We start from the raw sequence: 144,179 nt of genomic DNA on the forward strand, positions 1-144,179 counted from the left end.
ACACAAACACCCAGAATAAAGTCCTTTAATTGAAATAAAGACACAATCCTTTATTGTTCTAAATTAAACCATACTTACCGTCACGCCCATTCCAGCTGAAGCCAACGATCTCCTGCAATAAAAGAAAAATAACAAAGCAACCTCATCCTTACCTTTCCATGGTTCCCACGACAGCTTCAGCTCTGCTACATCGAGATGACAGGCTGGACCGCAGCAGAACGCTGCCATCCAGCCTCTCATCCCGCAGACGCTGCTCAGCGTCTCTCTGTGACGACATCCAGATGAGCCGAGTTCATGTCCAATGAACTCGGCTCACCTCATGCACGTCACTGACAGCGTGGGAAAATTCTCACGCTGAAGCGGTGAGTGCAGGAGAATTCTTCCACGCTGTGAGTGACGTGCATAAGGTGAGCTCATGTCCAATGAACTCAGCTCACCTCCTGCACGTCACTGACAGCGTGGGAGAATTCTCCTGCACTCAGCGCTTCAGCGTGAGAATTCTCCCACGCTGAAGCGCTGAGTGCAGGAGAATTTTCCCACGCTGTCAGTGACGTGCATGAGGTGAGCCGAGTTCATTGGACATTAACTCGGCTCATCTGGATGCCCTCACAGAGAGACACTGTGGAGCGCAAGCAAGCCTGCGCTTCTCAGTGTCTGCGGGATGACAGGCTGGATGGCAGCGTTCTGCTGCGGTCCAGCCTGTCATCTCGATGTAGCAGAGCTGAAGCTGTCGTGGGAACCATGGAAAGGTAAGGATGATGTTGCTTTATTATTTTTCTTTTATTTCAGGAGATCGTTGGCTTCAGCTGGAATGGGCGTGATGGTAAGTATGGTTTAATTTAGAACAATAAAGAATTGTGTGTTTATTTCAATTAAAGGACTTTTTTCTGGGTGTTGTGTTTTTTTTAAATACTTTACTAGAAATTCATGGTGGTCATGTCTAATATTGGCGTGACCCCATGAATTTCGGGCTTAGGGCCAGCTGATAATGCCAAGCTGGCCCTAACCCCTTTATTACCCAGTGAGCCACCGCATCAGGGCCCTGGATGAGTTGGGTACAGCGCCAGAAGATGGCGCTTCTATGAACGCGCCATTTTCCGGGGTGGCTGCGGACTGCAATTTGCAGCGGGGGTGGCCCAGAAAGCTTGGGCCTCCCTGCGCTGCGGATTCCAGCCCCCAGCTGCCTAGTTGTACCTGGCTGGACACAAAAACAGTGCGAAGCCCAACGTCAATTTTCTTTAAATTATTTCATGAAATAATTAAGAAAAAAAGGGCTTCCCTATATTGTTGTGTCCGGCCAGGTACAAATAGGCAGCTGGTGGTTGGGGGCAGCCCGTTCCTGCCTGCTGTACCTGGCTGGACACAAATATAGTGCGAAGCCCCACGTCAATTTTTTTTAAATTATTTCATGAATTTCCTGAAATAATTTAAAAAAATTGAAGTGGGGCTTCGCACTATATTTGTGTCCAGCCAGGTACAGCAGGCAGGAACAGGCTGCCCCCATCCACCAGCTGCCTATTTGTACCTGGCCGGACACAACAATATAGGGAAGCCCTTTTTTTCTTAATTATTTCATGAATTTCATGAAATAATTAAAAAAAATTGAAGTGGGGCTTCGCACTATATTTGTGTCCAGCCAGGTACAGCAGGCAGGAACGGGCTGCCCCCATCCACCAGCTGCCTATTTGTACCTGGCCGGACACAACAATATAGGGAAGCCCTTTTTTTCTTAATTATTTCATGAATTTCATGAAATAATTAAAAAAAATTGAAGTGGGGCTTCGCACTATATTTGTGTCCAGCCAGGTACAGCAGGCAGGAACGGGCTGCCCCCAACCACCAGCTGCCTATTTGTACCTGGCCGGACACAACAATATAGGGAAGGCCTTTTTTTCTTAATTATTTCATGAATTTCATGAAATAATTAAAAAAAAAGTACGTGGGGCTTCGCCCTATTTTTGTGTCCAGCCAGGTACAACTAGGCAGCTGGGGGCTGGAATCTGCAGCGCAGGGAGGCCCAAGCTTTCTGGGCCCCCCCCCCCGCTACAAATTGCAGTCCGCAGCCACCCCGGAAAATGGCGCGTTCAAAGAAGCGCCATCTTCTGGCGCTGTACCCAACTCATCCAGGGCCCTGGTGCGGTGGCTCACTGGGTAATAAAGGGGTTAGGGCCAGCTTGGTATTATCAGCTGGCCCCAAGCCCAAAATTCATGGGGTCACGCCAGTATTAGACATGACCGCCATGAATTTCTAGTAAAGTATTTAAAAAAAACACAACACCCAGAATAAAGTCCTTTAATTGAAATAAAGACACAATTCTTTATTGTTCTAAATTAAACCATACTTACCATCACACCCATTCCAGCTGAAGCCAACGATCTCCTGCAATAAAAGAAAAATAATAAACCAACCTCATCCTTACCTTTCCATGGTTCCCACGACAGCTTCAGCTCTGCTACATCGAGATGACTGGCTGGACCGCAGCAGAACGCTGCCATCCAGTCTGTCATCCCGCAGACACTGAGAAGCGCAGGCATGCTTGCGCTCCTCACTGTCTCGCTGTGACAGCATCCAGATGAGCCGAGGTCATGTCCAATGAACTCGGCTCACCTCATGCACGTCACTGACAGCGTGGGAAAATTCTCACGCTGAAGTGCTGAGTACAGGAGAATTCTCCCACGCTGTCAGTGATGTGCATGAGGTGAGCTCATGTCCAATGAACTCAGCTCACCTCCTGCACGTCACTGACAGCGTGGGAAAATTCTCCTGCAATCAGCGCTTCAGCGTGAGAATTTTCCCACGCTGTCAGTGACGTGCATGAGGTGAGCCGAGTTCATTGGACATGAACTCGGCTCATCTGGATGTCGTCACAGAGAGACGCTGAGCAGCGCAAGCAAGCCTGCGCTTCTCAGTGTCTGCGGGATGACAGGCTGGATGGCAGCGTTCTGCTGCGGTCCAGCCTGTCATCTCGATGTAGCAGAGCTGAAGCTGTCGTGGGAACCATGGAAAGGTAAGGATGAGGTTGCTTTATTATTTTTCTTTTATTGCAGGAGATCGTTGGCTTCAGCTGGAATGGGCGTGATGGTAAGTATGGTTTAATTTAGAACAATAAAGGATTGTGTCTTTATTTCAATTAAAGGACTTTATTCTGGGTGTTTGTGTTTTTTTTAACTTTGACTATGGGGTTAGTAATGGGGGTGTCTTATAGACGCCTCTCCATTACTAACCTGGGCTTGATGTCAGCTGGCATTATAAGCTGACATCAACCCCAACCCTATTACCCCCTGCCACCGCACCAGGGCAGCGTGGAAGAGCGAGGCTAAGTGCCAGAATTGGCGCATCCTATGAATGCGCCATTTCTGGGGTGGCTGACGGCTGGTGTTTCTAGCCTGGGAGGGGGCCAATATTCATGGCTCCCTTCCTGGGCTATTAATATCAGCCCCCAGCTGTCTGCCTAGCCTTTGCTAGCTATTAAATTAGGGGGGACCCCACGTCATTTTTTTGGGGGGGTCCCCCATTTTAATAGCTAGTAAAGGCTATGTATTCAGCTGGGGGCTGATATTAGTAGCCTGGGAAGCTCCGTGGGTATTACCCCCTTCCCAGGCTTCAAACATCTGCCCCAGCCGTCTGCTTAACCTCCGCTAGAGCCTAAAATTAAGGGGAACCCCACGCCAATTTTTTTAATAATAAATCCTTTATTTTAATACTAAATGACAAGTACAGTAACCAACACTATCACTGTACTTCATATATATGTGACTGACATGTTTCTATCTATCTAATCTATGTGTGATGCTCTATCTTTCTGTTCTAAATTGTCGGGTACCGCTGCTGAATTGCCGGCCGGCTTTTTTAAAGAGACAGTGCATGAAAACACTATTATTTTTTTAAATAAATCCTTTACACTAAATGACAAGTACAGTAAGCAACACTCTCACTGTACTTATTATATATGTGACTGACATGTTTCTATCTATCTAATCTATGTGTGAAGCTCTATTCTTTCTGTTGTAAATTGTCGGGTACAGATGCTGAATTGCCGGCGGCTTTTTTAAAGAGACGGTGCATGAAAACACTAATATTTTTTTTAATAAATCCTTTACACTAAATGACAAGTGCAGTAACCAACACTGTCACTGTGCTTCTTATATGTGTGACTGACATGTTTCTATCTATCTAATCTATGTGTGATGCTCTATTCCTTCTTGTCTAAATTGTCGGGTACCGGTGTATGCCGCTGCTGAATTTGCCGGCCGGCTTTTTTAAAGAGAGTGTCTTCTGAGCAGTTTGTCAGCTTTTGGACACCTTTGCAGGTGTTTTCTATGTGTTTCTATGTGTTTTTGTTTGCCTGCCATTGGTTTTAACGGTGTTCGACGGTGTTCTAAGGTGTTCGACGAACAGTTCGACGAACAGTTCCTCGAACATCCCGGTGTTCGACGAACCGAACCGAACTCGAACACTACGGGGGTGGCTCAACACTAGTCTTAATCTGTATGCTGTAGCAGTGTGTAAATGAATTGCACAGTAAAGATGAACCTGTTAATCCAGACTTCAAGTCTTCTGTCTTGTTTGCAGTCGGTACCGGTCCTGAGGACGGGGAGGTAACGCAGACCCCCGAAGTAACAGTGAGTAAAGAACAGATTCCATCACACAAAACTCTCCACTCTCAGTCCTTTTTAGAAGAGGGGTTTCAGGACACAGAGAACTCAGTTCCGGTCCACAGCGTACCATAGTAACTCATCACGTACCATCTCAGTGTGAACCAGTCATAAACCCATTCCCAGCCTGGGACAAAATCTTTTGTGAGCTTTGTAGAAGGCGGTTGAAGCACAAAAACCCATGAATATTGGTAAGCTGTAGGCAGTTAACTATAAAGAACTCGGGAATGCTACCAAAAGCTGGGGCCTAGCTATGCGTCGTGTTTGCAGCAGGTCATATCAGCCAGAGGTGCTCAATGAAATACTAAAGATTCTTGTCATGAAGGACTTCAATACTTCAGTTTGGTTTATAGTAAACAGCAAAAAGTTTGCAAATTTTGTAATGACGTTGAATAATTTTGATTGCAACTGTATATTCTCTGTCTATAGGGCTTGTCCCATCTTGTACAAATAAAGCTTATTCTTTGAAAAAGAAAACATTTTGCAATTTTCTAATAAACCATATGACGCATTTATGAACGGTGTGGTTAACATTCTCCTGTCAGCAATAATGGTGCAATCATTATAGGAATATTTATAATGTAAAGAATGCGGTAGACTCTTAAAGGGATTGTTCATGCTTGGGGCTCAAGTCTGTAGTCACTCCATGTGGCTGCAGATTTGTGAATCCTCACAGTGAGCACACTGTGCACTGTCAGGACTCTCTGGTGAAATGTGACTGCCAATATGCAATTTGAATGCTTCCGGCCGCATTGCAGACACATTCCGACTAGACATATCAAGCCTCTCTCAATTCACTTGTATGATATCCTACTCCCAGCACCAGCAGCGGAGAATCCTGGCAGCGTGCACACTGTGCACTGCGAGGATTCACAAATGTGCAGTCACAGAGTGAATCGGTCTGTAAAAATTGCCTAAATTTCAATAATATGTGCTTAATTGCCTTTTGCATACAAACAAAAGACTGATTTCGACACAACGAAGGACCAAAGGGCAACGAAACAGGCAGCAATTGATTAGGTCAGTGTTAGGACGGTGGGGAGAGGACGCCCAGCGTGCGACATGAACATGAGGGGAACTCCAGGGAAGATGTACAAGTAAAGCCCTGGTGATAGGAGGTGACACCTCTTCCTTAACATAAACCTGAGTTAGATCCGTGCACTCCCTATCGTCTGTAGACGGGTCCTTCCCCCCATGCGCTATCACGTGCCTAAGCCCTCGCTGGCCCTGAACTTACCCTGTCTAGTGCATAGTGCATAATGCCTGTTTCTTAGGCATTCCTCACATGTATTAAAGCTGTCAAACAGTCGCAAATCATGAGCACGGAGTGACTAAAACATAACACCGAGCACGCTGAAGATACTCGGCGAGCACCTGAGCATGCTCGCCGAAAGGGTTAACAGAACATACTCGCTCATCACTAGTTGTGTGACCTTCTAATCCCAGATCCCCCTGGCGTCTCATCAGGATGTGACACACTCGTGACAGGCAGTGACAAAGGGCTCAAAGCTAGAACAGACCTACACCTTCACTCAGATGCAGTAGGGCACCTGCACATGGGGTGTATTTTTTTGCACTGCAAATCCACAGAAAATTTTGCATCAATACATTGCGAATGTGTATGTGGATTTCACTATTCTATGGTGAAAGAGATAAAATCTGCTGTGAAAACCCACAGCAGCAACTGGCACACTGAAGATTTAAAAATCCACATCATGTGGTGAATTTACTTGCCAAAAATGTGCAGCAAGGTCATGAGATTTGGTGCTATAATTCACTATGGATTTTCCATGTGAAAATTCTTACATTAAATCACCAGTTATGGTACATCCATGCAACCATTGTACCCTTTATGTGTTAGGTTATGTGCACACGATCAGTATTTGCTTGCACAAATTTCTGCAGCGTTTCTGCAAGGTCCTGCACCTCTTGGCAGCAAAAACGCTGCGGAAATTCCGCAGCGTTTTTAATGCATTTTCATACGTTTTTGCCTGCGGATTTGCCATGTGTTTTTTCCAATGCATTGTATAGGAAAAAAGCAGGCAAAAACACACAAAGAATGGACAGGCTGCTTCTTTTAACACACATGAAATTCTGTCAGGAAAATTCTTGATCATGTGCACAGATCTTGCAAAATATCATAGAAAATACTGGGATAAGGTTTGCAATGTGTTTTTGGGGCCAATTCCGCACGGATTTACCTCATCAAAAAGCGCTTAAAAAACGCACCGTGTGCACATACCCTTACCCCTATGCCTCAAAATGACCATTGAAGCTTGAAGTTACAAAGGCTGCTGCACAATATGAATGCATTCCTGTTTTAATTTTGCAATTCCATTTACATTCCTCTAGGGGGCATCACACAGCATCCTTCAAGAACCGAACGATCCAAAATAATTTTTTTATTTCTCAATTTATATAAATGTGTCTCATAACAGTAGTGTAACATTTCCAGTAAAGACACAACAATTGCGATGTACTGACACCACAGAGCCACGGGTATTTCAGTCTTCAGGTTTTATGAAACTTTTTCTATTTTCTTTAGGTTCAAGTGAATGCCGTTCACAGTACGTAAGACGAGCTGAGGGATCATCTTTGGCTCATTGTCGGGGTCTGTACTTAGTTTGAATCTTGTTAATGTCAGTGCGATGGCAACTTTCATCTCATTCATAGCGAAGTTCTGTCCAATACAGTTCCTGGGGGAGAGAATATGAGCGTTTTGGTCTTACTTGACAATTTTTACTATTTTATTACACTGTATATTTGTACTAGTCAGATATAAAACATAATGGAAATAAGAACTTTTGTTGTGGGACCCTCAATAAGAATTGCCTGTAAGCGTGCTTTACTATTGAAGACTGTTAAGGGCTCTGCTGAGACTGCTCTGAACTGATGGGCCCGCTAGATTGAACACTCCATGAATAGTAGTGGCTTTGGAAAGTGGAAGAAATGGCAGACCACTTCCAGCCTGTAGTTTGTATCATGGATGGGTACAAGCAGGGTTGCCCTGGTATAAATCAGTTATCAGAGACTGAGAGCCTGCCAAACACTTGTTGTGAATTACATTATGAACTGTGCTAACATACAATTTCTGTTACTGCTGGTAACCACCAAGTTCTGTGCCTCAACTGTGATATGTAACCACCAAGTTCTATGCTCAACTCTGATGTGTAACCACCAAGTTTTGTGCTCAACTCTGATGTGTAACCACCAAGTTTTGTGCTCAACTCTGATGTGTAACCACCAAGTTCTGTGCTCAACTCTGATGTGTAACCACCAAATTCTGTGCTAATTTCTGTTGTGTAACCACCAAGTTCTGTGCTCAACTCTGATGTGTAACTACCAAGTTCTGTGCTTAACTCTGAAGTATAACCACCAAGTTCTGTCCTCAATTCTGTTGTGTAACCACCAAGTTCTGTCCTCAACCCTGATGGGTAACCACCAAGTACTATTCTCAACTCTGATGTTTAACCACAAAGTTCTGTGCTCAATTCTGATGTGTAACCACCAAATTTTGGGCTCAACTTTGATGTGTAACCCCCAAGTTCTGTCCTCAATTCTGTTGTGTAACCACTAAGTTCTGTCCTCAACTCTGGTGTGTAACCACCAAGTTCTATGCTTAGCTCTGATATGTAACCACCAAGTTCTGTCCTCAACTCTGGTGTGTAACCACCAAGTTCTATGCTTAGCTCTGATGTGTAACCACCAAGTTCTGTGCTCAATTCTGATATTTAGCCACCAAATTCTGTGCTTAACTCTGATTTGTAACCACGAAGTTCTGTGCTTATCTGTGATGTGTAACCACCAAGTTCTGTCCTCAACTCTGATGTGTAACCACCAATTTCTATTATCAACTCTGATGTGTAATTACCAAGTTCTGCGCTCAACTCTGATGTGTAACCACCAAATTCTGTGCACAACACTGATGTGTAACCACCAAGTTCTGTGCTCAACTAATATGTGTAACTACCAAGTTCTGTGCTTAACTCTGATGTATAACCACCAAGTTCTGTGCTCAATTCTGATATGTAACCACCAAATTCTGTGCTTAACTTTGATTTGTAACCACCAAGTTCTGTCCTCAACTCGGATGTGTAACCACCAAGTTCTGTGCTTAACTCTGATACGTAACCAACAAGTTCTGTACTCAACTCTGATGTGTAACCACCAAGTTCTGTCCTCAATTCTGATGTGTAACCACCAAGTTCTATGCTCAACTCTGATGTGTAACCACCAAGTTCTATGCTCAACTCTAACGTGTAACCACCAAGTTCTGCGCTCAATTTTGCTATGTAACCACAAAGTTCTGTGCTTATCTCTGATGTGTTGATGGACGCAAGTCTTTATTCGGCTTTACAAACTATGTTACTATGTTACTATGTTACTATGTGTGACCACAAAGTTCTGTCCTCAACTTTGATGTGTAACCACCAAGTTGTGTGCTCAACTCTGATGTGTAACTACCAAGTTCTGTGCATAACTCTGATGTGTAACTACCAAGTTCTGTGCATAACTCTGATGTGTAACCACCAAGTTCTGTCCTCAGTTCTGTTGTGCAACCACCAAGTTCTGTCCTCAATCCTGATGGGTAACCACCAAGTACTATTCTCAACTCTGATGTGTAACCACCAAGTTCTGTGTTCAATTCTGATGTGTAACCACCAAATTTTGTGCTCAACTTTGATGTGTAACCCCCAAGTTCTGTCCTCAATTCTGTTGTGTAACCACCAAGTTCTGTCTTCAACTCTGATGTGTAACCACCAAGTTCTATGCTTAGCTCTGATGTGTAACCACCCAGTTCTGTGCTCAACTCTGATGTGTAACCACCAATTTCTATTCTCAACTCTGATGTGTAACCACCAAGTTCCGTGCTCAGCTCTGATGTGTAACCACCAAATTCTGTGCACAACACTGATGTTTAATCACCAAGTTCTGTGCTCAACTATTATGTGTAACTACCAAGTTCTGTCCTCAACTCTGATGTATAACCACCAAATTCTGTGCACAACACTGATGTGTAACCACCAAATTCTGTGCTCAACTCTGATATGTAACCACCAAGTTCTGTGCTCAACTCTGATGTGTAACCACCAAATTCTGTGCTCAACTCTGATGTGTAACCACCAAGTTCTGTGCTCAATTCTGATATGTAACCACCAAATTCTGTGCTTAACTTTCATTTGTAACCACCAAGTTCTGTGCTTATCTCTGATCTGTACCCATCAAGTTCTGTCCTCAACTCTGATGTGTAACCACCAAGTATATATTCTCAACTCTGATGTGTAACCAACAAGTTCTGTACTCAACTCTGATGTGTAACCACCAAGTTGTGTCCTCAATTCTGATGTGTAACCACCAAGTTCTATGCTCAACTCTGATGTGTAACCACCAAGTTCTGTGCTCAATTTTGATATGTAACCACCAAGTTCTGTGCTTAACTCTGATTTGTAACCACCAAGTTCTGTGCTTATCTCTGATGTGTAACCACCAAGTTCTGTCCTCAACTCTGATGTGTAACCACCAATTTCTATTCTCAACTCTGATGTGTAACCACCAAGTCCTCTGCTCAACTCTGATGTGTAACCACCAAATTCTGTGCACAACACTGATGAGTAACCACCAAGTTCTGTGCTCAACTATTATGTGTAACTACCAAGTTCTGTGCTAATTTCTGTTGTGTAACCACCAAGTTCTGTGCTCAACTCTGATGTGTAACTACCAAGTTCTGTGCTAATTTCTGTTGTGTAACCACCAAGTTCTGTGCTCAATTCTGATGTGTAACCCCCAAATTTTGTGCTCAACTTTGATGTGTAACCCCCAAGTTCTGTCCTCAATTCTGTTGTGTAACCACCAAGTTCTGTCCTCAACTCTGATGTGTAACCACCAAGTTCTATGCTTAGCTCTGATGTGTAACCACCAAGTTCTGTGCCCAACTCTGATGTGTAACCACCAAGTTCTGTGCTCAACTCTGATGTGTAACTACCAAGCTCTGTACTCAACTCTGATGTGTAACCACCAAGTTCTGTGCTCAAGTCTGATGTGCAACCACCAAGTTCTGTGCTCAATTCTGATATGTAACAACCAAATTCTGTGCTTAATTCTGATTTGTAACCACCAAGTTCTTTGTTTATCTCTGATCTGTAACCACCAGGTATTGTCCTAAACTCTGATGTGTAACCACCAAGTTTATATTCTCAACTGTGATGTGTAACCCCCAAATTTTGTGCTCAACTTTGATGTGTAACCCCCAAGTTCTGTCCTCAATTCTGTTGTGTAACCACCAAGTTCTGTCCTCAACTCTGATGTGTAACCACCAAGTTCTATGCTTAGCTCTGATGTGTAACCACCAAGTTCTGTCCTCAACTCTGATGTGTAACCACCAATTTCTATGCACAACACTGATGAGTAACCCCCAAATTTTGTGCTCAACTTTGATGTGTAACCCCCAAGTTCTGTCCTCAATTCTGGTGTGTAACCACCAAGTTCTGTGCTTAACTCTGATTTGTAACCACCAAGTACTGTGCTTATCTCTGATGTGTAACCACCAAGTTCTGACCTCAACTCTGATGTGTAACCACCAATTTCTGTGCTCAACTCTGTGTAACTACCAAGTTCTGTGCATAACTCTGATGTGTAACCACCAAGTTCTGTGTTCAACTCTGATGTGTAACTACCAAGTTCTGTGCTTCACTCTGATGTGTAACCACCAAGTTCTGTCCTCAATTCTGTTGTGTAACCACCAAGTTCTGTCCTCAATCCTGATGGGTATCCACCAAGTACTATTCTCAACTCTGATGTGTAACCACCAAGTTCTGTGCTCAATTCTGATGTGTATCCACCAAATTTTGTGCTCAACTTTGATGTGTAACCCCCAAGTTCTGTCCTCAATTCTGTTGTGTAACCACCAAGTTCTGTCCTCAACTCTGATGTGTAACCACCAAGTTCTATGCTTAGCTCTGATATGTAACCACCCAGTTCTGTGCTCAACTCTGATGTGTAACCACCAATTTCTATTCTCAACTCTGATGTGTAACCACCAAGTTCCGTGCTCAGCTCTGATGTGTAACCACCAAATTCTGTGCACAACACTGATGTGTAATCACCAAGTTCTGTTCTCAACTATTATGTGTAACTACCAAGTTCTGTCCTCAACTCTGATGTGTAACCACCAAGTATATATTCTCAACGCTGATGTGTAAACAACAAGTTCTGTACTCAACTCTGATGTGTAACCACCAAGTTGTGTCCTCAATTCTGATGTGTAACCACCAAGTTCTATGCTCAACTCTGATGTGTAACCACCAAGTTCTGTCCTCAATTTTGATATGTAACCACCAAGTTCTGTGCTTAACTCTGATTTGTAACCACCAAGTTCCGTGCTTATCTCTGATGTGTAACCACCAAGTTCTGTCCTCAACTCTGATGTGTAACCACCAATTTCTATTCTCAACTCTGATGTGTAACCACCAAGTCCTCTGCTCAACTCTGATGTGTAACCACCAAATTCTGTGCACAACACTGATGAGTAACCACCAAGTTCTGTGCTCAACTATTATGTGTAACTACCAAGTTCTGTGCTAATTTCTGTTGTGTAACCACCAAGTTCTGTGCTCAACTCTGATGTGTAACTACCAAGTTCTGTGCTTAACTCTGATGTGTAATCACCAAGTTCTGTCCTCAACCATGATGGGTAACCACCAAGTACTATTCTCAACTCTGATGTGTAACCACCAAGTTCTGTGCTCAATTCTGATGTGTAACCCCCAAATTTTGTGCTCAACTTTGATGTGTAACCCAAAAGTTCTGTCCTCAATTCTGTTGTGTAACCACCAAGTTCTGTCCTCAACTCTGATGTGTAACCACCAAGTTCTATGTTTAGCTCTGATGTGTAACCACCAAGTTCTGTGCCCAACTCTGATGTGTAACCACCAAGTTCTGTGCTCAACTCTGATGTGTAACTACCAAGCTCTGTACTCAACTCTGATGTGTAACCACCAAGTTCTGTGCTCAAGTCTGATGTGCATCCACCAAGTTCTGTGCTCAATTCTGATATGTAACAACCAAATTCTGTGCTTAACTTTCATTTGTAACCACCAAGTTCTGTGCTTATCTCTGATCTGTACCCATCAAGTTCTGTCCTCAACTCTGATGTGTAACCACCAAGTATATATTCTCAACTCTGATGTGTAACCAACAAGTTCTGTACTCAACTCTGATGTGTAACCACCAAGTTGTGTCCTCAATTCTGATGTGTAACCACCAAGTTCTATGCTCAACTCTGATGTGTAACCACCAAGTTCTGTGCTCAATTTTGATATGTAACCACCAAGTTCTGTGCTTAACTCTGATTTGTAACCACCAAGTTCTGTGCTTATCTCTGATGTGTAACCACCAAGTTCTGTCCTCAACTCTGATGTGTAACCACCAATTTCTATTCTCAACTCTGATGTGTAACCACCAAGTCCTCTGCTCAACTCTGATGTGTAACCACCAAATTCTGTGCACAACACTGATGAGTAACCACCAAGTTCTGTGCTCAACTATTATGTGTAACTACCAAGTTCTGTGCTAATTTCTGTTGTGTAACCACCAAGTTCTGTGCTCAACTCTGATGTGTAACTACCAAGTCCTGTGCTAATTTCTGTTGTGTAACCACCAAGTTCTGTGCTCAATTCTGATGTGTAACCCCCAAATTTTGTGCTCAACTTTGATGTGTAACCCCCAAGTTCTGTCCTCAATTCTGTTGTGTAACCACCAAGTTCTGTCCTCAACTCTGATGTGTAACCACCAAGTTCTATGCTTAGCTCTGATGTGTAACCACCAAGTTCTGTGCCCAACTCTGATGTGTAACCACCAAGTTCTGTGCTCAACTCTGATGTGTAACTACCAAGCTCTGTACTCAACTCTGATGTGTAACCACCAAGTTCTGTGCTCAAGTCTGATGTGCAACCACCAAGTTCTGTGCTCAATTCTGATATGTAACAACCAAATTCTGTGCTTAATTCTGATTTGTAACCACCAAGTTCTTTGTTTATCTCTGATCTGTAACCACCAGGTACTGTCCTAAACTCTGATGTGTAACCACCAAGTTTATATTCTCAACTGTGATGTGTAACCCCCAAATTTTGTGCTCAACTTTGATGTGTAACCCCCAAGTTCTGTCCTCAATTCTGTTGTGTAACCACCAAGTTCTGTCCTCAACTCTGATGTGTAACCACCAAGTTCTATGCTTAGCTCTGATGTGTAACCACCAAGTTCTGTCCTCAACTCTGATGTGTAACCACCAATTTCTATGCACAACACTGATGAGTAACCCCCAAATTTTGTGCTCAACTTTGATGTGTAACCCCCAAGTTCTGTCCTCAATTCTGGTGTGTAACCACCAAGTTCTGTGCTTAACTCTGATTTGTAACCACCAAGTACTGTGCTTATCTCTGATGTGTAACCACCAAGTTCTGACCTCAACTCTGATGTGTAACCACCAATTTCTGTGCTCAACTCTGTGTAACTACCAAGTTCTGTGCATAACTCTGATGTGTAACCACCAAGTTCTGTGTTCAACTCTGATGTGTAACTACCAAGTTCTGTGCTTCACTCTGATGTGTAACCACCAAGTTCTGTCCTCAATTCTGTTGTGTAACCACCAAGTTCTGTCCTCAATCCTGATGGGTATCCACCAAGTACTATTCTCAACTCTGATGTGTAACCACCAAGTTCTGTGCTCAATTCTGATGTGTAACCACCAAATTTTGTGCTCAACTTTGATGTGTAACCCCCAAGTTCTGTCCTCAATTCTGTTGTGTAACCACCAAGTTCTGTCCTCAACTCTGATGTGTAACCACCAAGTTCTATGCTTAGCTCTGATATGTAACCACCCAGTTCTGTGCTCAACTCTGATGTGTAACCACCAATTTCTATTCTCAACTCTGATGTGTAACCACCAAGTTCCGTGCTCAGCTCTGATGTGTAACCACCAAATTCTGTGCACAACACTGATGTGTAATCACCAAGTTCTGTTCTCAACTATTATGTGTAACTACCAAGTTCTGTCCTCAACTCTGATGTGTAACCACCAAGTATATATTCTCAACGCTGATGTGTAAACAACAAGTTCTGTACTCAACTCTGATGTGTAACCACCAAGTTGTGTCCTCAATTCTGATGTGTAACCACCAAGTTCTATGCTCAACTCTGATGTGTAACCACCAAGTTCTGTCCTCAATTTTGATATGTAACCACGAAGTTCTGTGCTTAACTCTGATTTGTAACCACCAAGTTCCGTGCTTATCTCTGATGTGTAACCACCAAGTTCTGTCCTCAACTCTGATGTGTAACCACCAATTTCTATTCTCAACTCTGATGTGTAACCACCAAGTCCTCTGCTCAACTCTAATGTGTAACCACCAAATTCTGTGCACAACACTGATGAGTAACCACCAAGTTCTGTGCTCAACTATTATGTGTAACTACCAAGTTCTGTGCTAATTTCTGTTGTGTAACCACCAAGTTCTGTGCTCAACTCTGATGTGTAACTACCAAGTTCTGTGCTTAACTCTGATGTGTAACCACCAAGTTCTGTCCTCAACCATGATGGGTAACCACCAAGTACTATTCTCAACTCTGATGTGTAACCACCAAGTTCTGTGCTCAATTCTGATGTGTAACCCCATAATTTTGTGCTCAACTTTGATGTGTAACCCACAAGTTCTGTCCTCAATTCTGTTGTGTAACCACCAAGTTCTGTCCTCAACTGTGATGTGTAACCACCAAGTTCTATGTTTAGCTCTGATGTGTAACCACCAAGTTCTGTGCCCAACTCTGATGTGTAACCACCAAGTTCTGTGCTCAACTCTGATGTGTAACTACCAAGCTCTGTACTCAACTCTGATGTGTAACCACCAAGTTCTGTGCTTAAGTCTGATGTGCATCCACCAAGTTCTGTGCTCAATTCTGATATGTAACAACCAAATTCTGTGCTTAACTCTGATTTGTAACCACCAAGTTCTGTGTTTATCTCTGATCTGTAACCACCAGGTACTGTCCTAAACTCTGATGTGTAACCACCAAGTTTATATTCTCAACTGTGATGTGTAACCCCCAAATTTTGTGCTCAACTTTGATGTGTAACCCCCAAGTTCTGTCCTCAATTCTGTTGTGTAACCACCAAGTTCTGTCCTCAACTCTGATGTGTAACCACCAAGTTCTATGCTTAGCTCTGATGTGTAACCACCAAGTTCTGTCCTCAACTCGGATGTGTAACCACCAAGTTCTGTGCTTAACTCTGATACGTAACCAACAAGTTCTGTACTCAACTCTGATGTGTTGATGGATGCAAGTCTTTATTCGGCTTTACAAACTATGTTACTATGTTACTATGTTACTATGTGTGACCACAAAGTTCTGTCCTCAACTCTGATGTGTAACCACCAAGTTCTGTGCTCAACTCTGATGTGTAACTACCAAGTTCTGTGCATAACTCTGATGTGTAACTACCAAGTTCTGTGCATAACTCTGATGTGTAACCACCAAGTTCTGTCCTCAATCCTGATGGGTAACCACCAAGTACTATTCTCAACTCTGATGTGTAACCACCAAGTTCTGTGCTCAATTCTGATGTGTAACCACCAAATTTTGTGCTCAACTTTGATGTGTAACCCCCAAGTTCTGTCCTCAATTCTGTTGTGTAACCACCAAGTTCTGTCCTCAACTCTGATGTGTAACCACCAAGTTCTATGCTTAGCTCTGATGTGTAACCACCCAGTTCTGTGCTCAACTCTGATGTGTAACCACCAATTTCTATTCTCAACTCTGATGTGTAACCACCAAGTTCCGTGCTCAGTTCTGATGTGTAACCACCAAATTCTGTGCACAACACTGATGTTTAATCACCAAGTTCTGTGCTCAACTATTATGTGTAACTACCAAGTTCTGTCCTCAACTCTGATGTATAACCACCAAATTCTGTGCACAACACTGATGTGTAACCACCAAATTCTGTGCTCAACTCTGATATGTAACCACCAAGTTCTGTGCTCAACTCTGATGTGTAACCACCAAATTCTGTGCTCAACTCTGATGTGTAACCACCAAGTTCTGTGCTCAATTCTGATATGTAACCACCAAATTCTGTGCTTAACTTTCATTTGTAACCACCAAGTTCTGTGCTTATCTCTGATCTGTAACCATCAAGTTCTGTCCTCAACTCTGATGTGTAAACACCAAGTATATATTCTCAACTCTGATGTGTAACCAACAAGTTCTGTACTCAACTCTGATGTGTAACCACCAAGTTGTGTCCTCAATTCTGATGTGTAACCACCAAGTTCTATGCTCAACTCTGATGTGTAACCACCAAGTTCTGTGCTCAATTTTGATATGTAACCACCAAGTTCTGTGCTTAACTCTGATTTGTAACGACCAAGTTCTGTCCTCAACTCTGATGTGTAACCACCAAGTTCTGTGCTCAACTCTGTGTAATTACCAAGTTCTGTGCATAACTGTGATGTGTAACCACCAAGTTCTGTGCTCAACTCTGATGTGTAACCACCAATTTCTATTCTCAACTCTGATGTGTAACCACCAAGTCCTCTGCTCAACTCTGATGTGTAACCACCAAATTCTGTGCACAACACTGATGAGTAACCACCAAGTTCTGTCCTCAACTCTGATGTGTAACCACCAATTTCTATTCTCAACTCTGATGTGTAACCACCAAGTCCTCTGCTCAACTCTGATGTGTAACCACCAAATTCTGTGCACAACACTGATGAGTAACCACCAAGTTCTGTGCTCAACTAGTATGTGTAACTACCAAGTTCTGTGCTAATTTCTGTTGTGTAACCACCAAGTTCTGTGCTCTACTCTGATGTGTAACTACCAAGTTCTGTGCTTAACTCTGATGTGTAACCAAGTTCTGTCCTCAACCATGATGGGTAACCACCAAGTACTATTCTCAACTCTGATGTGTAACCACCAAGTTCTGTGCTCAATTCTAATGTGTAACGACCAAATTCTGTGCACAACACTGATGAGTAACCCCCAAATTTTGTGCTCAACTCTGATGTGTAACCCCCAAGTTCTGTCCTCAATTCTGATGTGTAACCACCAAGTTCTATGCTCAACTCTGATGTGTAACCACCAAGTTCTGTGCTTAACTCTGATTTGTAACCACCAAGTACTGTGCTTATCTCTGATGTGTAACCACCAAGTTCTGTCCTCAACTCTGATGTGTAACCACCAAGTTCTGTGCTCAACTCTGTGTAATTACCAAGTTCTGTGCATAACTGTGATGTGTAACCACCAAGTTCTGTGCTCAACTCTGATGTATAACTACCAAGTTCTGTGCTTCACTCTGATGTGTAACCACCAAGTTCTGTCCTCAATTCTTTTGTGTAACCACCAAGTTCTGTCCTCAATCCTGATGGGTATCCACCAAGTACTATTCTCAACTCTGATGTGTAACCACCAAGTTCTGTGCTCAATTCTGATGTGTAACCACCAAATTTTGTGCTCAACTTTGATGTGTAACCCCCAAGTTCTGTCCTCAATTCTGTTGTGTAACCACCAAGTTCTGTCCTCAACTCTGATGTGTAACCACCAAGTTCTATGCTTAGCTCTGATGTGTAACCACCCAGTTCTGTGCTCAACTCTGATGTGTAACCACCAATTTCTATTCTCAACTCTGATGTGTAACCACCAAGTTCCGTGCTCAGCTCTGATGTGTAACCACCAAATTCTGTGCACAACACTGATGTGTAATCACCAAGTTCTGTGCTCAACTATTATGTGTAACTACCAAGTTCTGTCCTCAACTCTGATGTGTAACCACCAAGTATATATTCTCAACTCTGATGTGTAACCAACAAGTTCTGTACTCAACTCTGATGTGTAACCGCCAAGTTGTGTCCTCAATTCTGATGTGTAACCACCAAGTTCTATGCTCAACTCTGATGTGTAACCACCAAGTTCTGTGCTCAATTTTGATATGTAACCACCAAGTTCTGTGCTTAACTCTGATTTGTAACCACAAAGTTCTGTGCTTATCTCTGATGTGTAACCACCAAGTTCTGTCCTCAACTCTGATGTGTAACCACCAATTTCTATTTTCAACTCTGATGTGTAACCACCAAGTCCTCTTCTCAACTCTGATGTGTAACCACCAAATTCTGTGCACAACACTGATGAGTAACCACCAAATTCTGTGCTCAACTCTGATGTGTAACTACCAAGTTCTGTGCTTAACTCTGATGTGTAACCACCAAGTTCTCTCCTCAATTCTGTTGTGTAACCACCAAGTTCTCTCCTCAACCCTGATGGGTAACCACAAAGTACTATTCTCAACTCTGATGTGTAACCACCAAGTTCTGAGCTCAATTCTGATGTGTAACCCACAAATTTTGTGCTCAACTTTGATGTGTAACCCCCAAGTTCTGTCAATTCTGTTGTGTAACCACCAAGTTCTGTCCTCAACTCTGATGTGTAACCACCAAGTTCTATGCTTAGCTCTGATGTGTAACCACCAAGTTCTGTGCCCAACTCTGATGTGTAACCACCAAGTTCTGTGCTCAACCCTGATGTGTAACTACCAAGCTCTGTACTCAACTCTGATGTGTAACCACCAAGTTCTATGCTCAAGTCTGATGTGTAACAACCAAGCTCTGTGCTCAATTCTGATATGTAACAACCAAATTCTGTGCTTAACTCTGATTTGTAACCACCAAGTTCTGTGCTTATCTCTGATCTGTAACCACCAAGTACTGTCCTCAACTCTGATGTGTAACCACCAAGTTTATATTCTCAACTGTGATGTGTAACCACCAAGTTCTGTGCTCAACTCTGATGTGTAACCACCAAGTTCTGTCCTCAATTCTGATGTGTAACCAAGTTCTATGCTCAACTCTGATGTGTAACCACCAAGTTCTGTACTCAACTCTGATGTGTAACCCCCAAGTTCTGTCCTCAATTCTGGTGTGTAACCACCAAGTTCTGTGCTCAACTCTGATGTGTAACCACTAAATTCTGTGCACAACACTGATGAGTAAACACCAAGTTCTGTGCTCAACTATTATGTGTAACTACCAAGTTCTGTGCTAATTTCTGTTGTGTAACCTCCAAATTCTGTGCTTAACTCTGATTTGTAACCACCAAGTTCTGTGCTTATCTCTTATCTGTAACCACCAAGTACTGTCCTCAACTCTGATGTGTAACCACCAAGTTTATATTCTCAACTGTGATGTGTAACCACCAAGTTCTGTCCTCAATTCTGTTGTGTAACCACCAAGTTCTGTCCTCAATCCTGATGGGTATCCACCAAGTACTATTCTCAACTCTGATGTGTAACCACCAAGTTCTATGCTTAGCTCTGATGTGTAACCACCCAGTTCTGTGCTCAACTCTGATGTGTAACCACCAATTTCTATTCTCAACTCTGATGTGTAACCACCAAGTTCCGTGCTCAGCTCTGATGTGTAACCACCAAATTCTGTGCTCAACTCTGATATGTAACCACCAAGTTCTGTGCTCAACTCTGATGTGTAACCACCAAGTTCTGTGCTCAATTCTGATATGTAACCACCAAATTCTGTGCTTAACTTTGATTTGTAACCACCAAGTACGGTGCTCAATTCTGATATGTAACCACCAAATTCTGTGCTTAACTCTGATTTGTAACCACCAAGTTCTGTGCTCAACTCTGATTTGTAACCACCAATTTCTATTCTCAACTCTGATGTGTAACTAGAGATGAGCGTTATTCGACTCGAACTGTTCGTCAATCTCAAATTCGAGCTGTTTTGGTCGATGTTCGAGCCGTTCGGCGAACAAGAACAATTTGAAAAAAATTCGGCTGTTCGAGGTTATGTTCAATAACTGTTCGTGCACCAAAATCATAACTGGATTTTTTCTCAGTAATGCTGAAAATTAATGTTAATACGCAGTTTGAGTGTACAGCGGGGTGGGGGGAGGGGCAGGGGATGGATCTCTGCAGAAATAATGAAGATCTCCATTTTTTTTTCTCTTTCCCGCATTTACAGTGGGAAGGTGTAGTCTGTCAGCCTATCAGCAGCGCACACATGGAGCAAAGTGCTTTTTTTCACACAAGCAAGGGCATGTGTCATTGGCAGTGTATGTCACATGTCCTTGCCCTATAAGACCCAGCCATTTTCCCCGTCGCCACCATTTTCTCACTGCTGCAGCTGCGTGTTAGACGGCACCACTGTTGCTGTGTGTGCTATACTTTCAGTGTTAATTTCAAGCCAATTTTCGCACAAATCTACAGATAGCTTGGGAGTAGGGAATAGTTGTGATTGCAGTCCTTTAGAGGACTAGGTTACATCATTTCCTACGACTTTTATCAGGCAGGTCTGTGCTCTTAAATAGATAGGTTGGGAGTAAAGACTAATTGTAATTGCAGTCCTTTTGAGGGCTAGGTTACATCAGTTCCTATCACTTTTTGCCAGGCAGGTCTGTGCCAGTGCTGTGCAAGATTTTTTCACAGCATTTGGCTAAATCTAGCAAAGCAAATCCTTTTTGGCCTCTTGCAGTGTGTGTTAGTCAGTGGAGTAGCCTATCTGTGTTGCAAGCTACACCACCTGTGTATAGAATACAAATTTTTTTACTGCATCTAGTGAAGTAAAACCTTTTGGGCATAGCATCATTCTATTAGTCCATTTATACTAACTTCCACCAGGTTGCAAATTCAAAATAATTTTTATCTGCATCTAGCTCGGAAAAAATATTTGGGCTTCGGCTTGTAGCAGTGTGTGGGACTTGTTCTATTAGTCCATCTATAATAACCTCCACCAGGTTGCAAATTCAAAATAATTTTTATCTGCATCTAGCTCTGAAAAAATATTTGGGCTTGGGCTTGTAGCAGTGTGTGGGAATTGTTCTATTAGTCCATCTATACTAACCTCCACTAGGTTGCAAATTCAAAATAATTTTTATCTGCATCTAGCTCGGAAAAAATATTTGGGCTTTGGCTTGTAGCAGTGTGTGGGACTTGTTCTATTAGTCCATCTATACTAACCTCCACCAGGTTGCAAATTCAAAATAATTTTTATCTGCATCTAGCTCTGAAAAAATATTTGGGCTTGGGCTTGTAGCAGTGTGTGGGACTTGTTCTATTAGTCCATCTATACTAACCTCCACCAGGTTGCAAATTCAAAATACATTTTATCTGCATCTAGCTCTGAAAAAATATTTGGGCTTGTAGCAGTGTGTGGGACTTGTTCTATTAGTCCATCTATAATAACCTCCACCAGGTTGCAAATTCAAAATAATTTTTATCTGCATCTAGCTTTGAAAAAATATTTGGGCTTGGGCTTGTAGCAGTGTGTGGGACTTGTTCTATTAGTCCATCTATACTAACCTCCACTAGGTTGCAAATTCAAAATAATTTTTATCTGCATCTAGCTCTGAAAAAATATTTGGGCTTGGGCTTGTAGCAGTGTGTGGGACTTGTTCTATTAGTCCATCTATACTAACCTCCACCAGGTTGCAAATTCAAAATAATTTTTATCTGCATCTAGCTCTGAAAAAATATTTGGGCTTGGGCTTGTAGCAGTGTGTGGGACTTGTTCTATTAGTCCATCTATACTAACCTCCACCAGGTTGCAAATTCAATATAATTTTTTTCTGCATCTAGCTGTGAAAAAATATTTCGGCTTGTAGCAGTGTGTGGGACTTGTTCTATTAGTCCATCTATACTAACCTCCACCAGGTTGCAAATTCAATATAATTTTTTTCTGCATCTAGCTCTGAAAAAATATTTGGGCTTGTAGCAGTGTGTGGGACTTGTTCTATTAGTCCATCTATACTAACCTCCACCAGGTTGCAAATTCAAAATAATTTTTATCTGCATCTAACCCAGCCAATACTTTTGGGCTAATACCACAGTTTGGCCACTCAGCTCTGCTCGGTTCCCATCCATTTTTTTTGTGCAAACAACTCCAGAGTTGTGAATTAGTTAACCACCAAAATGAGTGGAAAAAGGCCTGCTGCTGGTGGAAAGGGGAATAGGTGTGTTGGGAAGGGAAAAAAAGGTTGTGTCTGTGGGGTAGGTGTTAAAGCACCAGTAACATCTGCAGAAGAAAGACCATCTTACAGCCAAACTAAGATGTCTACTTCTTTTAGCGGACAATGTGATAAGATCCCTTTCTTACTGCCACGCCAATCGCTACAAATTCCAGATGAGGCACAAAAACAGCAGGTGTTTCAACGGATATCAAGTGCTCCTTTAAGTGGGCTCTCCTCCACCTCAACTTCAACATCACAAATACTCCAGTCCTCAGAGGTGTCACCCCAATCGCACTTGCTTCCTCACAGCTCCCAAGTCTCCAGCTGCCCGTCTGAGTATGGGGTAGAACAGATGGTTGAGTCTGCAGAGCTGTTTACTCATACTATAGCCTGGGAATCAGAGGTCGGCTCCAGAGCTTCTGTGAATCCAGACGAGGAAATGATCTGCACTGATGCCCAGAATCTTTATGAGTCGGATCCAGGACCAGACGCAGAAGGTTCTGACCATAATGTAGAGCCAAGTTCCCAAACTGTAACTCCTGTTGGTGGAGACAATGAGGAAGACGATGATGAGACTCAAATACCTGATTGGAGCTACAACTTGAGTTTTTTGTCAGGGCAGGAAGAGGTTGGCTCTGAGGACGACGGGTGTGATAACACACAGGGTGATGATGACGAGGTTGGAGATCCCACTTACTGTCAACCCACAGTCAGCCAGTCGATGAGGTCAGCAGAGGAGGTGGAGGAGGATTCTAGTGACGACTAGGTCAGGTTGCGCCTTCCTGGACAGAGACGTAGTACTGGAAGCACGTCAACAACTGCATCCTCAAACACAACTCTGCCTCTGACCACAAGTCATGGTGGCTCTTCAGGTCGCATGGGTGCTAAGCCTTGCATAGTCTGGGCATTTTTTCAGATCGATAAAGATGACCCAACTCGTGATATCTGTAACATTTGTCAGCAAAAGCTAAGTAGAGGTCAAAAAATACATAGTTTAAGTACTTCATGCATGAACCGGCACATGGATATGAAGCATAAGTTGCAGTGGGAAGCTCACTGTGCTACAATGCGGCCTAGCCGGCCGGGCCAACCACTGTCTGCCACATCTTGTGCATCCGGGCCTCTTCATCCTCTGTGACTGGGGGGACAGCAGTCACACCAGTTTTGGGACGCAGACCTGCCACCTCTTTACCCGCAACAGCCAGCGTGATTGGCAGGTCATCATTTTCTTTGGAGGTGGAAACACCAGCTGGTGTTCAGCGCTGTCCGACATCGATAGCACCACCTTTGGATCAAGGCAACCTAACATGTCCACCTGCATCTTCCTCACAGACCGGCAGTTTGCCGGGGACACCCTTCTCAACCCCGTCTAAGCACAACAGCCAGCCCTCGGTCCCTCAGATGTGAACAAGTAAAAGACCATTTCCTCCTAGCCACGAGAAAGCTAAGAGGGTGAATTTCACCATCTGCAAGCTCTAAGCTACAGAAATGCTGCCTTTCCGCCTGGTGGACAAAGAGGATTTTCGAGACCTTATGTCCATCGCAGTGCCCCAGTACCAGATGCCCAGTCGGCACTACTTCTCAAAGAAAGGTGTGCCTGCGCTCCACCAGCATGTCGCACACAACATCACCGCTTCTTTGAGAAACTCTGTGTGTGACAGGGTGCATTTCACCACAGACACTTGGACAAGTAGGCATGGACAGGGGCGTTACATGTCGCTGACTGGGCACTGGGTAACTATGGCGACAGCAGGACAAGGGGCTGCTGTCCAAGTCTTGCCGTCCCCACGAGTTGTGCGTCAATCCTCTTTATCTCACAAAGGAAAGACAGGAGATCTGTCCCTACAATAGAACTAAGCTTGATTCCTACGATGTAACGGGGAACCTGATCCTGCGATCAGACCCACTAAAGTCCTCAGCTAGTCCGTACGAAGACCTATAGATGTGAGGGAGGGATCCCTACAAGAACTAGGGACTGGGAGTAAGATGGACACCTCCTAGCAGAAATTGTAGCAGAAAAGGACAAACAAACAACATAGAAAATAGAGGTCAAGAGACCTAGCTAAACTGACGGAGTAAGGTAACAAAGCGCCAAGCTAGCTTAAGAGTTGAAATTACAATGAAGTCCAGCAAGGCCAGAAGGGTGGAGCAGGATTAAATAGGCAAAAAAGGTCATGTGACCAGCAAACTAGAAAAAAACTAACAGGAGAGTTCTAACACCTCCACTGCTTCTGCCTCCTCAACCTCCTCTCGGTCCTCCATCTGCACCCAAAGCCTGTCTGGTCATGCCACAAGCTTTCTAACTGCGCAGAAGGGATCCTGCACACCTCATTACTATGCTGGCAGCAGGGCTCAACATCATCAGGCAGTTTTTACTTTGAAATGTCTGGGAAATGTGAGTCACACAGCTGAGGAGTTGTGGTCAGCTCTGGAGAACCAGTTTCATGAATGGTTGTCTCCACTGGACCTGAAACCAGGGAAGGCCATGTGCGACAATGCTGCAAACCTGGGTGCGGCCCTTCGCCGGGGCAATGTCACACACGTGCCTTGTATGGCTCACGTGTTGAACCTGGTTATCCAGCAATTTTTAGCCCACTATGCCGGACTAGATGGCCTTCTGCAGAGGGCACGGTCGCTGTGTGCTCACTTCCGCCGTTCGCATCCCGCAGCTCAGCGACTTACATCTCTACAGAAGTCATTGGGCCTGCCACTTCACCGGCTAAAATGCGATGTGCCTACCCGGTGGAATCCGGCTCTGCACATGTTGCAGCGACTGTGGCAGCACCGACAAGCCCTGGTGCTATACGTTCTGACGTATAGCCTGGGCCAACGAGATCCAGAGGTGGGGCAAATCACGCTGGAGGAGTGGTCTCAGATCAGGGACCTATGCACCCTTCTGCACAGTTTTGAAATGGCGACGAAGATGTTTAGTGCTGACGATGCCATTATCAGCATGACTATTGCGGTGATTTACATGCTGGAGCACATGTTAAACAGAATTCGGAGTCAGGTGGTGGCACAAGAGGAGGTGGAGGAAGTAGAGGAGGAGGCGTTGTATGCGGAAGGGCTAACATCTGCAAGGTCCAGACGGTCGGCAGCACCATGGCGGCAGGCATGTGAGGGTGGGGGAGATGGCTTTACCAGGGCGCATGGTAGCAGCCAAACTAGTGAGGAAGGTGCAGGAGCCCAGGAAGAAGTGGAGGACGAACTGATGGAAGACTCATCAGATGAGGGAGACCTTGATCACATTTCTGTTGTGCGAGGTTGGGGGGAGAGGGCAGAGGAAGGAAGCATGATTGTTACCTCGCCACCAACACAACAGGGACTTGGTGCTCCTGGATGCACAAGACACATGAGTGCCTTATTGCTGCACTACCTGCAACATGACCCTCGAATTGTGAGAATTAGAAATAATCCTGACTACTGGGTTGCCACACTGTTAGATCCCCGGTACAAAAGTAAATTTGCAGAAATTATTCCTGCCATAGAAAGAGATGCACGCATGCAGGAGTATCAGCAGAGACTGTTGCAGAATCTTACATGTGCTTTTCCACAAAACACTAGTGGTGCACGTAGTGAATCTCACAGTTCCAACTTGCCAACCGTGGGACCGTCAAGTGTTCAGCACTCAAAACGTAACAGAAACACAGTATCTGCTGGTAACATCAATTTTGCGGAATCATTTCACCACTTTTTTAGCCCATCCTTTGCAATTCCACAGGAGACAAGAAGTCTGACACATAGTCAACGCCTAGAGACGATGGTACAGGAGTATCTCCAAGTAAGCATTGAAGCCATGACTGTGTCACTGGACCCTTGCTCTTTTTGGGCTTCCAATCTGGATAAATGGCCGGAGCTCGCCACTTACGCCTTGGAGATCTTGTCATGCCCCGCAGCCAGCGTTCTGTCTGAACGTGTGTTCAGCGCTGCTGGTGGTGTGCTGACAGATAAGCGCATGTGGCTCTCCACTGATAATGTAGACAGACTCACGTTCATAAAGATGAACAAATCATGGATCCGAAACGACTTTTCTACCCCTGTGTCATCCTGGGGAGAGTAAAAGCTTGATGATTTGTTAAAATCACCTCATCAACCGTTTTAAGCTTTCAAATTACTAATCATGTTTATCAGTATCTTGGCTGGAAAATAATTTGGGCCTTGTAGCAGTTTCCAGTACTGATTCTATTAGGCCATCTATACTAAGCTCCACCAGCTTTCAAGTTAATAATAATTTTTAGCTGCATCTAGCCCGGAAAATAATTTTGGGGCTCCTAGATGCGCAAGACACATGAGTGCCTTCTTGCTGCACTACCTGCAACATGACCCTCAGACTGTCAGAATTCAACATAATCCTGACTACTGGGTTGCCACACTCTTAGATCCCCCACACTCTTCGATCAACCTTTTCATTTTAATAAAGAACCAAAAAATGGTCATTTTTGAAATTATAAGCATTAGCAGGTTATTAGAAACTGACAGTTTTCAACTCAAAACTTTATTCTAGGTGATGTTACATTTGCACATAGGACCCCTTGTTCGAAAGGAGCTTCTGAACTCTCTTGTCCATTGAATTTGTCAGGTTTTGGATGGTTTCTGCTTCAATTGTTTTGCATGAGGACAGAATACCCTCCCAGAGCTGTTGCTTAGATGTGAACTGCCTCCTGCCATCATAGACACTCCTTTTGATGATGCTCCAGAGGTTCTCAATGGGGTTGAGGTCAGGGGAGCATGGGGGTCACACCATAAATTTGTCCCCTTTTATGCCCATATCAGCCAGAGATGCAGATGTGTTATGTGCAGCATGAGACGGTGCATTATCATGCATGAAAATGATCTTGCTGCGGAATACACGGTTCTTCTTCTTGAACCATGGCAGGAAGTGCTGTTTGAAAAACTCCACATACATTATGGAGTTCATCTTTACCCCTTCAGGGATCCTAAAGGGGCCGACAATCTCTCTCCCCATGATTCCATCCCAAAACATTACTCCACCTCCTCCTTGTTGGCGCCGTAGCCGTATTTGCATGGAGTGTCCATCAACCAGCCATCCTCCACTCCATCCATCTGGACCATCGAGCGTTGCATGGCACTCATCGGTGAACAAAACAGTTTTGAAGTCAGTCTTCATGTATTGTTTGGCCCACTGGAGCTGTTTCAGCTTGTGTACAGTGGATAGAGGAGGTCGACAGGATGGCTTACGCACAGCTGCAAACCTCTGAAGGACCCTGCATCTTGTTGTTCGGGGGACTTTGGAGGCACCAGCAGCTGCAAAAACTTGTCTGCTGCTATGACAACGCTTTTTTGCCGCTGCTCTTTTAACCTGACGTAATTGCCTGTAGGAAAGAGTCCTCAATTTTCCCTTATCAGCACGCACACATGTGTACTGTGAATCAGCTGCATACTTCTTGATTGTGCGATGATCAGGATGAAGTGTCTTGGCAATGTTGATTGTAGTCATGCCTTGACCTAAACACTCCACAATTTGTTGCTTCTCAGCAGCCGACACATCCTTTTTCTTTCCCATTTTGGCAGAAAATGTAGGCTGCTTAATAATGTGGGACAGCCTTCTTAAGTAGTCTTGCCTTTCATTAGACACACCTGCCAAACTAATTAGCACAGGTGTCTGCAATTGCTTACAGTGATATAAAGAGCCCTGACACACATCACCATCAATGAGTTTAACTGACAAACAAAAAAATCTTACCTTATCACTCCTAAACACTTTTTGCATAATAATTTGTTACACAGTGTACATGTGCTTTTCCACAAAACACCAGTGGTTCACGTAGTAAATCTTACAGTTCTAACTTGCCAACCGTGGTCTGTATGGAGTTGTTCAATAAAGGGCCCAAAATTAAGACGGGAGAGGTCTCTATGAATACAAATTCCTAAGTATTTGATACCCTGTGAGGGCCAGGCAAAGGGAAAGTTGGACTGGATGGAATCCTGTATGAATTTGGGGAGGGAGACATTGAGGGCCTCAGACTTTGCTGCATTGATTTTAAAATTTGACCATGTAACAAAGTGATCTATTTCAGCCATAACAGCAGGGATGGATATATGTGATTGAGTGATATATACTAGGACATCATCAGCAAATGGAGAGCACTTGTACTCGGTGCCTCCCACCTCAATCCACCTAATATTGGGGTTATGGCGAATTGATGAGAGCAGGTGCTCCATCACTAGGATGTATAAGAGAGGGGACAGAGGACATGCCTGCCTTGTCCCATTGGTGATTATGAAAGGTGATGAAAATGTTCCATTTATCTTCAGCCTAGGTGACGTATTGCGATACAAGGCCGTGATTTTGCCTATAAAAGGGTCCCCTAGACCCCTACCCCAAGCTTTTTAAGAGAATAATATATGGCGTGCCAGGAGACTCTATGGAATGCTTTCTCAGCATCCAACGAGAGTATCTAATTACAAATTTTTAACTGCATCTAGCCCAGGAAATACTTTGTGCCTAGTAGCAGTGTCTGCTAGTCAGCGGATTATCCCAGCTGTTAAGCTAGCTACACCACCTGTAGTTTGGACACTTAATTTTTTCAAAGGAAATGGTTCGGGCCCCTGGGACACTCAGTGAAGAGCATCAGGGAGGCACCCCAAGGCACAGGGGCTGGGACTGGCGGAAGGACGCCTTGCGGTGGACCGCCAAGCTCGATCCTTATAAAAGCTTTTTAACTGCAGCAGCTTTAGTGGACGCTATTGGAGCTGGAATTACCGCGGCTGCAGGCATGAGACTTGCCCTTCAATAGATCCTTGTAAAAGGATTTAAAGTGTACTCATTCAAATTAGAGAGACAATTTAAATTAAAAAGATTAGACCTGCCTCCACCGCAGGGGGGCTCGCTCGACCCACCATCGGACAGGCACCAGTATTGGGAGAGGGGGGCTGGCCGTCAGGGTCCACCGCGGCTCTGGCACAAACCCGGCGACACGGAGGTCGCATGGGCAGGAACGGACTGGCCGTGTCGGCTTCGCACTTTTTTGGTTTTAGAAGGGCATGACATGCCTATATCTGTGTCTCCCCCTCCTTTTACTCCTCCACCTCTTTTCTTTTCGCATGACTATATGTACTTGTCACTTTTCCATGTGTTAGTTGTGTCTTCTGAGCAGTTTGTCAGCTTTTGGACACCTTTGAAGGTGTTTTCTATGTGTTTCTATGTGTTTTTGTTTGCCTGCCATTGGTTTTAACGGTGTTCGAAGGTGTTCGACGAACAGTTCGACGAACAGTTCGTCGAACATACGGGTGTTCGACAGACCGAACCGAACTCGAACACTACGGGGGTGGCTCAACACTATGTGTAACCACCAAGTTCTGTGCTCAACTCTGATGTGTAACCACCAAATTCTGTGCACAACACTGATGTGTAACCACCAAGTTCTGAGCTCAACTATTATGTGTAACTACCAAGTTCTGTGCTTAACTCTGATGTATAACCACCAAGTTCTGTACTCAACTATGATGTGTAAACACCAAGTTCTGTCCTCAACTCTGATGGGTAAACACCAAGTTTATATTCTCAACTCTGATGTGTAACCACCAAGTTCTGTGCTTAACTCTGATTTGTAACCACCAAGTTCTGTGCTTATCTCTGATGTGTAACCACCAATTTCTATTCTCAATTCTGATGTGTAACCACCAAGTTCTATGCTCAACTCTGATGTGTAATCACCAAGCTCTGTCCTCAATTCTGATGTGTAACCACCAAATTTTGTGCTCACCTTTGATGTGTAACCCCCAAGTCCTATCCTCAATTCTGATGTGTAACCACCAAGTACTGTCCTCAACGCTGATGTGTAACCACCAAGTTCTATGCTCAAATCTGATGTGTAACCACCATGTTCTGTGCTCAACTCTGATGTGTAACCACCAAATCTGTGTTCAACTTTGATGTGTAATCACCAAGTTCTGAGCTCAATTCTGATGTGTAACCCCCAAGTTCTGTGCTCAACTCTGATGTGTAACTACCAAGTTCTATGCTTAACTCTGACGTGTAACCACCAAGGTCTGTGCTCAATTCTGATATGTAACCACCAAATTCTGTGCTCAACTCTGACATGTACCAACCAAGTTCTGTGCGTAAGTCTTATTTGTAACCACCAAGTTCTGTGCTCATCTCTGATGTGTAACAACCAAGTTCTGTGCGCAACTCTGATGTGTAACCAACAAGTTCTATTTTCAACTCTGATGTGTAACCACCAAGTTATGTGCTCAACTCTGATGTGTAACCACCAAGTTCTGTCCTCAATTCTGTTGTGTAACCACCAAGTTCTGTGCTCACCCCTGATGTGTAACCACCAAATTCTGTGCTCAACTTTGATGTGTAACCACCAAGTTCTGTGCCCAACTCTGATGTGTAACCACCAAGTTCTATGCTCAACTCTGATGTGTAAGCACCAAATTCTGTGCTCAACTTTGATGTGTAACCACCAAGTTCTGTGCTCAATTCTGATGTGTAACCACCAAGTTCTATGCTCAACTCTGATGTGTAACCACCAAGTTCTCTGCTCAATTCTGATATGTAACCTCCAAATTCTGTGCTCAACTCTAATATGTAACCACCAAGTTCTGTGCTCAACTCTGATGTGTAACCACCAAATTCTGTGCTCAACTTTGATGTGTAACGACCAAATTTTGTGCTCAACTTTTTTGTGTAACCCCCAAGTTCTGTGCTCAACTCTGATGTGTAACCACCAAATTCTGTGCTCAACTCTGACATGTAACCATCAACTTCTGAGCTTAACTCTGATGTGTAACCACCAAGTTCTACTCTCAACTCTGATGTGTAACCACCAAACTCTGTGCTCAACTCTGATGTGTAACCACCAAATTCTACTCTCAACTCTCATGTGTAACCACCAAACTCTGTGCTCAACTCTGTTGTGTAACCACCAAATTCTGTGCTCAACTTTGATGTGTAACCACCAAGTTCTGTGCTCAATTCTGATGTGTAACCACCAAGTTCTATGCTCAAATCTGATGTGTAACCACCAGGTTCTGTGCTCAATTCTGAAATGTAACCACCAAATTCTGTGCTCAACTCTGATATGTAACCAAAAAGTTCTGTGCTCAACTCTGATATGTAACCACCAAGCTCTGTGCTCATCTCTGATATGTAACCACCAAGTTCTGTCCTCAATTCTGATGTGTAACCACCAAGTTCTGTCCTCAACTCTGATGTGTAACCACCCAGTTCTATGCTCAACTCTTATGTGTAACCACCAAGTTCTGTGCTCAACTCAGATGTGTAACCACCAAATTCTGTGCTCAACTTTGATGTGTAACGACCAAATTTTGTGCTCAACTTTGATGTGTAACTACCAAGTTCTATGCTTTACTCTGATGTGTAACCACCAAGTTCTGTCCTCTACTCTGATGTGTAACTACAAAGTTCTCGTCCTCATTTCTGATGTGTAACCACCAAGTTCTATGCTCAACTCTGATGTGTAATCACCAACCTCTGTCCTCAATTCTGATGTGTAACCACCAAATTTTGTGCTCACCTTTGATGTGTAACCCCCAAGTTCTATCCTCAATTTTGATGTGTAACCACCAAGTACTGTCCTCAATGCTGATGTGTAACCACCAAGTTCTATGCTCAACTCTGATGTGTAACCACCATGTTCTGTGCTCAACTCTGATGTGTAACCATCAAATTCTGTACTCAACTTTGATGTGTAACCACCAAGTTCTGTGCTCAATTCTGATGTGTAACCCCCAAGTTCTGTGCTCAACTCTGATGTGTAACTACCAAGTTCTATGCTTAACTCTGATGTGTAACCACCAAGTTCTGTGCTCAATTCTGATATGTAACCACCAAATTCTGTGCTCAACTCTGACATGTAACCACCAAGTTCTGTGCTTAAGTCTGATTTGTAACCACCAAGTTCTGTGCTCATCTCTGATGTGTAACAACCAAGTTCTGTGCTCATCTCTGATGTGTAACCACCAAGTTATGTGCTCAACTCTGATGTGTAACTACCAAATTATGTGCTCAACTCTGATGTGTAACGATCAAGTTCTGTCCTCAATTCTGTTGTGTAACCACCAAGTTCTGTGCTCACCTCTGATGTGTAACCACCAAATTCTGTGCTCAACTTTGATGTGTAACCACCAAGTTCTGTGCTCAACTCTGATGTGTAACTACCAAGTTCTACGCTTAACTCTGATGTGTAACCACCAAGTTCTGTCCTCAATTCTGATGTGTAACCACCAAGTTCTATGCTCAACTCTGATGTGTAACCACCAAGTTCTGTGCTCACTTCTGATATGTAACCACTATTGTTGAGTGAGCACTAAAATGCTCGGGTGCTCGAAGGTCGGGCCGAGCTCACCGTGATACTCGGGTGCTTGACCCGAGTAACGAGCTCAATGTTAGTCTACGGGAGACCCGAGCATTTTTGCAGCGGCACCCCTGGCAGTCTGTAGAAAGCCTAAAAAGTGCCCAAAACGATAGTGACAGTGCTCAAAAGACATGGGGGCAGCATGGGGGTCGCCCCAGGAAGCATATATGACCCCCAGGTCACTGCTGTCAACAACGTGGTCAGAGGTATTAAGCCACTTTTACGGGCTCACAATAAAACGTTCAAAAACAAAATTGAAACTGCTTTCCTGTGAAATATGTTAAGGAATTTCCTTTCCAGGGTAAAGACTTGTGTATAAGGTAAAATAAATAAACAAAAACAAAAATACTCCTCCACACCTTGGGCTATGTTCACAAGTAGCATTTTTCATGCGTTTTTGCACTTTTGTATTGCTTTCAACCGAGACAAATGCATTCACCAGGAAATGTCATTTTAACATTTTACAACCTTATCTGGCCATGTGCTGTGTGACACATGCATACAGTGCTGAAAAGACATGGGAACAGCATGGGGAAGACCCCTGGAAGCATCTCTGACTCCCAGGTCACTGCCTAAAAGTGTGCCCATCAGAAGTGATCCTTGCCACATCAGAAGATGCAGACTTGCAACTATCCCCATGCAAGTCTTTGTCCCAGGGAAGTGTTCAATTGTACCTCCCCCATTCCTTGCAATGCAAGCGCAAATATGCAGCCAACCACCCACCCACCCACCCGCAGGCTGCAATACCATACTGCTAGCTTTCTCTTGACATGGGGCCTTTTAGTTTGGAGGAGGCCGAAGCTGGCCACTACCTCATGGCTGTTTCGGCAGCGAGGTATCCATCCTCAGTTCCCAGCCGCCCGGTGGCCGGGTGTCCACACTCGGTCCCCAGCCACCAGGGGGCGGCGAGATGTCCATACTCTGTCCCCAGCTGCCCCGCGGCTGGGTGTCCACACACGGTCCCCAGCCGCCTGGGGGCGGCCGGGTGTCCATAAACGGTCCCCAGCCGCCTGGGGGCGGCCGGGTGTCCATAAACGGTCCCCAGCCGCCCCTATTTCTCCTGTCACCTTCTCACACACTTTTCTTAGCCTAGCCTGCTTTAGGACAGCATTGGACGAGCCCACCAGAGAACCAGACTCCTCCGGTGGGCCCTGGCTTCTCCATCAGGGGAGTTGAGAGTGCCAAAGTGAGGAGCATGATGATGATGATAGAAGTTAGCATCTGCTTTGTTTTCTTTTAATGCAAGCATAAGTGTGCAGCCTGCCACCCACCCACCCCCAGGCTACAATGCCATACTGCTAGCTTGCACTTGAAATGGGGCCTTTTGGTTTGGAGGAGGCCGAAGCTGGCCACTACCTCATGGCTGCTTCGGCAGCGAGGTATCCATACTCGGTCCCCAGCTGCCCCTATTTGTCCCGATGCGCCTTATACAGTACATAAGATTAAGCGCGCATACCAAAACATTACCTGTGCCCTTCCCAGTGCATTTATTGGGAAGGACAGCCTATTCCGCTGTAGTGTGTGGATGCCAACCCCCTGTTCATGGCACATGCGAAGATGCCTCCCACCCTGCACCTGTCGTTGCAGACTTGCAACTATCCTCGTTCAAGTCCTTGTCCCAGGGCAGTGTTCAATTGTACCTCTCCCATTCCTTGCAATGCAAGCGCAAGTATGCAACCTGCCACCCACCCACCCCCAGGCTGCAATACCATACTGCTTGCTTGCACTTTAAATTGGGACTTTTAGGCATGTGGAGGCGGAATCTGGCCACCATGTCATGGCTGCGTTGGCGACCTGGTATCCATACTCAGTCCCCAGCCGCCCGGCGGCCAGGTGTCCACACTCGGTCCCCAGCCGCCAGGGGGCGGCCGGATGTCCATACTCGGTCCCCAGCCTCCCAGCGGCCAGGTGTCCACACACGGTCCCCAGCCGCCTGGAGGCGGCCGGGTGTCCATAAACGGTCCCCAGCCACCCCTATTTCTCCTGTCACCTTCCCACACACTTTTCTTAGCCTGGCCTGCTTTAGGGCAGCATTGGACGAGCCCACCAGAGAACCAGACTCCTCCAGTGGGCCTTGGCTTCTCCATCAGGGGAGTTGAGAGTGCCAAGGTGAGGAGCATGATGATGATGATGATAGAAGTTAGCATCTGCTTTGTTTTCTTTTAATGCGTTTTGGCGCATATCCTACCTCCTCCGAGGATGGCTGGATGTTTTCCTGCTACTATCCCAGTTCTATGACTCCCGTTAAAACAAAGCTTCAGGTGATAAATAATGGTTGAGGTGGTGGCAAAGGAGAAAGAGCAGGAGGAACAGGGACCATTCAAATTAATATCAGGCCAGTCAACCACACATGTCTTGTAGGATATGTTTCTGTAACAAAAGGAGGGGTTCGGCTACACAGTTATAGGGCATACAGTGAGTGCAATGCCTACCAAAAATTTAGAGGCACTCCACTGCCCCTTGGAAGTGACATGGAGGTCAGAGGGCCTTAACTAAACTGTTTTTTCCATTTATAGCAACTGGGTCTCCTGTACACTGTTGGCCTAAGCAGTGAATGGAAGGCTTTCCAAAAATTATGAGGAACTGCTATGCCCCTTGAAACAGACATGGATTACAGCGTACTAAAAACCTTTTACCCATTATTGGGGAGTGGGTCTCCCTTAGTTTTCGCCTTTGCAGTGAAAAGCAAAAGCTGACTAAAATTCGGAGGAAATGAAGTGCCCGTTGGAAGAGTCATGGAGGCTAGAGGTAATTAAAAACAACATTTCAATGCACCTTGGAAGAGCTGTGGAGTTCAGAGTGGTTTAAGAAGATGGTTTTAATGCCCCTTTGAAGAGACGTAGAGGTCACAGTAGCTTAACAAGACAGTTTTAATGCCCCTTGGAAAAGTGGTGGAGGTCACAGTAGCTTAACAAGACGGTTTTAATGCCCCATGGAAAAGAGGTGGAGGTCACAGTAGCTTAACAAGACAGTTTTAATGCCCCTCGGAAGAGACGTGGAGGTCGCAGTAGCTTAACAAGACGGTTTTAATGCCCCTTGGAAAAGTGGTGGAGGTCACAGTAGCTTAACAAAATGGTTTTAATGCTCCTTACAAGAGCCATGCAGTACAGCATATTACAAACATTATTCCCATTATTGGGGAGTGGGTCTCCCATAGTCTTTGCTTATGCCTTCCAAGCAAAAGCTGCCAAAAATTAGGAAGGAGGAAATTGCAATGTCCCTTACAAGAGCCATGCAGTACAGCATATTACAAACATTATTCCTATTACTGGGGAGTGGGTCGCCCATAGTCTTTGCTTATGCCTTCCAAGCAAAAGCTGCCAAAAATTAGGACGGAGGAACTTGCCATGACCCGTACAAGAGCCATGCAGTACAGCATATTACAAACATTATTCCCATTATTGGGGAGTGGGTCTCCCATAGTCTTTGCTTATGCCTTCCAAGCAAAAGCTGCCAAAAATTAGGACGGAGGAACTTGCAATGTCCCTTACAAGAGCCATGCAGTACAGCATATTACAAACATTATTCCCATTATTGGGGAGTGGGTCTCCCATAGTCTTTGCTTATGCCTTCCAAGCAAAAGCTGCCAAAAATTAGGATGGAGGAACTTGTAATGTCCCTTACAAGAGCCATGCAGTACAGCATATTACAAACATTATTCCCATTATTGAGGAGTGGGTCTCCCATAGTCTTTGCTTATGCCTTCCAACAAAAGCTGGCAAAAATTAGGACGGAGTGACTTGCAATTCCCCTTACAAGAGCCATGCAGTACAGCATATTACAAACATTTGTAGCGTCGGCGTCCCAGCCTCCTGCTAGGCAGGGACGCTGTTCCCCTCACCTCTCCTCTCCGTGCCTGGCGTCTTCCTCCCGCTCTGCTGGCAGCGCGTGCTGCTTCCCGGCCACGGTGCTTAGGGCGCGCGCGCGCGCACTCCCCCTCTCTTAAAGGGGCCGCGCGCGCCGTCCTAAGGAGCCCCCGGCCAATGGCCGGAGGACTTCACCATATATAAGGCACCTCCTCTAAAATGGAGGAGCCTGAGCAATGCTGTTGCAAAGCCTTCACTCTGCTTCAGTCCTCAGGTCCCGCTACCAGTTACCTGCCAGTCACCTGCCAGATTCCTGCTTGATACCTGCCTGATATCCGCTTACCTGCTTGCAAGCCTGCGGTCCAACGGTCTGCCTTCCGACACCTGTCAGTCTGTCTATGGACCAGCCTGCCCGCTCACCTGGGAGCACTCACCTGCTACCTGCCTGCTAGCCTTCCTGGAGGCTCTGCTGTCACTTGCCGTGACCACCTGCCTGTCCAGAGACTCTTGCCCGCTCACCTGGGAGCGCTCACCTGCTACCTGCCTGCTAGCCTACCTGGAGGCTATGCCGTCACTTGCCGTGACCACCTGCCTGTCCAGAGACTCTTGCCCGCTCACCTGGGAGCGCTCACCTGCTACCTGCCTGCTAGCCTACCTGGAGGCTCTGCCGTCACTTGCCGTGACCACCTGCCTGTCCAGAGACTCTTGCCCGCTCACCTGGGAGCGCTCACCTGCTACCTGCCTGCTAGCCTACCTGGAGGCTCTGCCGTCACTTGCCGTGACCACCTGCCCATCCAGAGACTCTTGCCCGCTCACCTGGGAGCGTCCTCCTGCTACCTGTCTGCTAGTCTACCTGGAGGTTCTGCCGTCACTTGCCGTGACCACCTGCCTGTCCAGAGACTCTTGCCCGCTCACCTGGCAGCGCTCACCAGCCACCTGCCTGCTGTCCTTCTACCCAGAGAATGCCCCTGTCACTTGCCGTGACTACCTGCCTTTCTACCCAGAGATTGTCCCTGTCACTTGCCGTGACTACCTGCCCCTCTACCCAGAGACTGTCCCTGTCACTAGCCGTGACTACCTGCCCGTCTTCCCTGGGAGCCACCCGCTTCCTTACAAGGACCGCCCCCTTGTAAAGTTGCTCAGAGGTTCCACCTCCCAGTCTCGTTACAGTTTGCTCAGGCCATGGAATCCGGTGGCACCCAAGCTCCCTCGCTCTCGGACCTATGTCATGAACTGTCCCGTCAGAGGTCCCAACAGGAGTCCATCCTGAGTCACCTGCGGAATGTCAACTCTCGTCTGGACACTCTGACTGCTCCACCAGCAACCACCGCTAGTGTCATGACTCGCAACCCGGCAGCGCCGCTGCCCACCAACACCATGGTATCCTGCCCCGGACCCCGGCTTTCTGCACCTCCTCGCTTCGGAGGTGACTCCGTTCAAGTTCGGGGCTTCATAAACCAGTGCACCCTGCACTTTGAACTCTTGTCCCACCAGTTTATCTCCGACCGGTCCAAAGTAGCCTTTATCATGTCCCACCTCAAGAGGGAGGCTCTGGCTTGGCTAAATCCTCTATGGGAGAGAGGAGACCCCCTGGTGTCCGACCTGCCAGCCTTTCTCACGGCTTTCCGGAAAGTCTTCGACGCACCCGGACGGAAGACCTCATCCGCATCGCCTCTGCTACGCCTCCGACAAGGAAATCTCACCGTGGGCCAATATGCCATACGGTTCCGTACCCTTGCTTCGGAGCTGGCCTGGGATAATGACGCTCTGGTGTCTGTCTTCTGGGAGGGTCTGTCCGGCCGTATTAAAGATGAACTCGCCGGTCGGGACATTCCTACCACTCTCGATGACTTAATAACACTTGCCACCCGGATTGACATCCGGTTCCAGGAGCGCGCCAAAGAGGTCACCCGTGAGAGGAGGTTTCCACGTCTAGCCCCTACCTTCCAGAAACCCGTCACTCCCTCCGTTACTCCCCAGGCACACTCACCTGAGCCTATTCAGGTCGACCAGACCAAGATGGTCAAAACCCGTCAAGACTTACGCCGTGCCGAGGGGAGCTGCTTCTACTGTGGCAGTAAGGAGCACCGGATCCGTTCCTGCCCAGAGAGGTCGGGCAACGCCTGTGTCTAGGATCGCTCAGAGAGGTCGCCCTAGACAAAAGTAAACCCTCTCCATCCCTGATGCTGTCAGTCTCTATCATCTGCGGAGAGAACCGCTATTTCGAACTGGCTCAACTTGACTCAGGAGCTGCTGGAAATCTCATCTCTCAATCCCTGGTAGAGAAGTACCGCATTCCCACCAAACCTCTGGCCGTACCTTTATCTGTCGCCGTCGTGGATGGGGGCCTCTTACCACATCCCATCCAACTCATCACTGAATCTCTAACTCTACAGGTGGGAATGCTGCATTCTGAGAGCATCTCCTTTCATGTTCTGCCTGGACTCTCTCACGCACTCTTGCTAGGCCTACCTTGGCTCCAGAAACATGCGCCCGTGCTTGACTGGCAGACCGGAGAAGTCCTTCGCTGGGGACAGGACTGCCATAAGACTTGTCTAGTTCCCGTTCATCCTGCTCGTCCTTCTCCTACCCCAGTCAATCTACCCGGTCTACCGGTTCCCTATTGGTCTTATGCGGATGTCTTCAATAAGAAAGAAGCAGAGACATTACCCCCTCATAGACCATACGACTGCCCAATCGACCTGATACCCGGCTCTACTCCTCCCCGTGGGCGTATCTACCCTTTATCCGCTGCAGAGACCCGGTCCATGTCAGAATATATTGAGGAGAATCTGGCCCGGGGATTTATCCGGAAATCTACCTCCCCGGCGGGAGCAGGCTTCTTCTTCGTCAAAAAGAAGGACGGCTCACTCCGTCCATGTATAGATTATAGAGGCCTTAACCAGATTACAGTGAAGAATAAATACCCCCTCCCGCTCATTCCTGAATTATTTGACCGTCTGAGGGGGGCTAGAATCTTCACCAAACTGGATCTCCGTGGGGCGTATAACCTGGTCCGTATCCGTCAGGGGGATGAGTGGAAGACGGCATTCAACACCCGGGACGGCCACTATGAGTACCTTGTAATGCCCTTCGGTCTCGGTAACGCTCCTGCCGTCTTTCAAGAGTTGGTCAATGACATCTTCCGTGACCTTCTCTACTCCTGCGTGGTGGTGTACCTGGACGACATCTTGGTCTTCTCTACGGACCTTACTACTCACCGGAGGGATGTTCGTCAGGTCCTGCTCAGGCTCAGGCAGAACCACCTCTACGCTAAATATGAGAAGTGCATCTTTGAGCAGACCTCTCTTCCATTTCTGGGCTACATAATCTCTCAGACAGGCCTACAAATGGATCCTGAGAAACTGTCTGCCATCCAGAAGTGGCCCCGACCAGAGGGGTTGAAGGCTATTCAGCGGTTCCTGGGCTTCGCCAACTATTACCGCCTCTTCATACCGCACTTCTCTTCCCGGACTGCCCCTATCTCTGCGCTCACCCGTAAGGGCACTAATCCCAGAAGATGGCCGCCCGAAGCAGAGGAGGCCTTTCTTTCCTTAAAACAGGGTTTCTCCTCCGCCCCGGTGCTGCATCGTCCGGACGGCAACAAACAATTCTTCCTAGAAGTTGACGCTTCCTCCTCCGGAGCCGGTGCGGTACTTACCCAAAAGTCATCTTCCGGAAGAATGGTAACCTGCGGTTTTTTCTCCAAACTCTTCTCCTCTTCTGAGCGCAATTATTCTATTGGAGACCGAGAATTGTTAGCCATTAAGCTGGCACTGGAGGAGTGGCGTTACCTGCTCGAGGGGGCTCTTCACCCGGTAATAATTTACACGGACCACAAGAACTTGGCTTACCTTCAGAGCGCCCAGAGACTTAACCCGCGCCAAGCCCGGTGGTCCTTGTTTTTTGCCCGCTTTGATTTTGTTCTTCATTTTCGCCCGGCAGACAAAAACATCAAAGCTGACGCCTTGTCCCGATCCTTCTTTGTATCTGATCTAGAGGAGGAACCTAAGCACATCATTGATCCCGCCAGAGTAATGCAAGTGGCCCCCGTGAATCTAAATCGTCTCCCTCCCGGTAAGACGTTCGTAACAGTACCTGATCGGAAGAAGGTCCTACACTGGGGTCACTCGTCTAAGCTAGCTGGCCACGCCGGTCAGAAAAAGACCCTCCAGCTCATTACCCGGCATTACTGGTGGCCTACCCTGCACAAGGATGTAATAGACTTTGTTTCAGCCTGTGTGTCCTGCGCCCGCAACAAAGTTCCGAGACACCTGCCAGCCGGTCGCCTCCTTCCTCTTCCAGTACCTGCTGCCCCGTGGTAGCATATTGCTATGGACTTTATTACGGATCTCCCTGTCTCTGCCGGTTGTATGGACATTTGGGTGGTCGCTGATCGCTTTTCCAAGATGGCGCACTTCATTCCCCTGCCGGGTCTCCCGTCTGCACCCGAACTGGCTAAAGACTTTATCCGCCACATCTTCCGTCTCCATGGCCTGCCCCTCCACATCGTGTCTGATCGTGGGGTTCAGTTCACCTCACGCTTCTGGAGAGCCACATGTAAGCTGCTAGACGTCACCCTGGACTTCTCCTCCTCTTACCATCCACAGTCCAATGGTCAAGTGGAGCGGATCAATCAGAACCTGACCAGTTACCTCCGGCACTTCGTTAATGCCCACCATTCGGACTGGGTGGATCTCCTACCATGGGCCGAGTTCTCTTACAATAATCAAAAGACCGAATCTTCCTCCAAATCCCCGTTTTTTGTAGTCTTCGGTCAGCATCCTCGGATCCCATTTCCCGTCTCCACCTCAGTGGACAATCCGGCTGCGGAATCTCTCGTTAGCGAATTCTCCTCCATTTGGGAGAGTACCCGATCCGCACTCCTTCAGTCGTCCGAGCGGATGAAGAAACACGCTGACAAAAAACGCCTGGATCCTCCACAATTCCGTCCTGGAGATAAAGTCTGGCTCTCGTCCAAATATGTCCAGCTCAAGATTCCTTCCTACAAGTTAGGGCCTCGGTTCATCGGCCCACTGGAAGTTATCAAACAAATCAATCCGGTGGCATATAAATTGAAACTCCCGGCCAACTTACGGATCCCTAACTCCTTCCATGTATCTCTCCTCAAACCCGTGGTATTTAACTCTTTTTCCAAGTCTACAGGTACGCCCCCTGCTCCGGTTTCCGCTGAGAACGAGTTTGAGGTAGAGAACATTCTGGACACCAAAAGGGTAAGAGGAAAAACCTTTTTTCTGGTAGATTGGAAGGGGTTTGGTCCTGAGGAGAGAACGTGGGAGCCCCGGGAGAACATCCATGCCCCTCTCATCCTTGATAAATTTCTCTCTGGCCTAAAAAAGGGGGGGCCTAAAGGGGGGGGTACTGTAGCGTCGGCGTCCCTGCCTCCTGCTAAGCAGGGATGCTGTTCCCCTCACCTCTCCTCTCCGTGACCGGCGTCTTCCTTTCGCTCTGCTGGCAGCGCGCGCTGCTTCCCGGCCAAGGTGCTTAGGGCCCCTTTAAGAGAGGGGGAGCACGCGCGCGCCGTCCTAAGGAGTCCCTGGCCAATGGCCGGAGGACTTCACCATATATAAGGCACCTCCTCCAAAATGGAGGTGCCCGAGCAATGCTGTTGCAAAGCCTTCACTCTGCTTCAGTCCTCAGGTCCCGCTACCAGTTACCTGCCAGTCACCTGCCAGATTCCTGCTTAATACCTGCCTGATATCCGCTTACCTGCTTGCAAGCCTGCGGTCCAACGGTCTGCCTTCCGACACCTGTCAGTCTGTCTATGGACCAGCCTGCCCGCTCACCTGGGAGCGCTCACCTGCTACCTGCCTGCTAGCCTACCTGGAGGCTCTGCTGTCACTTACCGTGACCACCTGCCTGTCCAGAGACTCTTGCCCGCTCACCTGGGAGCGCTCACCTGCTACCTGCCTGCTAGCCTACCTGGAGGCTCTGCCGTCACTTGCCGTGACCACCTGCCTGTCCAGAGACTCTTGCCCGCTCACCTGGGAGCGCTCACCTACTACCTGCCTGCTAGCCTACCTGGAGGCTCTGCCGTCACTTGCCGTGACCACCTGCCTGTCCAGAGACTCTTGCCCGCTCACCTGGGAGCGCTCACCTGCTACCTGCCTGCTAGCCTACCTGGAGGCTCTGCCGTCACTTGCCGTGACCACCTGCCCGTCCAGAGACTCTTGCCCGCTCACCTGGGAGCGTCCTCCTGCTACCTGTCTGCTAGTCTACCTGGAGGTTCTGCCGTCACTTGCCGTGACCACCTGCCTGTCCAGAGACTCTTGCCCGCTCACCTGGGAGCGCTCACCAGCCACCTGCCTGCTGTCCTTCTACCCAGAGACTGCCCCTGTCACTTGCCGTGACTACCTGCCTTTCTACCCAGAGACTGTCCCTGTCACTTGCCGTGACTACCTGCCCCTCTACCCAGAGACTGTCCCTGTCACTAGCCGTGACTACCTGCCCGCCTTCCCTGGGAGCCACCCGCTTCCTTACAAGGACCGCCCCCTTGTATAGTTGCTCAGAGGTTCCACCTCCCAGTCCCGTTACAACATTATTCCCATTATTGGGGAGTGGGTCTCCCATAATCTTTGCTTATGGCTTCCAAGCAAAAGCTGCCAAAAATTAGGATGGAGGAACTTCCAATGCCCCTTACAAGAGCCATGCAGTACAGCATATTACAAACATTATTCCCATTATTGGGGAGTGGGTCTCCCATAGTCTTTGCTTATGCCTTCCAAGCAAAATCTGCCAAAAATTAGGACGGAGGAACTTGCAATTCCCCTTACAAGAGCCATGCAGTACAGCATATTACAAACATTATTCCCATTATTGGGGAGTGGGTCTCCCATAGTCTTTGTTTATGCCTTCCAAGCAAAAGCTGCCAAAAATTAGGATGGAGTAACTTGCAATGCCCCTTACAAGAGCCATACAGTACAGCATATTACAAACATTATTCCCATTATTGGGGAGTGGGTCTCCCATAGTCTTTGCTTATGCCTTCCAAGCAAAATCTGCCAAAAATTAGGACGGAGGAACTTGCAATTCCCCTTACAAGAGCCATACAGTACAGCATATTACAAACATTATTCCCATTATTGGGGAGAGGGTCTCCCATAGTCTTTGCTTATGCCTTCCAAGCAAAAGCTGCCAAAAATTAGGAGGAAATGCAATGCCCGTTCGAAGAGTCATGGAGGTCACAGTAGCTTAACAAGACGGTTTTAATGCCCCTTGGAAAAGTGGTGGAGGTCACAGTAGCTTAACAAGACGGTTTTAATGCCCCTCGGAAGAGATGTGGAGATCGCAGTAGCTTAACAAGACGGTTTTAATGACTGTTGGAAAAGTTGTGGAGGTCGCAGCAGCTTAACAAGACGGTTTTAATGCCCCTTTTAAGAGCCATACAGTACAGCATCTCAAAAATATTATTCCCATTATTGGGGAGTGGGTCTTCCACAGTCGTGGCTTATGCCTTCCAAGCAAAAGCTGACAAAAATAAGGACGGAGGAACTTTCAATAATGGCAACACGGACCACTTTCACCCTGGTGGTATAGTGGTGGTTGAGGCTGAGGATAAGGAGAAGAACATAAAACAGCCGAAATGAGGAAGCGTATACCCATGTGTGGGTGTGAAGCGGTGCATGTGAATACACCTTCCGAAATAACATAGTGGATTTGACTTTATGTTACTCTGCTGTCATTTGGTGGTGATGAGAAGTCTGGCCCAATCCAGCCCTTGTTCATTTTGATAAGGGTCAGCTTGTCAGCATTGTCAGTTGACAGGCGAGTGCGCTTATCAGTTATAATTCCCCCAGGGACACTAAAAACACGCCCCGATAACACGCAAGCGGCAGAGCAGGCCAGGACCTCCAAGGCATACAGAGCGAGTTCATTCCAAGTGTCCAGCTTGGATACCCAATAATTAAAAGGCACAGAGGAATCACGGAGGACGCTGGTACGGTCGGCAAGGTACTCCCTCACCATCTTTTGAAACTTTCCACTCCTTGTGAGAGTACCCCGCGCCTCAGGGTCTGTCCGAAGGGAGGGTCTGAGAAAACGGTCCCAGAACATTGACAGTGTTCCCCTGCCTCTGCTGGATTGGAGTTGCGTCTCTCTCGCATGTACGCCTTGGTTGGGCAACGAACTGTGACCTCTGCCACTAGCGTGTTCAGATGGGAATTTTTTTAACAGTTCTGGTACTGCCTCATATTTGTAGACCTCTCCACCTCAGGAATAAGAGAGTGAAAGTTCTCCTTGTAGCGGGGGTCTAAAAGTGTCACCAACCAGTAATGACTGTCACCCAACATTTTGACAACGCGAGGGTCACAGTTAAGGCAGCGTAACATAAAGTCAGCCATGCGTGCCAGACTGGTAACGGGCAAGACTTCCGTGTCCTCACCAAGATGACGACTGACCATGCTCTCCTCCTCCTCCTCCTCCCCACCCTCCAGTCCTCAGGCCACCCATGCTGAACCGACGGTATGACAGTTGTACATGTACTACCGTCTACAGCGCATGATAAAAGCTCCTGTTCTTCATCCTCCTCCTCCTCTCCCTCATTGTCCCCCAATGCACGTTGGGATGAGATGAGGCTGGGCTGTGTGTAATCGACCGCTACGGCTTCTTGATCCATCTCATCATACTCTGGCTGCAATGCCTCCTCTTTAATTCTCTGCAGAGAGCGTTGCAAAAGACAGACAAGGGGAATGCTGACGCTAATGATGATGTCATCGCCACTCATCATCTGGGTGGACTCCTCAAAGTTTGTCAAGATGGTACAGATGTCAGACATCCAGGTCCACTCCTGAGGTCTTATGTGTGGAGTCTGACCTGAATATCGACGGCCTTGTTGCAGCTGGTACTCCACAACTGCTCTCTTCTGCTCTCAAATCCTTTGCAACATGAGGAGGGTAGAGTTCCAACATGTGGGGACATCACACACCAGTCGGTGTGACGGAAGCTGCAAATGCTGCTGCAACACAGCCAGGGTGGCGGAAGCTGTAGCCGACTTGCAAAAATGAGCTGACAGGCGGCGTACTTTGACGAGCAGATCTGGCAACTCGGGGTACGATTTAAGAAACCGCTGAACCACGAGGTTAAGCACATGAGCCAGGCATGTTACGTGTGTGATCTCGCCTCGCCTCAGAGCCGCCACCAGGTTACGGCCATTGTCACACATGACCATGCCTTGATGTAGGTTCAGTGGTCTCAGCCACAGATCTGCCTGCTCTTTCACAGCTGTCCACAACTCACAAGCAGTGTGAGGTTTCTCATCTAAGCTTATGAATTTCAGCACAGCCTGTTGCCGCTTGGCGGAGGCAGTACTGCAGTGCTTCCTTTTTGTAACTGATGTGGTGATATCTGAGATGGAGGCTGAACGTGAGGAGGAGGAGGATAATGCGCAGGAGCTGTACACTGTGGGGGCAACTCTGACTGACATAGGGCCCGCAATCCTCGGTGTGGGGAGGATGTGTTCCGTCCCAAGGTCCGACTGGGTCCCGGCTTCCACTATGTTTACCCAGTGTGCCGTCAGGGAGATGTACCGTCCCTGGCCACAAGCACTTGTCCATGTGTCCGTTGTCAGGTGGACTCTCCCAGTAACAGCGTTGTTGAAGGCACGGCAGATGTTTTGGGACACGTGCTTGTGTAGTGCGGGGATGGCACACCGGGAAAAATAGTGTCGGCTGGGGACCGAGTACCGAGGGATGGCCACCGCCATAAGGTTGCAGAAGGATTCCATCTCTACCAGACTAAACGGCAGCATTTCCAAAGCAAGCAGTCATGAAATGTGCGAATTCAGGACTGTGGCCTGTGGGGCGTTGGCTGCGAATTTCCGCTTTCGTTCAAAGGTCTGGGATATGGACAATTGAACACTGCGGTGGGACGTGGACGTGGACGTTGATGCTGTTTCTTGAGAAACTGCCATAACAAGTGAAGACTGAGAGGAGGGGGCATCTTTGCATGCAGTATGGACAGGAGATTGCCTTGCACACACAACAGGGGGTTCTATTGCATGCACAACAGCGGAAGAAGCAGTGGTGACACCCACTGACACTGGTCGTGGACCCTGGGGTTCGCCCCACAAAATCGGGTGCTTTGCTGCTATGTGCCTGATCATGCTGGTGGTGGTCAGGCTGGTAGTTTTGTCACCCCTGCTGATGCTGGCATGGCAGGTGGTACAAATGGCCTTTTTGGGGTTATCAGCAGAGTCTTTAAAAAAATTCCAGACTCTGGAAGACGTACAGGTTGTACTGGCAACGTCCCTCGTGTTGGTGTTACGGGGAACGGTTGCCCGCCTTCTGTCTGCGGCCACCACACTGCTTCTTCCTGCCTGTTGGGGTACTCTGCCTCGCTTCCCCTGTGTGCTGCTGGCCTCACTCTGCATGTCCTCCTGCCATGTTGGGTCAGTTACTAGATCATCCACCACCTCCTCCTCTTCCACTTGCGCACCACGATCCTCCTCCTCACTTCTTGGCAATTGTGTCTCGTCATCGTCCACCTCTTGTGACAAATTGCCAGCGTCGCCTTCCTGTGGCCGTGGCTGTTCAAATATTTGGGCATCGCTACATGGGATCTCCTCTTCCACCACTTCAAACGGAGCAGGCAAGGGTCACAAATCTGGAAATGGACCAGTGAACAGCTCTTCAGAGTGTCCAAGTGTGGGATCAGTTGCTGTCTGACGACACTCGGCATGGTGGGAGGAAGGAGCATCAGGGTGAGGAGGAGTATGCGGTCGAGACTCATGGCTACTAAGAGTCGACTGTGTGGAAGACAGGCCGGAGGTGGTGGTGCCCAGGTAACTGGAAGTATTATCTGCTGTCCAATTAATAACCTGTTCACACTGATCAGTTCGCAATACTGGTGTTTTTCTGTGCTTCCCTAGTAATTCGGTCAAGAAGTGGGAGCGAGAAGATGTGGCTGTTGGTTGTGGCACATTTTCACCTTGGCCACGGCCCCGTCCTCTGCACGCACCATCACCATAACGTCCAGTTCCACGTCCCTTGCCACGCGCCTTGCCCATTGTAAAGTAAGTAAAATAGCTTACACTCGCACTATCAATGGAAAAAGGGTAATAAAAAGTAGATTAGAACCGTGGAAGAGGAAAACCACAGTTCTATTTCCCTGGCCTACATCCGACTCTTTTAAACAATCTGAACAATCAGAGAGAAAATATTACTGTTTTTCTTTACGGAAATAATAATAGAGATTTCTTACCGTGGAACAGCAAAACCACAGTTATAATTTACTGGTGTATACCGGACTTTTTCAAATATATATATTTGCGGCTGAACAGTGAGCGACACACTCAAACTGTTTTTTTTTTTAGATACAAATGGCCCATGGAACTGCAAAACCACACTTCTATTTCTCTGGCCTATAGCAGACTATTTTCAACAGATATATTTGTGTCTGAAAAATCAGAGACACACTTTTTTTTTGGGGGGGGGGGGGGGCACCAAAAGGTTAATAAGACGGGTATTTGTACAGTGTGAAGGAGGAAAAAAAAAGAGGATTTAGATGGAAAAAAAAGGATTTTTCCTGGCCCACGAGACCTGGAGCTAAGTCCAGCAATTTCAGCAACAGGAGCACACAGGACTGTAATGCAGCGTTTGCTGGTATAACCACTGCGTCTCCTATACAGCCTGCCTGCCTGCCTGATATCTGGGATGGATATTAGTCCTGAGAAGGACGGTTTGTTTGATCTGGCAGCCTTTACTGACCCTACACTAACTATTTCGCAGGATATATCTCTCCCTAAATCAGCAGCGCTGTGTCGAAGATGGCGGCGCCCGGTTTTAAATACTCGAGGTGACGCTGTGCGGCCAGTCAATCACTGTAATGCCCACAACCAACATGGCTGCGGCATTACAGTGACTGGCTGGCAATCCCTGCATGTTCATTGGCTCTGTAAAGAGCGCCAAACATGCAGGGCGGAGACCCGAGCTCCCTCCTGAGTAACCCGGAAATACTCGGTGCTCGCCGAACATCCCGAGTAGCGTGATTCTCGGGCGAGTACCGAGCAGTGTCGAACTTGCTCGCTCAACACTAGTAACTACCAAGTTCTATGCTTAATTCTGATGTGTAACCACCAAGTTCTGTGCTCAACTCTGATGTGTAACCACCAAATACTGAGCTCAACTCTGATATGTAACCACCAAGTTCTGTCCTCAATTCTGATGTGTAACCACCAAGTTCTATGCTCAACTCTGATGTGTAACCACCAAGTTCTGTGCTCAACTCTGATGTGTAACCACCAAATTCTATGCTTAACTCTGATGTGTAACCACCAAGTTCTGTCCTCAAATATGATGTGTAACTACCAAGTTCTGTACTTAACTCTGATGTGTAACCACCAAGTTCTGTCCTCAACTCTGATGTGTAACCACCAAGTTCTGTCCTCAATTCTGATGTGTAACCACCAAGTTCTGTGCTTAACTCTGATTTGTAACCACCAAGTTCTGTGCTCATCTATGATGTGTAACCACCAAGTTCTGTCCTCAACTCTGATGTGTAACCACCAAGTTCTGTCCTCAACTCTGGTGTATAACCACCAAGTTTTATTCTCAACTCTGAAGTGTAACCACCAAGTACTGTGCTCAACTCTGATGTGCAACCACCAAATTCTGTGCTCAACTCTGATATGTAACCACCAAATTCTGAGCTCAACTCTGATGTGTAACCACCAAGTTCTGTGCTCAACTCTGATGTGTAACTACCAAGTTCTGTCCTCAATTCTGATGTGTAACCGTCAAGTTCTATGCTCAACTCTGATGTGTAACCACCAAGTTCTGTGCTGAATTCTGATATGTAACCACCAAGTTCTGTGCATAACTCTGATTTGCAACCACCAAGTTCTGTGCTCATCTATGATGTGTAACCACCAAGTTCTGTCCTCAACTCTGATGTGTAACCACAAAGTTCTGTCCTCAACTCTGATGTGTAACCACCAAGTTTTGTTCTCAACTCTGATGTGTAACCACCAAGCACTGTGCTCAACTCTGATGTGTAACCACCAAATTCTGTGCTCAACTCTGATGTGTAACCACCAAGTTCTGTGCTCAACTCTGATGTGTAACTACCAAGTTCTGTGCTTAACTCTGATGTGTAACCACCAAGTTCTGTCCTCAACTCTGATGTGTAACCACCAAGTTCTATCCTCAATTCTGATGTGTAACCACCAAGTTCTATACTCAACTCTCATGTGTAACCACCAAGTTCTGTGCTCAACTCTGATGTGTAACCACCAAATTCTGTGCTCAACTCTGATATGTAACCACCAAGTTCTGTGCTTAACTCTGATGTGTAACCACCAAGTTCTGTGTTCATTTCTGTTGTGTAATCACCAAGTTCTGTGCTCAACTCTGATGTGTAACTCCCAAGTTCTGTGCTTAACTCTGATGTGTAGCCACCAAGTTCTGTCCTCATTTCTGATGTGTAACCACCAAGTTCTGTCCTCAACCCTGATGTGTAACCACCAAGTTCTATTCTCAACTCTGATGTGTAACCAACAAGTTGTGTACTCAATTCTGATGTGTAACCACCAAATTTTTTGCTCAAATTTGATGTGTAACCCCCAAGATCTGTACTCAATTCTTATGTGTAACCACCAAGGTTTGTCCTCAACTCTGATGTGTAACCACCAAGTTCTATGTTCAATTCTGATGTGTAACCACCAAATTCTGTGCTCAACTCTGATGTGTAACCACCAAATTCTGTGCTCAACTTTAATGTGTAACCGCCAAGTTCTGTGCTCAACTCTGATGTGTAACTCTCAAGTTCTGTCCTCAACTCTGATGTGTAACCACCAAGTTCTGTCCTCAACTCTGATGTGTAACTACCAAGTTCTGTCCTCAATCCTGATGTGTAACCACCAAGTTCTATGCTCAACTCTGATGTGTAACCACCAAGTTCTGTGCTCAATTCCGATATGTAACCACCAATTTCTGTGCTCAACTCTGATGTGTAACCACCAAGTTCTGTGCTCAATTCTGATGTGTAACCACCAAATTTTGTACTCAACTTTGATGTGTAACCCCCAAGTTCTGTCCTCAATTTTGATGCGTTATCACCAAGTTCTATGCTCAACTCTGATGTGTAACCACCAAGTTCTGTCCTCAAGTCTGAAGTGTAACCACCAAATTCTCTGCTCAACTCTGATGTGTAACCACCAAGTTCTGTGCTCAACTCTGATGTGTAACTACCAAGTTCTATGCTTAACTCTGATTTGTAACCACCAAGTTCTGTCCTCAACTCTGATGTGTAACTACCAAGTTCTGTCCTCAATTCTGATGTGTAACCACCAAGTTCTATGCTCAACTCTGATGTGTAACCACTAAGTTCTGTGCTCAATTCTGATATGTAACCACCAAATTCTGTGCTCAACTCTGATATGTAACCACCAAGTTCTGTACTCATCTCTGATGTGTAGCCACCAAGTTCTGTCCTCAACTCTGATGTGTAACCACCAAGTTCTGTGCCCCGAACAATGATGTGTAACCACCAAGTTCTGTGCCCCAATAATGATATGTTACTGACAAGTTATATTGTTAACTTTGACATCCAACCGTCAAGTTCTGTGCCCCAACTTTGAGGTATAACTGCCAATCTCTGTTTCTCAACTAATGAGTTACAACCAAGATCTGCACCTTAATGGTGATGTGTGACTACCAAGTTCAGTCCTCAGTAGGGTTGAGCGAGTATGTTCTGTCCGAGTATGCTCGGGCCGAGCTCCGAGTATTTATAGCTGCTCGGTGATAAGGTTAAATCGCTCCCGTGTGCATGATTTGCAACTGTTTGACAGCTTTATTAACCACTTCGCACCAGAGCCTATTTTTGCTTTCGTGACCGGGCCAATTTTTTCAATTCTGGCCACTGTCATTTTATGAGTTAATTACTCTGGAACGCTTGAAAGGATTCCCCTGATTCTGAGACTGTTTTTTCATGACATATTGTACTTCATGATAGTGGTAAAATTTCTTCGATATCACTTGTGTTTATTTGTGAAAAAATCGGAAATTTGGCAAAAATTTTGAAAATTTTTCAATTTTCAAACTTTGAATTTTCATGCCCTTAAATCAGAGAGATATGTCACACAAAATAATTAATAAATAACATTTCCCACATGTCTACTTCACATCAGCGCAATTTTGGAACCAAAATTTTTTTTTGTTAGGAAGCTATAAGGGTTAAAATTTGACCAGCGATTTCTCATTTTTACAACAAAATTTACAAAAACATTTTTTTAGGGACCACATCTTATTTGAAGTGACTTTGAGGGGCCTTTATGACAGAAAATACCCAAAATTGATACCATTCTAAAAACTGCTCCCCTCAAGGTGCTCAAAACCACATTCAAGAAGTTTATTAACCCTTCAGGTGCTTCACAGGAATTTTTGGAATGTGGAAGAAAACAATGAACATTTAACTTTTTTTCACAAAACTGCTACTTTAACCTCATTTTTAATTTTCACAAGGGCAGCCAGAAAAAATGGACCCCAAAATGTGTTGTGCAATTTCTCCTGAGCACGCTGATACCCCATATGTGGTGCAAAACCACTGTTTGGGCGCACGGAATGGCTCAGAAGGTAAGGAGCGCCATTTGACTTTTGGAATGGAAATTTGACTGGAATCGATAGCGGACGCCATGTTGCATTTGGAGAGCCCCTGAGGTGCCTAAACAGCGGAAACCCCCAACAAGTGACCCCATTTTGGAAACTAGACCCCTCAAGGAACTTATCTAGATGTGTGTTGAGCACTTTGAACCCCCAGGGGCTTCACAGAATTTTATAATGTTGAAGTGTGAAAATAAAAAAACACATTTTTAACACAAAACTGCTACTTTAGCCTCAAATTTTTAATTTTCACAAGGGCAGCCAGAAAAAATGGACCCCAAAATGTGTTGTGCAATTTCTCCTGAGCACGCTGATACCCCATATGTGGTGCAAAACCACTGTTTGGGCGCACGGCATGGCTCGGAAGGTAAGGAGCGCCATTTGTTTTTTGGAATGGAAATTTGGCTGGAATCGATAGCAGAAGCCATGTTGCATTTGGAGAGCCCCTGGGGTGCCTAAACAGAGGAAACCCCCAACAAGTGACCCCATTTTGGAAACTAGACCCCTCAAGGAACTTATCTAGATGTGTGGTGAGCACCTTGAACCCCCAGGGGCTTCACAGAATTTTATAATGTTGAAGTGTGAAAATAAAAAAACACATTTTTAACACACAACTGCTACTTTAGCCTCAAATTTTTAATTTTCACAAGGGCAGCCAGAAAAAATGGACCCCAAAATGTGTTGTGCAATTTCTCCTGAGCACGCTGATACCCCATATGTGGTGCAAAGCCACTGTTTGGGCGCACGGCATGGCTCGGAAGGTAAGGAGCGCCATTTGACTTTTGGAATGGAAATTTGACTGGAATCGATAGCGGATGCCATGTTGCATTTGGAGAGCCCCTGAGGTGTCTAAACAGAGGAAACCCCCAACAAGTGACTGAATTTTACAATCTACTCCTCTGTATAAATTAATCTAGCGGTGGGAAAATAAGTAGATAGGTAAATGGTCACTAAACCCATAGATGAATTCCCAGAGAGGTGTCATTTCCAAAATGGGGTCACTTCAGGGGGGATTCTGCTGTTCTGGCACTTTTCAGAGGCGCTAAGTACCAGAACTAAAGAATCCCCCCTGAAGTGACCCCATTTTGGAAATGACACCCCTCTGGGAATTCATCTATGGGTTTAGTGACCATTTTAACTCAATGTATGATTTCCAGAAACAAGCACGCAATGGAAGGTTTAGATTCTGGAGAACCCCCCCTGGAAATTAAGTGAGCTCTACTCGAATGTGTCATTCGCTAAATGAACCAAATGTTTGAATGACTAATTGGGATACATTTTTACAGTTTAAAAACGTGGTTCTGTGTGGAAGATTTTAAAGCAGTCAGTGACCCATAAGGCTGGCAATGATGGGCAGTGTGGGTAATAGTAGCGGGTATCACGCCTCATTCCTCTCTTAGTACATACACAACATCTTTTCTGGGGGTTCCTTCTTGTTTCCGTTGCTGGAATAAGTGCAATAAAATGTCGCTCAGTGAGTCTTTTCACATCCTCAGATTCTAATGGATGAGCGGGGCTAAGGCTATGTGCCCACGATGCAGAAATGAAGCAGAAAATTTCTGCAGCATTTCTGCATCTCCCTGGCAGAAAAAACGCATGCAGATTGTGCATGCGTTTTTCCTGCAGAATACATGCGGATCCACATGCGGATTCACATGCGTTTCCGCATGCAGATTGACAAGCGCTTTCCAGGCGATAGCATCACTTGGAAAGTGCTTGACAACTAGGTCACACTGTATAAATCCATGCAAACGGCATAGATTTATACAGTGTGAAACGTAAAAATTAAAACAAATAAAGCTATACTCACCCCCGAGGCCCCGGCTTGTGCTGTAGCGCTCGTTCCTGTCTGGTTCCCGGCTGCCGGCATATCGCGAGACAGAGCGGTGAAGGGCCTGCGGTCACATGACTGTGACGTCAGAGCAGGTCCTTCAGCGATGCCGGCATTCAGAGAGAAGCCTTCGGAAAGGTGAGTATAAACTTTATTTGTTATTTTATTCTTTTTTTACAGGTACAATGGTACCCAGGTCTGGAGGAGAGTCTCCTCTCCTCCAGAACTGGGTACCATCCGCACATAGAGACGCATAGAAGCCGCTTGCACAAATGTACAGTCGCGGTTTCTATGCGTCTCAATGCAAGTCAATGGCGGGAGTTCCGCTGCTCTTCCGCAAAATTAAATGACATGCTGCGGATTTTTGTACGCAGCATAAACGCTGCGGAAAATTCCACAGCATGTGCATAGAACATGCGGAATCCCTTTGGGGACCATGGGGTGCGGATTACCTAGCGTTTCACAAGCGTTTCCGCTGCGGAAATTCCGCAGCATAAACGCTTGAAAAACGCTACGTGGGCACCCAGCCTAACACTTTGAAAAACAAGATTTTCAATTACTTTTTCTTGATAATCAAGAAAAGGATCTGAATTTCCTGCTTTTTTGTACAACACAAAATAATTGTATGTGGCCACCTGAAACAAATAAATAACCAACTTTTTATACCAGGTATAGGACTTTCTTGATACCTGGTATGGCTGTAGAACCTGGTCTGCAAGGTCCACATCCCCCATGTGTTTGTTGTAGTCAATGACTGACAGGTTTTTGCTTCGGAGTGGTGGATCCTAGTTCTACAGTGGCCCTTGTGGCATCTGTGTGGATCGAGCTGAGGACAAAAATGTCACTCTTATCCCTATATTTCAGGGCAAGCAGCTCTCCGTTGCGTACAGCCCCTGACTGCCCCTTTTGAAACTTTTGGTTGACCAATGGTTGTGGAAACCCCTGACGGTTTTTACGGATGGTCCCACAAGCCCCGATGTTGTGTTCAACCAGACTTTTAAATAGGGGTATGCTGGTGTAATAATTGTCCACATATAGATTGTAGCCTTTTTGAAAAAATGGACTTATCAGCTCCCAAACAATTTTTCCAGATGTCCCCAGATAAGTAGGGCATCCTGGTGGGTTTAGTTGGCTATCTTTCCCCTCATATATGTGAAAAGCGGATGTGTATCCGGTTGAACTTTCGCACATTTTATAGAGCTTTATTCCATACCTTGCCCTTTTAGATGGGATAAATTGCTTGAGGTGCAGTCTTCCTTTGAATTTTACAAGGGACTCATCTATAGAAATATTTTGTGTTGGGGTGTAGAGCCTTAAGAATTTTTCTGACAAATTTTCAATGATGGGTCTAATTTTATATAACCTGTCATGTTCTGGGGCATTTCTGGGCAGGCATTGACTATTGTCGTTAAAATGCCAAAACCGCATGAGCATTTCATAACAGGTCCTGGTAAGAACGACTGAAAACATAGGGGTGGCTTGAACAGGGTGGTTGGACCAGTAGGATCGAATGCTCGGTTTTTTAACAAGCCCCATGGCAAATGTAAGTCCTAAAAAATTTTTTATTTCTGGGACAATAGTTGGTGTCCATAAATTTGCCTTAGCATAGTAACATCGGGGATTCTGGCTTATGAATTGGGATACGTATAAATTTATTTGCACTACAATATGCTCTATCAAGCTGTCTGTAAAAAACAAATTAAAAAAATGAATTGGTCCAAAATCTTCCACCTCCACATTTATACCAGGAGTGGCGTTGAAATCAGGGCTGAATGGAGCAGCCAAATCCGAAGCCTCCCATCTGGGAAATGCTAGATCATGTGGCAAAGCCCCTTGTACACTGGCGTGCGCCAATTCACTAGTAGCAGGGACAGCGCTTGTACTGGGCAGTGTTCCCTGATTTGGAGACGTTTCTCCAGTAGCGCTATTTGCCCCTATTGCTGTACTGGTCCTTGGGCTTGAGGATGGACCAGAATCACTGCTCATTTCTGAGCTCTCAGTGTCGCCGCTACTAAAGCCCTCAAAATCCACATCTCCATCTGAGATTGCACTGTCATCAGTGTCAGAACACAGCAGAGCATACACCTCCTCTGCGGTATAAGTCTGACGGGCCATTTTATTTTTATATTTTTTGACTGGACTGAACGGACCGGACTGAATGGACCGGACTGAATGGACCGGACCGGACTGGACTGACCGGACTGGACTGACAGGACTGACAGGACTGACTGATCTGACAGGACTGACTGACTGACAGGACTGACTGATCTGACAGGACTGACTGACTGACAGGAATGACTGATCTGACAGGACTGACTGACTGACAGGACTGACTGATCTGACAGGACTGACTGACTGACAGGACTGACTGATCTGACAGGACTGACTGACTGACAGGACTGACTGATCTGACAGGACTGACTGACTGACAGGACTGACTAACCCTAACCTAACTCTTACTTTCTTTTTTGATTTTTTTTGTTTCACTTTTACAGTGGCAAGACTGATAGCTCTTGTCACACTGTTTCTCCTCTGCTCTCTCACTGAGATCCGAGGAGAAACAATGTATTTATCAGCCAGATCGCCCGGGAAAGTTTGTTGCTAAAACAAACATTCCTAGTGATCTCTCTGATTAGCTGGTGTGACGCTGACATCATCGAGACCTGAGCCAATCAGGTCTCGATGATGTCAGAGGTCACAGCACTGGGATCCCCGTCGCTGCTAAGGTATGTGGGGGTCCCGATCGCCGACCACCGGCTGTCACTATCTTTTAAATGCCGCGATCGCTATGGATCGCGGCATCTAGAAGATAGGAACAGGTTAACATCATGGGGACCTGATCCAATCAGGTCCCCATGATGCCACATGTCAGAGCTAACGCTCTGAACCGGTACCGCAGCGCTTGCAGGATCCTGGGGGTCCTGAGCGCTGCGGGACCACCCACCATTTTTAAACGTCGGCGCTGCACAGAGCCCAGGCAGCGCCGATGTTTATGTACAGTGGGCGGTCGGGAACCGGTTAAATGGGAGGAATATGTAAGAAATAGACATTCCTCACGTGTAATAAAGCTGTCAAACAGTTGCAAATCATGCACACGGGAGCGATTTAACCTTATCACCGAGGCCCGAGCGTACTCGGCAAAAGGGTCGAAAGGGTTAATAGAACATACTCGCTCAACATTAGTCCTCAGTTCTCACATGTAACTGCTAAACTTTGTGCCTTATATTGAGTAAGCATCTCTCTGTCCTAGTTGAACCTTACGTGATACACAGAATCATACTCAAATGCAATGCTAAGTTGGAGCAGGGTTTAGATCTTCAAGATGTCTTACCTTGCTCCAGCTGAGAATGGGACATACATATATGAATGTTTCTTTAATGAATTCTCTGATGAAAACCTCAGTGGATCAAAGAACTAAAATCGTAACAGAAACAACACATAAATCTTATTGTAAAAAAAAATAATTCATAATATAAAAAATAATAATTAGAAATACATGCCTGTCTGTCTATCTATCTATCTATCCAACGTCTAACTCACATACCATTCAGATACAAATAAATTAGATTCTTTTGAGATAAATACCTGTGTAGCCTCCACTTACCTCAGGATTATCCCACATAATGGGAGATCTGTTCATGCAAAACATACTCAGAAATACCTGGGTACCTGTCACATCAAAAAGATAAAGGAAAAATCTATAATAAATTGTTATAAGATATTACAATTAATTATGCTAAAAAATATGTAGATTCTAAACAAAAGGTTACAAAATATACATAATATGGTTGTTTGCTGGGATGTTGGACCCATGACAATTAGCTTATCGCTACGCTAGCTATTGAAAGGGTTGTCTGTAGTGGGACAATCCTTTCAAAGTACATGGCAGGATTCGGTTTAATTTTGGAATTATATTTCTTTAATATGTTTATAGAATTGCTATGTAAAAAAAATGTTATGATCGACCTTTGGGCAGGCTCCGGCCATCAAAGAATGTGATTGGTTCTTTCAGCTCCCGAGATACTCCGGGGACAGGAGGATACAGACGCATACTCTCCTTTATACACATAGTGGTGTATGGTAGCTTACTCAAGTCTTCCCTGGCAAAATAAAAAAGAAATGATAACATTAGGAATATTATAATGCCTACTCTGTAAAAAAAAATGGTGCCGCCTATGAGGAGCTTCTCGCTGACTTTAGTTGGAAAACCTATGGCAGAAAAATGCAAACAATTGTAACAACTTCTTAAACTCAGAACTCCCACCAGGTTTCATATACTTACAGTTAACATTTTGTAAAGTATAATTTTGTACAGTACTCTCATCATGGGTTTCATAACCTCTCACCTTTTCTTGTCTACATCCTCAGCACTATGACCGCAGCAGACAATGAATAGCTGCCATGATCACAATATGTATGACACATTAACATACAAGGAATGTAACCAAGAGAGGGTGGGGAACCACATCACCTGTTACACAGAACTAATGCTAAATGGTCAGTATTTTTCTACTTATAGTGTTGATTTGTTTCCCTGTTTAGGGATATCTATGGGGAAACCTCTTTAAAGGAATTATATACTTGGACTTTAAAAAAATATTATAATGGGTTGATAATCAAAAGAAACAATACTCACCTAGCTAAGTCCCTGACAGTTCTTTTCCAGTGTTTCTCCGGGTTCCCCACCAGTGGTTGTTTTTATAAGTACTGTACAAAAATATCCATCTATAAAGAAGGGAATAACCCTTTATATGAAACAGTAAACTGGAGAATTACCACTGAGTGTTGCCAGGTGTTCCATCATTTGCTATGCCATGCTGTTTATTAGGGCTTTAAGATGGGTTCTTACAAATATCACAGAATGTGGCTATGTGGTTGCCTGTGTGATGTGAGGGATGGATGATTTATGCATTAACACATTGAGACTAACATGCCCAAACTGTGTGACACTGAGTAGCAGGAGTGATGTCTCATGCAAAGCATAAAGAGTTAACACACTGAGCTGCTGTGTGATCTACTGAAGCATGAGGATTGTGGAGTTACTATGAGGATGTCTGCCAATGCCCTCTTGCCCCCTTGGTGTCTGAGAGAGCTAGATTCTCTTTTGCATTTTTGAAAAGGCAGGGAAAGTTTATTAGGCAAGCTGTAGGTTGAAGTAGTGGAGATGTCTGCAAGATACACAGGTAGAAAGTGGAGATGCATAACAATTGCCTTTTGGATAGCCACATAAGGGTTTAGCTCCATCCTGCATTGTAGTTAATATGGTCTGGCCCAGGAGGAAGAGATTGGTCTTCACCATTACAGAGAGAGAACAAGGATTGCCACCATAGAGCCTTTATGCCAAATGCCTCAAATTTCCCAGAACTGTCTTGAGACACTTGAAGAGCATTGGGCCAGAGTGAACGTTCATGGTTGCTGTCATCCAACTCTGAAGTCCTGTATGATCAGACATAAAGTAGCTAAAGCCAGTCGTGATAAGGTGAGTAACCTTTATTTTCTAGCTATCAGGAGTCACTGTTGGCACAATAATGGGAATTTTTTATTGTGCAGAGGTTAGTTTACTTCTTTTGGGGGAGATACGGTAGATTAATTTGAAAATAATACGCTCTTTACCAAACAGTAATAACCCTATTGTTGATCCATATCTTAAAACTTACCATCTTTACTACTTTTTATTACTTTGTAGAGTGCACAAAGTTGGGGATTTTACTGTCTAATGGACACAAATGGCTCATTATTACTTGGTTGGGGCAGAAAGACGACATTGTAACTATCAAAGATGCTTTATTGTAGGGTGTATAATGTTGGATATTATTACTATGTGGGGTTCTAAGCCCTGCTAATTGTACAGAAATGTAGGGACTACAATCTCTAAAATCATTTATAATTTCCTATATGGACAAGTGTGGTCTTCTTGATGTTGCCTTGGAACACTTATAGTGGTACAGTGGTTCAGTGCTTTTTTGCATCGCTGTAATGGCTAAGGTCTGTTGGTTATAGGAAAAAAAAGCAATATATATTTTATGTATTAAGTTCTTACCACTCAACTGTGGTCCGATCTTCCAGGACCTCTCTGATCTCCTCCCGGCATTTCTCCTGGTGCTCGGGGTATTTAGCCATACAGTATAATGTCCAGGAGATGCCACTGGCTGTTGTGTCATGTCCTCCAAACATGAACGTGTCCACCTCTGCCCGTAGATCTTCATCAGATAGACCCTGACCATTTTCATCCTAAAAAAGACAGGCACATCTCTGCTACTGGAAATATTTGGATAATATGGAGTGGTCTTGCATTTTATTTTTTTTCTGAAAGAGCTCAACTCTTGTTCATGGGTTTTGTCTGGTATTAGCCTAGACATATTCACTTCAAAAGTGCAGAACTGCACCATGATCAACCTGTATGTATAGAGTGGTCTAGATGTCCATCAGACAATGTTAGGGGTTATCTCCGTAACTTAAAACTTTGATTGCCAATGCAATATCTACATCGGGCCTTTGAGCACCCTCAGGTACCAGAGCCTGGATGTAGTATCTTCCATTGCATCCCATATAACCTCTCCCCTGGATACATTTTAAATTATGCATGAATCATTGCAGTACCTTGGCACATAAAAGAATGTCCAAAAAATCCAAATGTCTCTTCTGCTTGATCTTCTCTACCTCGGTCTCCCGTTTTAGTGATTCCTTCCTCAGTTTGATTACTTTCTCTAAACGAAATGAGAGAAAAACAAATTAGTGCTGTCATCACAGACATCAAACTAATAGCACATTCCATGTCTATAGCATATTTGCCAAATCTTGTGAAATCTTGGAGGCTCCTCAAAGTAGGGGAGACATCCAGGACCAGGAGAGTCGGCAAGTCTCCCGGTCCTTGCCATATCTGTCTGAATCCTCGAAGAAACCAACTATTTCAGGGGGATGGGGTGGTATCTTCATTCAGGGAGGCAAGAAATGGAGAGTGGAGGGGTGTGGACTGGGTATGGAGGAATATGGCTTTCTACAGCCAAAATTTGCACCAAAAATTGGCAAAAATGCTCTATGGTTAGCTCATCTATCATTGTGTATATGTAAAAGATCTTAATGATCTCATTCATTGGATTACGACTTATATAAAAAAAATCTTTAGAAGAGATTATAGAATGTAAAACATTTTAAAAAGGCTTTATAAATTATTTTTTTTAAACTTGTGAATAATTTGGGATCTCTTCTGACCTGTGTGTTCATGTGCTGTTTTCAGAGCTCTCCGGAAACGAAATCCATGGGGGCTCATGTGGAAAATAAAGTCATTATGATATGGAAAGAATCGGAATCTGTATTCCACCAGGTAGGAAATCTCAAAAACAGCATTGATGTAGTCATTTTCACTGCAAAAGAAAGAAAAGAAAGCAGTCAACCTAGTAGGCTTCCGCAATGGAGTGCAGGTTTTCTGAAGAAGAGAGTCCAGCACAGGTTTTTGCCACCAAGTTGCATATGAAATAAATCCAACCAAGGGAGGATCCCATCTCACTAAGGACCTGTAGCAGCTACTTGACTTGTCTCCTCTGTATGCACATCTTTGGTAGACATAAATTGTTGGAAACAACCAACCTGTTATTCTGGCAGTTGCTCTTGTAACTGAAGGCGCATTTCATGATGGTGTCCAAGGTCATGAGACTGACGTGATGGAAAAGCTCCACTGGTTTATTATTTGGAGCCAATTTCTCCCATTTGTCCTAAACAAGATTCATTGCAATCAGAAAATAGGGGCCACTGTTTTTCACAGGAAGAATTTTTGACTGTCTAATTAGGTTTCCGAACCCTTACCAACATGACATTAACACTGTCGGACGTCAGTTTGACATATGGCTTCAGGACATCATAATGGAATCCCGGTGTCAACAGTTTACGGTGTTGGAACCATTTCTGCCCTGTCAGCACCAGCAAACCTTTCCCTGGATGATATGAAGGCAAAAGACAATCAAAATAGGGGTCCTATATTTCGACTAGAACAAGCCTTACTGTTACTGGAGGAAAGACCATGCAGAATAATTGCTAAGACCGAAGTATACTCAAAGTATATAGCTTAAAGAAGAACTGTCACTTGCCATGAATATGTAATTGTTTTAACTATCGTTAATGCCGCTTTTCTCCTGAATTTGGCGTTTTTTCTTTTTCTTCTGTGCTTCCTCAGATATTTACACCTCTTTACTTTATGTAAATATAGTATTTTATCCAATTGGGCCGTTCCTGTGGGCGTCTTCTTGAGGACCTCACCCAGTTGGCAAAGAAAGACTTACCATTGGTGATGAGCGAGCATGTTCTGTTAACCCTTTTGGCGAGCATGCTCGTGTGTTCGCCAAGTATTCCCAGTGTGCTCCGGTGTTATGTTTGAGTCACTCGTGTGCATTTGCGACTGTTTGACAGTTTTAATACACGTGAGGAATGTCTAAGAAACAGGCATTCCTCACATGTATTAAAGCTGTCAAACAGTCTCAAATCATGCACATGGAGTAAATAAAACATAACACCCGAGCACGCTGAAGATACTCGGAAAACACTCGAGCAGGCTCGTTACTGGAGATTTACGAGCATGCTCGGTGTTTTCCGAGTATCTTCAGCGTGCTCTGGTGTTATGTTTGAGTTTGAGCTCATCACTACCTACCATCTTGTGGGAGTTTTGGAAACACAGTCACAGTGGTCTGGATGTGCAATATGAAAGTTTGCTTAGTTATTATACAGTTTGCAAATTTGTGTTACGTACCTATCCATGAGGTTAAGAAGTAATAGGTAAAGTTGTCCTTTGGATCTATAAAGAAATGGTGTATGTATTTAGGATATGCAATAATTAAACATAACAAGGGTTATAATTCTGATTAGCATAAAATGGGGCACTATGAATTACACAGAGCACGCAAAAAAAGTTGCAAAAAAAGTTGAAAGTCTAACTGCACTTTCAGGTGACTTTTTAGAATAAGCTCTCATGTGAGTGTACATTAAGAATTTCACTATTTCTGCTTGTGTCTCTCTCCAGCTTCTCCCCCTTCCCTATAGCCTCTTTTAGGAGGAAGGTGTAATTTCATACTTTACTGAAGACAGATCGGTAGACAGATTTGAGTAGTTTTTGAGGGACTGATCAGCGCAAGTAGAGAAGTGACTGATAAATTGGTATATTTCTACAATAAGAAATATAACAAAGTTTATTTTCACTTGTACTGTTAACATATGAAAAAAACATCTATTGAAAGATGCTTTCTTAAAAAAAATATATATACCATGTCTGATTTTGCAATTCAGTCTTTATCAGGTCTGACCTGAAATACCAGATGCTGACTCTGAATGAGAATAAAAAAAAACAAAAACGTAAACAATGGCAAGAAACTCACTAGTTGATAGATTCTGGTGGGAACAAAACTTTACAAAAAGTTTAATTAAGTATTACAAACAGACAAAAAATGAATATGAAACCTACAATAATGGAAACATGGAAAAAAAAATTGTGTCTCACCTTGCCTGGAGAGAATGGCTTTCACATATTCTGGATGATAGGCGACGAGGGAGGCAAAAAAAGTTCCAAACCACATAGGATAAGCATAGTCAAATTGTTTAGCATAACCATTCACAATGTCCAAATCAGTCCCATCTTGTTTTAACTGTCAAGAAGAAGAAAGATCTCAACTAAAACCTTTGATGGTCCTATTATTATTCCTAGTAGATGGTCCATGTTTGCTGTATGTAACAAGAAAAAAGTTCATTCTCCCACAATAAGCATTGCATGATTCTGCTGAAAGCTGAAATCTGCAGCAGGTTTGACGTTCCCATCTGATGTTTTGCCCATATCCAATTTCACAGATCTTGAATTCTCATTAGTAATGAGACATTTATTTTAAAGATCCAAATGAAGACTTTAATTAAACTTATCCTTGGAATCAGATAAAGATAATTCGTATTTTATGGGTGGAAGTTACTGGTGGAGTAATAGCAACAGCTGCAGGTGTGTCACCCTGGCCTGGATGCCACAAGTGTAATTAAAGCTGTGTCTGAGAGCAAGGGGGAGGTTCCCTAGTCAGGGGAACATTAGCATGCAATGCCTCCTGTCTCAGGCCAGTAGGAGGAGCTGGCTGCCCCTATAAAAGCTGGTGCTGGGGGCAGGGTTAGGGAGAACTGGACGACCTATCTGAGGATTCAGGTCCCAGAGCAGAGAGGGACAGTTGTATTGCACCTAAAAGGAAGTGTGGCCGGAGGAGAGCCACAAGCCAGAGACAAGAGGCAAAGTGAGCCTGTCTTGGCAGATAAGAGACTGACTTTACCAGACTTTGGTGTCTGAGGCTGGGAGGATTCTACGTCCTCCAGCAGATAACCAGTCCGCAAGGGACTGTATATTCCTTGGCCTGAGAAGCCTGGAGGCCCTGCCACAACCGAAGGGACCAGTAAAGCCGTACAAGGCTGGGAGCAGAAAGGAACCCACGTCGCAGGCCATACAGGCGAGAATTACACGGAAAGCTCGTAAACGTGGGCTGTTACCCTATAACGAGGAGATAGCCAGAAGGAGCGCAGAAAGCACGGTAGGCCTACACCCTCACCCTGACCAGGGCCAATTTCCCCGTTGCTCTCAGACATCCAGGTCCCCTCCTAGCTGGGACTGTTTGTGGGTCAATTTACCTGTTCTAGTAAAGACCCTGGACTGCAACCTGTTGTCTGCGTGCTCCTTGCTCCTCCAGCACTATCAGTACTGGGACTCTCACTACCATCACTCCCAACATCCATTATACTGCCCTGGGGCCGCACTCTTCCCGTGGGGAGTCACACTACCCTAGCTGCACACCTCATCAGCCCCAGCGGTCAGCATGCAGCGGCGGTTCCTAATAACCGCAATCCACGGGTGGCGTAGTCGGACATAAACATCAGCACATAACGGACTACCACTGGCCTGACCACCCTGAGCCACGGAACCGAGTTGCCACTACTACTCCCATCGTTCCCCCACTGCCCGGATCCGAGTGCCCCACGGCCCAGGGGGCGAGTCAGCTTTGGCGTAGTCGGCAGGATTGCAACCAACCCGCCGCAAACGGGTATTGCGTGCCTAGAAAAGACTTTGTACTTACCTGAAAAGAGGTTTCCCACCATCCGAAGCCGTTTCCCGCCATTTCCAGCCGTCTCCCGCCATCTTTCATCGGTTCCCGCCATCTTCAGCCGTTTTCCCGCCATCGGACGCCATCTTCAGGACGCCGTGCGGGAAGAAGAGGGGCGTGGACGTCCAAACCGCGCGAGATCCGAAGCTCCGCCCCACGCACCGACGCTGCACAAGGTCCTGAAAGGGAGAGAGAGCGACGCTGACGTCATCAGGACGCGACGCCAGGTCCTCGTCCATAGCAGCAGCAGCGGAGCCGCGGCCTACAGAAGAGGATCGTCGGAAGGTAGGCCACGCTTAACTAGGGGGGAGGAAGATGTCGGACACAGAGGCGCCCACTACCACCAACGCAGCTGCAGCAGCGGTGATGCCCTTTTCCCTGCCCTACATCCCTGGAGCGGCCTGGCTGCCCAAGTACTCAGGGGAGCCCCATGCCCTAACTGACTTTAAGGAAAGGCTGTACAGTTTGTTCCAGGTTTTCTGGGATGTATTAACAGAAGCATACAGTCTAGATCACGTGAAGTCATTATCGGTCTTTACTCCTCTTTGGTCAGACCTCATCTGGAATACTGTGTACAGTTTTGGGCACCACATTTTAAAAAAGACATAGACAAACTGGAGCAAGTTCAGAGAAGAGCGACCAGAATGGTGACTGGTCTGCAAACCATGTCCTATGAGGAACGGTTGCAGGATTTGGGAATGTTTAGCTTGCAAAAAAGAAGACTGAGAGGAGACTTAATAGCTGTCTACAAATATGTCAAGGGCTGTCACATTGTAGAAGGATCATCTTTATTCTCATTTGCACAAGGAAAGACTAGAAGCAATGGGATGAAACTAAATGGGAGGAGACACAGATTAGATATTAGAAAAAACTTTTTGACAGTTAGGGTGATTAATGAGTGGAACAGGCTGCCACGAGAGGTGGTGAGTTCCCCTTCAATGGACGTCTTCAAACAGAGGCTGGACAGACATCTGTCTGAGATGATCTAGTGAATCCTGCTTTGAGCAGGGGGTTGGACCAGATGACCCAGGAGGTCCCTTCCAACTCTACCATTCTATGATTCTATGATTCTATGATTCTACCCCCTGACAGAGGAACAGAAGGTCAGCATACTAACAGGGCAGTTAACTGGCGCAGCCCAAAGGGAGGTAAAATCATGGCCCACTGAGGAGAAAAGGACTGTGAAGGGTATTCTGGCCCAGCTGCGGGGTACCTTTGACACACGTACCTCCGCTGAGATTAAAATGAGGTTCTATGGATGTAAGCAGCGGGCACAGGACAGCATCAGAGACTATGCCCTAAATCTGCAGGAAGCCTTGAGGGCTATCCAACAAACTGACCCTGGCAGTGTGCAGGAAACGGATAAGCTGCTAACAGAACTATTCATAGAAGGTCTGCTGTCTAGCGCCCACAGGGCCCAACTGCGCCTCATGTTCTTTCAGAACCCCGACCTGACCTTTGCCCAATTTAAGGACAGGGCCATAAGGGTGCTCCGTGAATCTGCAACCAGTGGCGCTATAAAGCTCCGGCGCCCTGCTCTCACCTACCACCAGGAGGCGTGCCCTCCTCTATGGACCCCGTGGGGGCTGATGCACAGGCCCTGAACCAAGCCCCGTCGAAAGACCTGCACCACCAATTCCAGGAGCTGACCAGGAGTGTCGCGGCGTTGACCAGGACCGTCCAGGCATTGCAAGTGGACCCGTCAAGACCCATCGAGCTGGCTTCAAGTCCGGAGGATGTCCCGTGGCGTCGACAGAGGAGGATCCCGTCGTTCTGAGGGAGGCCCACAGACCGCTACGCGGAGGATGGACAGCCCATTTGCCGTCGATGCAACCAGCCCGGACACATTTCCAGGTACTGTAATTTAAACGGGTCCAACCTGGGGCAGAGGGCCAACCCCCAGGCATAAGATCACCAGGCCCTTATAATTGGCGTGATAAGTATGTTGGGGGGTGCCCGGTTTTACCCGTGGTGCTGGACGGTATCCCCATGAGTGCCCTGCTGGATACTGGGTCGCAAGTAACCACTATCCCTTATGTACTTTTTAAGCAGTATTGGACTGATGCTGATATCACACGGTATCCAGACAGTAACTTGAGCATCATCGCCAGTAATGGCTTACCCGTGCCGCAGATGGGGTTCAAGGAGATGACCATTAAAATTGGTAAAGTTGAACTGCCGGCACAGGGAGTAATTATTGTGGACATTGACCGTCATGAAAGTCACCCTAAAATAACTGTGGGTACTAACGTAATTGAAAATTGTCTTTCAGAGGTAATTGTAATTCTACAACAGGTGGCGGTGAATGCTAGTTCCCGCCAACAGAGAGTCCTCAACAAGGAGATAAAAGCCCTGATGAGACGGCAGCAGGTAGAACTGTCTGGTGGTGAGATCAGTAGCGTAAGACTGAGTGACCCATTCCCCATTTCCATGCCTCCCAAAAGTGAAATGATGATCTGGTGTCGGACTGCAATCGGGTAGAGAGGTAGAGACTACCAAGCCATGGTAGAACCCGTGTACTCAGACAGCAGGCCCACCATTTTGACAGCCCGGGGGGTGGTTGATGTCCGTCATGGGAGGGTGCCCGTCCGCATCCTCAACATTGGGGAGAGGGAGGTACACTTACCCAGGTACGCCACACTCGCCAAACTGTTTGTTGTCAAACACAAAGCTATCAGGGCCGTGGAACCCTTGCCTCCATCTCCACAGGCGGAGGTAATGGCTCCCAGAAACAAAAGGAGGACTGGTGCCAGAAACTCCATGTGGGTGCTGATTCCACTCCCCTGCACCAAAAACAAGGAGTCTACCGGGTGGTACAGGAGTACGAGAGAGTCTTTAGTAAGCACCCGCTAGACTTCGGCAGAGTAAAAGGGATAGAACACCACATCCCCACAGGGAGCCACCCACCAATAAAAGAGAGACACCGACCTGTACCCCCTGCACATTATCAGAACGCAAAGGGCATGCTAAGAGAAATGAAGGAAGCTGGGGTCATTAGAGATAGCTGTAGTCCTTGGGCAGCCCCCTTGGTTCTGGTGAAAAAGAAAGACGGCACCATGAGAATGTGCGTGGACTATAGACAAATCAACCGTATCACCCACAAAGACGCATATCCGCTGCCTAGAATAGAGGAGTCTTTAGCCGCACTAAAATCTGCTAACTTCTTTTCTACTTTGGACCTTACTAGCGGGTATTGGCAGGTTCCTGTGGCAGAGGCTGACAAGGAGAAGACCGCCTTCACCACCCCGATGGGACTGAGTGAATTCAACTGTATGCCTTTCGGGCTCTGCAACGCACCAGGGACCTTCCAGCGGCTGATGGAATGCTGTCTAGGGCACCGAAACTTCGAGACGGTCCTCCTTTACCTGGACGACGTGATCGTCTATTCGAAGACCTACGAGGACCATCTCAAGCACCTGGCCGAGGTGTTCGAAGCCCTGGCAGGCTATGGCCTGAAGGTGAAACCATCGAAATGTCACCTGCTGAAACCAAAGGTCCAGTACCTAGGGCACGTGGTAAGTGCGGAAGGAGTAGCCCCCGACCCTGACAAGGTCACGGCAATCAAGAGCTGGCCAAGCCCCTCGAACATCAAAGAGGTGAGACAGTTTCTCGGGTTGGTAGGCTACTACTGAAGGTTCATCCCCGGGTTCACCAAGATGGCAGCTCCTATGCAGGACCTCCTGATCGGACAGTCTAAGACCAGAAGTCAAAAGCCACCCTTCAAGTGGGATAAACCGGAAGAGGAGTCCTTCCGCCAGCTAAAGATGACCCTCACGGGGGATGAGATTCTGGCCTACCCTGATTATGGCCAGCCTTTCATTCTCCACACAGACGCCAGTAATGTGGGACTGGGAGCCGTACTGTCCCAAAACCAACAGGGCAGAGAACGGGTGATCGCATACGCCAGCCGGAAGCTGAGGCCCACCGAGAGGAACCCGGAGAATTACAGCTCCTTCAAGCTAGAATTCTTGGCGGTGGTGTGGGCCGTGACGGAACGCTTCAAGCATTACCTGGCCTCCGCGAAGTTCACCGTGTACACGGACAACAACCCGTTGACACACCTGGACAATGCAAGACTGGGTGCCCTGGAACAGCGGTGGATGGCCCGTCTCTCCAACTATGACTTTGTGATCAAGTACCGGGCAGGCAGAACCAATGCCAACACGGACGCCCTATCAAGGATGCCTCACTTACGTGAAGGTGACGAAGACCCAGAAGAGCTGGAGGAGGTAGAACTCCCCGCGTTTCACCGGTATGGAGCCGCTCAATACTCTCACCGTGTGAAGGAGGAGGATCTAACAACTGTGATGATCAATCCCCTACCTCACCACAGCTGGGCCGAGACCCAAGATAGTGACCCCGCAGTCCGCCTGGTGAAAGATCTGCTGACCCGGGAAGACGCCCGCTTAGATCCAGATGCCCCAGAGGAAGCCAAGCAGCTATGGAAGGAGAAGAGCAAGCTGTTCCTCTACGAAGGCAAGTTGTGCAGAAGGGTTGTCAACCACCGGACGCACGAGCTGACATGGCAAGTCGTGGTCCCAAGGCGGGATGCAGCTATGGTCCTGGGGGCTTACCATGACAGAGCGGGGCATTTCGGTTGGAAGAAACTGGAGTTCCTGCTAAGAGGAAGGTTCTTTTGGGTCGGCATGAGAGGAGCTGTAGAAAAATGGTGCAGAGACTGTGGCCCTTGTCACCTAAGGAGGAAGGACCGTGCCAGCCAGAAGACACCCTTGAGGCCCATCGTCACCACGCAGCCTCTTGAGCTGGTAGCTCTGGACCATGTCAAATTGGCTCCCAGCCGGTCTGGATACATCTATGCCCTGACAATCGTGGACCACTATTCCCGTTTTCTAGTGGTGGTCCCGGTAAAGGACTTGACAGCCCAAACAGCGGCCAGAGCCTTCCAGCAATACTTCTGCCGTCCACACGGGTATCCGGAAGAGGTCCTGACAGACCAGGGCCCAGCGTTCGAGGCTGAAATCTTCCAGGAGTTCTGCAACCTCTATGGCTGTAAGAAGATTCGGACAACGCCTTACCATCCACAAACCAACGGGATGTGTGAGAAGATGAACAATATAGTAATTGATCTCCTGAAGACGTTGCCCCTGGAGGAACGCAGCCTGTGGCCAGAAAAACTGCCGGACCTAATAGACCTATACAACAATATCCCGGTGAATGCTACCAACTGCACTCCGGCTTACCTGATGCGAGCCAGACCGGGTAAGCTGCCCGTAGACCTGGAAATGGGAGTCCTAACACCTGAGGACACCTCCCCGGATGCAGACTGGGATACGGAAAGGCAACTGCAGTACAAGAAGGTACAGGAGAGTGTGGAGAAGAGCCTGGCCCAGGTGAGAGAGAGGCAAGAAAAACTCTTCAACCAACACGCCCCTGCTGGTCCCCTAGAACCTGGTGAGCAGGTCCTGAAGCGGAAGAGAAGGCTACATAAGCTGGACGACCAGTGGGAAAGGGAACCCTACACCATACTGCAGTCTGACCACGACTACCCAAAGGTGTGCGTAATCACCAAGGACGGGGGAGAAACCACTAGTGTCGTCTCCAGAGACCACCTCAAAAAGTTCCCCAAGCAACTCCGTAGTGCAGAAGAGGATCAGAGTGACCTTGAACCCGCAGAGGACAAGGAAGAAATGATCAGCACCGTTCTCGGAGAGTTCCCTCAGTCCTGGACTCGCATAAATGATGCCATAGTGGTACCCGTCCTGCATTTCCTGCAACCGGCACAGCAACAACCAACACCAGAGCCGGAAGGTGAAGAGGAGCGAGCGGTTCCAGAGGCAGAAGAGCCTGTACCAGCAGCCCAGGAGAGTCAACCCTCTGCTGACAGTGAGCCTGCCATGCCTGCGGTAAGCCAAAGGACCCGCAGACAGCTGCCTGCCCTACCTGTACACCCAGCTGGTAGCTGTACCCCTAAAGCTAGTGGGGAAAGACAGGTTAGTCCACCATCAGACAGTGGGTTAAGGAGGTCAACCAGGAGCACAAAGGGGCAGATACCCGCTCGCTGGAGAATATAGGGCACACTAAAATTGTAAATAACCTTGTTGCCAAATGTTGAATTGTTTGCCAAGTTACATGCATGTTTGGTAATTCTGTGTTTCAGTTTCTTGCAGCTACCATAAGGACTCAAAGGTTATGGACTTTTTATAACCGGGACCTTGTATGGACTGCGTTTGGAGCCTAACCCAGGAATGAACTAAGACTGTAAAGAACTTGGGGTAGGACAGACCCCCACCTGGTTAAGGCTCTCCGTTGTGCTGGTGATATGGACACCCGGTCACAGGCCACACTGTGACCTTAAGTACTCAATTTGTGCGTCGTCTGTCTATTAATGTTTTATGGTTATGCATATTGTCTTTGTTTATTGTTTAGTCCCGGAGTACTAAATTTCACTAGGGGGGAATGTGTCACCCTGGCCTGGATGCCACAAGTGTAATGAAAGCTGTGTCTGAGAGCAAGGGGGAGGTTCCCTAGTCAGGGGAACATTAGCATGCAATGCCTCCTGTCTCAGGCCAGTAGGGGGAGCTGGCTGCCCCTATAAAAGCTGGTGCTGGGGGCAGGGTTAGGGAGAACTGGACGACCTATCTGAGGATTCAGGTCCCAGAGCAGAGAGGGACAGTTGTATTGCACCTAAGAGGAAGTGTGGCAGGAGGAGAGCCACAAGCCAGAGACAAGAGGTGAAGAGAGCCTGTCTTGGCAGATAAAAAACTTACTTTACCAGACTTTGGTGTCTGAGGCTGGGAGGATTCTACATCCTCCAGCAGATAACCAGTCCGCAAGGGACTGTATATTCCTTGGCCTGAGAAGCCTGGAGGCCCTGCCACAACCGAAGGGACCAGTAAAGCCGTACAAGGCTGGGAGCAGAAAGGAACCCACGTCGCAGGCCATACAGGCGAGAATACACGGAAAGCTCGGAAACGTGGGCTGTTACCCTATAATGAGGAGATAGCCAGAAGGAGCGCAGAAAGCACGGTAGGCCTACACCCTCACCCTGACCAGGGCCAATTTCCCCGTTGCTCTCAGACATCCAGGTCCCCTCCTAGCTGGGACTGTTTGTGGGTCAATTTACCTGTTCTAGTAAAGACCCTGGACTGCAACCTGTTGTCTGCGTGCTCCTTGCTCCTCCAGCACTATCAGTACTGGGACTCTCACTACCATCACTCCCAACATCCATTATACTGCCCTGGGGCCGCACTCTTCCCTTGGGGAGTCACACTACCCTAGCTGCACACCTCATCAGCCCCAGCGGTCTGCATGCAGCGGCAGTTCCTAATAACTGCAATCCACGGGTGGCGTAGTCGGACATAAACATCAGCACATAATGGACTACCACTGGCCTGACCACCCTGAGCCACGGAACCGGGTTGCCACTACTACTCCCATCGTTCCCCCACTGCCCGGATCCGAGTGCCCCACGGCCCAGGGGGCGAGTCACAGGCTTATACTGGAGGCTTGTGTTGAGAAGACTTCAGATAGCTCTGTGCTCACATTCACTGCATATAATGACTACATTATCAGCAGGATGAGACCTCGGGGCAATAACCTTAAATGAAACTGAAGAAAAACTCCCACAAAGGGCATCGATATCTGTGGAATTTGATCGCTGTCTGCTTTTTTCTCTCATTGTAAGCAATTTGTATATGGTATGGAGAGCAAAGGTGAATCTCTCTAGTTATGTGACCTCCTGTTTATCCAAACACTCACTCAGCAAGCAAGTCATTGCCCGGTCCTATGTATACACAGCTGACAACCACGGTATGGATGTTAGTCATTTTACAGTGGTTTGCGAAAGTATTCACTCCGTTGGCTTTTTACCTATTTTGTTACTTTACAACCTGTGTTTAAATATTTTTGTAATCGTATTTGTGTGTGATGCATCAGCACTAAATTGTTTAAGTTGGTGAAGTGAAATGAGAAAAATGTAGATGATGCGCCCCCTGGGCCAGTGCTGTTAGGGATACCCGGAGCCGGATCAGATGGGGGTTGTAGTCTCCGAGTGGCTGTGACCCGGTCCGTGCCCAGGGTGTCAAACTCAGTGTGTGGCAGTCCTTATAGATGTTACTAGATGTTCTTTTATGTCGACTACGCCACCCGTTGATTTGCGGTCACTACGGCCGCCGCTGCAGCAGGGTCCGCTGAGGCTGGTGATGTGAGTGCAGCTTAGGTAGTATAACCCCCAACGGGAGGGGTATAGCCTCAGGGGGTCAGTTGCAGAGGATGGGGGTTGTGGTGGTGCAGCGGGGATGGAAATGAGACACAGAGTCGGGCTGTGCAGTTCAGGGTTTGTTTACTTACTGCAGTTGTTCTGGTCACTCCGGCCTTAAGTGACCACCCGAGCCGTGCTGCGTCCACCAGGTCCTGGACTCGGCCAACCCCCAGGTGATTCTGGAGCGTGGTCCTGAGCTCCCTTTCTGTCCTGTCCTCTTCTCTGGCCTTCCCCACCAGGGATCCACCTATGTCCGGCTCCCTCGGGCCTCTTGGTGGTAAACCCTTGTCTCTGGGTTCCCTGACCCTATTCCTGGTCTGCCTTCCGGGTGGATTTAGTGGGTGGTCGTGGCAGATCCTGTCCACGACCTCCGGTTCCTGGCTAAGGTGTGCTGTAGCCTCTGCCAGCTTGGGATCCGGTACCCTTTTGCCAACTCTTCACCCTCTGGTCTAATTTGGGCTCTTGGAGTTTCTTCTTTCTCCCCCTCTGGGTCTTTCCTTCTCCTCTCTCTCTCTCTTGGCCTTGGAGCTGCTCCTCTCCTCTGCTCTCTTCCTCTGACTCTGCAAAAGACTGACAGACTGACCCTGATCTAAGATGGTGCCCACCTTATATACTCCCTCTATGTGTGAGCTCAGGTGACCAGCACCCAATGAGCTCCTAGCTTTACCCAGGCTGCTCCCCCTATCTGCCCCTACACTACTGGGATGTTCCACCCCCCTCCCACTCCAGCCAGGAACAGACACTATCGTACCTGCGCATTTCTCTAGTGGGAGTACCGTCGGTCTGTTCCTCGGAAATGGGATGTGTGTAGTGCATGCAGCTAACTGAGCTCAGTTCCACACTCCATCCTTACCCGGGAGTGGAATATCACACCTCTGGGTTGAGGTGCAATACCCCTGTAGCAGCTGAATCCTCAGGGTGCTACATTCCCCCCTGGTAAATCACAGCACGTCCTCGGGCTGTAAGATATAAACATCCACAAACATACATTTTTTTTTTTTTTTCATAAAACATAAACATATAAAACATCATATATTATCAGCATAAACTTTTCATATAAACATTCTTGTTTCTGGTTCCTCCGGTCACGGTGCAACTTGTGACCGGGTAAAGTGCGACAGTCTCTTTTGGAAGAAACACGGTTTCCTATAAAACCGGTAGGGGGCGCTTTAGGAAGCGCAACTATATACAAGGGAAATATGGCCGCCTTCAGTCCTCGGCCAGGTAATGGGAATAGGGACACACAGGATTAACAGTTTACTCTTGGCTGGTCCCAACGGGGAACATATTTTAACTAGAACAGTTCTTATACCCTGACGGGTAACTATGTACAGTCTCTTCTCTACCGTACTCAACGACGGCGTCCTCCTGCTCTTTCTTTGTGGACAGTTTCAGTTTCAGACCCGTCCGGGTCCTCTTGCTCCTCCTCACACCGCAGCTCCTCCTCCGTCAGGCGATGCACATGGAGGGCGTAGGGTCCTTTGGCACACTTGTGCCGGGTGAAGGTGACCTCGTCCCCTAAATACAGGTCACGACCTCTGTGTCCCTCCGGTAGGTGGGACTCAACGTCTCTCCTGGTCACGAAGACGTCGCCTGGGGTGCGGTGATCCCTGATGAAACCCCACCCATGCTGCAGATTGAACTTTATCACAGTCCCGATGGTACGGGGACCATGCGCTGCACGGGGGTTTCTCCTGGTCCGGCTCTTCTGCTCCGCGCTCCTTATTTGGGCTTGTTGTTCCCGGACCCGCCTCTCTCTCCGCTCCCTCTCAAAGACCTCGAGCTGCTGGCGGCAGCACTCTGCACGCTCCGCTGCGGCTGCCCGAGTCTCCTGAGTGAACCCCATGAGGTCTTCTCCGGTGGGATCCCACTCAAACTGGGTCTCTTCTAGCGGGGGCGAGATCCTCTTTATGGGCTTTGGAGCCGGGATCAGGGGTTCGCACATGGCCCTTGCTTTTTGCAGCTCCAGCTGGATGTATTCCTGGGGCCATACGAACGGCTGCCCATCCGGGCACGTATGCTGGGCGAACAGGTCCTCACCCAGGTGCGGTACTTTAGGTGTTATGGGCGCCGTGGTGGTAGCGGCGCCCGGGCTAACCAGGCCTTGCGACCAGGCCTGGGGCACCTTGAAAGTAAAGGGCACCGTAAGAATGGCGGCACCCTGTGTTACTTGGCCCTGCGACCAGGCCGGGGGCTCCGCGGAGGTAGGGGGCGCTGTTGGTATTGCGGCGCCCGGGGGTACTAGGCCTTGCGACCAGGCCGATGGTACTTCCTGCTTGGCCACGCTCGGGGTCGAGGCGTGTGACGTCACAGGGGTCGCGGCTTCCGTTTGAGGCCTAGTCTGCGGCGGTGACGTTGCAGTGACGGGCACGGCAGGGGGTACTTCGGGCTCTGCGACGGGGAGCTGGGGCAGGCACGCGGTTTCCCGGCTCGGGGTAGTGACGTCCCCTTTACCTGCCTCCATTCGTTCGGCTCCCTTCTCGGCGCCGTCTCCGGCCTTCAGTCCTCCTGCGCCATCCTCAGAGGCGGTCTGTCTCCTCGTCTCGGGTGGCGTGCTCCGCTGACGAGTCTCGGTCCGCTGGGCCATCTCTCGGCTCCACTCCGCCAACGTCTCCCGCTGCACCCGGGCCAACCTCTGTGCGAGGCCCTCCAGCGCGGTCTGTGCACACTCCCGGTCTCGGGGGAGCTGTGCTAGGATCTCCAGCAGGCCTTCTGGAGTGGCGACCTGCAACAGGCTCCTGACCACTGGGTCGGTGCTGCCTGGAGTGGCGGCCCGCATCAGGCTCCTGACCGCTGGGTCGGTGCTGCCTGGCTCTCCCTCCATCTCCGGGTAGGCTCTCTCTGGACTCTCTTCCAGACGTCTTGTCTCCGGGTGCGCTCTCTCCAGACTGCTCCAGGCGACACCCATCTTTGCTCTCTTGTTCTGTCTCCGCCCCCATTGAGGGTGGTCCCGGGGCAACTTAGTGATTGTCAGTTCCAGGGGCAGTTCTCTTACGCTGATGGACACTTCCAGCATCACAGTCTCTGTTGGTGGGCGCGGTTTCCGCTTTTGGCGCCATTCTTTGACCTGGCCCACGATGGGAGGTGGTCTCTTGCCACCCTCTGGCACGCCCATAATGGCGTCCGCTCCCCCAAGGCGGGAAATCTTCAGAAATGGCGGGAATCGTCTCCCAGTGGCGGGAAACTCCATGGATGGCGGGAAAAAGCTGCAAATGGCGGACAACCGGCGGGAAACGACCTGTGATGGGGTCCGTTGGCGGGGACCCTCCGGAACCGGCGGGAGACTTCTTTTTAAGGTAACGGTGAACTTTTCTTCAGGCACGCAGTACCCGGTTGTTGCGGGCACGAGATCCTGCCGACTACGCCAAAGTTGACGCGCCCCCTGGGCCAGTGCTGTTAGGGATACCCGGAGCCGGATCAGATGGGGGTTGTAGTCTCCGAGTGGCTGTGACCCGGTCCGTGCCCAGGGTGTCAAACTCAGTGTGTGGCAGTCCTTATAGATGTTACTAGATGTTCTTTTATGTCGACTACGCCACCCGTTGATTTGCGGTCACTACGGCCGCCGCTGCAGCAGGGTCCGCTGAGGCTGGTGATGTGAGTGCAGCTTAGGTAGTATAACCCCCAACGGGAGGGGTATAGCCTCAGGGGGTCAGTTGCAGAGGATGGGGGTTGTGGTGGTGCAGCGGGGATGGAAATGAGACACAGAGTCGGGCTGTGCAGTTCAGGGTTTGTTTACTTACTGCAGTTGTTCTGGTCACTCCGGCCTTAAGTGACCACCCGAGCCGTGCTGCGTCCACCAGGTCCTGGACTCGGCCAACCCCCAGGTGATTCTGGAGCGTGGTCCTGAGCTCCCTTTCTGTCCTGTCCTCTTCTCTGGCCTTCCCCACCAGGGATCCACCTATGTCCGGCTCCCTCGGGCCTCTTGGTGGTAAACCCTTGTCTCTGGGTTCCCTGACCCTATTCCTGGTCTGCCTTCCGGGTGGATTTAGTGGGTGGTCGTGGCAGATCCTGCCCACGACCTCCGGTTCCTGGCTAAGGTGTGCTGTAGCCTCTGCCAGCTTGGGATCCGGTACCCTTTTGCCAACTCTTCACCCTCTGGTCTAATTTGGGCTCTTGGAGTTCCTTCTTTCTCCCCCTCTGGGTCTTTCCTTCTCCTCTCTCTCTCTCTTGGCCTTGGAGCTGCTCCTCTCCTCTGCTCTCTTCCTCTGACTCTGCAAAAGACTGACAGACTGACCCTGATCTAAGATGGTGCCCACCTTATATACTCCCTCTATGTGTGAGCTCAGGTGACCAGCACCCAATGAGCTCCTAGCTTTACCCAGGCTGCTCCCCCTATCTGCCCCTACACTACTGGGATGTTCCACCCCCCTCCCACTCCAGCCAGGAACAGACACTATCGTACCTGCACATTTCTCTAGTGGGAGTACCGTCGGTCTGTTCCTCGGAAATGGGATGTGTGTAGTGCATGCAGCTAACTGAGCTCAGTTCCACACTCCATCCTTACCCGGGAGTGGAATATCACACCTCTGGGTTGAGGTGCAATACCCCTGTAGCAGCCGAATCCTCAGGGTGCTACATAGACATAAATTTAATTTATGGGATCAAATAACTAAAAATTGGCATGTGCATATGTATTCACCCCTTTTGCTGTGAAGCCCCTAAAAAATTTTGTTGCAAGTAATTCCCTTCATAAGTCACATGGTTAGTGAAAGAAAGTCCACCTGTGTGCAATCTAAGTGTCACATGGTCTATCAGTATATACACTCTACCTTTTCTGAAAGGCCAAAAAGGCTGCAACACCATTAAGCAAGAGGCACCGCTAACCAAACAACACCATGAAGACCAAGGAGATCTCCAAAGAAGTCAGGGACAAAGTTCTTGAGAAGTACAAGTCAGGGTTAAGTTATAAAATAATATCCCAATCTCTGATGATCTCCCAGAGCACCATCAAATCCATTATCATCAAATGGAAAGAATATGGTACCACAACAAACCTGCCAAGAGCGGGCCGCCCACCAATACTCTCAGCCCAGGCAAGGAAGGCATTAATCAGAGAAGCAGCACAGAGACCAAAGGTAACCCTGAAGAAGCTGCTGAGTTCCCAAGCAGAGACTGGAGTATGTGTCTATACGACCATAATAAGCCGTACACTCCATAGAGGTGGCATTTATGGAACAGTGGGCAGAAAAAAGCCTTTACTTACACAAAAAATTTGTAAGGCTTGTTTTGAGTTTGCCAAAAGACATGTGGGAGACTTCACAAATGTATGGAAGAAGGGGCTGTGGTCAGATGTGAGTTAAACTTTTTGGCCACCAAGGTAAACGCTATGTCTGGCACCAAACCAACACAGCTCATCATCCCAAAAACACCATCCCCACAGTGAAACATGGTGATGTCAGCATCATGCGGTGGGGATGTTTTTCAGCAGCAGGGATAGAGAAAATGGTCTGAGTAGAGTGGGAGATGGATGGTGTGAAATACAGGGATATTCTTGAGCAAAACCTGTTTCATTCTTTCAGTGACTTGACACTGGGACGAAGGTTCACCTTCCAACAAGAAAATGACCTAAAGCATACTGCTAAAGCAACACTCGAGTGGTTTTAGAGGAAAGGTGTAAATGTTTTGGAGTGGCCTAGTCAAAGCCTAGCCTTTAATCCAATTGAGAATCTGTGGTCAGACTTGACAATTGCTGTTCACCAGAGGAAACCATCTAACTTGAAGGAGCTGGAGCAGTTTTGCCGTGAGAAATGGGCAAAAATCCCAGTGGCAAGATGTGGAAAGCTCATAGAGACTTATCCAAAGTGACTTGCAGCTGTAATTGCTGCAACAAGAGGATCTATGAAGTACTGACTTTAGGGGGGTGAATAGTTATGCACACTGAAGTTTTCAGTTATTTGTCTTATTTGTTGTTTGCATCACAACAAAAAGTAAACCAAATGTTCACACTTATAGGCATGTTCTGTACATGAACTGATGCAAACCCTCAAAAAAACCCTGTAAAATTCCAGGTTGTGAGGTAGCAAAACATGAAAAATGCCAAGGGGGTGAATACTTTCGTAAGCCACTGTACATTGGTCAATCCTAGAATTCTATTATTATGTTCTGGGGTAAAACTCGACTGGCGCTCCTGAATTCTGCAATAAGTATTCAAAGAAAAAAGGGTTTAGGATGATGTTGCTGTACTTGATTTTTACCACACCATATAACATTTTTGGTTTTAAATATGTAATTCCCAAGAGCTGGGTATTACTATAATGTTGTGTTATGTCGGTTATCATATAGAAGTCTTGCACTATTTTCTGTAGGGATTTGTATTGTGGTTATGTGTGTCACTGTGAGTCAGCACTTATTGCATCGATCTCAGGTAATAGATAAACTCCTCACAGAGCCAGTTGCTAGGAGAATAGCTTGATGGGTAGAGTCTTTGGGTACAACAAACTGCAGCAGCTATAGCGTTCTTGCAGGACTAAGCCAGCAAACATGTAGAGGAAATATTCTCCCCGTTCCAAAGGGCCTGATACAGTAGACTAGTTGGATGGACCTAGTGGGGTAGCTACAGACTTATACTGATGGAACTGGAGGAATGCCTTGGTCCCTAGAGCCAGCTTGGATGCAAGAGGAGTACTCAGCCAGCAGTCAGTCTCACCCAGAGCACAGATGGGAATATCAGCACTGCACGTAATGACGACTATTGAGATTGGGACTTGGGGGTCACTTAGGAGGTCGCGGCCCTAATGGGTGAAGGAAGTTTCATGGCCCCAAGCACTGGATGAACTTGCTGTAACTGCACTCCTCTGATGTTCTCAGTTTCTAATCGATCTCCACTAAACTCTATAGACAACAAGGGTAGACAAACAGGGGGGAATTGCTTAGCTTTAGTCGACTCCAGACAAATGTGCACACGGCCTCAAGATCCAGAGAGGACGAAGTACCGATCTTGCTAAAGCCTCTCAAGTAGTAATGAATATCGCCAGCACCTCCCTCTCATCCACACCAGGTATTTTTACACCCAGGACAGGGAGCTAATTAGTCAGAGGGAGGTAGCCCCTGGGTTCTAGAGACAGCCTCTAAGAAGATGTCTGTAATGCCAAACGTAGAGATCTCCTGCAACCAACTGCAAGGCGACTGTCTGTCACTTCTGACACACCCGTGACAGATACACAAGTATCAATACCCACAATACAGAATGTACATAACTCAAGATACATCTTAACATTGAGACCATCACATGCATAGAAACATCTCATGTTGGGATGGCATACTGTGCAATAGGCGCATTGTAGGGATCTTTGATTAGAGCCAGGTTACAGTTTCAAGGCCCTTTCATAAGATGGTGGTAAATGGGGTTAGGCTATATAGATTTGCAGTTTTCTCCTGTAAGGGTAGAATCTGATTCCTACATCTGGAGGACCACTTATCACAAGCCCCTGGAAACCTACCTGATGACAATGCAAAAGGAGCAGTAAAACCCAATTTACCTCTATGCCACTTAGTTGTGATTTTGTTGATTGATTGATTGATTGATGGAGTATACGGATGACCCAATATGGATACAAGTTTATGAGTCTAATTGTGGCTTCATTGATTTTAATGCAGGATTGAGTAAAGGTTACGTTTTAGAGCGTTCAACCATTTTTCGTGTTCGGTGGAATTTGGGCTGACTCATTGAGTGGAGGCTACTCAAGCTAACGATATTATCAAGCCTATTTTGTGTCATCTGATTAAAGTCACAACACAAAGTCTACAGTCATCAGTCATTTGCTAAATTTAAAGTGCAAGGAGAGTGCATGCATTAATAACGGCACCCTTACTTAAATTGTGCAGCATATTTCAAAAATCTACATGGTAACAAAAACTGCACCTGTGACAAGTGAACCTGATACTAAACGTTTTTCATCTATAATGAATATTTGCACTAATAAGCAGCACAGATTTTGAAAACAGTGAAAAATTAAATGGCAAATTAAATCAGAAAGTTTTATAAATTAACAAACTTTTCTGCAAAAAACATATATATATATACCTCGTGGGCATTGCCATAGAGCCAGTGACGTTTTGGACCTGGAAAAGCACTGAACGCTCTCTCCAGCTTCTTCTGCCTGAGGAATAGACTGGAGACCTTGTAGACCAGGTAGAGGACACACAGGTAGGCTGCCCAGTGCAGGAGCTCAGCGAGGCTCAGGGGGGAGAGCTCTGGCAGTGTGTAGGACGTCATTTTTGGATTTGGCTCTCTGCTATGCATCTAGAGAAATATATTATTGATGGGAGGAGCTACAGTCTCATATCCAGAGGGCAATGACCAGCGCCTGAGGAAGGTGTGTACACCAGAGCATAAATTTACACTCCCCATGCATACTGGTAACCAGATTATGCAGAGGAAGAAAACAGGAAAAGTAAAATCCTTAGTCATGGTGACATGTGCTCAGAGTTCTATAGGACCGACTGATAATAAATATGATTTCATCATAAAATCATTAGTGATGAGCGAGTATGTTCTGTTAACCCTTTCAGCGAACAGTATCTTCAGCGTGCTCGGGTGTTATGTTTTAGTCACGCCGTGCGCATAACTTGCGACTGTTTGACAGCCTTAATACATGTGAGGAATGCCTAAGAAATAGGCATTCCTCACATGTATTAAAGCTGTCAACAGTCTCAAATCATGCGCACGGCGTGACTAAAACATAACACCCAAGTACGCTGAAGATACTCAGAAAACACCTGAGCATTTGTAAGGGGGATGGACGCCACCACCCCTTTAAGAAGGACTTTTCCATGTTATTATTCCCACGTGCAACAAAATTGTCCCCGTGTGAGTGTAATGTGTAATGTAATGTTGATGCTTTTATGTATTCTCCCTGTATTGTACAGTGCAGTAGTTGCCTAGTTACAGCAGCATGGCAGAGCTGGCCAGGGGGAGGAGCGTAGCAGGAGACGCGCCCCCTGGGCCGTAGGGGTACTCGGCAGCCTATGGAGGCTGGTGGGGGATATCACGGTGGCTGGCCCGGTCCGTGACCCAGGGCGATCAATAAAAAGGGGGGTTTTTCTATTTATAGGGGATTTATAAAGTTCATGACGCCACCTGTGGAGTGCTGCTAAAGGGAGCCGCCGCTGCGGAGCAGTCCTCTTAAGCTGATGTTGTGGCGCCCTGCTACGCACTGGTGCCACAGAACCCAGAAGGGTGCATGGATGGACTTCTCCACAAGAGGCCCTCACACATTCACACACCTCCACTCTACCACCTCAGACCAGCAGAGGGAGCCCGTTAGGGACATATATAGGGAGGGTGGAGCCAGGCAGCTCAGTTAGAGTTTAGAGTCAGAAGTGAGTGCAGCCAGACACAGAGAGGGACAGAGCTCAGAGTTGAGCAGAGAGCGTGCTGATGCTCAGAGAGCAGCAAAGAGGCAGCACGCTGGCTGCTGTGCTTAGGCGAGCCAAGGCCTACAGCACGAGTGAAGGCTTAGTGAGGGCCCTGAGTGTGGCCGAAGGTGAGAGGAGAAGGAAGAAGTAGCGAGGGGGCAGAGAAGCATACCAGGCTCACCACGAGATATATACCGGACACCGGGTCTGCACCTACAGGGACCCTTTACACCCAGTAGGGACCACCGAAACCCCTGGAGAACTACAGGTCTCAGGTTTACCAAACGCTGACTACAGGACCAGGGCTAGGAGTCACGGAAGCCCAGCAACCAGGGAGAGTGATCTCCAAGAGACGGCCCTACCACCAAGTCAGCAGTTGCAAGGGAGAGAGACAGTAACCAAGCTAGGCCTAGTTCCAGGCAGGCCAGAAGCTTAACGAGTAAAACCACGGATCAGGAGGCCCTATACCCACTCACTGGGGAGAGTCCAAAAGTGCGCCCTCCGTCCGGAGTATCCTGGACCTTGCCTGCATCATCACCAGTAAAGGTACTGAAGCTTACCCCCGTGTGAGTGTCTGTCTTTCCTCCAGGACCGTCCTGCTGTCTCTCCCCCGCATCCACCATCTACCCCTATACTGCCCTGGAGCTAGCTCTACCTGTGGAGAGCCACACCATCCCTGCTGCCGTAACACCAGCTCCAGAGGACTGCTCCGCAGCGGCGGCCCCCTTTAGCCGCATTCCACAGGTGGCTTCACGAACTTTCCAAATCCCCTATAAATATTCCCCTTTTTACTGACCGCCCTGGGTCACGAACCGGGCCAGCCACCGTGATATCTCCCACTGGCATACACAGAGTCCCGGCTGCCGAGTACCCCACGGCCCAGGGGGCGCGTCAATGTTACTGCAGCAGGGATGGTGTGGCTCTCCACAGGAAGAGCTAGCTCCAGGGCAGTGTAGATATTTGTTGGTTGTGCTGGGCATTGTAGTGCAGGGGAAAAGATGGCGCAGCTGAAATAATGGACGGAGGCAGTGCGGTGCAGTCATCCGAGTGTTTACTCACAGTTCTCATGTACGTTCCACTGATACACTGCGCGGGTGCCAGCCTCCCACGTCGCGCTGCATTCACCAGACCGAGGGTTCAGCTCTTCTTCAGGTAGGTTAGGAGCAGCTGACGGAACCCCGCTTTCTTATGTTCCTCTCTAGACCGACTTCATGCTGGGTCTTCTCCCTCCTGCCCTTCCCCACTCACAGTCCCGCTCGGGTGCTCTGAAGTCCCTCCTGTCAAACTGAGGCTTTGACAATTGAACTATAAAAGCCAGAAGCCTCCTGTTTTTCCAGCCGAGACCTGGAGTAAGACAGCTGGTCCAGGGGCCGGTCCCCTTCTTGCGGCCTGATCCCTCTGTCTTCTGACAGATTCGGGGTGTACGGGTGCCGTCCTGCACTCGCCGTACCCCCTGAGATCCCTTCAATAGAATGGAGCCTTCCTCCTCTGCTCCCCTCCTGGGCCTCTAGCACTAGGCCCCAACTTGTGGAGCAGAGCTCCTAAAGAGACTCTGCTCCCTGACTGACTGTCCTCACTCACTGTGCTCTACTGCACTGTCCTGCCACCCTAAGATGGCTTCCCTTTTTATACCTCCTGTAAAAGTGCTCCCCTAAACTGCTTCCTCCACCCACACCCACTACTGGTTCCCCCTACCTTTGGGTTCCCACCACTCCAGCCAGGGACAGGGCTCAGCACTGTGCACATGCATCTTGCCCTTCCAGCCATCCTGGAGCAGTGTAGTGTTGAATGTGGGTGTTGGGGTTCCGGGCAGCACTCCCTCCTTACCTGAGAGAAGGAGACACCACACCTCTGGGTGAGGTGCAGTACCTCTGTGGCGACTGAACCCTCAGGGGCGCCACACTCCCCCCTGGTAAAACACAGCACGTCCGAGGGCTGGAACAGAGCAAAAGCACGGTATATTAGACAAGCAAAATTTTTAAGAATGCATTCTCATGTAAGATTGTAACAAAAACATTTCTTCCCTTTATGGGAAGCACTTCTCTTTAATGTTACAGGTCATTATTACACTATAAAACATTTTTAATAACATTCTGTAACAGCTTACAGCACATTCTGTAACCAGGTGTCCATTTTCCTTTTCAAACAGGTGCAAAAGTAGCAGCATGAGGGACCCGTCTGCAAACCCTCAATGTAGACCCTGGGCGTGGCTACAGGGCATAAGTGATCCTGGTGCTGGACCACGTCTTCCGCCACGCCAAACGGGTTTTTGTTCTGAGGTCACTTGGTTGCACTTATAAAACCAACATAGAGCACTTTAAGAAGTGCAAAACTATATACAATATCAGTCTTTGGCTGTTCACAGTCCTCAGCCTGAAGTCTGTATACCCTGACGGGTAATTATGCACACATTAAAACAAACATTATTTTAAACTCCTATACCCTTACGGGTGACTATATACAGTTTGGTCCCACCTACTCTACTAGTAGTGGGGTCCCCTCCTGGGGTACTTTTGGTTTTTGCTGGACCCAGCCGGGTCATCAGCCATGTCCTGCGGGGGCGTGTCCTCAATCACGCGGTACACCTGGAGGGCATACCACCCGCGTTCCCCGTGGTGTCGAGTGTAAGTGACACGGTCACGGGGGTACAAGTTCCGGTCGGGATGGCCCTGTTCCAGCTCGGGCTCAACATCCCGCCGGTTCACGAAAATATCCCGGTTAAAATTGGGATCGCGGATAAAGCCCCACCCAGCCTTCAAGTAGAACTTTACCACTAGTCCTTCTTCACGGGGGCTGGGGTGGGCAAATTCCGCCTGCCGGGCTTGAGCCTTTGCGGCCTTGTTCCGGGCCTCTAACTGCTCACAACGCACCCACTGAGTGCGCCGCGCCTTCTCCAGCTTTTGGAGCTCCCGCCTGCAGAACTCCTTTCTCTGCAGGGCTTCGGCTTGGGTCTCCTGCGGTGAACCCCATCAGGTCCCCGTCCCCGGTTGACCCAGCTAAATTCTTCTCCGCTGGGGCAGGCAACCGGGGGCGCTGGTGTCGGGAGTAGTGGGCACGGATGCTGGTCCTCAAATCGGGCGGACCAAATCACCCACTCGGGTGCCAGAGGTGGCGGTTCCGGGAGGGAACTGAGCAGGAGGTTTTTGAATTCAGCGCCCGGGGGTAGAGGTTCCTGGAGGGAACCAAGCAGGAGGTCCTCAAGATCAGCGCCCAGGGGTGGAGGTTCCGGGCTGAGCAGCTGCTCCAGGGAGTACATGGCGGGCTACGGGGAGTGCTGGTGTAGGAGGCCCAGGAGCAGATGGGCGCTTGCAGCGCCCGGGACTGGGGAACTCTTCCTACCTGCTCCTGTGCTGTACACGGCCTCCTGGTGCTCCTCTGGCTCCATCGGGGCTGGAGCGCTGCCGCTCGTATCCGGTTCTGGGAGCCGCCGAGCTGCTAACTTCTCTAGCAGCTCGCTCTTCCACCTGGTGACCACTGCTTGCTGGGCCCGTTCCACCTGCTGGCTCAGCTCCAGGATCTCTCGTTGGAGGAATTCCGTATCCTCCGGGGACAGTTTACTTGATTCCCCCTAAAGGGTGAGGGGGGTCGCTTGTTGCTGCAGGCCAGAGGCGGAGGCTGGATCCTTGCTTCCGTCCATACTGGCTGCCGGGTGCGGTCTGTCTAGACTTATTAAGGCCACACCCTGTCTCCATTCCTTCTCTCTTCCTCCCCTCCCCTTTCGGGGGCGGTCCCATGGCAGCCTGCTGTCGGTCACTCCCTGTGAAGTCCTCCCTGCCTTGACGGACACATCTATGCGGACAGTCACTGTTGCAAGGGGCAGGGTGTGCTTTTGGCGCCATTCTGGGACCCGGCCCACGATGGGAGGTTCCATATTGTTGGTTTTCATCGCGCACATAATGGCGCCCCTTCTTCTGGGGCGGGCGCCACATTCAGCAACATAACACAGTTCTTTAAGGAGCACAGTACCCGGTAGCAACGGGCACAAAATCCTGTTCGTTGCAACGGGCACGAAATCCTGTTCGTGACGCCAAGTTTGACGCGCTCCCTGGGCCATGGGGGTACTCGGCAGCCAGGCCTATGGAGACTGGTGGGGGATATTACAGTGGCTGGCCTGGTCCGTGACCCAGGGCGGTCAATAAAAAGAGGGTTTTTTCTGACGCGCCCCCTGGGCCGTGGGGATACCCGGAGCCGGGCCTTGTAGATGCTGGGGATTGTAGTCATCATGGCAGTGACCCGGTCCATGACCCAGGGCGGTCAAACCAGGGTAGTCTATGTGTATCTGGTTTGTGTAGTCCGACTACGCCACCTGTGGGATGCGGTTATTGGGAACCGCCGCTGCGGAGCAGTCCTCTGAAGCTGATGGTGTGTGCAGCAAGGTGATGTGACTCCCCACAGGAAGAGTGGAACTTCAGGGCAGCGTGTATGGATGATGGTGGTGATAGTGCCGGGATCAGTAATGATAACATGGAGTCTTTGCAGTGCAGTCCTAGGGTCTTTACTGGTGGCAATTATATAGGACCCAACGGGAGTACTTGCTAGGGATGAGGGCCTGGTCAGTCTGGGAGCAATCCTAGAATCCCCCTGGCCAGGTGGAATTGTAGGCCTGCCGTTCTGACTGTACTCTTTTGGCTATCCCGCTTATAGTCGTGTTGTAGCCACGTCCCTGAGTGTGACGTGCTGTGCTCACCCGTATGGCTGGCGACTCGGATCCCGTGTATTCCTCGCTCCTCTGTGGCGGTACTGGTCCTTTCGTGTGGCTGAGCCTCCGGGCTTCTGTTGGGCCAGGAGACCTGCAATCCCCTGCCCTGCGGTATCTGCTGCTGGGCCTGAAGGGTCCCACAGCCTCGGACTCCGGTGTCCAGTCCTTTGTGTACACTGGCCAGGACGAGCTAACTCCAGCTCCAGTCCCTGGCTCATGGGTCCTTTGTGTCCTACTTGACTCCTGACACTCACTGAACTCTACACTAAACTGACTAACCCCGCCTCCAGATCCAGTTATATAGGGCAGGATCCTCCCCTTTCTGGTCTGGGGCAGGAGGTGTTGCATGTTGTGTGTTCCTGACCAGGAAACTCCTGTTTTGCTCCCAGACATGGTATTACTACCACTGTGGCAACCAGACCCCCTGGGGTGCCACATTCCCCCGTAGTAAATTTCAGTACTCCGGGACTGAACATATTTTGCAAAAATAACAGGTAACAATAAACAATGCAATAACAATACATGAACATATTTACAGGCATTTATGTCTTTTTAGGTCACGGTATCATCCGTAAGCAGGTGTCCATTTCACCCAACAGGGTGCACTTCTTGAGGGACCCGTCCCAAACCCTCCTCGGAAGCCCTGGGGTGGCTACAGGGCATTGATGATCCGGATGTTGGACCACGTCTTCAGCCACCTCCACTGGTTTTTGTTCTGTGGTCTGGCACAAAAGGGGCACTTTACAGGTGCAACTATTTACAGGAAAAGTTTTTGGTTATTCATTGGCCATAACCTGAAAGTCTTTTTGGACCCTGTCGGGTAACTGGAAGAAACACAGTTTAATACACACATATAAAACATTTGCAATAACACAGTTATATATTACACTTCAAACTTTACATTTTTAAATTCTCCAACGAGCAGGGATATGACCTCTGGTGATTCTGGTAGACCTACGGAGTACACTTTCTGTCAGTGCTCTACCTTGGTCCCCTGTATTTATCCCTGGTGTGGTGGGCTCTGCATGGATTGCACTACAGGTGTGTGAAGGTACCTATGGTAGGCTGGGCAGCTTCCTACGGATCCTTTGGCTTACCGTGGGCGTGACAGGCTCGCTACTAGCAGAGGGTAGATTCTCCTGGTCTGCTGATGAGGAATCTTCTGTCTCCGGGGCCAATGGTTCTTCCAACTGTACTGAGACTTCCGTAGCTTCTTGAGGGGCTGGTTTGAGAAATGTAAAGACTGGTACAACAATGGCATTATTCACTTGCGTCCATGACCGGGGAAATTCTCCGAGTACTGTGCTGACCATTTCTTCCACTTCCTCTGCGGGTTGAGGGATATCCTGGTCTGCTTCAGCATGCTGCAGCTGCTCGGGACATTTCTTCAGGTGGTCTCTGGAAACCGTGGCTGTTGTTTCCCCTCCGTCCTTACTTATGAGGTACACCTTAGGGTTATCGTGGTTTGATGGTAGAATGGTGTACGGCTCTTTTTCCCACTAGTCATCCAATTTATGGAGCCGCCTTTTTCTCTTTAGGACTTGCTCTCCTGGTGACAAGGGGGCAGCAGGTGCATGTTGATTATAAGTCTTCTCTTGCCTTTCTCTTGCTTGGGACAGACTTCTTTCAACACTTTCCTGTACCTTGCGGTATTGCTGCTGCTGCTCAGTATCCCAATCCACATCCGGTGAGGCATCCTCTGGCATCAGAACTCCCATATCCAGGTCGATGGGCAGCTTACCAGGTCTTGCTCGCATCAGGTAAGCTGGTGTGAAGTTGGTGGAATTCACTGGGATGTGGTTGTAGAGATCCACCAGGTCTGGCAACTTTTCTGGCCACAGGCTGCGTTCCTCCAGGGGCAACGTCTTCAGTAGGTCTATCACCACCTGATTCATCTTTTCACACATCCCGTTGGTCTGGTCTGGGGGTGATAAGGCATTGTCCTGATCTTCTTGCAGCCGTACAGTTTGCAGAACTCCTGGAATACCTCCGCTTCGAAGGCAGGACCTTGGTCAGTTAACACACGTTCTGGGTAACCATGTGGGTGGCAGAAGTGCTGTTGGAAAGCTCTGGCTGCTGTCTGAGCCGTTTGGTCCTTGACTGGCACTGCTACCAGGAACCGGGAGTAGTGGTCTATGATGGTTAGAGCGTAGACATAGCCTGACCAGCTCGGGGATAGATTCACATGGTCCAGGGCTACCAGTTCGAGTGGCTGCTTGGTGATGATGGGCTGCAGGGGAGCCCTCTGGCTGTCACGGTCTTTTCTTCTCAGGTTGCATGGTCCGCATTCTCGACACCACCTCTCGATTGCTTTCCTCATGCCAGCCCAATAGAACCGTTCACGTAGCAGGACTTCCAGTTTCTTCCATCCGAAGTGTCCTGCTCCATCGTGGTACACTTCCAAGACCATAGACGCATCCCGCCCCGGGACTACCACCTGCCAGACCAGCTCATGTGTCCAGGAGTTGACAGTTCTTCGACACAGCTTCCCTTCATAGATGAACAGCTTGCTCTTTTCTTTCCACAGCTGTTTGGTCTCTTCTGGAGCATCTGAATCAGGGTATGAGTCAGCTTGTGTCAGCAACTCTTTGACTAGACGAACAGCCGGGTCACTGTCTTGTGTTTCTGCCCATCCATGGTGGGGCAATGGATTGAACATGGCTTCTCTGTTGGCAGAGCACCTGTTCTTCACACAATGGGAGCACTGCTTTATCCCATGGCGGTGTAATGCGGGGATTTCTATCTCTTCCAGCTCCTCTGGGTCTTCTCTCCCCATCTGACAAGTTAGGCATTCTGGACAGCGCATCTGCGTTTGCATTCTTGTGCCCAGCCCGGTACTTGATGGTGAATTCGTAATTAGACAGTCGGGCCATCCATCTTTGTTCCAGGGCACCAAGTTTTGCAGTGTCCAGGTGTGTCAGCGGGTTATTATCCGTGAAGACGGTGAATTTGGAGGAGGCGAGATAATGCTTGAAGCGTTCTGTCACGGCCCAGACGATGGCAAGGAACTCCAACTTGAAGGAGCTGTAGTTTTCTGGGTTTCTTTCTGTGGGCCGGAGCTTCCTGCTGGCATAGGCTATTACTCTTTCTCTGCCTTGTTGGATCTGGGACAGCACCGCTCCCAGCCCCACGTTGCTCGCTTCTGTGTGAAGGATGAAGGGTTGGCCATAATCGGGGTAGGCCAGGACCTCGTCTCCTGTTAGGGCCATCTTCAACCTGGTGAAGGACTCATCTTCCAGCTTGTCCCATTTGAATGGTGGTTTCTGGTTCTTGGGCTTCCTGGACTGGCTTATCAGGAGGTCCTGCATGGGTGCCGCCATCTTGGTGAAGCCTGGTATAAACCTTCGGTACTAGCCTACCAACCCGGGGAACTGCCGCACTTCTTTGATCGTGGAAGGTCTCGGCCAGTCCTTGATTACGGTGACCTTGTCGGGGTCTGGTGCTACACCGTCAGCGCTTACCACGTGTCCTAAGTACTGTACTTTCAGCGGGTGGCACTTAAACGGCTTCACCTTCAGGCCAAAGCTAGCCAGGGCTTCAAACACTTCCGCCAGGTGCTTCAGATGATCCTCATACGTCTTGGAGTATACTATGATGTCATCCAGGTACAGGAGGACTGTCTCGATATTCTTATGTCCTAGACAGCACTCCATCAACCGCTGGAAGGTTCCTAGGGCGTTGCAGAGCCCGAATGGCATGCAGTTGAACTCGCTGAGGCCCATCGGGGTGGTGAATGCGGTCTTTTCCTTATCCGCCTCTGCTACAGGAACCTGCCAATACCCACTAGTAAGGTCCAAAGTAGAGAAATAATTAGCAGATTTTAATGCAGCTAGTGACTCCTCTATCCTGGGTAGCTGGTATGCATCTTTATGAGTTATGCGGTTAATTTGCCTGTAGTCTACACACATTCTCATTGTGCCATCCTTTTTCTTTACAAGAACTAATGAAGCCGCCCAGGGGCTACAACTGTCTCTTATTACCCCAGCCTCCTTCATCTCTCGTAACATCCCTTTGGCATTTTGGTAGTGTGCTGGCGGTACAGGCCGGTACCTTTCTTTAATGGGTGGATGGTCTCCCGTGGGGATATGGTGTTGAACCCACTTTACCTGCCCGAAGTCGAGTGGGTGTTTACTGAAGACCCTCTCATACTCCTGGACCACCCGGTATACTCCTTGTTTTTGATGTGGAGGGGTGGAGTCAGTGCCCACATGCAGCTTCTGGCACCAGTCCTCCATCTGTCCCTTGGAGCCATTATCCTCCGCCTGTTTGGATGAAGGTAAGGGTTCCACTGTCTTTATATAATTTTGATTGACGGTGAATAGCTTGACCAAGGTGGCATACCGGGGCAAATGGACTTCTTTTTCCCAAATGTTCAGGATGCGGACTGGCACTCTCCCATGGTGGACATCAACCACCCCCCTGGCTGTCAAAATGGTGGGCCTACTATCAGAGTAGACAGAATCTACCAGGGCCTGATAATCTCTACTCCTTAGACCGATGGCTGCCCGGCACCATATCAGCATTTCACTTCTTGGGGGCATGGCAATAGGGAATGGGTCACTCATCCTAACACTGCCAATCTCACCACCAGACAGTTCTACCTGTTGTCTTTTCATCAGGGCTCTGATCTCTCTTTGTAGAACCCACTGCTGGCTGAAACTGGCGGTCTCCGCAACCTGCTGTAACAAGACAATTATTTCTGCAAGACAATTTTCAATGACATTAGTGCCTAAGGTTATCATGGGATGACTTTCTCGGCGATCAATGTCGACAATAATCAGTCCTTGTGCTGGCAGTTCGACTTTGCCAACCTTTATGGTCACTTCTTTGAACCCCAACTGAGGTACGGGTTGACCATTGCTGGCAAAAATGCTCAAATGTTCATCTGGACGGCGGGTGATGTCAGAGTCAGTCCAGTACCATTTGAAAAGAATGTATGGGATGGTGGTCACCTGGGATCCAGTGTCCAGCAACATGCTCATTGGAAAGCCGTCCAGCACGACAGGTAGGACCAGCCGTCCTCCCACATATTTGTCTCGCCAGCTTGATGGGCCTGGTGGTCTTATGCCTGGGGGTTGGCCCTCTGCCCCAGGTTTTACTCGTTTAAATGACAGTACCTTGCATAATGTCCTGGCTGGTTGCAGCGGCGGCAGATGGGTTGTCCGTCCTGGTCGTAGCGATCGCTGTTCCTCCCTCTGGATGGTGGAATCCTCTTCTGTCGGCGCCACGGGACCTCCTCCGGACTGGAAGCCAGCTGGATCTTTCCTTTGGGAGACACCTGCAAGGACTGCACAGTTTTGGTTAGCGCAGCTACACTTTTAGTTAACTCTTGGACCTGATGGTGCAGGTCTGTAGACGGGGCATTGTCCAGAGTCTGTGCATCAGCTCCTACAGGCTCCGGGGAAAAGGGTGCCACCTCCTGGTGGGAGGTGATAGCTGGGCGGCAGTGAGCTGTAGCGCAACCTGGTGCTGGTTCTCGTACCACCCGGATGGCCCTGTCCTTAAACTGAGCAAAGTCCAAGTCAGGGTTTTGCAGAGCCATTAAGTGCAGCTGGGTTCGGTGGGCGCTGGACAGTAAACCCTCAATAAATTGCTCAGTTAACAGTCTGTTTTTATCACGCACACTGTCAGGGTCTACCTGTTTGATGGCCTTCAGCGCCTCCTGCAGGCTTAAAGCATAGTCCCGTACACTGTCCTGTGCCCGTTGTTTGCACCCATAAAACTTCATCTTTATCTCTGCTGTAGTACGGGTGTCAAAAGTGTCCTTTAGGCGGGCCAGTATCTCTTTTACAGTCCCTTTTTCCCTGGTTGACCAGGACTTTACTTCTCTCTGGGCTGCACCAATCAACTGGCCTATAAGGATGCTCACTTTCTGCTACTCGGACAGGGGTACACTTTAAATAAACTTCTTAGTCTCTCCTTGAAGTCACTCAGGGTGTGCGACTCTCCTGAGTACTGGGGCAACCATGCAGCCCCCGGTATATAAGGTATGGAGAATGGCATTACCGCGGCAGCGGTCACACCGGTGGTTGAAGTTCCCTCCATATCGGGCGTCTTCCTCCCCCCTAGTGAACCGTGGCCTACCTTCCTTCTCTTTCCTTCCGTAGGCCGCAGTTCCGCAGGCGATGGTCTCCGTCGAGGACCTGGCATCGCACGCGTCTGACATCAGTGTTCGCTGTGGCTCCTTCCAGGACCTTGCGCTGCGTCAGTGCGTGGGGCGGGGCTTTGGACTTCGCGCGTTTCCAGCGATCACGCTCCTCTTCTTCCTGCGCGGCGACTCGAAGATGGCGGACAATGGCGGGAAAACGGCGACCAATGGCGGGAAATCTTCACCCCGGTATGCGACACAGTCTGTGAAGGCGCGCAGTACCCGGTGGTAGCGGGCTCGCAATCCTGCCGACTACGCCAAAGTTGACGCGCCCCCTGGGCCATGGGGACACTCGGAGCCGGACCTTGTAGATGCTGGGGGTTGTAGTCACCGTGGCGGTGACCCGGTCCATGACCAAGGGCGGTCAAACCAGGGTAGTCTATGTGTATCTGGTTTGTATAGTCCGACTACGCCACCTGTGGGATGCGGTTATTGGGAACCGCCGCTGCGGAGCAGTGCACTGAAGCTGATGGTGTGTGCAGCAAGGTGATGTGACTCCCCACAGGAAGAGTGGAGCTTCAGGGCAGCGTGTATGGATGATGGTGGTGATAGTGCCGGGATCAGTAATGATAACACAGAGTCTTTGCAGTGCAGTCCTAGGGTCTTTACTGGTGGCAATTATATAGGACCCAACGGGGGTACTTGCTAGGGATGAGGGCCTGGTCAGTCTGGGAGCAATCCTAGAATCCCCCTGGCCAGGTGGAGTTGTAGGCCTGCCATTCTGACTGTACTCTTTTGGCTATCCCGCTTATAGTCGTGTTGTAGCCCACGTCCCTGAGTGTGACGTGCTATGCTCACCCGTATGGCTGGCGACTCGGATCCCGTGTATTCCTCGCTCCTCTATGGCGGTACTGGTCCTTTCGTGTGGCTGAGCCTCCGGGCTTCTGTTGGGCCAGGAGACCTGCAATCCCCTGCCCTGCAGTATCTGCTGCTGGGCCTGAAGGGTCCCACAGCTTTGGACTCTGGTGTCTGGTCCTCTGTGTACACTGGCCAGGACGAGCTAACTCTAGCTCCAGTCACTGGCTCCTTGCTCCTTTGTGTCCTACTTGACTCCTGACACTCACTGAACTCTACACTAAACTTACATTGACTAACCCCGCCTCCAGATCCAGTTATATAGGGCAGGATCCTCCCCTTTCTGGTCTGGGGCAGGAGGTGTTGCATGTTGTGTGTTCCTGACCAGGAAACTCCTGTTTTGCTCCCAGACATGGTATTACTATCACTGTGGCAATCAGACCCTCTGGGGTGCCACATTTCTATTTATAGGGGATTTTTAAAGTTCGTGACTAGTGTTGAGCGAGCACTAAAATGCTCGGGTGCTCGAAGCTCGGGCCGAGCTCGCCATGATACTCGGGTGCTCGACCCGAGCAATGAGCCCAATGTTAGTCTATGGGAGACTCGAGCATTTTTGCGGTGGCACCCCTGGCAGTCTTTTAAAAGCCTAACAAGTGCCCAAAACGACAGTGACAGTGCTCAAATTACATGGGGACAGCATGGGGATCGCCCCAGGAAGCATTTCTGACCCCCAGGTCACTGCTGTCAACAACGTGGTCAGAGGTATTAAGCCACTTTTACGTGCTCACAATAAAACGTTCAAAAACGAAAGTGAAACTTTTTTCCTGTGAAATATGTTAAGGAACAACCTTTCCAGGGAAAAGACTTGTGTATAAGTTAAAATAAATGACCAAAAACAAAAATACTCCTCCACACCTTCGGCTATGTTCAAAAGTAGCATTTTTTATGCGTTTTTGCACTTTTGTATTGCTTTCAACTATGACAAATGCATTCACCGTGAAATGTCATTTTAACATTTTACAACCTTATCTGGCCATGTGCTGTGTGACACATGCATAAAGTGCTGAAAAGACAAGGGAACAGCATGGGGAAGACCCCTGGAAGCATCTCTGACTCCCAGGTCACTGTCTAAAAGTGTGCCCATCATAAGTGATCCTTACTGCATCAGAAGATGCAGACTTGCAACTATCCCCATGCAAGTTCTAGTCCCAGGGCAGTGTTCAATTGTACCTCCCCCATTCCTTGAAATACAAGCTCAAGTATGCAGCCTGCCACCCACCCACCCCCAGGCTGCAATACCATACTGCTTGCTTGCTTGCACTTTAAATTGGGCCTTTTAGGCATGTGGAGGCGGAATCTGGCCACCACGCCATGGCTGTGTCGGCGGCCTGGTATCCATACTCAGTCCCCAGCTGCCTGGTGGCCGGGTGTCCCCGCTTGCTCCCCAGCCTCCAGGGGGTGGCCGGGTGTCCATACTCGGTCCCCAGCCACCCCTATTTGTCCCGGTAACCTTTCCCACACTTTTCTTAGCCTGGCCTGCTTTAGGGCAGCATTGGCCGAGCCCACCGGACTATCAGACTCCTCTGGTGGGCCCTGGCTTCTCCATCAGGGGAGTTGAGAGTGCCAAGGTGAGGAGTATGATGAGGATGATAGAAGTTAGCATCTGCTTTGTTTTGTTGTAATGCAAGCGCATGTATGTAGTAGCGGCTAGGCCTGAGGTGGTCAGCGTTTTGGCGCATATCCTACCTCCTCCGAGGATTGCTGGATGTTTTCCTGTTACTATCCAAGTTCTATGACTCCCGTTAAAACAAAGCTTCAGGTGATAGATGATGGATGAGGTAGTGGCAAAGGAGAAAGAGCAGGAGGAACAGGGACCATTCACATCAATATCAGGCCAGTCAACCAGATATGTCTTGTAGGATATGTTTCTGTAACAAAAGGAGCGGTTCGGCTACACAGTTATAGGGCATACAGTGAGTGCAATGCCTACCAAAAATTTCGAGCCACTCCAATGCCCCTTGGAAATGACATGGAGGTCAGAGGGCGTTAACTAAACCTTTTTTTCCATTTATAGCAACTGGGTCTCCCATGCACTGTTGGCCTAAGCAGTGAATGGAAGGCTTTCCAAAAATTATGAGGAACTGCAATGCCCCTTACAAGAGCCATGTGTGGCACCCCAGGGGTCTGGTCACCACAGTAATAGAGATATTACGTCGGAGAGCAAGTGGGAGGTTTCCTGGTCAGGATCCCTTAAACATGCAACATCCTCCTGCCCCAATCCTGGGAGGGGAGAATTCTGCCCTTATAAACTGGATCTGGGGCGGGGTTGAGTGAGTCAGAGAACAGTCAGAGTCAGAGTGAGAGCAAGGGAAAGTAACAGCAAGGAGCTCTGTAGGAGCTAGGAGCTAAAGACCAGGGGCTGGAAGCTGAGCAGAGCTCGCCCTGGCAGAAGACAATAGGAACCGGACACAGGAGTCCGAAGCTGTGAGGACTTATATATCCAGCAGCAGAAACCAGCCGGCAGGGGATTTCAGGTCCTCTGGCCATAGAAGACCAGAGGCTCAGTCACAAGCAAGGGACCAGCACCGCCGTCGTGGAGCGGAGGCTAACAGAAGGCCCCAAGTCACCAGCCATACGGGTGAGCACTACACGGTACACTCAGGGACGTGGGCTACTTCTACCCGCTTACAGCAAGGTAGCCAGGAAGAGTGCAGACAGACGGGGAGGCCTACAACTCCACCTGGCCAGGGGAACTCCTGCTTGCTCGCAGACTGACCAGGCCTCTTATGCTAGCCAGTACTCCCGGGAGGGTCTACCTTATAATCATCAGTAAAGACCCTGAACTGCACTGCAAAGACTCTGAGTCATTCCTGCTGCGCTCGTGCACCATCACCCCCATCATCCACACTCACTGCCCTGAGGCTATACTCCTCCCGAGGGGAGTTATCCCATTTTATGCTGCGCACACAACACCAGCCTCAGCGGTCTGCCTCGCAGCAGTGGTACTCCCTGACCGCAATCCACGGGTGGCGCAGTCGGACAATTAAGCTCAAAACCTAAGAAAGATTGCCACTGGTTGACCAGCCTGAGCCACGGGACCGGGTCACCGCCACGGAGACTACAGACCCCAGAGACCCGGCACCGGGTATCCCACACACGTGTACACACGGCCCAGGGGGCGCGTCACATGCAGTACAGCATATTACAAACATAAGTCCCATTATTGGGGAGTGGGTGTCCCATAGTATTTGCTTATGCCTTGCAAGCAAAAGCTGCCAAAAATTAGGACGGAGCAACTTGCAATGCCCCTTACAAGAGCCATGCAGCACAGCATATTACAAACATAAGTCCCATTATTGGGGAGTGGGTCTCCCATAGTATTTGCTTATGCTTTCCCAGCAATAGCTGCCAAAAATTAGGACGGAGCAACTTGCAATGCCCCTTACAAGAGCCATGCAGTACAGCATATTACAAACATAAGTCCCATTATTGGGGAGTGGGTCTCCCATAGTATTTGCCAGGGGCGGAACTACTGCCCGTGCAGCCGGTTCATTGAACGGGGGCCCCGAGGGAGAGGGGGCCCCTCCAGCCTCCAGCAGGGCCGCCATCAGGGCATGACTGCCCTGACTCCAGTATGGGGCCCGGCCGGTAGGGGCCCCCTCGGGGGCCCCCCTCTTGTGCGTCTCTCTCCTCATGGGGCCCCCGGCCCCATGCTATGCGCCGGGTCCGGGACATTTCAGCGCTGAGCTGCGCTGCTGCGGCAGCGCCTTTATGATTCCCCTGACTTCCGGTCATGTGACCGCGCCGTCGCATGGCCGGAAGTCAGGAGAACCTGCTGTCAGCGATTTGGACGAGCGCCAGGATTCTGCAGGGATCGCATGGGGGTAAGTATAACAAGTTTTATTTTTTTTAAAATACAATTAACTAGGAGTGGAGAGATGGGAGATGCACATGTGTGTGTGTGTGTGTGTGGGGGGGGGGAGATGGGAGATGCACATGTGTGTGTGTGGGGGGGAGATGGGAGATGCACATGTGTGTGTGTGGGGGGGGGATGGGAGATGCACATGTGTGTGGGGGGGGAGATGGGAGATGCACATGTGTGTGGGGGGGGAGATGGGAGATGCACATGTGTGTGGGGGGGAGATGGGAGATGCACATGTGTGTGTGGGGGGAGATGGGAGATGCACATGTGTGGGGGGGGAGATGGGAGATGCACATGTGGTGGGGGGGGAGATGCACATGTGTGGGGGGGGAGATGGGAGATGCACATGTGTGGGGGGGGGAGATGGGAGATGCACATGTGTGGGGGGGGATGGGAGATGCACATGTGTGGAGGGGGATGGGAGATGCACATGTGGTGGGGGGGAGATGGGAGATGCACGTGTGGGGGGGGGAGATGGGAGATGCACATGTGGGGGGGGTGAGAGAGGTGCACATGTGGTGGAGGGGGATGAGAGAGGGGCACATGTGGTGGAGGGGGATAAGAGAGGGGCACATGTGGGGGAGGGGGACGAGAGGGGCACATGTGGGGGAGGGGGACGAGAGGGGCACATGTGGGGGAGGGGGATGAGAGAGGGGCACATGTGGGGGAGGGGGTGAGAGATGTGCACATGGGGGGGATGAGAGCTGCACATGGGGGGGTTTGAGAGCTGCACATGGGGGAATTGGGAGTAGGGGGATAATGAGCTGCACATAACGAATGTGGGATGGGGGAGAGTAAATGATAAATGATGATGGGGTGGGGAGAGCACGGACATGATATAATGAATTGGGGCAGGGGGTGCATGTAAATATTGAATGCGGGGAGCAGGAAGTATAGAGTAGGGGGCGTTGCGGATGCAGGAGTGTGACTGGTAACAAATTGGCGGAAAGAGTAGAGGTTCTAATTAAATTATATATTAAGTGCCTATTTACAATTAATGGGGGCACCGTGGTGGATTACAATTTATATTTGGAATGGTAGGTTGCATAATAACTAACCATATATTGATGGTGGATGCACGTCTGTATTCAGCTGCGTAATGTAGAAGTTGGGGAATATGCTCTAGATAACTGTGTTATTTTATGCAGAGACGAGTCCTGGCTGGAAGACGTGATGGCGGTCTGTGCTGGATGAAGGAGAAAAGCGAAGATGAAGGACTTCACCTAGAGACGTCACCGGTGAGTCAGTCTATTACATGTACACTGTGTATAATGTCACTGGTGATCACTGTATTACCTGTACACTGACACTATATACAGAGCTCCTGTGTATAATTTCACTGGTGATCACTGTATTACCTGTACACTGACACTATATACAGAGCTCCTGTGTATAATGTCACTGGTGATCCCTGTATTACCTGTACACTGACACTATATACAGAGCTCCTGTGTATAATGTCACTGATGATCACTGTATTACCTGTACACTATATACAGAGCTCCTGTGTATAATGTCACTGGTGATCACTGTATTACCTGTACACTGACACTATATACAGAGCTCCTGTGTATAATTTCACTGGTGATCACTAGATTACCTGGACACTTACGTTATACATACCATGTATAGAGCTCCCGTGTATAATGACACTTATGGTAATATTAGTAATGTGGTGGTAATATTAGTAATGTAGTGGTAATATGTGGTCTGGTCATGGTGTGGCAGTTTTTCTCCCTTCTGTGTGGTATTATTCGGTCACTAAGTTGTGGTAATATGTGGTCTGGTCATGGTGTGGCGGTATTCCCTGTATGTGGTATTATTGGTCATTTAAAAAAAAAATGTATATGACACATTCCCTTAAAGAAAACTAAATAAAAATATATCTAAAAAGAGTATTGGATATTTTAAGAAAATTTTAATAGGTTAGAGTAGGGCCCGCCCAGAAGAGTCTACCTTATCGTGGTGGCGGCTTTAAAAATCTTTTGGCCAAAACAAAAGCTGATGGCTATGTATGTGGCGCCGTCACATGGCCGAACGTCAGGAGAACCTGGTGGCAGCGACGTGGACGAGCGCCAGGATTCTGCAGGGATTGCATGGGGGTAAGTATAACAAATTTTATTTTTTTTAAATACAATTAATTAACTAGGAGTGGGGGGAATCAAAGATGAGAGATGAGAGATGCACATGGGGGGGTGAGAGATGCACATGGGGGGGTGAGAGATGCACATGGGGGGGATGAGAGATGCACATGGGGGGGATGAGAGATGCACGGGGGGTGAGAGCTGCACATGGGTGGGATGAGAGCTGCACATGGGGGGGTGAGAGATGCACATGGGGGGTTATGTTTACATAACTTTGTTGCCTTATGAAGGGCAGGGGGGGCCCCCCAAAATTTCTTGCACAGGGGCCCACTACAGTCTGTGTCCGCCCCTGGTATTTGCTTATGCTTTCCCAGCAAAAGCTGCCAAAAAATAGGACGGAGCAACTTGCAATGCCCCTTACAAGAGCCATGCAGTGCAGCATATTACAAACATAAGTCCCATTATTGGGGAGTGGGTCTCCCATAGTATTTGCTTATGCTTTCCCAGCAAAAGCTGCCAAAAATTAGGACGGAGCAACTTGCAATGCCCCTTACAAGAGCCATGCAGTACAGCATATTACAAACATAAGTCCCATTATTGGGGAGTGGGTGTCCCATGGTATTTGCTTATGCTTTCCCAGCAAAAGCTGCCAAAAATTAGGATGGAGGAACTTGCAATGCTGGCACCCTGGTGGTATAGTGGTGGTGGGGGCTGAGGATAAGGAGAAGAAGATTAAACAGCCGAAACGAGGAAGCGTATACCTATGTGTGGGTGTGAAGCGGTGCATGTGAATACACCTCCCGAAATAACACAGTGGATTTGACTTTATGTTACTCTGCTGTCATTTGGTGGTGATGAGAAGTCTGGCCCAATCCAGCCCTTGTTCATTTTGATAAGGGTCAGCTTGTCAGCATTGTCAGTTGACAGGCGAGTGCGCTTATCAGTTATAATTCCCCCAGCGGCACTAAAAACACGCTCCGATAACACGCTAGCGGCAGGGCAGGCCAGGACCTCCAAGGCGTACAGAGCGAGTTCATTCCAAGTGTCCAGCTTGGATACCCAATAATTAAAAGGCACAGAGGAATCACGGAGGACGCTGGTACGATCGGCAAGGTACTCCCTCACCATCTTTTGAAACTTTCCACTCCTTGTGAGAGTACCCCGCGCCTCAGGGCCTGTAAGCTGGGCGGCTGTCAGAAAACTGTCCCAGAACGTTGACAGTGTTCCCCTGCCTCTGCTCGATTGGAGTTGCATCTCTCTCGCCTGTACGCCTTGGTTGGGCAACGAACTGTGACCTCTGCCGCTAGCGTGTTCAGATGTGAATTTTTTTAAGAGTTCTGCAGCAAGGGCCTTCTGGTATTGCCCCATTTTTGTAGACCTCTCCACCTCAGGAATAAGAGAGTGAAAGTTTTCCTTGTAGCGGGGGTCTACAAGTGTCACCAACCAGTAATGACTGTCACCCAACATTTTGACAATGCGAGGGTCACGGTTAAGGCAGCGTAACATAAAGTCAGCCATGCGTGCCAGACTGGTAACGGGCAAGATTTCCGTGTCCTCACCAAGATGATAACTGACCATGCTCTCCTCCTCCTCCTCCTCCTCCTTTTCCTCCTCCCCCCTGTCCTCAGGCCACCCACGCTGAACCGACGGTATGACAATTGTACAGGTACTACCGTCTACAACGCATGATAGCAGCTCCTGTTCTTCCTCCTCCTCCTCCTCTCCCTCATTGTCCCCCAATGCACGTTGGGATGAGATGAGGCTGGGCTGTGTGTAATCGCCCGCTATGGCTTCTTGATCCATCTCATCATACTCTGGCTGCAATGCCTCCTCTTTAATTCTCTGCAGAGAGCGTTGCAAAAGACAGACAAGTGGGATGCTGACACTAATGATGGCGTCATCGCCACTCACCATCTTGGTGGCCTCCTCAAAGTTTGTCAGGATGGTACATATGTCAGACATCCAGGTCCACTCCTGAGGTCTTATGTGTGGAGTCTGACCTGAATATCGACGGCCTTGTTGCAGCTGGTACTCCACAACTGCTCTCTTCTGCTCACAAATCCTTTGCAACATGTGGAGGGTAGAGTTCCAACGTGTGGGGACATCACACACCAGTCGGTGTGCCGGAAGCTGCAAACGCTGCTGCAACACAGCAAGGGCGGCGGAAGCTGTAGCTGACTTGCGAAAATGAGCTGACAGGCGGTGTACTTTCACGAGCAGATCTGGCAACTCGGGGTACGATTTAAGAAACCGCTGAACCACGAGGTTAAGCACATGAGCCAGGCATGGTACGTGTGTGATCTCACCTCGCCTCAGAGCCGCCACCAGGTTACGGCCATTGTCACACACGACCATGCCGGGATGTAGGTTCAGCGGTCTCAGCCACAGATCTGCCTGCTCTTTCACAGCTGTCCACAACTCACAAGCAGTGTGAGGTTTATCACCTAAGCTTATGAGTTTCAGCACAGCCTGTTGCCGCTTGGCGGAGGCAGTACTGCAATGCTTCCAGCTTGTAACTGATGTAGTGATATCTGAGATGGAGGCTGAACATGAGGAGGAGGAGGAGGAGGAGGATGCGCAGGAGCTGTACACTGTGGGGGCAACTCTGACTGACATAGGGCCCGCAATCCTCGGTGTGGGGAGGATGTGTTCCGTCCCAAGGTCCGACTGGGTCCCGGCTTCCACTATGTTTACCCAGTGTGCCGTCAGAGAGATGTACCATCCCTGGCCACAAGCACTTGTCCACGTGTCCGTTGTCAGGTGGACTCTCCTAGTAACTGCGTTGTTGAGGGAACGGCAGATGCTTTGGGACACGTGCTTGTGTAGTGCGGGGATGGCACACCGGGCAAAATAGTGTCGGCTGGGGACCGAGTACCGAGGGACGGCCACCGCCATAAGATTGCGGAAGGATTCCGTCTCCACCAGCCTAAAAGGCAGCATTTCCAATGCAAGCAGTCGTGAAATGTGCGAATTTAGGACTGTGGCCTGTGGGGCGTTAGCTGCGAATTTCCGCTTTCGTTCAAAGGTCTGGAATATGGACAATTGAACGCTGCGGTGGGACGTGGACGTTGATGCTGTTTCTTGAGAAACTGCCATAACAAGTGAAGACTGAGAGGAGGGGGCATCTTTACATGCAGTATGGACAGGGGATTGCCTTGCACACACAACAGGGGGTTCTATTGCACGCACAACAGTGGAAGAAGCAGTGGTGACACCCACTGACACTGGTCGTGGACCCTGGGTTTCGCCCCACAAAGTCGGGTGCTTTGCTGCCATGTGCCTGATCATGCTGGTGGTGGTCAGGCTGGTAGTTTTGTCACCCCTGCTGATGCTGGCATGGCAGGTGGAACATATGGCCTTTTTGGGCTTATCAGCCGAGTCTTTAAAAAAATTCCAGACTCTGGAAGTCCTACCGCTTGTACTGGCAACGTCCCTCATGTTGGTGTTACAGGAAACGGTTGCCTGCCTTCTGTCTGCGGCCACCACACTGCTTCTTCCTGCCTGTTGGGGTACTCTGCCTCCCTCCCTCTGTGTGCTGCTGGCCTCACTCTGCATGTCCTCCTTCCACGTTGGGTCAGTTACTAGATCATCCACCACCTCCTCCTCTTCCACTTGCACACCACGATCCTCCTCCTCACTTCCTGGCAATTGTGTCTCGTCATCGTCCACCTCTTGTGACAGATTGCCAACGTCGACTTCCTGTGGCCGTGGCTGTTCAAATATTTGGGCATCGCAACATGGGATCTCCTCTTCCACCACTTCAAGCGTATCAGGCGAGGGGCCCAAATATGGAAATGGACCAGTGAACAGCTCTTCAGAGTGTCCAAGTGTGGGATCACTTGCTGTCTGACGACACTCGGCATGGTGGGAGGAAGGAGCATCAGGGTGAGGAGGAGTATGCGGTCGAGACTCACGGCTACTAAGAGTTGACCGTGTGGAAGACAGACCGGAGGTGGTGGTGCCCAGGTAACTGGAAGTATTGTCTGCTATCCAATTAATAACCTGTTCACACTGATCAGTTCTCAATACTGGTGTTGTTCTGTGCTTCCCTAGTAATTCGGTCAAGAAGTGGGAGCGAGAAGATGTGGCTGTTGGTTGTGGCACATTTTCACCTTGGCCACGGCCCCGTCCTCTGCACGAACCATCACCAGAACGTCCACTTCCACGTCCCTTGCCACGCTCCTTGCCCATTGTAAATAAAGTAAAATGGCTTACACTTGCACTATCAATGGAAAAAGGGTAATAAAGAGTAGATTAGAACCGTGGAAGAGGAAAACCACAGTTATTGTTTACTGGGGTATACCACACTTTTTTAAATAGAGATATTTGCGGCTGAACAGTGAGCGACACACTCAAACTGCTTTTTTTTTAGATACCAAAGGCCCAAAACTGGATAGTACAGCGATTTGACCCGTGGAACTGCGAAACCACACTGGGATGTCGGGCCTATACAAGACTATTTTCAACAGATATATTTTTGTGTCACAACAGTCAGGAGACACTACTGTTTTTCTTTACGGAAAAAACTACCAAAACCTGAATAATAGAAATTTTTTACCGTCGAACAGCAAAACCACAGTTATAATTTACTGGTGTATTCCAGGCTTTTTAAAATATATATATATTTGCGGCTGAACAATGAGCGACACACTCAAACTGTGTTTTTTAGATACAAATGGCCCAAAAGTGGATAATACAGAGGTTTGTACCGTGGAACTGCAAAACCACACTTGTATTTCTCGGGCCTATACCAGACTATTTTCAACAGATATATTTGTGTCTGAAAAATCAGGGAGACACTATTTTTTTTTTTTTTACAGCAAAAAATGCAAAAAGCAGGATAATAGAGATTTTTTACCGTGGAACAGCAAAAGCACACTTCTGTCTCTCTGGCCTACACCAGACTATTTTCAACAGATATATTTGTGTCTGAAAAATCAGGGAGACACTATTATTATTTTTATACAGCAAAAAATGCCAAAAACAGGATAATAGAGATGTTTTACCGTGGAACATCAAAACCACAGTAATAATTTACTGGTGTATACCAGGCTTTTTAAAATATATATATATTTGCGGCTGAACAGTGAGCGACACACTCAAACTGTTTTTTTTAGATACAAATGGCCCAAAAGTTGATAATACAGAGGTTTGTACCGTGGAACTGCAAAACCACACTTGTATTTCTCGGGCCTACACCAGACTATTTTCAACAGATATATTTGTGTCTGAAAAATCAGGGAGACACTATTTTTTTTTTTTTACAGCAAAAAATGCAAAAAGCAGGATAATAGAGATTTTTTACCGTGGAACAGCAAAAGCACACTTCTGTCTCTCTGGCCTACACCAGACTATTTTCAACAGATATATTTGTGTCTGAAAAATCAGGGAGACACTATTTTTTTTTTTTTTTACAGCAAGAAATGCAAAAAGCAGGATAATAGAGATTTTTTACCGTGGAACAGCAAAAGCACACTTCTGTCTCTCTGGCCTACACCAGACTATTTTCAACAGATATATTTGTGTCTGAAAAATCAGGGAGACACTATTTTTTTTTTTTTACAGCAAAAAATGCAAAAAGCTGGATAATAGAGATTTTTTACCGTGGAACAGCAAAAGCACACTTCTGTCTCTCTGGCCTACACCAGACTATTTTCAACAGATATATTTGTGTCTGAAAAATCAGGGAGACACTATTATTATTTTTATACAGCAAAAAATGCCAAAAACAGGATAATAGAGATGTTTTACCATGGAACATCAAAACCACAGTAATAATTTACAGGTGTATACCAGGCTTTTTAAAATATATATATATTTGCGGCTGAACAGTGAGCGACACACTCAAACTGTTTTTTTTAGATACAAATGGCCCAAAGGTGTATAATACAGAGGTTTGTACCGTGGAACTGCAAAACCACACTTGTATTTCTCGGGCCTACACCAGACTATTTTCAACAGATATATTTGTGTCTGAAAAATCAGGGAGACACTATTTATTTTTTTTACAGGAAAAAATGCAAAAAGCAGGATAATAGAGATTTTTTACCGTGGAACAGCAAAAGCACACTTCTGTCTCTCTGGCCTACACCAGACTATTTTCAACAGATATATTTGTGTCTGAAAAATCAGGGAGACACTATTTTTTTTTTTTTTACAGCAAAACATGCAAAAAGCAGGATAATAAAGATTTTTTACCGTGGAACAGCAAAAGCACACTTCTGTCTCTCTGGCCTACACCAGACTATTTTCAACAGATATATTTGTGTCTGAAAAATCAGGGAGACACTATTTTATTTTTTTTACAGCAAAAAATGCAAAAAGCAGGATAATAGAGATTTTTTACCGTGGAACAGCAAAAGCACACTTCTGTCTCTCTGGCCTACACCAGACTATTTTCAACAGATATATTTGTGTCTGAAAAATCAGGGAGACACTATTTTTTTTTTTTTTACAGCAAAAAATGCAAAAAGCTGGATAATAGAGATTTTTTACCGTGGAACAGCAGAAGCACACTTCTGTCTCTCTGGCCTACACCAGACTATTTTCAACAGATATATTTGTGTCTGAAAAATCAGGGAGACACTATTATTATTTTTATACAGCAAAAAATGCCAAAAACAGGATAATAGAGATGTTTTACCGTGGAACATCAAAACCACAGTAATAATTTACAGGTGTATACCAGGCTTTTTAAAATATATATATATTTGCGGCTGAACAGTGAGCGACACACTCAAACTGTTTTTTTTAGATACAAATGGCCCAAAGGTGTATAATACAGAGGTTTGTACCATGGAACTGCAAAACCACACTTGTATTTCTCGGGCCTACACCAGACTATTTTCAACAGATATATTTGTGTCTGAAAAATCAGGGAGACACTATTTTTTTTTTTTACAGGAAAAAATGCAAAAAGCAGGATAATAGAGATTTTTTACCGTGGAACAGCAAAAGCACACTTCTGTCTCTCTGGCCTACACCAGACTATTTTCAACAGATATATTTGTGTCTGAAAAATCAGGGAGACACTATTTTTTTTTTTTTACAGCAAAACATGCAAAAAGCAGGATAATAGAGATTTTTTACCGTGGAACAGCAAAAGCACACTTCTGTCTCTCTGGCCTACACCAGACTATTTTCAACAGATATATTTGTGTCTGAAAAATCAGGGAGACACTATTTTTTTTTTTTTTACAGCAAAAAATGCAAAAAGCAGGATAATAGAGATTTCTTACCGTGGAACAGCAAAAGCACACTTCTGTCTCTCTGGCCTACACCAGACTATTTTCAACAGATATATTTGTGTCTGAAAAATCAGGGAGACACTATTATTATTTTTATACAGCAAAAAATGCCAAAAACAGGATAATAGAGATGTTTTACCGTGGAACATCAAAACCACAGTAATAATTTACTGGTGTATACCAGGCTTTTTAAAATATATATATATTTGCGGCTGAACAGTGAGCGACACACTCAAACTGTTTTTTTTAGATACAAATGGCCCAAAAGTGGATAATACAGAGGTTTGTACCGTGGAACTGCAAAACCACACTTGTATTTCTCGGGCCTACACCAGACTATTTTCAACAGATATATTTGTGTCTGAAAAATCAGGGAGACACTATTTTTTTTTTTTTACAGCAAAAAATGCAAAAAGCAGGATAATAGAGATTTTTTACCGTGGAACAGCAAAAGCACACTTCTGTCTCTCTGGCCTACACCAGACTATTTTCAACAGATATATTTGTGTCTGAAAAATCAGGGAGACACTATTTTTTTTTTTTTACAGCAAGAAATGCAAAAAGCAGGATAATAGAGATTTTTTACCGTGGAACAGCAAAAGCACACTTCTGTCTCTCTGGCCTACACCAGACTATTTTCAACAGATATATTTGTGTCTGAAAAATCAGGGAGACACTATTTTTTTTTTTTTACAGCAAAAAATGCAAAAAGCTGGATAATAGAGATTTTTTACCGTGGAACAGCAAAAGCACACTTCTGTCTCTCTGGCCTACACCAGACTATTTTCAACAGATATATTTGTGTCTGAAAAATCAGGGAGACACTATTATTATTTTTATACAGCAAAAAATGCCAAAAACAGGATAATAGAGATGTTTTACCGTGGAACATCAAAACCACAGTAATAATTTACAGGTGTATACCAGGCTTTTTAAAATATATATATATTTGCGGCTGAACAGTGAGCGACACACTCAAACTGTTTTTTTTAGATACAAATGGCCCAAAGGTGTATAATACAGAGGTTTGTACCGTGGAACTGCAAAACCACACTTGTATTTCTCGGGCCTACACCAGACTATTTTCAACAGATATATTTGTGTCTGAAAAATCAGGGAGACACTATTTTTTTTTTTTACAGGAAAAAATGCAAAAAGCAGGATAATAGAGATTTTTTACCGTGGAACAGCAAAAGCACACTTCTGTCTCTCTGGCCTACACCAGACTATTTTCAACAGATATATTTGTGTCTGAAAAATCAGGGAGACACTATTTTTTTTTTTTTTACAGCAAAACATGCAAAAAGCAGGATAATAAAGATTTTTTACCGTGGAACAGCAAAAGCACACTTCTGTCTCTCTGGCCTACACCAGACTATTTTCAACAGTTATATTTGTGTCTGAAAAATCAGGGAGACACTATTTTTTTTTTTTTACAGCAAAAAATGCAAAAAGCAGGATAATAGAGATTTTTTACCGTGGAACAGCAAAAGCACACTTCTGTCTCTCTGGCCTACACCAGACTATTTTCAACAGATATATTTGTGTCTGAAAAATCAGGGAGACACTATTTTTTTTTTTTTACAGCAAAAAATGCAAAAAGCTGGATAATAGAGATTTTTTACCGTGGAACAGCAAAAGCACACGTCTGTCTCTCTGGCCTACACCAGACTATTTTCAACAGATATATTTGTGTCTGAAAAATCAGGGAGACACTATTATTATTTTTATACAGCAAAAAATGCCAAAAACAGGATAATAGAGATGTTTTACCGTGGAACATCAAAACCACAGTAATAATTTACAGGTGTATACCAGGCTTTTTAAAATATATATATATTTGCGGCTGAACAGTGAGCGACACACTCAAACTGTTTTTTTTAGATACAAATGGCCCAAAGGTGTATAATACAGAGGTTTGTACCGTGGAACTGCAAAACCACACTTGTATTTCTCGGGCCTACACCAGACTATTTTCAACAGATATATTTGTGTCTGAAAAATCAGGGAGACACTATTTTTTTTTTTTTCCGGAAAAAATGCAAAAAGCAGGATAATAGAGATTTTTTACCGTGGAACAGCAAAAGCACACTTCTGTCTCTCTGGCCTACACCAGACTATTTTCAACAGATATATTTGTGTCTGAAAAATCAGGGAGACACTATTTTTTTTTTTTTACAGCAAAACATGCAAAAAGCAGGATAATAGAGATTTTTTACCGTGGAACAGCAAAAGCACACTTCTGTCTCTCTGGCCTACACCAGACTATTTTCAACAGATATATTTGTGTCTGAAAAATCAGGGAGACACTATTTTTTTTTTTTTACAGCAAAAAATGCAAAAAGCAGGATAATAGAGATTTTTTACCGTGGAACAGCAAAAGCACACTTCTGTCTCTCTGGCCTACACCAGACTATTTTCAACAGATATATTTGTGTCTGAAAAATCAGGGAGACACTATTATTATTTTTATACAGCAAAAAATGCCAAAAACAGGATAATAGAGATGTTTTACCGTGGAACATCAAAACCACAGTAATAATTTACTGGTGTATACCAGGCTTTTTAAAATATATATATATTTGCGGATGAACAGTGAGCGACACACTCAAACTGTTTTTTTCAGATACAAATGGCCCAAAAGTGGATAACACAGAGGTTTGTACCGTGGAACTGCAAAACCACACTTGTATTTCTCGGGCCTACACCAGACTATTTTCAACAGATATATTTGTGTCTGAAAAATCAGGGAAACACTATTTTTTTTTTTTTTACAGCAAAAAATGCAAAAAGCAGGATAATAGAGATTTTTTACCGTGGAACAGCAAAAGCACACTTCTGTCTCTCTGGCCTACACCAGACTATTTTCAACAGATATATTTGTGTCTGAAAAATCAGGGAGACACTATTATTATTTTTATACAGCAAAAAATGCCAAAAACAGGATAATAGAGATGTTTTACCGTGGAACATCAAAACCACAGTAATAATTTACTGGTGTATACCAGGCTTTTTAAAATATATATATATTTGCGGCTGAACAGTGAGCGACACACTCAAACTGTTTTTTTTAGATACAAATGGCCCAAAGGTGTATAATACAGAGGTTTGTACCGTGGAACTGCAAAACCACACTTGTATTTCTCGGGCCTACACCAGACTATTTTCAACAGATATATTTGTGTCTGAAAAATCAGGGAGACACTATTTTTTTTTTTTACAGGAAAAAATGCAAAAAGCAGGATAATAGAGATTTTTTACCGTGGAACAGCAAAAGCACACTTCTGTCTCTCTGGCCTACACCAGACTATTTTCAACAGATATATTTGTGTCTGAAAAATCAGGGAGACACTATTTTTTTTTTTTTTACAGCAAAACATGCAAAAAGCAGGATAATAAAGATTTTTTACCGTGGAACAGCAAAAGCACACTTCTGTCTCTCTGGCCTACACCAGACTATTTTTAACAGATATATTTGTGTCTGAAAAATCAGGGAGACACTATTTTTTTTTTTTTACAGCAAAAAATGCAAAAAGCAGGATAATAGAGATTTTTTACCGTGGAACAGCAAAAGCACACTTCTGTCTCTCTGGCCTACACCAGACTATTTTCAACAGATATATTTGTGTCTGAAAAATCAGGGAGACACTATTTTTTTTTTTTTACAGCAAAAAATGCAAAAAGCTGGATAATAGAGATTTTTTACCGTGGAACAGCAAAAGCACACTTCTGTCTCTCTGGCCTACACCAGACTATTTTCAACAGATATATTTGTGTCTGAAAAATCAGGGAGACACTATTATTATTTTTATACAGCAAAAAATGCCAAAAACAGGATAATAGAGATGTTTTACCGTGGAACATCAAAACCACAGTATTAATTTACAGGTGTATACCAGGCTTTTTAAAATATATATATATTTGCGGCTGAACAGTGAGCGACACACTCAAACTGTTTTTTTTAGATACAAATGGCCCAAAGGTGTATAATACAGAGGTTTGTACCGTGGAACTGCAAAACCACACTTGTATTTCTCGGGCCTACACCAGACTATTTTCAACAGATATATTTGTGTCTGAAAAATCAGGGAGACACTATTTTTTTTTTTTACAGGAAAAAATGCAAAAAGCAGGATAATAGAGATTTTTTACCGTGAAACAGCAAAAGCACACTTCTGTCTCTCTGGCCTACACCAGACTATTTTCAACAGATATATTTGTGTCTGAAAAATCAGGGAGACACTATTTTTTTTTTTTTACAGCAAAAAATGCAAAAAGCAGGATAATAGAGATTTTTTACCATGGAACAGCAAAAGCACACTTCTGTCTCTCTGGCCTACACCAGACTATTTTCAAAAGATATATTTGTGTCTGAAAAATCAGGGAGACACTATTTTTTTTTTTTTACAGCAAAAAATGCAAAAAGCTGGATAATAGAGATTTTTTACCGTGGAACAGCAAAAGCACACTTCTGTCTCTCTGGCCTACACCAGACTATTTTCAACAGATATATTTGTGTCTGAAAAATCAGGGAGACACTATTATTATTTTTATACAGCAAAAAATGCCAAAAACAGGATAATAGAGATGTTTTACCGTGGAACATCAAAACCACAGTAATAATTTACTGGTGTATACCAGGCTTTTTAAAATATATATATATTTGCGGATTAACAGTGAGCGACACACTCAAACTGTTTTTTTTAGATACAAATGGCCCAAAAGTGGATAACACAGAGGTTTGTACCGTGGAACTGCAAAACCACACTTGTATTTCTCGGGCCTACACCAGACTATTTTCAACAGATATATTTGTGTCTGAAAAATCAGGGAAACACTATTTTTTTTTTTTTTACAGCAAAAAATGCAAAAAGCAGGATAATAGAGATTTTTTACCGTGGAACAGCAAAAGCACACTTCTGTCTCTCTGGCCTACACCAGACTATTTTCAACAGATATATTTGTGTCTGAAAAATCAGGGAGACACTATTATTATTTTTATACAGCAAAAAATGCCAAAAACAGGATAATAGAGATGTTTTACCGTGGAACATCAAAACCACAGTAATAATTTACTGGTGTATACCAGGCTTTTTAAAATATATATATATTTGCGGCTGAACAGTGAGCGACACACTCAAACTGTTTTTTTTAGATACAAATGGCCCAAAGGTGTATAATACAGAGGTTTGTACCGTGGAACTGCAAAACCACACTTGTATTTCTCGGGCCTACACCAGACTATTTTCAACAGATATATTTGTGTCTGAAAAATCAGGGAGACACTATTTTTTTTTTTTACAGGAAAAAATGCAAAAAGCAGGATAATAGAGATTTTTTACCGTGGAACAGCAAAAGCACACTTCTGTCTCTCTGGCCTACACCAGACTATTTTCAACAGATATATTTGTGTCTGAAAAATCAGGGAGACACTATTTTTTTTTTTTTTACAGCAAAACATGCAAAAAGCAGGATAATAAAGATTTTTTACCGTGGAACAGCAAAAGCACACTTCTGTCTCTCTGGCCTACACCAGACTATTTTCAACAGATATATTTGTGTCTGAAAAATCAGGGAGACACTATTTTTTTTTTTTTACAGCAAAAAATGCAAAAAGCAGGATAATAGAGATTTTTTACCGTGGAACAGCAAAAGCACACTTCTGTCTCTCTGGCCTACACCAGACTATTTTCAACAGATATATTTGTGTCTGAAAAATCAGGGAGACACTATTTTTTTTTTTTTACTGCAAAAAATGCAAAAAGCTGGATAATAGAGATTTTTTACCGTGGAACAGCAAAAGCACACTTCTGTCTCTCTTGCCTACACCAGACTATTTTCAACAGATATATTTGTGTCTGAAAAATCAGGGAGACACTATTATTATTTTTATACAGCAAAAAATGCCAAAAACAGGATAATAGAGATGTTTTACCGTGGAACATCAAAACCACAGTAATAATTTACTGGTGTATACCAGGCTTTTTAAAATATATATATATTTGCGGATTAACAGTGAGCGACACACTCAAACTGTTTTTTTTAGATACAAATGGCCCAAAAGTGGATAACACAGAGGTTTGTACCGTGGAACTGCAAAACCACACTTGTATTTCTCGGGCCTACACCAGACTATTTTCAACAGATATATTTGTGTCTGAAAAATCAGGGAAACACTATTTTTTTTTTTTTTACAGCAAAAAATGCAAAAAGCAGGATAATAGAGATTTTTTACCGTGGAACAGCAAAAGCACACTTCTGTCTCTCTGGCCTACACCAGACTATTTTCAACAGATATATTTGTGTCTGAAAAATCAGGGAGACACTATTATTATTTTTATACAGCAAAAAATGCCAAAAACAGGATAATAGAGATGTTTTACCGTGGAACATCAAAACCACAGTAATAATTTACTGGTGTATACCAGGCTTTTTAAAATATATATATATTTGCGGCTGAACAGTGAGCGACACACTCAAACTGTTTTTTTTAGATACAAATGGCCCAAAGGTGTATAATACAGAGGTTTGTACCGTGGAACTGCAAAACCACACTTGTATTTCTCGGGCCTACACCAGACTATTTTCAACAGATATATTTGTGTCTGAAAAATCAGGGAGACACTATTTTTTTTTTTTACAGGAAAAAATGCAAAAAGCAGGATAATAGAGATTTTTTACCGTGGAACAGCAAAAGCACACTTCTGTCTCTCTGGCCTACACCAGACTATTTTCAACAGATATATTTGTGTCTGAAAAATCAGGGAGACACTATTTTTTTTTTTTTTACAGCAAAACATGCAAAAAGCAGGATAATAAAGATTTTTTACCGTGGAACAGCAAAAGCACACTTCTGTCTCTCTGGCCTACACCAGACTATTTTCAACAGATATATTTGTGTCTGAAAAATCAGGGAGACACTATTTTTTTTTTTTTACAGCAAAAAATGCAAAAAGCAGGATAATAGAGATTTTTTACCGTGGAACAGCAAAAGCACACTTCTGTCTCTCTGGCCTACACCAGACTATTTTCAACAGATATATTTGTGTCTGAAAAATCAGGGAGACACTATTTTTTTTTTTTTACTGCAAAAAATGCAAAAAGCTGGATAATAGAGATTTTTTACCGTGGAACAGCAAAAGCACACTTCTGTCTCTCTTGCCTACACCAGACTATTTTCAACAGATATATTTGTGTCTGAAAAATCAGGGAGACACTATTATTATTTTTATACAGCAAAAAATGCCAAAAACAGGATAATAGAGATGTTTTACCGTGGAACATCAAAACCACAGTAATAATTTACAGGTGTATACCAGGCTTTTTAAAATATATATATATTTGCGGCTGAACAGTGAGCGACACACTCAAACTGTTTTTTTTAGATACAAATGGCCCAAAGGTGTATAATACAGAGGTTTGTACCGTGGAACTGCAAAACCACACTTGTATTTCTCGGGCCTACACCAGACTATTTTCAACAGATATATTTGTGTCTGAAAAATCAGGGAGACACTATTTTTTTTTTTTACAGGAAAAAATCCAAAAAGCAGGATAATAGAGATTTTTTACCGTGAAACAGCAAAAGCACACTTCTGTCTCTCTGGCCTACACCAGACTATTTTCAACAGATATATTTGTGTCTGAAAAATCAGGGAGACACTATTTTTTTTTTTTTACAGCAAAAAATGCAAAAAGCTGGATAATAGAGATTTTTTACCGTGGAACAGCAAAAGCACACTTCTGTCTCTCTGGCCTACACCAGACTATTTTCAACAGATATATTTGTGTCTGAAAAATCAGGGAGACACTATTATTATTTTTATACAGCAAAAAATGCCAAAAACAGGATAATAGAGATGTTTTACCGTGGAACATCAAAACCACAGTAATAATTTACTGGTGTATACCAGGCTTTTTAAAATATATATATATTTTCGGCTGAACAGTGAGCGACACACTCAAACTGTTTTTTTTAGATACAAATGGCCCAAAGGTGTATAATACAGAGGTTTGTACCGTGGAACTGCAAAACCACACTTGTATTTCTCGGGCCTACACCAGACTATTTTCAACAGATATATTTGTGTCTGAAAAATCAGGGAGACACTATTTTTTTTTTTTACAGGAAAAAATGCAAAAAGCAGGATAATAGAGATTTTTTACCGTGGAACAGCAAAAGCACACTTCTGTCTCTCTGGCCTACACCAGACTATTTTCAACAGATATATTTGTGTCTGAAAAATCAGGGAGACACTATTTTTTTTTTTTTTACAGCAAAACATGCAAAAAGCAGGATAATAGAGATTTTTTACCGTGGAACAGCAAAAGCACACTTCTGTCTCTCTGGCCTACACCAGACTATTTTCAACAGATATATTTGTGTCTGAAAAATCAGGGAGACACTATTTTTTTTTTTTTACAGCAAAAAATGCAAAAAGCAGGATAATAGAGATTTTTTACCGTGGAACAGCAAAAGCACACTTCTGTCTCTCTGGCCTACACCAGACTATTTTCAACAGATATATTTGTGTCTGAAAAATCAGGGAGACACTATTATTATTTTTATACAGCAAAAAATGCCAAAAACAGGATAATAGAGATGTTTTACCGTGGAACATCAAAACCACAGTAATAATTTACTGGTGTATACCAGGCTTTTTAAAATATATATATATTTGCGGCTGAACAGTGAGCGACACACTCAAACTGTTTTTTTTAGATACAAATGGCCCAAAAGTGGATAACACAGAGGTTTGTACCGTGGAACTGCAAAACCACACTTGTATTTCTCGGGCCTACACCAGACTATTTTCAACAGATATATTTGTGTCTGAAAAATCAGGGAAACACTATTTTTTTTTTTTTTACAGCAAAAAATGCAAAAAGCAGGATAATAGAGATTTTTTACCGTGGAACAGCAAAAGCACACTTCTGTCTCTCTGGCCTACACCAGACTATTTTCAACAGATATATTTGTGTCTGAAAAATCAGGGAGACACTATTATTATTTTTATACAGCAAAAAATGCCAAAAACAGGATAATAGAGATGTTTTACCGTGGAACATCAAAACCACAGTAATAATTTACTGGTGTATACCAGGCTTTTTAAAATATATATATATTTGCGGCTGAACAGTGAGCGACACACTCAAACTGTTTTTTTTAGATACAAATGGCCCAAAAGTGGATAACACAGAGGTTTGTACCGTGGAACTGCAAAACCACACTTGTATTTCTCGGGCCTACACCAGACTATTTTCAACAGATATATTTGTGTCTGAAAAATCAGGGAAACACTATTTTTTTTTTTTTTACAGCAAAAAATGCAAAAAGCAGGATAATAGAGATTTTTTACCGTGGAACAGCAAAAGCACACTTCTGTCTCTCTGGCCTACACCAGACTATTTTCAACAGATATATTTGTGTCTGAAAAATCAGGGAGACACTATTATTATTTTTATACAGCAAAAAATGCCAAAAACAGGATAATAGAGATGTTTTACCGTGGAACATCAAAACCACAGTAATAATTTACTGGTGTATACCAGGCTTTTTAAAATATATATATATTTGCGGCTGAACAGTGAGCGACACACTCAAACTGTTTTTTTTAGATACAAATGGCCCAAAGGTGTATAATACAGAGGTTTGTACCGTGGAACTGCAAAACCACACTTGTATTTCTCGGGCCTACACCAGACTATTTTCAACAGATATATTTGTGTCTGAAAAATCAGGGAGACACTATTTTTTTTTTTTACAGGAAAAAATGCAAAAAGCAGGATAATAGAGATTTTTTACCGTGGAACAGCAAAAGCACACTTCTGTCTCTCTGGCCTACACCAGACTATTTTCAACAGATATATTTGTGTCTGAAAAATCAGGGAGACACTATTTTTTTTTTTTTTACAGCAAAACATGCAAAAAGCAGGATAATAAAGATTTTTTACCGTGGAACAGCAAAAGCACACTTCTGTCTCTCTGGCCTACACCAGACTATTTTCAACAGATATATTTGTGTCTGAAAAATCAGGGAGACACTATTTTTTTTTTTTTACAGCAAAAAATGCAAAAAGCAGGATAATAGAGATTTTTTACCGTGGAACAGCAAAAGCACACTTCTGTCTCTCTGGCCTACACCAGACTATTTTCAACAGATATATTTGTGTCTGAAAAATCAGGGAGACACTATTTTTTTTTTTTTACTGCAAAAAATGCAAAAAGCTGGATAATAGAGATTTTTTACCGTGGAACAGCAAAAGCACACTTCTGTCTCTCTTGCCTACACCAGACTATTTTCAACAGATATATTTGTGTCTGAAAAATCAGGGAGACACTATTATTATTTTTATACAGCAAAAAATGCCAAAAACAGGATAATAGAGATGTTTTACCGTGGAACATCAAAACCACAGTAATAATTTACTGGTGTATACCAGGCTTTTTAAAATATATATATATTTGCGGATTAACAGTGAGCGACACACTCAAACTGTTTTTTTTAGATACAAATGGCCCAAAAGTGGATAACACAGAGGTTTGTACCGTGGAACTGCAAAACCACACTTGTATTTCTCGGGCCTACACCAGACTATTTTCAACAGATATATTTGTGTCTGAAAAATCAGGGAAACACTATTTTTTTTTTTTTTACAGCAAAAAATGCAAAAAGCAGGATAATAGAGATTTTTTACCGTGGAACAGCAAAAGCACACTTCTGTCTCTCTGGCCTACACCAGACTATTTTCAACAGATATATTTGTGTCTGAAAAATCAGGGAGACACTATTATTATTTTTATACAGCAAAAAATGCCAAAAACAGGATAATAGAGATGTTTTACCGTGGAACATCAAAACCACAGTAATAATTTACTGGTGTATACCAGGCTTTTTAAAATATATATATATTTGCGGCTGAACAGTGAGCGACACACTCAAACTGTTTTTTTTAGATACAAATGGCCCAAAGGTGTATAATACAGAGGTTTGTACCGTGGAACTGCAAAACCACACTTGTATTTCTCGGGCCTACACCAGACTATTTTCAACAGATATATTTGTGTCTGAAAAATCAGGGAGACACTATTTTTTTTTTTTACAGGAAAAAATGCAAAAAGCAGGATAATAGAGATTTTTTACCGTGGAACAGCAAAAGCACACTTCTGTCTCTCTGGCCTACACCAGACTATTTTCAACAGATATATTTGTGTCTGAAAAATCAGGGAGACACTATTTTTTTTTTTTTTACAGCAAAACATGCAAAAAGCAGGATAATAAAGATTTTTTACCGTGGAACAGCAAAAGCACACTTCTGTCTCTCTGGCCTACACCAGACTATTTTCAACAGATATATTTGTGTCTGAAAAATCAGGGAGACACTATTTTTTTTTTTTTACAGCAAAAAATGCAAAAAGCAGGATAATAGAGATTTTTTACCGTGGAACAGCAAAAGCACACTTCTGTCTCTCTGGCCTACACCAGACTATTTTCAACAGATATATTTGTGTCTGAAAAATCAGGGAGACACTATTTTTTTTTTTTTACTGCAAAAAATGCAAAAAGCTGGATAATAGAGATTTTTTACCGTGGAACAGCAAAAGCACACTTCTGTCTCTCTTGCCTACACCAGACTATTTTCAACAGATATATTTGTGTCTGAAAAATCAGGGAGACACTATTATTATTTTTATACAGCAAAAAATGCCAAAAACAGGATAATAGAGATGTTTTACCGTGGAACATCAAAACCACAGTAATAATTTACAGGTGTATACCAGGCTTTTTAAAATATATATATATTTGCGGCTGAACAGTGAGCGACACACTCAAACTGTTTTTTTTAGATACAAATGGCCCAAAGGTGTATAATACAGAGGTTTGTACCGTGGAACTGCAAAACCACACTTGTATTTCTCGGGCCTACACCAGACTATTTTCAACAGATATATTTGTGTCTGAAAAATCAGGGAGACACTATTTTTTTTTTTTACAGGAAAAAATCCAAAAAGCAGGATAATAGAGATTTTTTACCGTGAAACAGCAAAAGCACACTTCTGTCTCTCTGGCCTACACCAGACTATTTTCAACAGATATATTTGTGTCTGAAAAATCAGGGAGACACTATTTTTTTTTTTTTACAGCAAAAAATGCAAAAAGCTGGATAATAGAGATTTTTTACCGTGGAACAGCAAAAGCACACTTCTGTCTCTCTGGCCTACACCAGACTATTTTCAACAGATATATTTGTGTCTGAAAAATCAGGGAGACACTATTATTATTTTTATACAGCAAAAAATGCCAAAAACAGGATAATAGAGATGTTTTACCGTGGAACATCAAAACCACAGTAATAATTTACTGGTGTATACCAGGCTTTTTAAAATATATATATATTTTCGGCTGAACAGTGAGCGACACACTCAAACTGTTTTTTTTAGATACAAATGGCCCAAAGGTGTATAATACAGAGGTTTGTACCGTGGAACTGCAAAACCACACTTGTATTTCTCGGGCCTACACCAGACTATTTTCAACAGATATATTTGTGTCTGAAAAATCAGGGAGACACTATTTTTTTTTTTTACAGGAAAAAATGCAAAAAGCAGGATAATAGAGATTTTTTACCGTGGAACAGCAAAAGCACACTTCTGTCTCTCTGGCCTACACCAGACTATTTTCAACAGATATATTTGTGTCTGAAAAATCAGGGAGACACTATTTTTTTTTTTTTTACAGCAAAACATGCAAAAAGCAGGATAATAGAGATTTTTTACCGTGGAACAGCAAAAGCACACTTCTGTCTCTCTGGCCTACACCAGACTATTTTCAACAGATATATTTGTGTCTGAAAAATCAGGGAGACACTATTTTTTTTTTTTTACAGCAAAAAATGCAAAAAGCAGGATAATAGAGATTTTTTACCGTGGAACAGCAAAAGCACACTTCTGTCTCTCTGGCCTACACCAGACTATTTTCAACAGATATATTTGTGTCTGAAAAATCAGGGAGACACTATTATTATTTTTATACAGCAAAAAATGCCAAAAACAGGATAATAGAGATGTTTTACCGTGGAACATCAAAACCACAGTAATAATTTACTGGTGTATACCAGGCTTTTTAAAATATATATATATTTGCGGCTGAACAGTGAGCGACACACTCAAACTGTTTTTTTTAGATACAAATGGCCCAAAAGTGGATAACACAGAGGTTTGTACCGTGGAACTGCAAAACCACACTTGTATTTCTCGGGCCTACACCAGACTATTTTCAACAGATATATTTGTGTCTGAAAAATCAGGGAAACACTATTTTTTTTTTTTTTACAGCAAAAAATGCAAAAAGCAGGATAATAGAGATTTTTTACCGTGGAACAGCAAAAGCACACTTCTGTCTCTCTGGCCTACACCAGACTATTTTCAACAGATATATTTGTGTCTGAAAAATCAGGGAGACACTATTATTATTTTTATACAGCAAAAAATGCCAAAAACAGGATAATAGAGATGTTTTACCGTGGAACATCAAAACCACAGTAATAATTTACTGGTGTATACCAGGCTTTTTAAAATATATATATATTTGCGGCTGAACAGTGAGCGACACACTCAAACTGTTTTTTTTAGATACAAATGGCCCAAAAGTGGATAACACAGAGGTTTGTACCGTGGAACTGCAAAACCACACTTGTATTTCTCGGGCCTACACCAGACTATTTTCAACAGATATATTTGTGTCTGAAAAATCAGGGAGACACTATTTTTTTTTTTACAGCAAAAAATGCAAAAAGCAGGATAATAGAGATTTTTTACCGTGGAACAGCAAAAGCACACTTCTGTCTCTCTGGCCTACACCAGACTATTTTCAACAGATATATTTGTGTCTGAAAAATCAGGGAGACACTATTTTTTTTTTTTTACAGCAAAAAATGCAAAAAGCTGGATAATAGAGATTTTTTACTGTGGAACAGCAAAAGCACACTTCTGTCTCTCTGGCCTACACCAGACTATTTTCAACAGATATATTTGTGTCTGAAAAATCAGGGAGACACTATTATTATTTTTATACAGCAAAAAATGCCAAAAACAGGATAATAGAGATGTTTTACCGTGGAACATCAAAACCACAGTAATAATTTACAGGTGTATACCAGGCTTTTTAAAATATATATATATTTGCGGCTGAACAGTGAGCGACACACTCAAACTGTTTTTTTTAGATACAAATGGCCCAAAGGTGTATAATACAGAGGTTTGTACCGTGGAACTGCAAAACCACACTTGTATTTCTCGGGCCTACACCAGACTATTTTCAACAGATATATTTGTGTCTGAAAAATCAGGGAGACACTATTTTTTTTTTTACAGGAAAAAATGCAAAAAGCAGGATAATAGAGATTTTTTACCGTGGAACAGCAAAAGCACACTTCTGTCTCTCTGGCCTACACCAGACTATTTTCAACAGATATATTTGTGTCTGAAAAATCAGGGAGACACTATTTTTTTTTTTTTTACAGCAAAACATGCAAAAAGCAGGATAATAGAGATTTTTTACCGTGGAACAGCAAAAGCACACTTCTGTCTCTCTGGCCTACACCAGACTATTTTCAACAGATATATTTGTGTCTGAAAAATCAGGGAGACACTATTTTTTTTTTTTTACAGCAAAAAATGCAAAAAGCAGGATAATAGAGATTTTTTACCGTGGAACAGCAAAAGCACACTTCTGTCTCTCTGGCCTACACCAGACTATTTTCAACAGATATATTTGTGTCTGAAAAATCAGGGAGACACTATTATTATTTTTATACAGCAAAAAATGCCAAAAACAGGATAATAGAGATGTTTTACCGTGGAACATCAAAACCACAGTAATAATTTACTGGTGTATACCAGGCTTTTTAAAATATATATATATTTGCGGCTGAACAGTGAGCGACACACTCAAACTGTTTTTTTTAGATACAAATGGCCCAAAAGTGGATAACACAGAGGTTTGTACCGTGGAACTGCAAAACCACACTTGTATTTCTCGGGCCTACACCAGACTATTTTCAACAGATATATTTGTGTCTGAAAAATCAGGGAAACACTATTTTTTTTTTTTTTACAGCAAAAAATGCAAAAAGCAGGATAATAGAGATTTTTTACCGTGGAACAGCAAAAGCACACTTCTGTCTCTCTGGCCTACACCAGACTATTTTCAACAGATATATTTGTGTCTGAAAAATCAGGGAGACACTATTATTATTTTTATACAGCAAAAAATGCCAAAAACAGGATAATAGAGATGTTTTACCGTGGAACATCAAAACCACAGTAATAATTTACTGGTGTATACCAGGCTTTTTAAAATATATATATATTTGCGGCTGAACAGTGAGCGACACACTCAAACTGGTTTTTTTAGATACAAATGGCCCAAAAGTGGATAACACAGAGGTTTGTACCGTGGAACTGCAAAACCACACTTGTATTTCTCGGGCCTACACCAGACTATTTTCAACAGATATATTTGTGTCTGAAAAATCAGGGAGACACTATTTTTTTTTTTTTTACAGCAAAAAATGCAAAAAGCAGGATAATAGAGATTTTTTACCGTGGAACAGCAAAAGCACACTTCTGTCTCTCTGGCCTACACCAGACTATTTTCAACAGATATATTTGTGTCTGAAAAATCAGGGAGACACTATTATTATTTTTATACAGCAAAAAATGCCAAAACAGGATAATAGAGATGTTTTACCGTGGAACATCAAAACCACAGTAATAATTTACAGGTGTATACCAGGCTTTTTAAAATATATATATATTTGCGGCTGAACAGTGAGCGACACACTCAAACTATTTTTTTTAGATACAAATGGCCCAAAAGTGGATAATTCAGAGGTTTGTACCATGGAACTGCAAAACCACACTTGTATTTCTCGGGCCTACACCAGACTATTTTCAACAGATATATTTGTGTCTGAAAAATCAGGGAGACACTATTTTTAATTTATTTTTTTACAGCAAAAAATGCAAAAAGCAGGATAATAGAGATTTTTTACCGTGGAACAGCAAAAGCACACTTCTGTCTCTCTAGCCTACACCAGACTATTTTCAACAGATATATTTGTGTCTGAAAAATCAGGGAGACACATTTATTATTTTTATACAGCAAAAAATGCCAAAAACAGGATAATAGAGATGTTTTACCGTGGAACATCAAAACCACAGTAATAATTTACTGGTGTATACCAGTTTTTTTAAAATATATATATATTTGCGGCTGAACAGTGAGCGACACACTCAAACTGTTTTTTTTAGATACAAATGGCCCATAGAACTGCAAAACCACACTTCTATTTCTCTGGCCTACACCAAACTATTTTCAACAGATATATTTGTGTCTGAAAAATCAGAGGCACACTTTTTTCTTTGGGGGGGGGGGACACCAAAAGGTTAATAAGATGGGTATTTGTACATTGTGAAGGAGGAAAAAAAAAAAGAGGATTTAGATTAAAAAAAAAGGATTTTTCCTGGCCCCCGGGACCTGGAGCTAAGTCCAGCAATTTCAGCAACAGGAGCAGCACACAGGACTGTAATGCAGCGTTTGCTGGTATAACCACTGCGTCTCCTATACAGCCTGCCTGCCTGCCTGCCTGATATACCTTGGATGGATATTAGTCCTGAGAAGGACTGTTTGTTTGATCTGGCAGCCTTTACAGACCCTACACTAACTATTTTACAGGATATATCTCTCCCTAAATCAGCAGCGCTGTCCCTACACTGTCTGATCTGGAGCGACTGTGTCCAAGATGGCGGCGCCCGGTTTTAAATACTCGAGGTGACGCTGTGCGGCCAGCCAATCACTGTAATGCCCACAAACAACATGGCTGCGGCATTACAGTGACTGGCTGGCAATCCCTGCATGTTCATTGGCTCTGTAAAGAGCGCCAAACATGCAGGGCGGAGACCCGAGCTCCCGCCCGAGTAACCCAGAAATGCTCGGTGCTCGCCGAACATCCCGAGTAGCGTGATGCTCGGGCGAGTACCGAGCAGTGTCGAGCATGTTCGCTCAACACTATAAATGAAGTAAAATAGCTTACACTTGCACTATCAATGAAAAAAGGGTAACAAAGAGTAGATTAGAACCGTGGAAGAGGAAAACCACAGTTATTGTTTACTGGGGTATACCACACTTTTTTAAATAGAGATATTTGCGGCTGAACAGTGAGCGACACACTCAAACTGCTTTTTTTTAGATACCAAAGGCCCAAAACTGGATAGTACAGCGATTTGACCAGTGGAACTGCGAAACCACACTGGGATGTCGGGCCTACACAAGACTATTTTCAACAGATATATTTTTGTGTCACAACAGTCAGGAGACACTACTGTTTTTCTTTACGGAAAAAACTACCAAAGGCTGAATAATAGAGATTTTTTACCATGGGATGGCAAAACCACAGTTATTGTTTACTGGGGTATACCATACTTTTTTAAAAAGAGATATTTGCGGCTGAACAGTGAGCGACACACTCAAACTGCTTTTTTTTTAGATACCAAAGGCCCAAAACTGGATAGTACAGTGATTTGACCCGTGGAACTGCGAAACCACACTGTGATGTCGGGCCTACACAAGACTATTTTCAACAGATATATTTTTGTGTCACAACAGTCAGGAGACACTACTGTTTTTCTTTACGGAAAAAACTACCAAAAGCTGAATAATAGAGATTTTTTACCGTGGGATGGCAAAACCACAGTTATTGTTTACTGGGGTATACCACACTTTTTTAAATAGAGATATTTGCGGCTGAACAGTGAGCGACACACTCAAACTGCTTTTTTTTAAGATACCAAAGGCCCAAAACTGGATAGTACAGCGATTTGACCCGTGGAACTGCGAAACCACATTGGGATGTCGGGCCTACACAAGACTATTTTCAACAGATATATTTTTGTGTCACAACAGTCAGGAGACACTACTGTTTTTCTTTACGGAAAAAACTAACAAAAGCTGAATAATAGAGATTTTTTACCGTGGGATGGCAAAACCACAGTTATTGTTTACTGGGGTATACCATACTTTTTTAAATAGAGATATTTGCGGCTGAACAGTGAGCGACACACTCAAACTGCTTTTTTTTTTAGATACCAAAGGCCCAAAACTGGATAGTACAGCGATTTGACCCGTGGAACTGCGAAACCACACTGGGATGTCGGGCCTACACAAGACTATTTTCAACAGATATATTTTTGTGTCACAACAGTCAGGAGACACTACTGTTTTTCTTTACGGAAAAAACTACCAAAAGCTGAATAATAGAGATTTTTTACCGTGGGATGGCAAAACCACAGTTATTGTTTACTGGGGTATACCACACTTTTTTAAATAGAGATATTTGCGGCTGAACAGTGAGCGACACACTCAAACTGTTTTTTTTTTTAGATACAAATGGCCCAAAATGGATAATACAGAGGTTTGAACCGTGGAAGTGCAAAACAACACTTCTGTTTCTCTAGCCTACACCAGACTATTTTCAACAGTTATATTTGTGTCTGAAAAATCAGAGACACGCTTTTTTTGGGGGGGGGGAGGGTGGACACACCAAAAGGTTAATAAGACTGGTATTTGTACAGTGTGAAGGAGGAAAAAAAAAGTAGGATTTAGATGGAAAAAAAGGATTTTTCATGGCCCCCGACACCTGGTGCTAAGTCCGGCAATTTCAGCAACAGGAGCACACAGGACTGTAATGCAGTGTTTGCTGGTATAACCACTGTGTCTCCTATACAGCCTGCCTGCCTGGTATCTGGGATGGATATTAGTCCTGAAAAGGACTGTTTGTTTGTTCTGGCAGCCTTTACAGACCCTACACTAACTATTTCGCAGTTTATATCTCTCCCTAAATCAGCAGCGCTGTCCCTACACTGTCTAATCCGGAGCGACTGTTTCCAAGATGACGGCACCCCGTTTTAAATACTCGAGGTGACGCTGTGCGGCCAGCCAATCACTGTAATGCCCACAACCAACATGGCTGCAGCATTACAGTGACTGGCTGGCAATCCCTGCATGTTCATTGGCTCTGTAAAGAGCGCCAAACATGCAGGGCGGAGACCCGAGCTCCCGCCCGAGTAACCTGGAAATGCTCGGTGCTCGCCGAACATCCCGAGTAGCGTGATGCTCGGGCGAGTACCGAGCAGTGTCGAGCATGTTCTCTCAACACTATAAATGAAGTAAAATAGCTTACACTTGCACTATCAATGGAAAAAGGGTAATAAACAGTAGATTAGAACTGTGGAAGAGGAAAACCACAGTTATTGTTTACTGGGGTATACCACACTTTTTTAAATAGAGATATTTGCGGCTGAACAGTGAGCGACACACTCAAACTGTTTTTTTTTTTAGATACAAATGGCCCAAAATGGATAATACAGAGGTTTGAACCGTGGAAGTGCAAAACAACACTTCTGTTTCTCTAGCCTACACCAGACTATTTTCAACAGTTATATTTGTGTCTGAAAAATCAGAGACACGCTTTTTTTTGGGGGGGGGGAGGGGGGACACACCAAAAGGTTAATAAGACGGGTATTTGTACAGTGTGAAGGAGGAAAAAAAAAGGAGGATTTAGATGGAAAAAAAAGGATTTTTCATGGCCCCCGACATCTGGTGCTAAGTCCAGCTATATCAGCAACAGGAGCACACAGGACTGTAATGCAGCGTTTGCTGGTATAACCACTGTGTCTCCTATACAGCCTGCCTGCCTGGTATCTGGGATGGATATTAGTCCTGAAAAGGACTGTTTGTTTGTTCTGGCAGCCTTTACAGACCCTACACTAACTATTTCGCAGTTTATATCTCTCCCTAAATCAGCAGCGCCGTCCCTACACTGTCTAATCCGGAGCGACTGTTTCCAAGATGGCGGCGCCCCGTTTTAAATACTCGAGGTGACGCTGTGCGGCCAGCCAATCACTGTAATGCCCACAACCAACATGGCTGCAGCATTACAGTGACTGGCTGGCAATCCCTGCATGTTCATTGGCTCTGTAAAGAGCGCCAAACATGCAGGGCGGAGACCCGAGCTCCCGCCCGAGTAACCAGGAAATGCTCGGTGCTCGCCTAACATCCCGAGTAGCGTGATGCTCGGGCGAGTACCGAGCAGTGTCGAGCATGTTCGCTCAACACTATTCGTGACGCCACCTGTGGAGTGCGGCTAAAGGGAGCCTCCGCTGCGGGGCAATCCTCTGAAGCTGATGTTACTGCAGCGGGGATAGTGTGGCTCTCCACAGGAAGAGCTAGCTCCAGAGCAGTGTAGATATTTGTTGGTTGTGCTGGGCGTTGTAGCGCAGGGGGAAAGATGGTGCAGCTGAAATAATGGACTGAGGCAGTGCGGTGCAGTCATCTGAGTCTTTACTCACAATTCTCATGTATGTTCCACTGATACACTGCGCAGGTGCCAGCGTCCCACGTCGCGCTGCGTTCACCAGACCGGGGGTTCAGCTCTTCTTCAGATAGGTTAGGAGCACCTGACGGAACCCCGCTTTCCTATGTTCCTCTCTAGACTGACTTCACGCTGGGTTTTCTCCCTCCTGCCCTGCACTTCCCCACTTACAGTCCCGCTCGGGTGCTCTGAAGTCCCTACTGTCAAACTGGAGTTCCCGGACCTACTTGACCCTCACGGTGACTAGAATGAGGCTTTGGCAACTGAACTATAAAAGCCAGAAGCCTCCAGTTTTTCCAGCCGAGACCTGGAGTAACACGGCTGGTCCAGGGGCCGGTCCCCTTCTTGCGGCCTGATCCCTCTGTCTTCTGACAGATACGGGGCACACGGGTGCTGTCCTGCACTCGCCGTACCCCCTGGGATCCCTTCAATAGAACGGAGCCTTCCTCCTCTGCTCCCCTCCTGGGCCTCTAGCACTAGGCCCCAACTTGTGTAGCAGAGCTCCTAAAGAGACTCTGCTCCCTGACTGACTGTCTTCACTCACTGTGCTCTACTGCACTGTCCTGCCACCCTAAGATGGCTTCCCTTTTTATACCTCCTGTAAAAGTGCTCCCCTAAACTGCTTCCTCCACCCACACCCACTACTGGTTCCCCCTACCTTTGGGTTCCCCCCACTCCAGCCAGGGACAGGGCTCAGCACTGTGCACATGCATCTTGCCCTTCCAGCCGGCCTGGAGCAGTGTAGTGTTGAATGTAGGTTTTGGGGTTCCGGGCAGCACTCCCTCCTTACCTGTGAGAAGGACACACCACACCTCTGGGTGAGATGCAGTACCTCTGTGGCGTCTGAACCCTCGGGGGCGCCATACTCACCCCTGGTAAAACACAGCACGTCCACGGGCTGGAACTGAGCAAAAGCACGGTATTTTAGACAAGCAAAATTTTTAAGAATGCATTCGCATATAAGATTGTACCAAAATCATTTCTTCCCTTTATGGCAGGCACTTCTCTTTAACGTTACAGGTCATTATTACACTATAAAACATTTTTAATAACATTCTGTAACAGGTTACAGCACATTCTGTAACCAGGTGTCCATTTTCCTTTTCAACAGGTGCAAAAGTAGCAGCATGAGGGACCCGTCCGCAAACCCTCAATGTAGGCCCTGGGCGTGGCTGCAGGGCATAAGTGATCCTGGTGCTGGACCACGTCTTCCGCCACGCCAAACGGGTTTTTGTTCTGAGGTCACTTGGTTGCACTTATAAAACCAACAGATAGCACTTTAAGAAGTGCAAAACTATATACAATATCAGTCTTTGGCTGTTCACAGTCCTCAGCCTGAAGTCTGTATACCCTGACGGGTAATTATGCACACATTAAAACAAACATTATTTTAAACTCCTATACCCTTACGGGTGACTATATACAGTTTGGTCCCACCTACTGTACTAGTAGTGGGTTCCCCTCCTGGGGTACTTTTGGTTTTTGCTGGACCCAGCCGGGTCATCAGTCATGTCCTGCGGGGGCGTGTCCTCAATCATGCTGTACACCTGGAGGGCATACCACCCGCGTTCCCCGTGGTGTCGAGTGTAAGTGAAGAGCTAGCTCCAGAGCAGTGTAGATATTTGTTGGTTGTGCTGGACGTTGTAGTGCAGGGGGAAAGATGGCGCAGCTGAAATAATGGACGGAGGCAGTGCAGTGCAGTCATCCGAGTCTTTACTCACAGTTCTCATGTACGTTCCACTCAGTGGCGTACCACCAATGGGCGTGGAGAAGAGGGAATATTCATTCTCTTCAGCAGTTGGCACGGAGGAGCGCTGAGTCGCGGCTCCTGTCAGTGCCCGCTGCTAAAGAGAAAGCATATTCACGCTTCTTCACGCCCATAGTCTCGGCGTGGAGAGGAGTGAATGTGCCGGCAGCAGCAGCAGGTCACCTCGGCTTCTGAGAGCGCGCGCAGCTCAGATGCCGACATGAGCTGCTGCAGACAGGACTCAGCGCTGGAGCAGAGGTGAGGAAGGAAGGTGAGTATTAGTGTTTATTGTTTTGTGTGCAGTGACTGGGGGATGAGGGGGCCACACATACCAAAATACTTGGATTGAGGATGCCACATGTAACATACCTGGTGGCGTCCTTGCATAGTGGTCCATCTCCCACTGTGCAAGAGCGTGCACTTGATCTCCAATCCAGAATGTCTCTCTGGCTTCCCTCCATGCTGTCTGCTTGCTTCTGTTTCTGCTGCTTAAGGGCGGCGCCCGATCACTTCCTGCTTTTTGTACCTGCTGCAGGCACACCCCTTGTGCGTCCTCAGCCTATTGCTGTCTGTCACCTGGTATTTAAACCAGCTGCTCCAATTAACCCATGCCTGAGCATTGTGTTTCATTCAGTGTGCTCTTTCACTCTGAATGTGCCAGGTCCCCTTCTGTGTTTGCTTATCTGCCTATCCTGGAGGCTTTATTTCCAGGCCTAAAGACACAAGAGAAAACTGAGTGTACGGCATATAGAAAAAACTTAATTAGTAAAAATACATAATGTTACATGTATAATAAATAGATACAGATGGGGAAACGATACAGAACCACAAAAGCATGTAGTAAATATCCACAGCTAACAATGTAGCAGGATAGTGTGAAGAGGGGAAGAGGAAAGAGCGAATTAAAGTAACATGTACTATTTGATGACAAAAATGGGAGAGGTATATATAGAAGGATAACAATACTTCAAATAATAAATACATGTCACAGTTTTCCCATAATGGGGCAAGAGTAGGAATAATCCATAATATATAATACACTCACCAATATAATCACGAAAAGACGCTCAAGGGGGGGGGGGGGCAAGGGGACAAGGCAGGAACAGACCAGGTGACATGTATTTATTATTTGAAGTATTGTTATCCTTCTATATATACCTCTCCCATTTTGTCATCAACTAGTACATGTAACATTATGTATTTTTACTAATAAAGTTTTTTCTATATGCCGTACACTCAGTTTTCTCTTGTGTCTTTACACTGATTTTGAGTAGGCAGTTCTTTCGTGCGACTATGGGGTGCGAGCTGTGGCTCTTCCGCACTCCATACTCGTGATCTCTATTATGCTGGCCGAAGTGTTTATTTTTATTTCCAGGCCTGTCTGAACACGCTCCTTGCCTGTTCGTTTCGCCTTCTAGGGGGCGCATACCTAGACCCGCTCCTGTATCTTGTCTGTCCTGTCTGAACACGCTCCTAGCCTGTTCCTCCCGCCTTCTAGGGGCTGCATACCTAGACCGGTTCCTGTATCTTGCCTGTTCCTGTCTGAACACGCTCCTAGCCTGTTCCTTCCGCCTTCTAGGGGCCGCATACCTAGACCTGCTCCTGTATCTTGTCTGTCCTGTCTGAACACGCTCCTGGCCTGTTCCTCCCGCCTTCTAGGGGCTGCATACCTAGACCCGCTCCTGTATCTTGCTACTGTGTCTATTCTTGTCTGTATACTCTTCTAGCCTGTTTCCTGTGTTTCTCTATGTCCGTACCTTTCCTTTTTCTGCAGAGTCTGAACTCGTACCTAACTCCTGCTCATTGTCACTGTACTCCCGTTTGTGAGTTTGTGGTCCACTCGCTACTTCACTGCAAGTACCCTGTGGGTATCTGGTTCTGCCTTTCCCTTCCTGTCTGTTCCGTGTGAACAGAGCCCTGTCCCCCCTGCTCTGCTTTGCTCACTGCTCCGGCAGTCTTGCTCTGCTCTGACCCTTTGCTCACTGCTCCGGCAGTCTTGCTCCACTCTGACCCTTTGCTCACTGCTCCGGCAGTCTCGCTCTGCTCTGACCCTTTGCTCACTGCTCCAGCAGTCTCGCTCTGCTCTGACCCTTTGCTCACTGCTCCGGCAGTCACGCTCTGCTCTGACTACTCTTGCTCACCGCTCCAGGCGGCCTCGTCCTGCTCTCCTCTTGCTCACCGCTCCAGGCGGCCTCGTCCTGCTGTACTCTTGCTCACCGCTCCAGGCGGCCTCGTCCTGCTCTCCTCTTGCTCACCGCTCCAGGCGGCCTCGTCCTGCTCTACTCTTGCTCACCGCTCCAGGCGGCCTCGTCCTGCTCTACTCTTGCTCACCGCTCCAGGCAGCCTCGTCCTGCTCTACTCTTGCTCACCGCTCCAGGCGGCCTCGTCCTGCTCTACTCTCGCTCACCACTCTAGGCGGTCTCGTCTTGCCCTGCTCTCGCTCACCACTCTGGGTGGCCTTACTCTGCTGTGTTTGTCCGCCACATCTGTGGTTCTGTTCCTGAGTCCCAGTGTGTACTGGGTCCTATCCATGTGTTCCTACCTGCTAGTGCCTCCCTGTCTGCACTCTAGCCGTGGTTGCCTGTACCCCCCTGCCTGCATTCCCGCCTGCCTGCATACCAGTTGTACCTGTCTATACCCACCAGTCTGTGTGCCAGCCTAACCTGTCTGTTCCTGTATTCCCCTGTGTGGGTCAACAGCCGTGTCCAGGGTCTGTCCTGGAGTAGCACCTGGTTCCTCTGCTCGGTTCCTCCTTGGTGCACTGGCGTCGTATGCCGTCGTGCGACCCTGGTCGGATCGGGTGAATACCTTGTTACGCCCCTCCAGGCATTCACTCTCCGGCACGGTCCAGTGGAATCACACGCACACGCCGCTCAGCCCGGGCGTGTGCATTACACCACACATACCAGGAATGGGGGATTGAGGAGGCCACACATACCAGGATTTGGGGATTGAGGAGGCCACACATACCAGGATTTGGGGATTGAGGAGGCCACACTTACCAGGATTGGGGGATTGAGGAGGCCACACTTACCAGGATTGGGGGATTGAGGAGGCCACACATACCAGGATTGGGGGATTGAGGAGGCCACACATACCTGGATTGGGTGATTGAGAAGGCCACACATACCAGGATTGGGGGATTGAGAAGGCCACACATACCAGGATTGAGGGATTGAGGAGGCCACACTTACCAGGATTGGGGGATTGAGGCCACACTTACCAGGATTGGGGGATTAAGGAGGCCACACTTACCAGGGATTAGGGGATTGAGGAGGCCACACTTACCAGGATTGGGGGATTGAGGAGGCCACACTTACCAGGGATTTGGGGATTGAGGAGGCCACACTTACCAGGATTGGGGGATTGAGGAGGCCACACATACCAGGATTTGAGGATTGAGGAGGCCACACATACCAGGATTTGGGAATTGAGGAGGCCACACATACCAGGATTGAGGAGTTGAGGAGGCCACACATACCAGGATTGAGGAGTTGAGGAGGCCACACATACCGGGGTTGAGGAGGCCACACATACCAGGATTGAGGGGTTGAGGAGGCCACACATACCAGGATTTGGGGATTGAGGAGGCCACACATAACAGGATTTGGGGATTGAGGAGGCCACACATACCAGGATTTGGGGATTGAGGAGGCCACACTTACCAGGATTTGGGGATTGAGGAGGCTGCACTTACCAGGATTGGGGGATTGAGGAGGCCACACTTACCAGGATTGGGGGATTGAGGAGGCCACACATACCAGGATTGGGGGATTGAGGAGGCCACACATACCAGGATTGGGTGATTGAGAAGGCCACACATACCAGGATTGGGGGATTGAGAAGGCCACACATACCAGGATTGAGGGATTGAGGAGGCCACACTTACCAGGATTGTGGGATTGAGGCCACATTTACCAGGATTGGGGGATTAAGGAGGCCACACTTACCAGGGATTTGGGGATTGAGGAGGCCACACTTACCAGGATTGGGGGATTGAGGAGGCCACACTTACCAGGGATTGGGGGATTGAGGAGGCCACACTTACCAGGATTGGGGGATTGAGGAGGCCACACATACCAGGATTTGAGGATTGAGGAGGCCACACATACCAGGATTTGGGAATTGAGGAGGCCACACATACCAGGATTGAGGAGTTGAGGAGGCCACACATACCAGGATTGAGGAGTTGAGGAGGCCACACATACCAGGGTTGAGGAGGCCACACATACCAGGATTGAGGGGTTGAGGAGGCCACACATACCAGGATTTGGGGATTGAGGAGGCCACACATACCAGGATTTGGGGATTGAGGAGGCCACACATACCAGGATTTGTGGATTGAGGAGGCCACACCAGGATTGGGGGATTGAGGAGGCCACACATACCAGGATTGAGGGATTGAGGAGGCTACACATACCAGGGATTGTGGGATTGTGGGGGCCACAGATACCAGGGATTGTGGGATTGAGGGGGCCACACACACCAGGATGGGAAATTTAGCTGCTGCTGCATTTCCCACCCTAGGCTTATACTCAAGTCAATAGGTTTTCCCATTTTTATGTGGTAAAATTAGGGGCCTCGGCTAATATTCGGGTCAGTTTATTTAAAATATACGGTATTTTAAAATCAGTGAGTACGTGGTGCCCATAATACTGCAGGATTGTGGCGTGCATTATACTGTATGGGGGCTGCATTTTACCCTATGGGGTGTGTAATATACTGTATGGAGGACTATGGGGAGTGCGTTATATTTTATGGAGGACCATGGGAAGTGCATTATACTATATGGAGGATTATGGGGGGAGCATTATACTATATGGAGGGTTATGGGGGCGCATTATACTATATGGAAGATTATCGGTGGTGTATTATACTATATGGAAGGCTATATTGGGCCATTATAATATTTGAGGGCTATGTGGGGGGCCATTATACAGTATGAAAGCAATTATACAGTGAGAAGGTTTGTGTGGGGTCCATTATACTGTTTGGAGGGCTGTGTGGGGGCCATTATACTGTTTGGAGGGCTGTGTGGGGGCCATGAGAGTGTATGGAGGGCTCTGTGGGGTTCACAGTTGGGGGATTATACTGCGTTAGGGTCACCATACTTTGCCGTGGGAGTTGAAGTGGGGTACAATAGGGTCATTATACTGTGCATGTGGAGGAATGCACCATAGGGGTATCATACTGTTTGGGGGGCACTTTTGTTGGCATCATACTTTATGGGGCAATGAAAGAGGAATCTACGACTTCAGAAGGAGGAAAATTTCTATGTAAAGGCTGGAAAGTTATGAGATCTGCTTTTCTGTGACACAGACAAATATTTATTTATTTTTTGTGGGGGGGGGGGGCAATTAGAGCTTCTGCTATGGGTCCCCATGACTTCTATGTATGCCCCTGGTTCCACTGATACACTGCGCGGGTGCCAGCCTCCCACGTCGCGCTGTGTTCACCAGACCGGGGGTTCAGCTCTTCTTCAGGTATGTTAGGAGCACCTGACGGAACTCCGCTTTCTTATGTTCCTCTCTAGACCGACTTCACGCTGGGTTTTATCCCTCCTGCCCTGCACTTCCCCACTTACAGTCCTGCTCGGGTGCTCTGAAGTCCCTACTGTCAAACTGGAGTTCCCGGACCTACTTGACCCTCACGGTGACTAGAATGAGGCTTTGGCAACTGAACTATAAAAGCCAGAAGCCTCCGGTTTTTCCAGCCGAGACCTGGAGTAACACGGCTGGTCCAGGGGCTGGTCCCCTTCTTGCGGCCTGATCCCTCTGTCTTCTGACAGATTCGGGGCGTACGGGTGCCGTCCTGCACTCGCCGTACCCCCTGGGATCCCTTCAATAGAACGGAGCCTTCCTCCTCTGCTCCCCTCCTGGGCCTCTAGCTCTAGGCCCCAACTTGTGTAGCAGAGCTCCTAAAGAGACTCTGCTCCCTGACTGACTGTCCTCACTCACTGTGCTCTACTGCACTGTCCTGCCACCCTAAGATGGCTTCCCTTTTTATACCTCCTGTAAAAGTGCTCCCCTAAACTGCTTCCTCCACCCACACCCACTACTGGTACCCCCTACTTTTGGGTTCCCCCCACTCCAGCCAGGGACAGGGCTCAGCACTGTGCACATGCATCTTGCCCTTCCAGCCGGCCTGGAGCAGTGTAGTGTTGAATGTGGGTGTTGGGGTTCCGGGCAGCACTCCCTCCTTACCTGAGAGAAGGAGATGCCACACCTCTGGGTGAGGTGCAGTACCTCTGTGGTGACTGAACCCTCAGGGGCGCCACACAGGAGCAGAGGCAGTGAGCTTAGAGACAGGAGACAGGAAGTCAAGGGCCAGTGTGCGGGCGGCCATGCACAGGACAAGGTGTCAGAGAAGAGCTCCAGAGAAAGGGAGCTTGTGTGAAGATGGGGGTGTCCCCGCAAAGAAGGAGTCGAGGCAGTGGGGGCCGTAAGTACACGAGTGAGGACCTGCTCGTGACAGGTCGGGACCGAGGACAGGTCGAAGCAGTGGGGTCGTAAGCCCATGAGTAAGGACCGGTGATGGTTTAAATGCACTCAGAGAAGAGGCCAGTACACGAGACATCAAGGGTCCATGTGAGTACCAGAGAGTCCGGCAGCCAGAGACCCGAGCCGGGGTTAGAAGGTGCACTGATCTGAGGACAGAGACTAGGCACTAAGCAGAGTCCGGCAGCCATAGACCCAGGCCAGGGTTAGAAGGTGGGCGGAGGAGAGAGAGAGTGCCGACAGCCCTCAGCAGGAGCTGAGGACCGAACAGAGGCTGTGGAAAAGGGATGTACATATGACTCGCCCCCTGGGCCGCGTGGGGAACCCGGAACCGGGCCTCTGGTGGGATGCTGGGGGTGGTAGTCTCAGTGTGGCGGCGACCCGGTCTGTGGCTCAGGGTGGTCAAACCAGTGGCAGTCTTAGTGTAATAACAAATGTCCGACTACGCCACCCGTGGATTACGGTCAGTGGGGACCGCCGCTGCGCTGCAGACCGCTGAGGCTGATGTTGTATGCGCAGCCAAGTATGGGATAACTCCCCACGGGAGAAGTATTGCCTCAGGGCAGCTAGTGTGGATGATGGGAGTGATGGTGTGAGCGTGTATATCAGTCCCCACAGCCTCGGACTCCGGTGTCCGGTTGTAGTGTCCTCAGCCAGGGCGAGATCTGCTCAGCTCCAGCCCCTGGTCTTCAGCTATTGTTCCTACAGAGCTACTGATGTATCTTTCCCTCTCCAGGCTCTGACTCTCCTAATCCCGCCCCAGATCCAGTTTATAAGAGCAGATTCCTCCCCTCCCAGGTCTGGGCGGGCGGTGTTGCATGCTTAGGGCTCCTGACCAGAGAACCCTCCCACTTGCTCTCAGACATAATATTTCTATTACTGTGGCAACCAGACCCCTGGGGTGCCACATTTCCCCCTAGTAAATTTTAGTACTCCGGGACTAAACACATTTTTAAAGAAACATAAATGCAGGGTATAACAATAAAACAATAACATATATACAAGTAGCTTTAGTCTGTAGAGGTCTCGGCGTGTCCGTAACCGGGTGTCCATATCACCCAAGGTGAAGTTTTAAGCGAGGTAGGGGACCTGTCCAAAGCAAACCCCTTGCGTTGGCCTTGGGCGTGGCTGCAAGGCTGACGCTAGCTACTTTGGGCCGCAAGGAGGCCACGCCAGACAGGTTTTCTCTTCCGCGGCCGTCTTCGCAAGAGGCACAATGTGCAACTATCTACAAAACTGTTCCCGTTATCCAGCGTCCATAACCTGTTAGTCCAAAGAACCCTGCAGGGTAACTGAGAAACATAATTAATAACAGGCAACAACAAAAGCCATCAACATTTCTCAATAAACAGGTAAATTTACAGTGCATTACTTTATATTTTCCAGCGAGCGGGTATCTGACCTCTAGTGACTCTAGTGGACCTACGGAGCTCACTAACTGGTTCTGCACTACAGGGTGTAGGGGATGTTATAGGTAAGCTGGGCAGCTGTCTGCGCACTCTTTGGCTCACTAGGGGCACGGCAGGCTCACGACTAGCAGAGGGTTGATTCTCCTGGTCTGCTGGTATGGATTCTTCTGCCTCCTGGGCCGGCTGCTCTTCCAGCTCTACCTGATCTTCTGTAGGCACTTGAGGGGCTGGCTGGAGAAAGGTGAGGACGGGTACCACGATAGCGTTGTTTACTTGTGTCCAGGACCGGGGAAAGTCTCCGAGTACGGTGCTGATCCTTTCCTCCTTTTCCTCTACGGGTTGAGGGTCTTCCTGATCTTCATCTTTGCAACTTCTCGGGGCACTTTTTCAGGTGGTCTCTGGAGACAGTGGCTGTGGTCTCTCCTCCATCCTTGCTGATGACGTACACCTTTGGATTATTGTGGCTTGAGGGCAGTACGGTGTACGGGTCCTTTTCCCACTGGTCGTCCAACTTATGGAGCCGCCTTTTTCTTTTCAAGACCTGCTCTCCAGGTACCAGGGGAGCATGTTGGTTATAAGTCCTCTCCTGCCTTTCTCTTGATTGACAGAGACTTCACTCGACGCTCTCCTGTACTTTCCGGTACTGCTGCTGCCATTCTGTATCCCAGTCTGCCTCTGGCGAGGTGTCCTCGGGTGTCAGGACTCCCATATCCAGGTCAACAGGCAGCTTACCAGGTCTTGCTCGCATTAAGTAAGCCAGGGTACAGTTGGTGGAACCTACAGGGATGTGGTTATACAGGTCCACCAGATCGGGCAGTTTCTCAGGCCACAGACTGCGTTCTTCCAGGGGCAATGTTTTTAGCAGATCTATCACCACCTGGTTCATCTTCTCGCAGAGTCCATTGGTTTGGGGGTGATAGGGCGTTGTTCTTATCTTCTTGCAGCCATACAGATTGCAGAACTCCTGGAAGACTTCCGCTTCGAAGGCTGGTCCTTGGTCTGTCAACACTTGCTCCGGGTACCCGTGTGGACGGCAGAAGTGCTGCTGGAAGGCTCTAGCTGCTGTTTGAGCCATTAAGTCCTTGACGGGAACCACCACCAGGAACCGGGAGTAGTGATCTACGATTGTGAGGGCGTAGACATACCCAGATCTGCTTGGAGCCAGTTTCACATGGTCCAGGGCTACCAGTTCCAGTGGCTGTCTGGTGATGATGGGCTGCAGGGGAGTCTTCTGGCTGGCACGGTCCTTTCTTCTTAGGTTGCACGGGCCACAGTCTCTGCACCACCTCTCGATGGCTCCTCTCATGCCTACCCAGTAGAACCGTTCACGCAACAAGTACTCCAGCTTCTTCCATCCAAAATGTCCTGCTCCGTTGTGGTATGCCTCCAGAACCATAGCCGCGTCTCGCCTTGGGACCACTACCTGCCAGGTCAACTCATGTGTTCGAGAGTTAATCATTCTCCAGCACAGCTTCTCCCTGTAGAGAAACAGCTTACTTTTCTCCTTCCACAGTTGCTTGGTTTCCTCCGGAGCGTCTGGGTCAAGACGGGCATCGGCCTGTGTCAGCATTTCCTTCACCAGACGGACTGCGGGATCACTGTCTTGCGTTTTCGCCCAGCTGTAGTGGGGCAAGGGATTGAACGTCACAGAGCGCCTGTCCTTCACACGGTGGGAATACAGGGTAATCCCATGACGGTGGAACGCAGGGAGCTCGACTTCTTCCAGATCTTCTCCTACATCTGGTAAGTTTGGCATTCTAGACAGGGCATCCGCGTTGGCATTTGAGCGTCCCGCCCAGTATTTAATGGTGAATTCATAGTTGGACAGGCGGGCCATCCATCTCTGTTCCAGGGCACCGAGCCTTGCAGTGTCCAGGTGTGTCAACGGGTTATTATCCGTGTACATGGTGAACTTGGAAGAGGCAAGGTAATGCTTGAAACGTTCGGTCACTGCTCACACCACTGCCAGGAACTCCAGCTTAAATGAGCTATAATTCTCAGGGTTCCTCTCCGTGGGCCGTAGCTTTCGGCTGGCGTAAGCGATTACCCGTTCTTTCCCCTGCTGGATCTGGGACAGTACGGCTCCTAGCCCGTTGTTACTTGCGTCCGTGTGGAGGATAAAGGGCTGGCTGTAGTCAGGATATGCCAGGATTTCATCCTCCGTGAGGGCCATCTTCAGCTGGCAGAAGGACTCCTCTTCCAGCTTTTCCCACCTGAAGGGCGGCTTCTGGTTTTTGGCTTTCCGAGATTGACCTATCAGGAGGTCCTGCATAGGGGCTGCCATTTTGGTGAAACCGGGAATGAATCTTCGGTAGTAGCCTACCAACCCGAGGAACTGCCGCACTTCCTTTAAGCTGGAGGGTCTTGGCCAGTCCTTAATCACGGTGATCTTATCAGGGTCGGGAGCCACTCCGTCAGCACTCACCACGTGTCCCAGGTACTGCACCTTTGGTTTCAGTAGATGACACTTTGATGGTTTCACCTTTAAGCCGTAGTTTACCAGAGCTTCAAACACTTCGGCCAGGTGTTTCAGGTGGTCCTCGTAGGTCTTGGAATAGACGATGACATCGTCCAGGTATAATAGGACCGTCTCGAAGTTCCGGTGTCCCAGACAGCATTCCATCAACCGTTGGAAGGTTCCTGGTGCGTTGCAGAGCCTGAACGGCATACAGTTAAATTCGCTGAGACCCATCGGGGTGGTGAATGCGGTCTTCTCCCGGTCCGCCTCTGCTACAGGAACCTGCCAGTACCCGCTAGTGAGGTCCAAAGTAGAGAAGAAGTTAGCAGATTTTAATGCGGCTAAGGACTCTTCTATCCTTGGTAACGGGTACGCATCTTTGTGTGTGATACGGTTGACCTTCCTGTAGTCTACACACATTCTCATGGTGTTGGCTTTCTTTTCTCACTAGGACTAGTGGAGCTGCCCAGGGACTACAGCTGTCCCTAATTACCCCAGCCTCCTTCATGTCTTTTAACATCCCCTTGGCATGCTGATAGTGTGCAGGGGGTACGGGTCGGTATCTCTCCTTTATGGGAGGATGGTCTCCCATTGGGATGTGATGGTCTACCCCCTTTACTCGCCCAAAGTCCAGCGGGTGTTTACTAAACACTCTCTCGTACTCTTGAACCACCTGATAGACTCCCTGTTTTTGGTGTGAGGGAGTGGAGTCAGTACCCAAATGCAGTTGCTGACACCAGTCCTCCATTTGTTTCTTAGAGCCGTTACCTTCCTCTGGTTGAGATGGGGGCAAGGGTTCTACGGCCTGTACAGAGTTCTGGTTTATGGTGAACAATTTGGCTAACGTGGCATACTGGGGCAGGTATACTTCTCTCTCCCCGATATTTATGATGCGGACGGGCACCCTCTCATGACGTACATCGACCACCCCCGTGCTGTCAAAATGGTGGGCCTACTGTCTGAGTAGACGGGTTCTACCATTGCTTGGTAGTCTCTACCTCTCAGACCAATAGCTGCCCGGCACCAAATCATCATCTCACTTTTTGGGGGCATGGCAATAGGGAACGGGTCACACATTCTTACGCTACCTATCTCACCACCAGATAGTTCCACTTGTTGCCGCTTCATCAGTGCCTGGATCTCTTTTTGGAGCACACGTTGCTGGCTGGAACTGGCATTCTTGGCAAACTGCTGCAAAATAAGAATCACCTCTGCAAGACAGTTTTCAATTACATTAGTACCTAGGGTTATTTTTGGGTGACTCTCGCGACGGTCAATGTCCACAATGATCAGTCCTTGTGCCGGCAGTTCAACTTTACAGACCTTGATGGTCACTTCTTTAAATCCTATCTGTGGCACGGGCTGACCATTGCTGGCGATAATGCTCAGGTCGTCATCTGGGTAGCGGGTTATGTCCAAGTCATTCCAGTACCGCTTAAAGAGCACGTACGGGATGGTGGTGACCTGTGACCCGGTGTCCAGTAGGGCACTCATAGGAATGCCGTCCAGTACCACAGGCAAGACCGGACGTCCCCCTACGTATTTATCATGCCAGGTCGATGGGCCTGATGATCTTATGCCTGGGGGTTGGCCCTCTACCCCAGGTTGTGCCCGTTTAAATGACAGTACCTTGCCATATGTCCGGGTTGATTGCAGCGGCGGCAGATGGGTCGTCCGTCCTCGTTGTATCTGTCGCTGGGTCTTCCTCTGGACGGTGGGATCCTCCTCAGTCGGCGCCACTGGACGTCCTCCGGTCCGGATGCCAGCTGGATCTTTCCTGGAGAAGAGACCTGTATAGACTGCACAGTTCTGGTTAGCGCGGCAACACTCTTAGTCAGCTCTTGGACCTGATGGTGCAGGTCTGTAGCCGGGTTATTGTTCAAAGCCTGTGCATCAGCTCCCACAGTCCCTGCAGACAAGGGCGCCTCGTCCTGGTGATAAGTGATAGCAGGGCGCCTGTGGGTCACAGCGCCACCTGGTGCCGGTTCTCGGAGCACCCGGATGGCCCTGTCCTTGAACTGTGCAAAGTCCAGATCAGGGTCCTGTAAGGCCATTGCCCGCAACTGGGTTCGGTGGGCATTGCACAGTAGACCCTCAATAAATTGTTCGGTCAACAGCTTGTCTTCATTTCCCACGCTGTCAGGGTCTGCCTGCTTAATGGCTCTCAGGGCCTCTTGTAGGTTTAGAGCATAGTCTCTTATACTTTCGTGTGCCCGCTGTTTGCACCAGTAAAATCTGAGTTTTATTTCAGCTGAGGTGCGGGTGTCAAATGTGTCTTTCAGCCGGGCTAGTATCTCTCTGACAGTCCTCTTCTTCCCAGGTGACCAGGACTTTACCTCCCTTTGGGCTGCCCCGATTAACTGGGCCACCAGGATGCTTACTTTTTGCTCTTCCGTGAGGGGGTATACCTGGAAGAGGCTATCCAGTCTTTCCCTAAAGTCACTTAGGGTATGTGACTCCCCTGAGTACTGGGGTAGCCAGGTTGCCCCCGGGATATAGGGCATGGTGAATGGCATGACCGCTGCAGCGGTTGCGCTGGCGGCCGGTGTGGCGGTGGAGCTCCCCTCGGTATCCGACATCCTTCTACCCGCCTAGTGGACTGTGGCCTACCTTGCGATGCTCTTCTTCCGTAGGCCGCGGCTCCGCAGTCAATCGTCGGGGTAGAGGACCTGGCGTCGCGCTCCGATGACGTCAGCGTCGCTCTTCCTCCCTTCCAGGACCTTTCGCAGCGTCAGTGCGTGGGACGGAGCTTCGGGTCTCGGGCGCTTTCGGCGTCCACGCCCCTCTTTTTCCCGCGCGGCGTCCTGAAGATGGCGGGAAGCAGCTGCGGATGGCGGGAAGACGGCAGAAGACGGCGGGAAACGACCCAAGATGGCGTCCGATGGCGGGAAACGACTCCGGACGGCGGGAAACTTCGCCACAGGTAAGTACAAAAGTCTTTTTCAGGCACGCAGTACCCGGTGGTTGCGGGCACGAAATCCTGCCGACTACGCCAAAGTTGACTCGCCCCCTGGGCCACGTGGGAAACCCGGAACCGGGCCTCTGGTGGGATGCTGGGGGTGGTAGTCTCAGTGTGGCGGCGACCCAGTCCGTGGCTCAGGGTGGTCAAACCAGTGGCAGTCTTAGTGTAATAACAAATGTCCGACTACGCCACCTGTGGATTGCGGTCAGTGGGGACCGCCGCTGCGCTGCAGACCGCTGAGGCTGATGTTGTATGCGCAGCCAAGTATGGGATAACTCCCCACGGGAGAAGTATTGCCTCAGGGCAGCTAGTGTGGATGATGGGAGTGATGGTGTGAGCGTCCCAGTACTAATGGTGCTGGTGCGGCGATGAAACACAGAGACGTGTGGTGCAGTTCAGGGTCTTTACTGATGGTATAAAGCAGACCCTCCAGGGAGTACTGGTTAGCAGTAGAGGCCTGGTCAGTCTGTGAGCAAGCAGGATCTCCCCTGGCCAGGCGGAGTTGTAGGCCTCCCCGTCTATCTGCACTCTTTCCTGGCTACCTTGATGTAAGCGGTTACAAGTAGCCCACGTCCCTGAGTATACCGTGTGGTGCTCACCCGTATGGCTGGTGACTTGGGGCCTTCTGTTAGCCTCCGCACCTGGATGGCGGCCCTGGTCCTTTCCTTGTGACTGAGCCTCCGGGCTTCTATGGCCAGAGGACCTGGAATCCCCTGCCGGTTGGATTCTGCTGCTGGGTGTATATCAGTCCCCACAGCCTCGGACTCCGGTGTCCGGTTGTAGTGTCCTCAGCCAGGGCGAGCTCTGCTCAGCTCCAGCCC

The 144,179-nt window shown here is 46.8% G+C and overlaps 1 protein-coding gene across 2 annotated transcripts; it reads right to left on the reverse strand.

The window, feature by feature from the left end:
• Positions 1-7,027: 7,027 nt before the first annotated feature.
• Positions 7,028-81,894, reverse strand: LOC141156948 (cytochrome P450 4B1-like). Of its 2 annotated transcripts, XM_073643536.1 has the most exons (12): positions 81,624-81,894; positions 63,756-63,900; positions 63,012-63,056; positions 62,075-62,202; positions 61,859-61,983; positions 61,484-61,635; positions 60,872-60,978; positions 60,312-60,502; positions 58,238-58,371; positions 57,876-57,940; positions 57,603-57,685; positions 7,028-7,352 (listed from the first exon to the last, which is right to left on the reverse strand). In XM_073643536.1, the coding sequence occupies exons 1-12, from the start codon at positions 81,840-81,842 to the stop codon at positions 7,175-7,177; spliced, it is 1,572 nt and encodes a 523-aa protein (XP_073499637.1). In that variant the 5' UTR covers positions 81,843-81,894; the 3' UTR covers positions 7,028-7,174. The 2 variants fall into 2 exon arrangements, with proteins under 2 accessions (XP_073499637.1, XP_073499638.1); XM_073643537.1 differs by lacking the exon at positions 57,603-57,685 and having other exon boundaries at positions 7,168-7,352; positions 81,624-81,893.
• Positions 81,895-144,179: the final 62,285 nt, after the last annotated feature.

The sequence above is a fragment of the Phyllobates terribilis genome, unplaced genomic scaffold, assembly GCF_046119375.1.
Source record: "Phyllobates terribilis strain yellow unplaced genomic scaffold, ASM4611937v1 Scaffold_8__6_contigs__length_399053987, whole genome shotgun sequence".
Classification (NCBI taxonomy): Eukaryota; Metazoa; Chordata; class Amphibia; order Anura; family Dendrobatidae; genus Phyllobates; species Phyllobates terribilis.

Excerpts from the sequence above, each read along its gene's own strand:
- LOC141156948 (XM_073643536.1), bottom strand. The coding sequence starts at position 81,842 with ATGCATAGCAGAGAGCCAAATCCAAAAATGACGTCCTACACACTGCCA. Across the intron at positions 63,901-81,623 it reads TCTATGGCAATGCCCACGAG|TTAAAACAAGATGGGACTGA; the intron begins GTATATATATAT and ends TCTTCTTGACAG. Across the intron at positions 60,503-60,871 it reads ACATTCTTTTATGTGCCAAG|GATGAAAATGGTCAGGGTCT; the intron begins GTACTGCAATGA and ends TGTCTTTTTTAG.